The sequence below is a fragment of the Girardinichthys multiradiatus genome, chromosome X, assembly GCF_021462225.1.
Source record: "Girardinichthys multiradiatus isolate DD_20200921_A chromosome X, DD_fGirMul_XY1, whole genome shotgun sequence".
Taxonomy (NCBI): Eukaryota; Metazoa; Chordata; class Actinopteri; order Cyprinodontiformes; family Goodeidae; genus Girardinichthys; species Girardinichthys multiradiatus.
In genome coordinates this window covers 15400841-15523193 of record NC_061817.1, presented here as the reverse complement: position 1 = coordinate 15523193, position 122353 = coordinate 15400841, and the positions used below count along the sequence as shown (strand labels likewise).

The 122353-nt window shown below is 41.1% G+C and overlaps 2 protein-coding genes across 3 annotated transcripts; both read left to right on the top strand.

Annotated features, from left to right (window-relative positions):
• Positions 1 to 17453: 17453 nt before the first annotated feature.
• LOC124863544 (actin, cytoplasmic 1) lies at positions 17454 to 21317 on the top strand. The gene is made up of 6 exons (XM_047357961.1): positions 17454 to 17609; positions 18902 to 19031; positions 19188 to 19427; positions 19773 to 20211; positions 20303 to 20484; positions 20573 to 21317. Exons 2-6 carry the CDS (start codon positions 18909 to 18911, stop codon positions 20714 to 20716), a joined length of 1128 nt encoding a protein of 375 aa, XP_047213917.1. The 5' UTR covers positions 17454 to 17609; positions 18902 to 18908; the 3' UTR covers positions 20717 to 21317.
• Positions 21318 to 29588: 8271 nt separating this feature from the next.
• LOC124862632 (trinucleotide repeat-containing gene 18 protein-like) lies at positions 29589 to 110937 on the top strand. Of its 2 annotated transcripts, none has more exons than XM_047356679.1 (30): positions 29589 to 29735; positions 31344 to 31686; positions 61048 to 61188; positions 64843 to 64947; positions 65329 to 67062; positions 71137 to 71224; positions 73767 to 73942; positions 75522 to 75668; positions 77009 to 77193; positions 77357 to 77744; positions 79253 to 80179; positions 82764 to 82909; positions 82996 to 83129; positions 83691 to 83804; positions 83888 to 84065; positions 84150 to 84462; positions 85068 to 85277; positions 88759 to 88932; positions 89514 to 89974; positions 90338 to 90466; positions 90653 to 90794; positions 90877 to 90994; positions 98423 to 98498; positions 98671 to 98779; positions 98931 to 99047; positions 99640 to 99783; positions 102021 to 103744; positions 103852 to 104088; positions 104204 to 104278; positions 106022 to 110937. In XM_047356679.1, exons 2-30 carry the CDS (start codon positions 31479 to 31481, stop codon positions 106226 to 106228), a joined length of 8907 nt encoding a protein of 2968 aa, XP_047212635.1. In that variant the 5' UTR covers positions 29589 to 29735; positions 31344 to 31478; the 3' UTR covers positions 106229 to 110937. The 2 variants fall into 2 exon arrangements, with proteins under 2 accessions (XP_047212635.1, XP_047212634.1); XM_047356678.1 differs by having other exon boundaries at positions 73713 to 73942.
• The last annotated feature ends 11416 nt before the right edge of the window (positions 110938 to 122353 follow it).

Here is a 122353-nt window from a genome sequence, read left to right as displayed (position 1 = left end):
CAGAACAGGGTTATTAATACACCAAGGAAGTAACAAGCAAGGATGTAAACTGGTTCCGTTTGCCCCAAGCCACAGCGGGTCTTTTACATGTGAAGCAGACACAGAGATGCATAAATGAACCACAGCTGCAGTTGGTCTCTTTTGACTGAAAATATGTCAGTGTGACTAACCCAGTTATCTGTGCCTCAAATAAGGCTGACATGAGGGGAATGCGAGCTTCTTACACACTGTTCACACACACACGGTCTCTCAGGGTGTCGCCTGTCTCTTATGTAACAGCTCAGTCCTGCATTTCAGGTTATCAGCTTACAATCAGATGAGCCAAGAAAGACGTTGCACCGCTTGTCTAAATCCCTCCCCATCGCATCTTCTTGTCTCCTCTCACTTATTGCACTTATCCTTCACTCACCTTTTGTTCTGCAAGTGCTTTGTTACACAAAAGGGGGTACGTGTGAAACTGGGAGTGGCAAAAAAACAACAAATCAGAATGACATGATGGAAAGACGGCAAGCTGTGAAGGATTTTCCTTAAAAGGGAAACCCGCATGTGATTACCTGCAGTCTGCAGCCAATGGCAGCGCTGCGAGTCATCTACATGTTATCGTCTTGTTCTGCTGCCTACTGATGCTATTATCTGGACACACACTGCTAAGTACATCCTGAAACATTTTCATATCTGAAGTAAGTGTAGAGGTGGAACATCTGAGAAAAGTGCTGCAAGAGCTGCTCATGTAGTTTCTCCCAATAATTCTTCTCGAACCTTTTTACATTTTGTCAAGCTGTAAAAACAAACTTTGCATCTCTCCAAACACACCATCCACACAGAGAAACATGGTGGTAGCAGCGTCAAGCTGTGGGAATCCTTTTCTTCAACAGCGATGTTGGTCAGAGTTGGTGAGAAAATGGATGGAGCTAAACACAAGGCAGTCCTGAAAGACAAACTGTTAGAAACTGCAAAAGACTAGAGACTAGGGAAGAGCTTCATCTTCTAGCAGGAGAACATCTAGCCAGAGCTACAACTCTAATTCCAATTAAGTTTGGGATGTTGTGGAATACGTTAAAAATACAGAATACAATGATTTGCAATTTCTGTTTAACCTGTAGGTAATTGAATATACTACAAAAGCAAAATATTTAATGTTAAAACTGACTAATTTTATAGTGTTTTGTGTTTTTGCATATTCACTTGTTTTTAATTTGATTTTTGCAACACGTTCAAAAAAAGCTGGGATGGTGATCAAAGCAACTTGAGTGGCCCAGTTAAAGTACAGACCAAATCCAGTTGCTGAAACTTGCTGTTCAACCCCTTTCAGTTCAGTATCACTGAGTTTGAACTATTTGCAAAGAAAACTGAGCTAAAGTTTCTGAACCTAGATGCTGGTAGAGGCATATCCCAAAAGACTTCCAGTTGTAATTGCAGCAAAAAACAGTTTCATAAAGAATTGACTTGGGAGGACTGAATATCAATACACACCATTTGTAAGCAATTCTGAATGAAGGTCATACCAGTGCCTAAGACCGCTCATCCAACATCCAATGGACCTCAGCATTTGCTAGCCACTAGCACTGACCTCACATCTGATGAAACCTTCAAGATGTTGATCCTCAACCATTTTCTTCCCTTGGTAAGGTCTTTGTTCGGCAGTTCTCTAATCAGCCTGGCATTGGGGTGGATGATGCCATCATCTACGTCCTGCACCGAGCTCTGACCCACCTGAAGAAGCCTGGAAGTACTCTTAGGGATCATGTTCTTTGATTTCTCCAGTGCTTTTAATACCATCCAGCCTGGACATCTGAGAGTGCAATGTGACCTATTTGTCTTGACCTATAGGATACCCCTTCGGCCGCATACCAGCTCACTTCTGCATGCATGCACAGACACAAATATCCAGTTCTACACCTTTTTAGTTTTCAGATTCATCTCCATCTGTCATTTGTTTGACTCTTTGACAGCATGTGTGTGTACACTGCTAGGATAAACTGTATGGCAGCTAGGAGACAGCTTTATCCAAATGAAAGAATGCAGAAGGAATAAAGAAATGGAAAGCAAAGGCTGGGGGGTGGGGGGCTGTTGTTTATGCACATGCAGAGATGGTGTGGTATCACTGACAGAAACATGCCAACACCTTGGAGATAAGGAGAAAGTCAATTGTTCTTTACAAAACAAAGAAGGAAGTGAAAGGTTTTTCTTGGTGAGCTGATGTCTCTGTGTCCATTTAGAGCTGCAGACTCTCTGCTTGAATGCACAATTAAGAGGTTTCAGTAATATTGCAGGGATGGACTGCACAGGGATGAGTCAGTGGGGGTGAAGCTTGGAGGTGGCCATCAGAGAAAGGAGAGTGTTAGAAATGACAGAAGTAAGAGTTAGAATCTGTTTATTAATTTCCTGTTTTGCACAAGCTGCACAGCCAAATTCCACAGAATCAGCTCCTTAATATTGCTTTGCTGAGAACCAAAAGTAAAAATAATGAAAAAAAAAGCCTTAATTCAAATAACAGAAACCCAAGAGTCACATAACTACTTAAATTACATCCTGACATAAAAACCTTTCATGATAGTGAAACAGAAAACATCTTCTGTTGTTGGAGCATTTTGGAAAACCTCAAACTGTTTGCTGATGACAGCCAAACATCCTCAGCAGCCTGTTGCCCAAAACTTCCTGTTCTCATGCTGACTAACTGGCTTGCGCGCTGTGCAAATCATAAAAGGAGACATGCTTTACTCAGCCTCGTTGGTTCCACTGGCTCAGCTAGTGTAGAATATGTCTACCTGGTAAATGTTAACCTTATATGGTGCCTGATAAAGGAAAAAAGAGGAAGTCCCTTTCTGTGAGCAGCAAAACAGAAGGCAACTGTGGTTACAGTAGGTGCTTTGTGACTGTAGGAGGCAGTAGTGAGCAGCCCACAGTGAGGGTACAGCCAAAGGAAGTGCTGTTTTTCAATTCTACCTTTATTCACTTGTGCACAAGTCAACAGGATGTAATGAAATAAATAAAACAAAATAAAAAAGGAGCTGTGGTTTTTTTATGTTTGAAACCCTTGTACTGCAGTGCCTAGCAAGCACACCATGAATTGCTCTCTCTCTCTCACACACACACACACACAGAGAGAGAGAGAAAGAGAGAAAATTGTTCTTCTAACAGAGAAGGAAATTGTAACAACATCCTCCTTTGCAGTTTCCAGTTACTGAAACATAACTGAAAGAGAAGTGAAATTGTCACACACACTTACCCCACCGACACACACACATCACACACATAAAATAGACACACACACACACATTTATAATACATAAAGACATAATGTCTTTTTTATTTACTCTAATAGTTGAAAAAGAAAACATGAATGCAACAATGACTGAAGAAATTCGTAATTGCACACACAGAAAACACACACACACACACAGACACACATAATTTCGACTGTCCTCAGGAGTGAAACAGATTTCTTGAGATGGCATCCCATGTGACCAGTCTTGCATTCCTCAGATTGTTGTCATGTGACAAACTTAAAGATCTCCTTTTATGGACGTCAGGGTTAACAGGAAGGTGTGGCCTCAACATTACACACCCAGGTCAATAAACACACACAAGCACAAATGAAGAATGCATAACCTGACCCTAAAACTACAGTATGCTGCACACACATTTCTGCCAGCACAAGCCTTCAGAGACAAAAGAGGTAAAGGAGTTGCAAAATCCAAACTGTCACTGTAATTTTTCCTGAATGTCACAACAGCTGTTTCATTGTGTGGATTTCAGCTTTCCAATCATGCAAAAGGCCTTAGTAATCATTAGCCTTGTAGTTTCTAGCTTCAAGGACTGTCCAGCAGCTTTGTTAGTACATGATGGATCCATTGTTGCCATGTGTCAATACCAAGGGACAGGTCCAGGTTCTATTTAACAGGTATTAGTTTATTCCAATGGTTACTTCATTTGTCTATGATAATGACCAAGAGAATGCAAGTATCCAGGACTTGTATTTACAGGTCTGCTTGATAGTATTTAGGTGGTTCCACGTCAATTCGGTCCATTTCGTACCCACTTGTTTCAATTTTGCCCTTTCCTAGAGCAGTTTGGTGTCTGCAATAAAGTCTTTTTGTGCCATGTTAACTGGATATATAGTTGTGAGGTCCAGGTGTAGAGTAACTCTGGATAAAAAGTGTTACCCATATGGGTCCTAGATGGTGTACATATATTAAACCCATTTAATTAATACCGATTTTAGACACAGCTAAGACCTACATAGGGTACCGAACTGGTTTTGTCACAACAGGTATATATAGTTGACCCAAAAGGGACCCACACAAGAAGTTCAGTGTCAACTAAGGCCTATTTAGTATCCATTCAGCCTGAGACAAGGCCATATGGGGCCCAACTAGGTGGGAAATAGGCTGGAAAATTAGCCCCTAATGGAATTGGTGCAGATTATGTGTTTGTTGCCAACACAGGTTAAATGAGGTTCAAATCTGAAAAGAAAAATAGAACCCACTTGGATCCTAAGAAGGCGGCATAAATTTAACCTATATTTTGACACCTTCTTCAGACCCAACTAAGACCTACATAGGGTGCCTATTAGGTTTTGCCAATAGAGGTTGCATATAGCCAGTACAAATGAGTCCCATACAAGAAGCCTGTTGTGAACATAGGCCCACGGCGTAACCCATATGGGGCGCATATTCACATGGTGGTTGGTTTATGTCGCTGAACCTTGTTTGAGCTGGTCAGGGGTCAAATATCAGACCAAAATAACTCTGTTTGAGCTCATGTTAATAGATATTTTATGGAATTACATAACCAGATTTTCTTACAGAGGACTGTGAGTTGTCAGTTACCTGTTGAACAAAACGTTCCTCTTGCAAGGTACAAATTGGCACATGATAAGTACAGAACTGTTTTCTGCACATTCGTATTATGTCCTGCTGCCAAATAACGCCGGCTTGGACTTTGTCAAATCCTTGGGTGTAAAGCTCAGCTCACATGCTGAACTAAAATGAAAGATCTCTGCCATGACTGATTTAGAGATTTTCAGTCACAGCTTTTAAGCTTCCTAAGAGACTGCATTTGTGACACGAGTGTGTCAAGATGCTAAGTCAGGAAAAGGAGATAGTAGTAAGATATTGAGAATAATCAAGACTGAATCATGAGATGAGATAAACGATGAGTTGATGTGCAGTGAAAAGTTGGAGATGGATTAAAAAACAAGATGTGCCATACTTGTTCTTGTGAATCTTCAGCAATCTGCATGTTTCTCTTTGACAGAAAGCTCTCCACTTCCTCCTTTGCCCCACTTCCTGCCTCTGCTGCTGGCCTGTGTCCATATATGGCAGCTGAGGGTGGCCAATCGCAGCAGAGCAGGCAGCTCATTCAAACAGCCAGAGAGACGGGTGGGAACTGCAAACAAAAATCCAGCACTGCTGCATACATAATAATGTTTCCTCACACAATAAAATAACGCATTTCTAAATCAAATGGCAAACAGGTAGCAGGGAGATTGGTTGTCATGGAGAGGAATAAAGGAGAATATGTACACATTTTGAGTTTGATGTATGTAAATGCTCCTAAATAGCTGGCAAGAAACTGGGGAGGGAATCAAAAAACCAAAATGAAATGGTGAGTTGTAAAGCTATGTAAGGGATGTTTATACAGAGATAACTGCTGAGCTCATGAAGAAGCGAACCCCTCACTCAGTTTGCTTTGCCTGAGGGGCAGCAACGCAATAAGGAAGATCAAAAAGCTAGAAAAGGACTGCAGCCGGTCAGATGCCACAAATCCCCAAACGAGCCAATCAGCAGCCTGGAAGCTAATGAACCCCTCCCACTGAACAGAGGCAGATGGTCGAGGATGGATGAGTCCCCCTGGGTCCATCAGCATGCAGTAGGGGAATACAGAGTGTGTGTGCTTGTGTGTGAGGTCAGCTTTCTTTTGTAAATGTCTCTAAAGTCTATTGCAAAGTTCCCTTTACTTTATATTCAAAACTCACTTATTACACATGCATGCCTGACTTTGCATGGACGTCATCGCAAAACACACCACACTACAACACAGTCACATCATTATACAAATATGTGCTGCAATGAGACGGGATGAGACAATGATGGAGGCTGCTATGTCATCAGTGCTGGGTTTGGACGCCACCTGAATCAAACCTCACACCCTTAAAAGGCACCTCAACTTCCACTGTGGGCCAATAGGAGGTAGGGGCAGCATAAGGAAGTGAGGTGGGTGCACAGGAAGAGGAATAGAACCAGCAAAGGCGACAGAGGCCCCAGTGTACATACAGGTCCTTCTCAAAATATTCGCATATTGTGATAAAGTTCATTATTTTCCATAATGTCATGATGAAAATGTAACATTCATATATTTTAGATTCATTGCACACTAACTGAAATATTTCAGGTCTTTTATTGTCTTAATACGGATGATTTTGGCATACAGCTCATGAAAACCCAAAATTCCTATCTCACAATATTAGCATATCATTAAAAGGGTCTCTAAACGAGCTATGAACCTAATCATCTGAATCAACGAGTTAACTCTAAACACCTGCAAAAGATTCCTGAGGCCTTTAAAACTCCCAGCCTGGTTCATCACTCAAAACCCCAATCATGGGTAAGACTGCCGACCTGACTGCTGTCCAGAAGGCCACTATTGACACCCTCAAGCAAGAGGGTAAGACACAGAAAGAAATTTCTGAACGAATAGACTGTTCCCAGAGTGCTGTATCAAGGCACCTCAGTGGGAAGTCTGTGGGAAGGAAAAAGTGTGGCAGAAAACGCTGCACAACGAGAAGAGGTGACCGGACCCTGAGGAAGATTGTGGAGAAGGGCCGATTCCAGACCTTGGGGGACCTGCGGAAGCAGTGGACTGAGTCTGGAGTAGAAACATCCAGAGCCACCGTGCACAGGCGTGTGCAGGAAATGGGCTACAGGTGCTGCATTCCCCAGACCTGGGCTACAGAGAAGCAGCACTGGACTGTTGCTCAGTGGTCCAAAGTACTTTTTTTGGATGAAAGCAAATTCTGCATGTCATTCAGAAATCAAGGTGCCAGAGTCTGGAGGAAGACTGGGGAGAAGGAAATGCAAAAATGCCAGAAGTCCAGTGTCAAGTACCCACAGTCAGTGATGGTCTGGGGTGCCGTGTTGGCTGCTGGTGTTGGTCCACTGTGTTTTATCAAGGGCAGGGTCAATGCAGCTAGCTATCAGGAGATTTTGGAGCACTTCATGCTTCCATCTGCTGAAAAGCTTTATGGAGATGAAGATTTCATTTTTCAGCACAACCTGGCACCTGCTCACAGTGCCAAAACCACTGGTAAATGGTTTACTGACCATGGTATCACTGTGCTCAATTGACCTGCCAACTCTCCTGACCTGAACCCCATAGAGAATATGTGGGATATTGTGAAGAGAACGTTGAGAGACTCAAGACCCAACACTCTGGATGAGCTAAAGGCCGCTATCGAAGCATCCTGGGCCTCCATAAGACCTCAGCAGTGCCACAGGCTGATTGCCTCCATGCCACGCCGCATTGAAGCAGTCATTTCTGCAAAAGGATTCCTGACCAAGTATTGAGTGCATAACTGTACATGATTATTTGAAGGTTGACGTTTTTTGTATTAAAAACACTTTTCTTTTATTGGTCGGATGAAATATGCTAATTTTGTGAGATAGGAATTTTGGGTTTTCATGAGCTGTATGCCAAAATCATCCGTATTAAGACAATAAAAGACCTGAAATATTTCAGTTAGTGAGCAATGAATCTAAAATATATGAATGTTAAATTTTCATCATGACATTATGGAAAATAATTAACTTTATCACAATATGCTAATATTTTGAGAAGGACCTGTATGTGTTAGGGAGCAAAATAAAAAAACACTTTATGACAAGCTTTCCAGCCTCAGGCATTGCTTCATGTCATTAACAGCATGACTGTAAACTGGGTTGCACACTTCCAGCTTTTAATCAGATTTAGCTCTGATGATCATAGGATTTTTGAAAGGCCAGGGTGTCTACAACAGTCTTGCAATGCAATGCCAAAAAATCTGTCTTTTGCACTTCCACTTCTCCAGTTGAAGAAAACCAACCCAAGCAGGGACATAAATGTCCAAAAGGAAGCAGAAAACCAGTGAGCCAAATAAAATGGGCTCAGTTCCTCACAATGAAACCCTTTTTGTAGTCTTTACTACCAGCTGCACTGCTGAAGATGTACTTTTATGAAGGCGAAGCACAAGGAAACCGAAGAAGGTTTTATCACAAATATTTTGTATAATCTAAAACTCACCAGCCACATTATTAGGTACACCTGCTCAATTGCTTTATAACATCTAAATCTAAAATCTAACACAGTGATTCATATTAAGTTCCACCTCAACACATATCAAGTTTGCCAACTTCCCACTTTAACTATGCCTTCCATTTATGTTCAGAAGTTGAAATTTACTAGTTTTAAATTAAGAAAATGTACAGAATGGTTCATATAAAGAGCAAAGTGTACCGGAGTCAAATTCCTTGTTTGTATGCACGAACTTGGCAATAAAGCTGATTCTGATTCTGATTCTGATATAAGCCAGAATTCCATGAGACAAGTTGGACTTTTTTAACCAGTCTTGATTTGAAAATAAAACATGGCTGCCTTGAACATTAAATGTAATATTTTCCCCAAAGTAAAACAAAATCTGCCCTTATCTCTCAAAAACTCAGTACATGTTTTAGTGAACTTGTGGTTACAATGTTTGAAAGTAATAAAAATGCAGCCTATTGCTGTTAGCTTGTTTATCTAGTCATAGTTAGCTGAGCATATCAGAGGTACTGTAGATCCAGAACTAAATAAAACACAACAGAAGCAGCCACCGCCCCCTTATTCCTAGTCTGCTGTCGTCTCCCTCAGTACCAAGCGGGAGTTCTTGAATTATCTTCTCTGTACTTCTGGGATGAAGAGTTTCTGATGAATTAAAGTTCAATGTGCACAACTCATCCTAACTTATTGCTATTTACCAAGTAAAGACCTTGTAAATTAGCTAACACTAAAGGCAATTTAAGTACACAGTTGTACTTGTGCCACAGTTTGAGAACTATTACAGTTATATTCATATATTGACATGGCTGTCATCCCAGAAGGAAGACTCTTCTGAAGATGATGCACAAGAAAGCCCTCAAACAGTTTGCTGAAGACAAGCAGACCAAGGACATGGATTACTGGAGCCATGTCCTGTGGTCTGATGAGACCAAGATAAACTTATTTGCTTCAGATGGTGTCAAGCATGTGCGGCGGCAACCAGGTGAGGAGTGCAAAAACAAGTGTGTCTGCCCTACAGTCAACCGTGGTGGTGGGAGTGTCATTGTTTGGGGCTTGCATGAGTCCTCCTGCCTGTAGGAGTTTTATTGAGTTTTTATTTATAGTTTTATTGAGGGAACCAGTATTCCAACATGATAACGACCCCAAACACACCTCCAAGATGGCCACTGCCTTGCTGACAAAACTGAGGGTAAAGTTGTTGTACTGGCAAAGCATGTCTCCAGCATCTGTGGGAAGGCTCAAATAGAAGGTGGAGGGGGCAAGGTCTCGATGTTGTCTTTGAGATGTCATGGAGTAGTGGAAGATGAAGCTTTAGTGAACTCCATGCCTAAAAGGGTTAGGCATGGAGGTAGGTATGGTAAGAGAGGCCACACAAAGTATTGACACTTTAGGCACAATTTGGACATTTTCACTTAGTGTTGTACTCACTCATGTTTCCAGCGGTTTAGACATTAATGGCTGACAAATTTACACTATTAAACAAGCTGTACACTGATCACTTTACATTGTATCAGTGTCATTCCTTCTGTGTTGTCTCATGAATAGAAATCATGAAATATTTACCAAAGAGTGAGGGGTATACTCACTTTTGTGTGATGGTGTAGCATCCTCATTAAATATTAGCAGTGAAATCTCCTTCAGTCTTAACCTTCTGTGCTATGTTTTATCAAAAAGGCCACCTTTCCTTTAACAAAACATGGCAAAAACATTAACAAAAAATGTTTCTGGCACTTTCTGTGGTATCTCGTTAAAAAGAACCTCACATAGAAACAATATAAGGGAATATTTTAGCAGTTTTGAAACCTTCATATACCTTAATACTGGTAACAGACAAATTCCTATAAGTTGTAATAAATTACATATATATTTTTAAGGCGTGGCAAGAAGACTGTTTGTTTGGGTAAATGTGTCAATTTGTCAAGAGAGAGGCAGGCTGGGAATTAATATGGGCTGTAAATGGGAAGCTAATCCAGTCCAAACAAACTGGCCAGCTGGCAGGCACAGCACACAAACACACACACACACACACACACACACACATACAAATTAAAACACAGCTGGTAACTGGCCCGTGCCTTGGAGTCAGGCCGTCACCACAGTGACCCACGGATCAATGATGCAACAGACGGCAGATCTATTGGCAGTGTCGCAGGGGAGGAGCAAAGAATGAACACGGAGGAGGGCTTCCCTCTCTGAAACCATGACCAGTCACAGATGGCAAACAACTGCTCGGCTGGTCCCTTTTCATCAGGAGGCACAAGGTGAGGAGAAAGACAGGCTGTGCTGGCGAAGAAGGAAAAGCCTGGTCTCACAGGCGTCCATCATGTCCAAGATGATCCTACCACTTAAATAGAAGACATTAAACTGTTCCAAATGAGGGTTCCTTTAACATGTACTGTAGATCCAGCTGCTCTTACAGAGTATTTTGCATTTACCATAATGCAGCTGTGTCCAGACCTTTTACACAAAGCACACACCCATGTATACAGTGGGTAACAAAAGACAAGGCATTAAACATTTCTTGTTATCTGCTTCTTTTCTTCTCTTTTAATTCTATAATGCACCACCCAGATCCCACTTTATGGATTTAGCCCTTGTCTCTGTCTTACTGTTTCCCAACCATCTTCTAGCATCCCGCATCAGCTATTACCCTCTCTCAGGGCTAATTGCAGTTAATGTATTCTGCATTAAGATGCATGCTAGTACCAGGAAGACTGGAAGTGGTAGATGTTTTAAAGTGTGTGTCTGTGTGTGTGAATAGAAATAGCAAGCAGCCTATTCAAGTCCACCCCCCGGTCTCACTCACCCATTTGCAACAGACCTTCCCCCTACCATCCCCCACAAGGGTCTGGACATAAAAATGGAAGCAAAAGAATACATCGGGTTTTTTTGGCAATTAAAATATAATCTGAAAAGTGTGGTGTACATCTGTGTTCGGTCCCTCCTGGTTCAGTACTCTTTAGAACCATGTTTTGCTGGCTCTAGTATGGCTCTACCAGCTCTGCACGTTTTGAGACTGAGATTTCTGACCACCCTCATTTGCAAACTAGCCGAGATTCAGTCAGATAGGCTAGAGAAGACCTGTGAAAAAACCTTTGTAAGCCTTGCCAAAGATTATCAATCAGATTTAGGCTGGACTACTACTGGGCCATTCCAATACAAGAATATGCTTTCATCCAAACTATTCCCTAGTTATGGCTCTAGGCTTGTTGTTCTGCTGCAGTTGTAATTTGCATGACAAATTACAACTGGAACAGTTTCCATAAAGACCAGATTTGTAGAGTGCACAACTGCACTTTAACAAACTCTCTTACATAAGCTTTGGATTTCTGCAGCTCCTCCAGAGTTTCCATTGCTTCTTGGCCGCTACTCTGATTAATGCTTTCCTTATGTGGCCTATCGGTATTGGCAGACAGCCATGTCTTGGCAGATTTAAGGATGGCAGTTAGTTGCACTGCATTTTATTTAGGGGTGTTAAAGCACTTTACGTTGGCCAGTCACATAAAATCTTTATAAAATATAATCAAGTTTGGATATAATATGACAAAACAAAAAATCTTTCACAGGGTATGAATGCTATTGTAAGGCACTGTACATATAACAGAGAGGAAGAAACAGATACAACAAACGCAGACGGCGTGCAATTGAAAGCAGGCTAGTTTGGGTTATTTGTTGGACAACAGTCTTGTTTGAGTTGGAATAAAAGGAATTTGTGGCATCTTATCTTTGGCATCTTATCTTTTTCAAGGAAAATGACGCCATGGTGCTATGGTGTTAGTATCACAGGGAGTGGCAAAGCTGCAGAACAGGCAGTTACTTCTAAGCTGTAGCGCTTGGCCAACTGGTTGGTTTACCCATAACGAGAGAAAGAACAAAAAACCCTGAGAGGTTGAAGTCACGTGTCACTGTCACAATAAGTTTGGTTCCCTGGTAAAATCATGACTAGACCGCCTCACATGCTTGCTTAAAGACACATACCAATGTGTAGAAAATTACTTTGCAAAGGTGTGTGTAAACCACTGAAATGCTCTCACATTGTAGCCATTGTTCTGGTGCTGTTGCTGGCATTGAACAGTTTTAAAACCCACTTGCCGCAACTCTTAAAGTGTGAGATCATCTTGTCCCACGGCTTGGGTGATGCCTGACTTCAGCTTGCCAGAGTCAAAATAGTGATCGCATATTTTATTTCAACAATATAAATAAAGGCTGCTGACGTTAACATAATGAAACATAACCGCATAACTAATAAAACGAGCTGCTTGTTGCAGTCTGTTTGACCTGAAAAGTCATAAGTTCAAAGTTTTAAAAAGGACAATCCTTGTATATTTTTTTGGCACTCCAATGTTTTCATGAAGCATATAGATAGTTTATGAGAATATGCTTAAATCTTGCATGTAGTTTAATTTATTTATTTTCTGAAGACATTAAATCACATGACATGTCCTGTAATTGTGCTTCTGATCCCTGTATGTAGCAGTTTACCAATACAAAAGAAGACATTTTCTCTTGTGAGACTCCTTGGCTGTCAAAGCGGGTACAAATGACCCAAAGGCAGTTGCAAACTGTAGCATGGTTGGAGCAAAACATCCTGTGACAGGTGACTCCTTTCATACTTGAAAAACTGGGTGCTAAACAATCACAACCACAACGAAGCTGAAATCACTGACACCCCATTAAAAGTAGTGATAGCTGCTTTATTAGCATGCTGAGTACTTGTGCAAGTTTCTGTTTCATTACTGCAATCTGACACAAAGCACTGTCAGTCTTTATCAGTTTGTATGTCTAGGATTTGTACTGTTAGTTCTTTGAAATAAAAGATGCTATGCGTATTAGCTAGTCGAGTAAGCTAGCCCATTCAGTGAACAAATTCCTCAGGTTTTTTGATAAACATTAAGAATATGAAGTAAAGTATGAAGTAAGGTTCCAGTATAGTTTAATTTGAACTTTTTTGTCCAAACGTAGAGATGAAAAAAATGATAAAAAGCCTATTATCTGAAAACAAATTAAGCAGTTGCCTATGAACAGCTAGCCTGTAAGCTTCTCATCATGGATATCTTAGATTAGATTTGAATAAAAAAAAGTGAATAAATGAATAAACTCATCCCGAACATTGGAGCTTAAATGAAGACCATATTTGCTATTTGTCTATTTGACTGTCACATTAAAGTTCAAATGTAACCAAACAAAATGCTCGCATTTAGCCATTAACAGGTGATGCAAAAACTGCTGGTACAGTGCCTTGCGAAAGTACTCGGCCCCCTTGAACTTTTCTACCTCTTGCCACATTTCAGGCTTCAAACATAAAGATATAAAATTCTAATTTCAGAAGTTCAGTGAGGATCTCTGAATGATCCAATGTTGTCCTAAATGACTGATGATGATAAATAGAATCCACCTGTATGTAATCAAGTCTCCGTATAAAAGCACCTGCTCTGTGATAGTCTCAGGGTTCTGTTCAAAGCACAGAGAGCATCATGAAGACCAAGGAACACACCAGGCAGGTCCGAGATACTGTTGTGGAGAAGTTTAAAGCCGGATTTGGATACAAAAAGATTTCCCAAGCTTTAAACATCCCAAGGAGCACTGTGCACGCAATCATATTGAAATGGAAGGAGTATCAGACCACTGCAAATCTACCAAGACCCGGCCTGCTTTTCGTCAGCAGGGACAGGGAAGATGGTCAAAATTGATGGGAAGATGGATTGGGCCAAATACAGGACCATTCTGGAAGAAAACCTGTTGGACTCTGCAAGAGACCTGAGACTGGGACGGAGATTTATCTTCCAACAAGACAATGATCCAAAACATAAAGCCAAATCTACAATGGAATGGTTCACAAATAAACGTATCCAGGTGTTGGAATGGCCAAGTCAAAGTCCAGACCTGAATCCAATCGAGAATCTGTGGAAAGAGCTGAAGACTGCTGTTCACGAACGCTCTCCATCCAACCTCACTGAGCTCCAGCTGTTTTGCAAGGAAGAATGGGCAAGAATTTCAGTCTCTCGATGTGCAAAACTGATAGAGACAAACCCCAAGAGACTTGCAGCTGTAATTGCAGCAAAGGGTGGCGCTACAAAGTATTAATGCAAGGGGGCCGAATAATATTGCACGCCGCACTTTTCAGTTTTTTATTTGTTAAAAAAGTTTGACACATCCAATACATTTCATTCCACTTCACGATTGTGTCCAACTTGTTGTTGATTCTTCACAAAAAGTTAGAATTTTATATCTATATGTTTGAAGCCTGAAATGTGGCAAGAAGTTGAAAAGTTCAAGGGGGCCAAATACTTTCACAAGGCACTGTATGTGGATTATTGTATCTGTCACTGTCTTAACAAACATTAAATATTAAAATAAAATAATAAACTGGTACATAAAGCATAAACTTGATAAGCTGCGGTGAACATGAACTTCAAAAAGTGTTTTACCAACATTGGTTGGTGTGCAGCTTTGCCTTGACATGTGAAGGTCCCACAAACAAGGATGTGATGCTTTACGCTCTGCGAAGGCAAAATAAATTTGAGCAACCACATCAATATTTACAAGAAAACCATGTTAGAGATGTTTAAAAGACCTTAAAAACAAATTCATCTTATGCATATATTATATTTAGCCTTGTTTGTCCCCGATATGCTTGTTTTAAACATCTGTTATCTTTTATTCTGCGTAATGGACACGTTTAAGAATTCAAGAGTTTTTCTGTAGCTTTGTTTGACAATCAAGCACATCAGTCTTGTTTTAATAGCATGCTCTATTTTCATTACCATTTTGGAAAGGGTTATTTTAAAAGCTTAATTTAATTCTTATGTTGTAAATTATTGTACAGTTTCATATTCTTATATAATTTTCTGTTTTTTCTCATATGTGTACCTGCATGCTTCCATTCACCTTTCACTTTGCTGCTGGCACATCTGAATTTCTCCACTGTGGGAGAATAAAGGATATTTCTGTTCTATTCACTTCTATTTTATATGATATTGTAAATGCATCAGTTTAAGAAAAAATATTATTTGTTAAAGATGTCACTGAGAAACACAACATATAAACATCATTAAAAGCTACATTTTTTTCTACAGTTTTGAATGTGAGATTATACTACATGCACAGATAAAAGATGAATTTATTTAAATAATTTTCAACTGGGAACACAACATCCTCACAGTTAAACATGGTGGTGGCAGCATCATGCTGTGGGGCTGATTTTCTAGGCAAATATTTTAGCTACAACCTGTTGCTTGATGTACAAGGGTGAAAAAGCACACAAAAAATTCTGCCTAAAACAAATTTGTTCCAAATAAGTCTGACAATGTGAGGTTCTTCATCAAGCTTATTTTGTTTGAATATTGAATATGATATTAACAAAGTGTTATTTTTATTTACAAAACTATTCTTGGTCAGTTTAATCTTTTCCCTAACACTCAATTGCTATAAATGACAAATTTAGTCTCCACTTAGATGTCTCATTAAAGAATTTCACAATTTTACAAATGATCCATTTAGACAACATATAATTGTGGTAATGGTGATTATATGCAACACTTCACGTGACTGTAAATGAGTTCCTGTCAGGATGACAAATTCCAAGAAAGATTATTTTAAAGCAGAAAAGACATTGACTGTAAGGCTCAGGTTCAGAGAGCCTGCATTTAGCTGGCAGCCAGGGCGTAAGCACAAACGCACACTGTTGTGATACATGAGAGGGAATCTTTCCAGGACAGTATTCCAAGCACTTGGCAAGCACAGATTCCCAGTGAAGAGTGTTGGCAACACAGTACTTAACCAGAGACCTCACACGTACAACTATAAACCAGTTAACACATAAACACACCTAAAGCCCTGCTTACCTAAGTTTTCTGAAGACAGAAACAAACATGAAATTCCATTTTACTGTATGTGGTTTGAATGTTTGTCATGCTCTGAAATGATAACCTGATTCATTCATGTATGTTAAAACATGTAGACATATACACACAAAGTATAAATGCAGAGCCATGCCCTTGATGCAGGATTAAATATTTCTTAGCCAATCCATGTTTATGTCATTATAGCAGTTTTTCTGTCATACAGAATTAAAACTGTGTGGAAATGCAGGGATAAAAGACGATGTCCATTTAAAGTCAAAGGAACTGCATGAATGAAATCCAGGAAGAGAAGCCAAGAACAAAAAAGCTAGAGTGATTACAACTAAATGATGAAGGGGAAGTGGTGCAGGAGGAAGAGGAGTTGCTACATGTCTCAGTGTAGACACTTTTAAATGGCCTCTCGGTCATTTGACACACTGTCATGTTTAAAGATTTGAAAATCATCACAAAACATACAATTTAAACTTTTATATGAGAAAAAATATAAAGTAATGACACTAAACCTGTTAGTGTAGATGATTCATGCTTTCTCCTGCATGGGAGTGATCAAGTTGAAACATGCTAGACATGCACCCAACATCATTACAGGTGCACTACAACCATTTATCCTGCATGATGACATCTTTATCAATTTATGGCATTTATACACCAAAATGATCTTTCAGATTAACTAATAATCAACCCTACAAAAGACTGATCAATAAATTTAAAGGGTGTTGCCAAAGACGGAGTGGTCATTCCTCATTCATTGCCTCTTACCTCTGTCCCTGCTATCTGACTCCTGTTTGTCATGTATGGTTTGGGATCTGCTGAGGACATAAAGTGAACAGCAACATCAGTATCACATCCAGTTAATTACAACCAGTGTTATAACTAAAACTATTAAATAATGTGAATTTATTTCACAGAAGAGAATGGGAGTGAGACATGATTTCAGATGCAAGACCTAGGCCTTGGCTGCCTTCATGGGGAGGAGCCCTTTGATGCTTAGTTCTAATTATTGTCACTAAAATACTTGCCTAACTGCTTAGAGCAGGTGCATGGAGCATTTATTTGACAGGTATCTAACCCTACACATGCATATAGCTGAATATAACGTTATATCTCGGGATTAGACCTTCTAGGCCTCACCACATCAATCCCTTCCCTTTTATTTTCTCCAATCCTTTGCTACTATCGCCTCCCTCTCCTCTCCGCCTCGCGAGCGCTCCCCTCAGCGCACAGGCAAAGGCGCGCACGCGACGTGCCTCAATGCATGACGCTCGGCCAATCAGAGGCGCCATTCCGAAAGTTTACCTTTTATGGCTAGAGCCGGACAGCTGGAGCGGTATAAAAGCGGAGCGCCCACAGCTAACGGATTCACTCTCGGCGCCGTCACACGTACAATTTGTGCGGGATATCATTTGCCTGAAACCGGTTCCCTTAAAGCGAAAAGTCCCCCCACACCCAAAGGTAAGCTGACAGGAACTGTACTTTACAGAATTCAAATGTTAGAAGGCTTTGAAATGTAAACATTGCGGCTATTTTTGTATTATTGAGTTGGATTTATTTAATTTTTTCGGATTAATGTGGGAAGGGCCACGAGGTTCTTTGTCTAGTCGAATAAAACTATTTGAATTTGTAAAAATCGCAAATGAGAAATCACTTTTGGCTAAATTTATTGTTGGAGCTCGTATATGGTGGTTTTTATGGCTGGAAAATGAGAAAGGCGTTAACTCTTGGATGCTTTAATTGGAGCCGGCTTATTGATTTCTAAATACTTCCTAGTTAAAACTACCGCTTGTGGATGGCTTGATGCAAGTATTAAACGTGTGCTGTAGTATGGAATGTATTCCTTAGGTTTAGCACTTCTGCTTTGGGCTCGTCTGGATCAGGGCTGCTCCCTTTGTGCGCCTGATCTAGCGGGGTGTGACCTACTTTAGCTTTAGAGCTTAGCCACATCATGCTAACACGCCCTTCAGATTTGAATCATTAACGGCTGCCTCTCATACAATAAATGCAACTTATTTTAGTATCATCTTGTAACTTTAGATCAGTTCTTGTAGTACAGTGACAGCGAAGACCACTGGGCCTAACTTTAAGACGGTCGTTAAATGACTAAACCGTTATGATCGTTGCTTTGACAGTTAATGAAGGAAAGGAAAATGGCCAATGACTAATCACCCTCAGCTAGTTAAGGTGTGGCTTTCAGGAAATGGTGAGTTTGTCTTGCCCTTGTGACGATTTGTGAGCCAGAAGTATATCATGCAACTCTTTTAGTTTTTTATAATGCCTCTTAATGTACATTTAAATATGCACATGGTCGAGCCAGATGGGCCTGTCTGAATTGAGTCGGGTCAGAACTATGACGCAGTGATATTGAAGCAAAGATTTCCGACACGGGTGGGGGTGTTGAGCAACAGTGGGTGGGGGTGAAGAAGTGTATCTTTAGTGAACCCGAGGGAGTGGTCTCTCGGAACCGGGTCTCGTAATGTCGACTGTTCCGTTTTTTCTTGCCGTATTCTGGCCGCGTGCCACACTGCCAGTAGCCGCAAAGCTGCTCAAAACCGAACAATGCCCTTATATGGTAACAACAGAATGCAGCAGCACTTCCTTTTGTCTGACTGGTAGGAATGTTGGTTTTGAGCTCCCCCTAGCGGACGCCTTGGCACATAGCCTGTCAATAACAGGAAGTGAGACTTGTGACTGCAGACCAACTGGTTTTGAATTGCTGTGTTAACGGGTTTCCAACCCTTTTTTTACAGTTCAGCCATGGAAGATGAAATCGCCGCACTGGTTGTTGACAACGGATCCGGTATGTGCAAAGCCGGATTCGCCGGAGACGACGCCCCTCGTGCTGTCTTCCCCTCCATCGTCGGTCGCCCAAGGCATCAGGTTGGTGATGAGCACATTAGAAGACTTTTGTGGGAAACTTCCAGTCCCTTATAACTGGATGACAAGTTTATATAGCATTTTATATAAGTAATGTAAAACCTTAATCTAATTTGTTTGTATAGTAAATGCATACTTAAATTTAATCTCTTCTTTCAGGGCGTGATGGTGGGTATGGGCCAGAAGGACAGCTATGTAGGTGATGAAGCCCAGAGCAAGAGAGGTATCCTGACCCTGAAGTACCCCATCGAGCACGGTATTGTGACCAACTGGGATGACATGGAGAAGATCTGGCATCACACCTTCTACAACGAGCTGAGAGTTGCCCCTGAGGAGCACCCTGTCCTGCTCACAGAGGCCCCTCTGAACCCCAAAGCCAACAGGGAGAAGATGACCCAGGTACATGTCATTCAGCTTAAGTTAAAAAGATGTCTGAAACCTCTCAATATAGCTCCTATTCTCACTTCGTCATTCCTCCTTCTCTAGGATCTCTCTCCTATAAGATGATCTATCATCAGCAGGTCTCTTGTGTGCTTTCATTTGCACTTGTGACTAGATTTAGCAGAGCTGATGGCTCAGTACATGATGGGTCTGACATGCACAAGTGTGAAGGAATGTAGTTTCTGCACTTTTTCTACTAACGTCAGTCTGAAGCTCACTCTAATGCATGTAGTGAGTGCAGTGGCCACAACCTCTTGAGATGTCATGGATGAATGCTAACATGTCTCTCCCTTGTCCTTACAGATCATGTTTGAGACCTTCAACACCCCTGCCATGTACGTTGCCATCCAGGCAGTGCTGTCCCTGTACGCTTCCGGTCGTACCACTGGTATCGTCATGGACTCCGGTGATGGTGTGACCCACACAGTGCCAATCTATGAGGGTTATGCCCTGCCCCATGCCATCCTGCGTCTGGACCTGGCTGGCCGTGACCTGACAGACTACCTCATGAAGATCCTGACGGAGCGTGGCTACTCCTTCACCACCACAGCTGAAAGGGAAATCGTGCGAGACATCAAGGAGAAGCTGTGCTATGTCGCCCTGGACTTCGAGCAGGAGATGGGTACCGCCGCCTCTTCTTCATCCTTGGAGAAGAGCTACGAGCTCCCTGATGGACAGGTCATCACCATTGGCAATGAGAGGTTCCGTTGCCCAGAGGCTCTCTTCCAGCCTTCTTTCCTTGGTATGTTGACAAATTTAAACCAGTTGTAATCAAAGAAAATGCACTTTAGAAGTGTTCTGCACCACTTGCTAAAGTATAAATCTGCTCACAGGTATGGAGTCCTGCGGAATCCATGAGACCACCTACAACAGCATCATGAAGTGCGACGTCGACATCCGTAAGGACCTGTACGCCAACACCGTGCTGTCTGGAGGTACCACCATGTACCCTGGCATTGCTGACAGGATGCAGAAGGAGATCACAGCTCTGGCCCCATCCACCATGAAGATCAAGGTGAGTTGTCTCAGCAGGTTCCTGACTCTATTCACAACACTACACTAGGAGTGTGGTCTTTAATACCTGCTTCTTTATGTTGTTGCAGATCATTGCCCCACCAGAGCGTAAATACTCTGTCTGGATTGGAGGCTCCATCCTGGCCTCCCTGTCCACCTTCCAGCAGATGTGGATCAGCAAGCAGGAGTACGATGAGTCTGGCCCCTCCATCGTCCACCGTAAATGCTTCTAAACAGACTGTTCCTCCTCCCCTTCCCCAAACACCCAACAACTTCAGCTCTGTGCAGAACAACCACACATTTCTCATACACACTCAGGCGCAGAGCCTAGATGACAACTCATTGGCATGGCTTCAGTTATTTTTGGCGCTTGACTCAGGATTTAAAAAAAAAACTGGAACGATGAAGGAGATGGTAATGTTTAGGTTTTTTAGCTAGGTTTGAAGGAAACCCCTAAGGTTCTGCAGTTTTATCTGGGGGCATAAAATGTACATTTTGTCATTCCAAATGTTCGTTAACTGCATTGTTCAGACACGTATTTGCCTCTATGAAGGCTGCCCAGTGGTTGGCGCATACTTAAACATGGTAGTATCGCTTGTATGTAAATTTATGTCTGGGTTTTTGTACTTTTCAGCCTTAAAATGATCTTGGTCCTGTTTAATTTTTTTTTTGTTATGCAAAACCCAATTGTGACCTTCTTCCCCATTGGTTTCATTCCTGGGGTGGTGGGGTAAGGGGTCTCAAAGTGACGGTAACATGGGGTGCCAGACCGGTGGGGCCAACCTGTACACTGACTAAACAATCCCAATAAAGTGCACATGTGTTCCAACATCATGTCTGACTGTCTTCTGTTGAGTCTGTTAAACCTCTGACTTTCTAGTATAGTCAAAATTTAAGCTACAATGCTAAAATAACTGCAATCTGACCACAACTTTTACTTGACCTGAACTGTTGCTTCACTGAAGGAAGCTTATATTTAAAAAAAAGCTGGAATTATTGGACCAATTCAGAATTGTATGAATTTCCCAATTGCATGCCAGTAAAGGCTTTTAGTTAAACTAAATGGATTTTTTAACTCAAACTTAAGGGTTTGATCTTATTAGTTTGGAATAGATGCATCTGAAGGACTAAAACCTAAACCATGCAGTCTTTGAGCTTAGTCCCTCCTGTGCCAATGTCTAAAACTAAAACTTGTGCCTGTCATTTGAACTCTGCCAATGGTCATAATCTAGTAATGTAGCAGCTGGACAGTAGATGGCAGTAAAGCTCTACTATAGAACAGGACTAGTTTATCCCACTTTGAGGGTGACTGAACTAGTGTAGAAAAGCATGCTCTGAGGCAGATCTCCACCTTAGCAAACTGCCGAGATGCATAATGCTGAAGGGAGCGGCTGCTTATTCTCATGTATGTGCATGACACCAAACATCCAATGTTCTCTTCTATTTCCATGAATCAGCCTGTCCCAGGTGGATCCAACGCGAGTGATACAAATTAACTTAGGTATGCACCAAGAAACACAGGAGCTGGTAGCACCCGCATGGCTGTCTGATATCTGAGATTTATTCCCCCTCCATCCCACCCGAGCGCCACTTTCTGCTGAGACTGCTTCCTTCTGATTTCCTTTCACTGCAGCGCCAGCAAAACAGACAGGTGCACGTCAGTGACGCACTTATCTACTCTCTTTAGAAAACGCCTCTCCCCCCTCGAGAAACGACACAAGAGGGCTCACTGTACTCTTTTATTAAAGCAGCTTCAAAGCAGCTCTGTTAGTCTCTCTGCAGAGTAAAAAACTGCAAAAATAGTCAGCCAGCTCCTGCATTCCTTTATTTTCTAACAGCATGTAGTTCTAGTAGTTCTCCGACAGGTGGGGATGTTGCATCACATTCATTTGCCTTTCAGGAAAAGTGGGTGAAAGGCAAAAAGAGGGCTACCACTGCTGATGAAAGGAGGCCGAATGAGAATAACAGATCACACTAATAATGGTGCAGATCTTATTTTCTAAAACGCATCTAGCAGAGGGTGACATTCTCACCGATAGAGTATTTGAACTCCATGATTACAATATGTTGCAAAAGTATTCATACCCCTTGAACATTTCTGCATTTCATCACATTCCTACCATAAAGGTCAGTGTGTTTTGGGGGGGATTTTACGACCTACACGATAACAGAGATGTAGATGTATTCAGCATCCTTTGCTCTGATACACCTAATTACAATCCAGTATAACCAGCTGCCTTCGGAAGTCACCTAATCCTTAAATAGTCATCCTGCTGTGCCTAATTTAATCTCAGTATTAAAAAAAGCTGTTCTGTCAAGACCTCAGAGATTTGTCTGGGATCATTAGTCATCAGGAGCAATGCACAAAGCAAACAGGTCAGCAATAAATAAAATAGATAAATAAATAAAGCAGGTCAGATTTTTAAATATAAATACTGCTTTTTAACATAACCCTGTTTTAAACATCTCCACAACTTTATTCAATTCAATTTTTGAATTGAATTGAATTGAATAAAGTTGTGGAGATGTTTAAAACAGGGTTACGTTAAAAAGCAGTATTTATGCTTTAAAAATTTGCAGACGTACCTAGATATGGCTGTCCACCTAAACTGATGGGTGGTACAATGGTAGCATTAATTAGAAAAGCAGGTAAGAGGCCTATGGTGACTCTGGAGGAGCTGCAGAAATCCAAAGCGCACGTGAGAGTCTGTTGACAGGATAATCATCAGTTGTGCACTCTACAAATATGGCCTTGGATGAATGACAAAAAGAAAGCCATTGTTGAAAGTAAACAATTGTACGTTCCACTGGTAGTTTGTCATGAACATGGGAAAGAAGGCGCTGTGATCAGAGACTAACATAGAACTGTTTTGGCCTACGTGCAAAACACCATGTGTGGTGTAAAGCTAACCCTGCACATCATACCCATGCTAGGTATGATGTGTTCAGGGTGACATCCAAACTGCTTTCGAATGAACACTGCACATAACCCTGGATGTCCACATTGAAACATAGGGGTGGCAGCATCATGCTGTGAGCATGCTTTTCTTTAGCAGGAATAAAGGAGCTGGTCAGAGTTGATGGGAACAAGAATGGAACTAAGTAAAGTACATCCATACCACTTTGCAAACTACCACGGACTGTGGTTAAAGTTCAAGGTCAAAACTTTTGCATGTCACTGTATTATTTTGATGGAGTCACAGCAGATATTTGCTGTGAAGCTATAAAAAACTGACCATGTTTTATTTTTCTACATACCCTGGTTAAATGAACTCTATCTGGTTTAAGAAGCATCCTGTCTTCTACAGTCCTGGAATGAATGATGGATTGGCCGCAGCACAGCCATAAAACCCCTCCTGGAAGGTTTTATGGCTCTGACATATCCCAGCTGAACTGTTACCCAGCAGGATGTGTCCATTGCAATATTGTTCCTTTATGCTTGTGTTGAGCCTTGATTGATTTTCTAAGGAAAAAGAAAAAATAAAGAATTGCTATGGGTTTTTAGAGCTCTGATCGCATAAGTCAGGAGCAACCACCAAATAGTGCATATCCTGTGCACTGCAAGCTTGCTCGAACACGCACCAATCAACAACACCTCTCCTCCACCCTACCTTCCACTCGCCCACGCACAACCACCAAAAATTTGTTTTTATGACTGAGAAAGCTGCATGGTTAAATCTGCAGGAGCTTTTAGAAATATATTTTCTGCGAATGCATTGACTGTGTGATTATCGCTCACTGCCACAGCATTAATCATAATATATGAGATCATATATGGTCATGCTGGAGGCAACTTTTATTTTAATGTTGAAAAATCTAACCTTTAATTAGCAAGGGAAAAAAATCCCACATTGTAAAATAATTGTATTTATTGGCACACCTGCTGTCAGTTAGTTGTATTTCAAAGATTTCAACATGTCATGCTCTCTTACTAGGATTCCAGAGGCTCTAGAAAAGAAAGAAGCCCAAAACATGATGGATCCTCCACCCTATTTATCCAGTGTTTTATTCCAACTGATCTGGAATGTGCGTTCATCAGTCTTACTCTCATCAAACTAATGCACATAGTTTCAGACAAATCTGCACGTTTATGTTTGTGATAGTTGGACAGAAAAAATGTTTTTTCATTAGTTCCCAAACAACCGGTTGACATGTAAAGATCATCTGGTGATGTTTGGAGACTTGTTTACCTCCTGTAGCATCCTGCTTACTGTGTGTTTATACAATAAATATATTCTTTTACTGTCTTGTTCATCACATGTACAGGTGCTTTAATTATTGCTCTAACTGTAGGTTTAGGTGATTCGTTTTTTTTGCAGCCATTTGCTACGACACACGTCTAACTTACTTGAAAGGTAACTCCAATTTTGAAGAGTGGCTAGGAGAAATGGAGTTCCTTCTCAAAGTCCCTTTATATTTACAATCCATGCATTGTTTATTTAAAGTTCTGATCACCTTTAAAAAAGTCAAGTATAAATGATAGCAAATGCTTCAGTTAGATGTATTTTAAAGGGGTTGTTAGAAGTATCAATACCTGCGCCACCAGTTTTTTAAACAACTGTTATTTCCTAGCATGCACTTGTCTTCTCCACTGAATAAATGTAGTCAAATTAAAGGTTGGATTATTCCACTTTTTTCTGGTTGAGGTTATGCTGCTGCAGTAGAATAACGTATTAAAAGTCGTTTTGCACCTTTTTTCCAGGGTATTATGCATGAACAGTGTTCACTGTGTATTTAGCATTTCACGTTGTTAAACACCGAAAAACGCCATGTCATTTGAAAACGTACTATGGTCAGAAGTGGGAAAAAAATGTATGTATGAAACTAGATTTTCTCATTAGTTGTGTCATCTGAATGCTTTGCATGCAGTTGCATGCCTGTTTGGAGCCAGCTGCTTGTCCTCCAGCAGAAAGCTCCCCCTCTACTCCACATAAGTGGTCCATCATAATAACCCTGCCAGGCACTGTCTGATGATTGAGAGCTGTGTCTCTACATGTATGTGTGTATTAAGTGGGGGGTTGGTGTGTCATATGGTGTCAGCCATTTTTTTAAATATGTATTTGGTTCTTTAGGCATTTGTACAGGTGAATCTGAAAACATGACAGTAGTTAGTTTTTTATCACAAACATATGTTGATGTTGGACCAGTTGCTGCAGTGACAGTGCAGCAGTGCTTGCATTGAGCACACAAGATGTGGCATGGTGAATAATTTAGCCCTGAGGGCAGGCAGGCACCCTCTGGTGTGTGTGCAGAAAACACATGGGAGGGGTCGCATACACTCGATCTCAAAAATGTACACACCTCTGTACATTTAGATATAAATGGAAGAGAAATAGAAATGCAATTACCTTTATTGCAACATGTTTTGATTTAATTTTAGGTTTCAGTTTTATTTTGCTCACACCTTTTAATTACAATAAATTTCATTAATCAGAAATAAACCACAGTTTGTCGAGAGGTTGCAAAGGGCTGAAAGTATCTATTGTACAAAGGTACTTGTCTGGGGGAGGAACAATCAAATCAAACAATCTGACAGCATTATATAAATATATAACATGGCACAGGGAGGTCATAGGAAAACAGTCATGTTGCAAAGACTGGGCTTTTCTCCAAGACCGATAAAAAGTTAAGATGGAAACTGGTCAGGGAGGCTGCCAAGATGCTGAAAGAAACACTGAAGGAGCTGTTCTACAACTGACAACAATCTCTTGTATTGTCTAAACGTTTGGACAGAAACATTTTCTTCTATAAGCCTGACTAAAATAGTTCCAAACCTTGTAGAACACCATACCCACAAAGAAACGAGGAAGTAGCCACTGTTGGCTGTTCTCTCAAACCCCCAGTCGGTCGTGGCAGATGGCCGCTCACACTGAGCCTGGATCTGCTGGAGGTTTCTTCCTGTTAAAAGGGAGTTTTTCCTCTCCACTGTCGCTACATGCATGCTCAGTATGAGGGATTGCTGCAAAGTCAACGCCAGTGACTGTCCACTGTCTCTACATGCTCATCCAGGAGGAGTGAATGCTACAAGTTACTGACTGGATGCAATCTGCTGGGTTTCCTGAGACAGAAAAACTTTTTATCCAATTTGAATATATAACTAAATCTGACTGCACTGTTCAATAGTTAGGAATAATTGGAATGTATGAACCTGACTGTTGTGAATTGGTGCTATATAAATAAAACTGAATTGAATAATCCTGTGGGGTCCAGTTTCTATAGATGCAACTGGGACTTTTGTCAAAACTAACCAAATTCGGAATAGTTCCAAATACCAGCAAGTCCCGAGGACGTGTATATTTTTCAACTGAGTTATAAAGGTTGACATCTTTTATCATGGTCTTATTTTATTTTTTTTATTTTTTATTAATTCGTATTATTTTATCAGGTGTGCACTTTTTGAAGCCACTGTATGTTTAACAGGGAACATATACTTAGGTTTTAGCTGCAGATTCTTACAGGGTGCAATGAAAGCTTGTGCCTGTGGAAGAGAATATCTTTGTATAATATTAACCATTTTTCATCCCCAGGGAAAAGGTGAGTCCCCCCTTGGCTGACCTAATGAACGCTGTCTTCCGCCATTTGTCCCTAGTGAGTTAATGCATCCACACGACTGGGGAAAATCCAATAGTTTGTTGGCCAAATCAAATCATTTCCCTGATTCTTCAGCTGACAGGACACAATTAAGCCAAACAGCGGGTGCGGAGCTGAAGGTTGATGTGAGATATGGTGTTCAGTCGAATTTAAGACTGGAACCGTCACGCGTTACAACTGTTTCAATCAGCACAATAAAGCCAGTTTTGATGGAGTGTGGTTTAAAGACATGTTTGACTCAGCAGCATTTTAGGCTGTGACTAATGGTTTGTTTCAGGATTGGAGCATGTAGTTAAACCGTGAACAACCTTGTATGTCAGTGAAATAAAACGTAGTCTGCTCTAATGCCCAGCGTCATCTCATTGGTTATAAACCTTGAGCAGATTTGCCAGTGAGTTTATCCTGCACCTTTATTGTATGCACGTTGAGCGATAAACCCTTGCTTTGTACTTTACACCCTAATCCTGAGTGATCTAACATAGTGAAATTACACTTCACAAGCTTAAATGAAATGACTTTATAGGCAATGGTTTTTGCAAACATGTGTATTCCCTTGGGCTGATAAGCACTTTTTTTATTAGATTATCTTAATGACAGATTCAAATCTAATCAGTTTATCAAATTTTATCAAAGTTTATCTAATCAGTTTAGCGAGCAGACAGGTCAGCGGGGTGACCATTGCAGCTCGTATCGGTGCTCCGCTCGGAACTCACCAGCAGCATTTCTCTACGAGAAAGCGGCTGTTGGCGTCCTTAACTCCACAGCTTCTCCTCCGCCGCTCTGCTGAGTGCCGAAGCGCCTCCTGTCTTCTATCAGAGGGTCGCCTTGAAACCGGCAGGCTGCAGAAGGGGGCGAGGAGAGGAGTGGGCAGCTTGAAACCGCCCCGGACCTTTTTAATCAACGTTTTGTAGAAATATTTCGCAGAGCGGTGAAGTTCAAAGAAAACGTAAGGATGAAAAAAAAAAAACTTCTGTATCTGAGCTGTTAACAGCGAGGTCATGCAGGGGGGATTTAGGAGCCCCAGTACTACACCCAAAGCTGCCTCCACCCCTTCTCTCCCCCAGCATGAATTTTAACATAATTCTACTAAATGAGCAGGCAACAGCACTTTTATTCCTCTTCTTATGCAAATGTCCGTGTGTTTGTTCCCCCCTCAAGACTCGGGGGGGCGCCCAGCCTTGTGTCACCCACAGCCTATGGGGTTTTCACATTTGCATACCCAAAGCAATGCTTTATTCCACGCTGAGAGACCAGTTCAGGGAATCAGCGATGCCACCACCAAAACGTCTTGGCTGTTTTTGATACAAGGATAACACAAGGAGGACATCACTTCCTATTTCCGTTTTATAAATGTAAACAAACCATTTTGAACAAGTTAAATTCGAAGAAACATCATCGTGATCAATAGTCATAAAAATGATCAACTCTTATGTATAATGAGGTTATGTCTGGGGCTTGGATGCAAAGTAGGGCAGTTGGTAGAGCTGTTTCCTTGCAGCATGAAGGTCCTGGGTTCAAATCCCGGCCTGGGGTCTTTCTGCGTAGGGTTTACCTGTTCTTTGCATGCATGCTAGGGTCCTCTCAGGGTACTCTGGTTTTAAAAATGTCCTTTCTGTATTGTCACAATTGGTTCAAATTTTCATAGATTATACACTTTATTTAAAATATCTGCTCAGAGTAAAATGGTCTAGCTCCAGTCTACATAGATTCCTGAGTACAGGTCATCAACTATGTCAGATTCCTTGATTAAAGTGAAATAGTTCTGTAAATCAGCACCAGTCTTTAGCATGGCCAGCTCCATGACCCACCCACTGTGCTCGTTCATATTCTCTAACAGTAGACATACAAAAATCCTTTTGTTTTTGAAGCATTGGCGCTACACTATAAGGGAAGGACACCCTGGGTGCAGAGCTGCACCCCCTTTATCATAAACCCCCACTGGTGGGAACTATAGGGGGGCAGCAGAATTTTAGGTGTGGACATTGCTATTGAACGTGAAAACTGTTTAAATGTTGCCCAGTGAGCTATATTTAATTCAATTCAGTTTTATTTATATGCCAATTCACAACACATGTTGTCTCAAGGCACTAGAAGACGCTTAAAAAGCAAAAGATTACCTTTATGTCGATGTGATTTCTTCTAAAAGGAAATGACAAGCAAAGAACGTCATTCATTACTGGGGTTAATTATTAATTATTCACTCTCTTTTCCTGATGAGAACAGAGGTCCACTGTAAAGCCTCCCCACCGCCCTCCATATCTAAACACACACACCCGCCCCTCTAAAAACTAGCCCCTCTCCTTGTTTTGATCGTTCAGTCATGAAGGGAGAGGGGACCTTGAAACTGCTCTGCCTCCTTGCTACATAATTGGTTTTATAGTGCTGGCGAACAGCCAGAGTGCGTTTTTTTTTTTTTTCAATGCGCCAGCGACATTGAGTGACACCCAGTTCAGCCAATCAGAGAGGAGGTATTTGAAACGTACACGGTTTGTGTGGCGGTGAGGGAGATAGGCGGGGCTTGTAAAACAATGCTGTGTTTCATTGCTGAGGAGCACGTCAGGGGTTTTCTCTCCCCCCGAGTTATTCCTCCAGTTTACCTTCGGACCAGCCTGTAATGGACTACTCCAGTTTTTACAGCAGCCTGGATACATTTTGAGAAAGGTTTGCATTTATTAAGCTCGACATTTCTCTTTAGTGAAGTCAGCGCTCGGGGTGTTTTTATTAAATTTTATTATATATTATTTTGTTTTTCTGCTTTTCTTTCTCCAGTAAAAAACCGCTGTCGGCGTTTTAAAACCAATTTTAGGGTGTTAAAAAACGCGCGGAGGCAATGTTGTTACTTTTTGTCCTCCCCCCCCCCCCCAGTCGCTTTCAAGACGTTTCCTCCGAGAAAGTTTCTCTGCGTCTTTAATGGAAGCGTGAAAAGTTTGAAACGTGGCTGAAATGCCGAGCTCCTCCGCCCGCTGCTGCTGCGGCCGCTGCCGCCGCCGTCATGCCGGGGATCAAACCCGAGTTGGATATAATATAACCCGCCGTCAGAGGCGGGTTCGGAATCATTAACAAGAGTGTTTGCACCCAGTGTCTTTTAATAAAAAGGAGAAATTAGGGTTATTGTTTTTTTCTTACCTTCTGGGCGAAGCTCTCTTCTGATCCCGCCCGCCTGCATATCACGAGTCGCTGGTGTAATTTGTTTTCCTGCAGCTTTTGAAGGTGAATTTAGATTTGTTTTCAAACAGATTTTGATCCTAACTTTTATTTAAATCACTAGTATGTGAAATGGCGAGACCTTTCCGGCTTATTGTTTGATCAAAGAAAGCAGCTTCTTTCTAACTGACTTATATATTCTAGTCATTTTGTTTATTTGTAACTAAGACAGAATGCTGTAGCTATTATAGGAAAAGCAGTTTAAGCAGTTCAGATCCAATCATTTGGGTATTTATATATATATATATATCTTTAAACTACATTATCGGCGTCCTTGTGGCGCTTCACACTAGACATAAAAAAGTGTTACTAATGTGGACATTTAGTACGATTTCAGCTGGTAAATGTTATTTGGTTAGGTTCTGGCCAGCACCTATGTCCAATGGTCAAGCAACCCGTACTAAAATTACATGCGTGGGCAACAAAACACCGCTAACCCCTGGCTGATTAATGATGCATGCTTCTTTTTCAACCTTATTTATTTTTAAACCGCTTGAAATTTATATTTGATGTGCCCTTTAGTATTTATGGAGAGGCTATTGGTTTACATTCACCTCGCCAAGATAGCAGTGAAAGCAGCTGGACCGTCGGATAAATGTAAAAGAGGTTATTTGTTTAAAAAATAAAATAAAAGGGACGTTTTGCGTTTCTATAGCGGGATCCGGTGGCGTTTTCGCGACGATCGCCGAGCAGCTGACCGCTCCTGCAGAGCTCCAGGGCGGCTTGAAAGACTGTGTGCAGCGGGGTGGGGGAAGGAGGACCGCTCAAGCAATTAAACATTAAATTATACATATATATATATATATATATATATATATATATATATATATAAAGTTTAACTCCTATTATAATCTGGAATTAGAATACAGGCGGATCAGCTCGTTTGGTCATGCTTTAGCCCAGCTTTTAATGTTAATGTAGTTTTTGAAGTGTTTTCTTAAACTGCGTCATTGGTGCTGTGGGCCGCCTTTTCGCTGGAAAAGAGCGAAATCCCGAAACTAAACCACAGTTTGGTCTGCTGTTGGATTCTGCATCGAGTGATGTTTGTCTTGTTGTGTTTTATAGGTCAGCAGTATGGCTGAGAAGGAGTCCGAATCGCCTGGGAAACTAAAGACACTATTATAGCCAGAATTGGCTTTTTTCCCCGGGATCTATTAGAACGGACGCATTTTTCTGTAACAGCTTTCCCATTTGTGGATAATGGATGGCAGAGATTTTGGTCCTCCTCGATCCGTCCACGTACCCCCGCCGCTGTTGGCGGGGCTCGCCATGGAGTCTCACCGAATCAGAGCAGCGGCGGCGGCCGGTAGGATCCCTCACTCGCCCGGGCACCTGGGCGCGAGCCACCCGCCGCCTCTCCACTCTGGGAAATTTCTGTCATCGGCCATTAACCTACACCCACACCACAGTAAGTGCTCGATTTACCAACGTTAGTCTTTGAAAGCGTGGATGGTAAAGAATGACTGCGCAAAATTCTGCACAGTTTTGTGGCTTTCTATGCGGGGAGCATAAGTTATATGTAAACAGACCACGTAAAGGATTGCCAGTCACTGCAGCGGAAAATTACTTGGCAGTTTCCTGCACAAGCAGCGTCTGTCCGTCCTTTTCCAGGCACAAATAGGTGTGTTTTGGTTTGTGCTCGGGCTGTTGTTGCAGCACCGTGCGGGTTAGGTGGTGATGGGCTTTTGATTGCATGTGGATCATTACGCCGTTATTGCTGTGAGAGCAAACGCAACTTGCGTTTGTATTAGTATTCTCTGTGGGAATGGTGAAGTTGTGTGACCTTTACAGAGGGATGAGAGAGCACTGTTTACCCTGGTGGCTAAAATGGCCTGAGTGTTTGTGTGAGGGAAGAACTATGGTGGTTCCATATTTGGAATAAAAGGTCTCTCCTGATAGACAATTTGTCACATGGCAGCAGTTTCTTGTTTTTATGCATCGTGTTTTTTCTGTTGGACCAATCTCTCCTTGAAGAAAACAGAGAAGCAGGTATGGTGTGTGTGTGTGTGTTATGTACATCAAATACAGTTTATGTTGCTCATTGCAGAGCTGGTGATTTTCCTCTTACATTCATTGCCAGCACTGTCGTTTCTGCTCTTGGTATTTGTAAAGGATGCATTGAAAAGAATGAAGGTACTGCATGTTTGCACACAGTTTTATGAAAAGTGATGTTACTGTCCTTTTAAATATATGTATGTTTGGCAAATTGAAAGGAGAGTTTTTGAAAAATTGAAACCCTTAGTCATAAAGCTACTTGCATATAGACATGAGTTGGCTATCTGTAGAAATCACGCCAAGAATTTAAAATGTTAGTTAATTGGTTCAAAACTGCTAAGATTTAAATTGATAGCATTCTGACCAGAAATGCACCAATCAATGGTGCAACAGGTTGGAATTGGCTGTTTTTTCTTCATTAGCTCATAGGTCAGCTGGCTGACAGACATCTACTACACCTATCTCTCAGAAGGCAGATTCGGTTGTTTGGAAATATTTCGAGTGGTAATATTCTGCTGTAAACATACTCATGTTAAAACTACTACTTTTGCTTAAGTCTATGTAGGAAAGTCAAGATAAAACTTACATTTTTATGGATAACCTTATTATAAAAGTAATGGTCAATAAGTTAATATATCTTAGCAGCAGAAAGAGTAATTGTTGCCTACCTGTTTTCTGAATTACTTCTTGCTTTACTCCTGTCCAAATAAACCTAGACCATCATGTAGTATTTTTACTCAATATCATCATACTGTGAGAATCTAACATTAGCCCAGGCCAGATTGTATCCCCATGAGGTCACATAGCTTCTGCAGAGCAAGAAATTTTTAATTTCTGCTTTCTAATTGTGTGAATGCTGAAGGCATTCACACAATTTGAGATCCTGTTTCTATTTATTCATTATTATTCTTTTTATTCTGGTTTCTTCTGTACACTTTTTGATTCGCTACTTGGCCTGCATACTTTGTGCTATTTCTGCCATTCAACTTCTGCTTATTTAGGACATTCTGGCTGCGATTTTTGGTATTTATACTCTTTATACTTTTCAAAATATTCAGCTTTTTATAGATTTTTTGCTCCCAATGAATGGAAAACGGCAAAAATTCTGCTAAAACTTCACTGTTTTGCCATTTAACTACTTCCGCATACTTTCAGCTAGAAACACCATTCAACTTTTAAAATGCTTTCGCAACCCTCTGTTATTACCGTGTCATTCAACTTTTTGATATCTTTTACAGTTTTTCTACAATTTGGATTCAAACTTTATTACAATTTTTTCAGATTTTCAGTTTTATAATGTAATCCAATGACGGAATGTTCGTATCGCTAGAGTGTACACTCTAGGTTTCTGGATAACCTGAAAAAGAATGAACAAATTCTCTTCACTCACAATTCACTTCACAATTTTCACTCTACCTATACAAATTATACATCAAAACGTAGGATGCTCTGTCGCGATTAAGACAATGTCACCCTCATTGATGTGGGACTAACAGATTTCCTCTCGTAAAGCGTTCGAGGTAGAGACATGAGCCTTGTGGAGATTTATCTTCAGACCTTGCTGGCGCTCACACTGAAATAATTTTTTTGATACCTTTTATCGTTTTGTCATAAAAAAGGTTTGTTTAGGAGTACCAAATCTGTCCTTCCCAAAATCGCTTAAAATTGAAAAATGTCTAAATTATCCACTTTTCTACACTGTCATATCTCCTACACGGATTTATGTAGACACTCGAAAATCTCCAGGATTGTTCACCGATCCCTGCTTATACATACGGTCCAAAAAGGTTTTGGATATATTTTATCGTTTTCTCATGAAGTAGGTTTGTTTGAGAGTGAAAAATTCACCTTCACCTGGGTTAAAAATGGTTAAAATGATCCACTTTTTCACAGGGTCACACCTCCCAGACAGCTTTTTGTAGAAACTTGAGAAGCTCAATAATTTGTTTAGCAAGGCCTGCTGATTCATACGGTGCATGAATCAAATCGATAGCCCTTATAGTTTCCGAGTTATTAGACGTTCAAGAGCATGTTCAGGCATTTTTGTGTTTTTCTCAATTTTTCCCCTTTCTTTCCACCTATTGTTGTGCCTTTTAATATTATATTTTCAATAAAAAAGTGGTAACATTCTCGTTCCCCTGACCGTTCTGATAAAAACGGTCCAAGAATGACATCGATCGCCCCTACGGTTTCAGAGTTATGGCCAGTTGTTCGGGAGCATGCGCCTCCATGTTATAAAGCCTAGACCAGGGGAGACAGAGAGAGAGGTGCTGCGTGAGTGAGAAACAGCAGGTGTCAAGTTACACTGACGCTCTTTGCTGATTGGCTGATTCATTCCTCACTGTTCTATTTATAGCTCTGTGTATCTCCTACTGTATATGTCTGGATGGGATTCTGTCTTTCTTCTCTCCCTGTCTCCTACTCAGACACAAACAAGAGCCCTGGCGCGCGCACACATCCCTGTTTTACTCTCTTTGTGAGAAGTTTTCATTGACTTCCATTCATTTTCATTCGTTTCTATGGCCTAAACCTGACCCGACCCCCTAACCCTTTGACCATCTTCATAGGAGGCAATTACATGGCAGCCATTTTGTGTTGAGTACTTAAACAGCATGTACTGCTGTTCCAACAGCTAGACAATAGTGATTAAATTTAAAAGGCAATTTCATACACCTTTGCATACATAGGCTGTTAACACATCAGAACCTGGAACAAGTCTCTATCAGAACCAGACACAAACTCCATCAGAACCAAGAGGAAATCTCCATCAGAACCAGTTAGGAACCTTCCATCAGAACCAGGTCCAAAATCTGTCAGAACCTGAAAGAAACCTCTATCAGAACCAGTTCAGAAGTCCAACAGAACCAGGACGAAACCTCTATAAGAACAAGGTCCAAACTCCATTAGAACCTGTTACAAATCTTCATCAAAACCATGTACAAACCTCCATCTGAACCAGGTCCAAATTCTATCAGAGCCAAGGAGAAACATCCATCAGAACCAGATCCAAACTCCATCAGAACCAGGAAGAAACCTCTATAAGAACAAGGTCCAAATTCCATTAGAATCTGTTACAAATCTTCATCAAACCATGTGCAAACCTCCATCTGAACCAGGTCCAAAGTCTATCAGAACCAGGTGAAACCTATCAGATCTAGGAAGAAAACTCCAACAGAACCAGGTCCAACATTCATCAGAACCAGACCCAAACTCCATCAGAACCAAGAAGAATTCTTCATCAGAACCAGTTAGCAACCGCCATCAGAACCAGGTCCAAACTCAATCAAAACCAGAAAGAAACCTCTTTCAGAACCAGTTCCAAAATCCATCGGAACCTGGAAAAAATCTCCATAAGAACCAGACCCAAACTCCATCGGAACCAGTTAGGGACCCTCCACCAGAACCAGGTCCAAATTGCTTTAAGAATCAGGAGGAACCTTCTACGAAGACTGGGTCCAAACTCCATCAGAACCTGGCAAAAATCTCCATCACTACCAGGAAAAAATCTCCATCAGAACCAGGTACAAGCCTCTTTTAGAACCAGGTACAAACCTGTATCATAACCAGGTCCAAACTCTATAAGAGCCAAGGAGAAATATCCACCAGAACCAGATACAGATCTCCATCAGAACCAGATCCAAACTTTATCAGAACCAGGAAGAAACGTTAATCAAAACCAGGTCCCAATTCAACCAGAACCTGGCAAAAATTTCCATAAGAACCTTGAACAAAACTATACCAGAACCATGTACAAGCATCCATCAGAACAAGGTCTAATCTCTATCAGAACCAGAATGAAACCACTACTCTGTGACTTATGATGATAAGACCATCTTCATAGGTCTCAGTGGAGAATCAAAACAACAACCATTTGATGTCAGCTACTTAAACAGCTTCTTCTGCTGTTCCAACACCTGAACAAGAATGAATAATTTAAAGGACAATTTCATAGACTTTTGAAGATAGGCTGTAGTAAGCATTAGCATTTTAGCTAATTTTAGCTTATACATTGTTTTTGAATAGTAGATGGGGTAAATTAATATTCGCCTTCCTGCTAGTGATAGCCGATATGCTAATGTTAGCATTTTAGATTCTCTTTCTCATCTCTTCTCTCTTAGCTGACGAACACATTTGCCTTTTTAGGCAATTTCCTGTTTGTTTTTGTGTTTCTTCAGCGTATTTGTTGTTCATTCTTTTTCTGAATTTTCTGCAATTTTTTATACACTTTAGCACTGACTTCAACTTCTTAGGCAATGTTTTTGCTTCAGCTCATCTATGGGCAGCTCTTTCCTGCTTTTTTAATGTTTTTGTCAGTTCTTGTATTTCAACAACTATTTCAAGTAGTTTTGAGGTAACTTCACTTTGTTACGGTGTTTTATACCTGATAGTCTTCCTGCTTAAACAGATCAGATGACAGTTTTTAATTGCTGTTCTAGTAATTTATCAGATTTCAGTTGATATTCTGCTGTCAACCTTAGCCACTTTCTGCCAGCTTTCAACAGGAGTTTAGCGTTTATTTTTTCTTCTAATTCATTAAATTTCAGCAGATTATCTGCAGTCAATTTCAGCTTGTTTCTGCCAGCTTTGAGCCAAAAAATTCAGCTTTCAGCATTCACACTGCATTTTCACAGGAATTGCAAATTTTTCTTGTTAAATAAATGAACCACAAGCTAAAACTGCATTATATGTCGAATCACAGTGGACACGGTGAGACCAGTTTGTGCAGAATCACATGGTTTTTGACTAGACCTGATACAGATCTTAGTGATCATGATCTTAGAGCTCAGGTAGAGCGGTGGAGAGATGACGGATAAGAGAGTGGTGAGGAAAATGTGGAATAACTGCAATCAACATCAGCATTTGAATATTCAACAGTACCATCTCTGTTGCATGTTTTCCTAGTAGCAAGCACCTCTGGCCCAAACATATTCCTCCAGAATTCGATGACTTTGGAAGTGAGAGTTAGGGGTTACAGGAAAGTCAGGCAGAGCTTGAAGGGCACGGCTCTGATGAACAATTAATTTGACACTCTGACAAAGCCAACACACTCTACTCACACACAAACAAGAAAAGGTGACAGAGATGAAATCAGCTCACAGTGAAGGTTGTTACAATGATTGATGGATGTATTGTTGCAATGAGAAGTACCAGAGCAGGGTTTCTTGCAGCTTAGATTAATGGATTTTGCAGTTCTTGAAGAAAATGTAATATTCAATGTGTGTCTAGAGACTTTGTTTGAACAACACAAATGCCATGTCTATTTAAAAACTGTGTGCTGCAGAAGCCTGTTTCAGTTTGGATGACGCGATGATCTCCTTTTTCCTCTCCTGTGTCGCCCTAACGAGCCGAAAATTGCTTGTGGTGTGTGTGCAGATGTGCTTTTGCAGTTGCAGAACAAGCTTGAAGCACAGTCAGGGGTGGGGGCTGTTTGATGGAATTGACCCAACCACCATTCCAGCCCAGATTGGTGGTTGAAGCACTCTTTTTAACTGGAATATTTTTTATTCTGCCCACACGATGGCCATCTCACTCTCTGACTCTGTTCTCCCCCACGTACATTGAAGCAGTCCACTGTACGTTACGGGTCATTTAGCTTTATGGTGCTGCTCGCTGGCAAATCTTCACCCATTACATTAACAAAACAAAGAAAACGATTGAAATCCATCTCGCTATGGAAGAAGCGACATAGAAGAAGAATGAATGAAGGGTTTACTTTTGTATAAAATGAAAGTAAAGTGCATACTAGCATGGAAGCCCACACCAATAATAACAGTATATTAATCAGATAGCAAAAGGCGCTTAAGAGGAATTTTTTATTATTTTTTTTACAAGATTTGTATCAGGTGAAGCTAAAGCTATGCCACTTTAAGAGTTCTGGATACAGCATATTTACAGACAAGGGTGTTTCATCCTAAATGCAAAATATATATATTTTTTGTAAATCTTTGGCCTAATTTCTGCTCTGACCGGGTTTTTCTTTGAGCAAATGGCAAATCTGACTTTTCTGTCCATATGTGACCCAAATTGGGTTTTAGTCAATTCAGACCCTAGGTGGTCCTAAATTGGTGCATATCTGATGTTTTTCAAAGCTACCTCAAACCTATTGATCACAATCGCAGTTCGTCAAGCTCTTAAATCGTGTGTGACAGACTCATAAAATATTGCCAAGCTGTGGCCGAAAGTGTCTAGATCGATGATAGAAATGGCCGAAACAAGCATGGCAGCCACCTTGGATGGAGCTGGTCATAATTGTGTGGGCTCTGAGTGCCCAACTACTTCCTCATTAATACAGGTTAGCTGATGTGTAGCGCCCATATTTACCCGTGCAAACACAGCAGGTAACGTCATTGTCTGCTCATGTGGGTCACTTTTGGACCGTGGAGTTTTATCTGATGGTGGTCGCGTTGAAATTCTAATGTGGACAACCATGCAAAAAAAAAAAATAAAAAAATCACTTCATAGCATAAAACCCAGCATCTTTTATGAGAGCTCAAAAGTCAACTTTGCACCTTCCTGGTATCTGCTAAACGTCTTGCTCTCTCTCACTCTCTTTCAGTCTGAATCGAAGGCATTTTTGACATGTTGTTGAAACTGTAATTAGGCAAGCTGTGCTTAGGCTAAAACCCCATTTACTTCTCTGAAACTACTGAAACGCCAAGGTTACCGTGCCGTCGAAGAGGGGGCAACTACAAAGACGTACTGTACTTTTCATTAAACAAATCCCTGTTTTTGCACAGTGCTTATTCAATTTTATTTACTAAACCTAATCAGGAGTAGCCTGTGTTTGTAGACTTAAACTGACTTTAAATGGTCCTCCTTCTACTGAGGCTCTGTCGGTGTTTCTGTCACCAGATTGAGGTCATCTGTCCTCTTTCGCCAGTTCCCATCCCTCTAGAGCCCAAGAGTGTGTGGGGGGGTGAGACTCGGGGAAATGTAAATGCAGTGAGAGGACAAGGCTAACAACGGTTTTATTTCCCAGACCGGTGAAGTGTCGCAGCAGTGAATGGTGGGCATCAGAATTTACCACCGGGTGTTTAGATTAAATATTGAAACCTTTTATAGTATTTGTGAGAAGTGCTCTTTCGTTGCATTTTCTTCAGATCATTTCACAGTCTAAAGCAGTGCTACTTTCCTATTTCTTGGGGTTTCTTTTGTCACCATGTTGCATTACTTAGATGTAACTTTAGGAGAAAGTTAGTGATTGTTTTGGTTACCCAGGTAGCTTACCTTCAGGAATCTCAAGAGCTCAGTTAGGTCCTAATCTGTGTTTAGTAAAGACTCTTTCTGTTGATGTATTTGTAAAGGAATGGGATTTTGTAGATTAATGAAAACAGTTGGAGAATAATGTGGAAGGGGAACTAAATTAGCCCAATATCTGAGATGGAAGCCAGTATTTTCAGCTCTTTGAAGGCTACAAGCTGAGCCTGCTGTTTGTGTCTCTGTAAGAGTATGTGTGCAGATGAGAGCGCCCAGGTGTTGTGTATTTTTCTGAGACTCCAGAAAAAAGGAGATATATCTTGGCCGCAAATAATTCATATTGTTAGATAAATGCGGTAACCCTTCCGCTGGTCTCTCAATCTGTTTAAGACCCACAAAGGCCACGTGGATGCTGTAATTCATGGAGCTCACAGGGCAGACCAGGGGTATCGGTACCAGTAAGTCTTCCACAGCGCTTGCTTAGTGTTTCTGTTTGAATTAACTTTGTGCTTGAATGTATTCAAAGCACAGACCTGTGTGTGTTGGAGGATGTGGCTCAGACGTGACCTCGCTTAGATTAATTGAATCCTTCAGGACAAAAAACAGCCTCCTTAAGAGAATGCACAAGGCAGTTGTGCCCTGGCACAATAAACCTGTCACACACAGACAAACTACGCTTCCTCTCTCTCTCTCTCTCTCTCTCACACACACACCCACACAACCCACTGTCAAACACACACCTGTCAAATATGAGAGTAATTGGATGTTGTGTGAGGAGAGAGAGAGAGAACAAGCAAGCCATGGCATGTTGAAATACCCAAAGCATTAGCTTAGCTGTTCACTTGGCCAGTCCCCTCCCTTTAAGGCAAACAACAGCCTCCAACGCACAAAGGTCACACACTGCGTTGTCTGTCTGTTTGACTCCGTTTCAAAAGCCAAATAAAGCTCAGGTAAATGTGCGGTGACTTTAAAGAAACACCCAGCTAAATACACGTTTGCTGCTGGCCAATAAAGTGGATCAGGACATTGAGTATCTGAGTTTAGAACTCATCAGAACTGACTCATACAAAAGGAGACGCAGTGGAGAAATGTCTGGGCACATTTCAACACCAAGTGTTGCTAAAATTCATACAGATACTTTATTTTAATTTAATGTTTACCTTTTACCTTTGTGTCATTCTGTGTTTGGCTTGTTTTCTTGTGTTGACACTTGGTTCAGACCGGTTACCGATATCAAGGTATACCAAGGTTTTAAAAAGTTGCGTAAAGCTTAAATTGCTCTTAATGAGATGCCAGAGAAAGGATCTGAGTGAAAAAAGCACTGCCCTTCCTCTGTGTGTTGCTGTGTACTGCTGATCAGCTGGCTGAAAGAAGAGTACTGCACTTTTCTCCTTGCTTGCATATAGATTCTTCAATCAGAATTACGATCTCCGGTTTTGTAAGCCTGCTTATACTGAATTTAATTAAAATTTCTATTTCACTTTGGAAAATACAACAATAATCACAAGAGACCATAAAATTAAAATCTGGGAATCTATCATGGCATACTATCAGAGTACTGCAGACAAATGCTGCTCTAAAAAATTTATTTCATTCACATTCAAGTTAAGTATTGCAATTGTACGTCTAAGCCCAAAATTATTCCGTTTGATCGTACTTTGTTTATTGTTCCTCACATTGTTTTTACTACGTCTTGATGCTCTATCACAAGTAACACTCCCAGCCATACTGTCAGATTGTGGGGTTTGCAGTAATCATCAGTTAGTTTTATAGCTAGCACAATAATCAACAGTTTTTTTTATAATAATCTTTTCTTCCTGATAACAATGAACAATAATGGCCCATCCCTATTATAATATAAGAAGATGTCATAAATGTATTCAAAGTATCTTCTGGCCTTCCCATCATGAGTGATCATTATATATAATGGGAGCAAAGATTGTCTCAGAGCAGCAGCTATAAAACAGGTGACCTTTTAAACTGTCTTTAGCATATGCTATTAGGAGTTGGTGTGGCTAGCATTATAACAGCAGCTATCTCCTTGAGTATTCCTTAGAAAACAGATGATTAGCTTAAGTGTGAGATTTCCAAACAGTTTCCAAATCCACCATGTCCCACGACTGCCCAGGGCTTAAAGCTCAGATAAATAGCTCGGATAAAAACAAACGCTGCTGTACATCATTCAGTATTCTTATCTGCTTCTTGTCTCGCTTTCTCTCACTGTCTTGCAGCCTGAATGAACTGCCTACATGGCATAGAAGATGTTCATCTAAATGGCTTCTTAGATCTCTCTGTGTCCTCTGACCTCACTCACCTTACTGATACTGAAAAATAGCCAACAATGAATCTTCACCCAGTATCAGCGTTCACTCTGAAGAGTGTTGTCCCAGGAAAAGAAACACTGAGCTGTTTGGAGACATTTACAGTTGGAACCTAAAACAGTGTAGCCTGTCACTCTTATTAGGGCAATGATGTTTAATTGTGTCACTCTGTTAGAGCAAAGAAGCAAAAAGCGTTCATATTCCACCCAATTAGCACCTGGAAACTACTATGTATTTTTGATCAAGTCCATGCATCAAACAAAAACTTAACACATGTTATTGGTACAACTAGATGATTTATACATCACTTTTACAATAGGAGCAATGGATTTTCTTTTTTAAATTACTCTGCACCGGCCCATGCCTAGGCGTTTCCTTTAAACACCAAGCAGAGATTGAGTAAAGTTATGCCCGCTTTCTTTATATTTATGAGAATGTGAATTTATCTGCATCGCTGCCCAGCTGCGCTTGTCATTTACTGTGACACCTCACGATATGGTGAGCGAGCACCTGTCGGGAGCTTATAGAGTATGTCAGAATCGCTCCTGCTGTCTTCACAGGAGGTTAGAGTGCCTCAGCCTGGCACAGCGAGGCTCACTGGGTGTGCTTCCATCCATCTATCCACCCATCCATCTTTCTTAGCAAGTTTTTCACCCAAGTTCATGTGAGAAAATCAGCTGGGAGCCTGTTGGAGATTTTGGTTGAGGTGAATTTGGGCGGCTCAGTCCCGTTAACAAGTTGTGCTGCATCTTTCTTCCACTCTCATGGCTTACTGAGCCAGCGATAATGTTATTAGTAACACCCAAGCTTTCCCATTTTCCATTCATGGCAAGTCCGGACTTCTGCGTTGGAAAAACGCCTTCTTACAATTGATTATTCTAAGAGAGCTTAAAAAGCTACAGATTCTTCATACCTGCGTTCCTGTATGTCAAAGTATGTTTTCTTGTTAAATTAAAAGAATATCATCCAAGATTTGTGAAAATATTAAGTTAATTCCTCTTTCTTCCTGGCCTAGCTTCTCATTCATGCATTCACACATGGATTATTCTGTTTGTTTTATATCTGAATTTCGATTGCATTATATATGGTATTGTTAGGTTTAAACACCAAACACTTTCACAATTCTGCACAAAGAAAGACACAGAGAAGTTAGTTCATTTTAACCTGCAGGTGAGAGTGTCTCAGAGGCTGCTCAGTTACAAGCCTCCACACCACACTCTGAAACAGCCCCTGCTCTCTCTGCCTTTTATTCATAAGAGAAGAGGCCCTGGTTACAGAATGTTCCAAGCACAAAACAGGGAGAGATGCACACTCATATTGATTAGAAACAGCTGCACTGACAGAATGTTCTAGAACATCCTGTCTCTATCTTGCAGCTCTTGTACATATAAGATATAATCACTCTGAACAGCAAGCTTCACTTCTATTAAAGTTAAAACATATATAATCATTAATTAACCCTAACATTTTCCTCCTCTTTATAAATGTTTTAAACACTTGATACATCAATCATTAACCTTTTCTTCTCAGATTTTCAGTTAAGACATCATGGTGTGTTTTATCTGTACATGTCATTAAAAAGTAGCAGGAGGTCTTTAAGTTTACTGTATACAACTAATTGTCGTCAGGGTCAAGATACAGATCAGGGAAATGCAGAGAAGTCTCTTCTTCTTCCTGGTCATCATCATCATCATCACTGGCTCCTTCTGTCTCCTCAGGTCTCAGGAGGGCATACATCTCTGACATTTCTGTTTTGACTGGCTGAATAGCAGAGGTTATTATGCGAGTGCACAAAGCTCTTATACACGGAATACAGCAACATCCACACAATGTGAGAATAGCTGCAAAGACTGCTATTGACATAAGGATAGACAACACTAATTGTTTATATTTACCAAACATTTCTCCAAACCCATCCCACATTGTGGTGTCAACTCCAGAATGATCTTTCATTTTGCTGTTAAGTGACCTAAGGCCCTCCAGGGCCTTGGTGAGGCTCCCATCAGCTGCGGTGTTATTTGGAATAAATGTACAACATTGATGCCCAAATATTGAACATACTCCACCTTTTTCAGCTAAGAGCATATCGACAGCAATTCTATTTTGGAAAGCCATTAAAGAGGTAGCTGACAATTGTTCATGGATGGCTGAGAATCCTTCTTCAGTTTTATTTCCTAGTCGTTGCACATTGTAATGGATGTAATTGATTCTATCAACGTTTTTATTTATTGTGCACCACCAGCATATGGTGGATTCAAAACCTGCTGCTACTTGATCTGATAACTTATATTCATCAGGAACTCCTCTTGGTATTCCTATGCTATCTATATAAGTAGGGTCGTCTTTACTCCATCCTGATCTTTTTTCTCTATTTTTCCAGGTGTGTGGAAATATGCTGGCTACTGTACCCAACAACTCTGCTACTGAGAGTGGAATAACAGACACGGGAAATATTAATGACACTGATGCACACAATCCAGTTGTGTTGTATGGCAACCTGTCATACAGTTTATCGTCTCCACACCACCACCAGATGTCGCTGCGTGCTTTAGGTTTAAAGCTGACACCTACTGCTATGATGGAGTGACATTGATCTTTATTGAGTCTGCTTATGTTTGATCCCACACCTGTTCGGTTTATACAGGAAAAATTTCCTGGAGCAACCTTATTTGAAAACATCGGTTTTTGTTTTTCGGCGGTAGTCAAAGGATAAATCTTATCCCACATAGTACAGTTTGTTGAGAGTCTTGTGCTGTTCATTACTTCTACTAAGCATTTTTCTGTCAACGTTGAGGGAACCACTTGTAGCAGGGGTCTGGCTCCCATGCATACTACACAATCTGTTTTTACTGCCTGGGCAGCCTGTTCTGCCATTAAAAGCCAGTTGTTATCTATTTTAGATATTCCTGTAGTTATTTTGAACCAGTCATCCGGGGTTACTGGTTCTGTCTTAAACTCCACTAATAGTTTTAGCCCCATATGCCATTTGTTTGTTGTGTTTTCAGGTGTGGCTGCATCATGCCGTATTACCGCAAGTGGCTCAGTAATGTTTTTAACGCATATTTGAATCTGCCAGTAATATTGGCCTTGGCTAGAATCTACATATGGTGCCGCCACAAAATCTGTACATCCCGTGTTGTTGGGGGAGATTACAGTCAAGGTTAGACCTCCTCCATCTTTTATCAGGGTCAATTGTCTTCTCCATTTAATTGCTGGACCTGTGGACCAATCAGACCAGTCCTGTCCTGTTTCTGCTACTAAGTATTTCCAACTCCACCATTGCACATCTCCATAGGTCAAATACCAATCCCATTTCTTATACATTGAGGCTTGTTCATTTGTGCCATCACGTGCTGTTCCAAGCGTTCCCCAGGGTATTTTTACTGTAGTGGTTTTCTGTACTGGTACACATAGTTTTGTGGTTCTGATGCCTACATCATTTGGGCAGGAATTAACATTTATTTGTCTTTTACTCAAATCTTTTCTTTCTTCGTAAAAACGTTCCCATAGTAAAATAGCTCCTACAATTACCACTGAGATTATTCCAGCTACTAGCACTATTTTCTTGTGTGTGGGGGTGTACATCTTACTTATAGATTGGAACCTTTCCTAAGCACCTTTAAACAGAGTTGTGGAGATCTTCACCGGTTTGAGACAATTGTAAACTATAATTACAATTCCCTTTGTAGCCGGACTTTCCTCTGTAGGTTTGTTGAAAAGTCACAATGCTACAGCAGATACCACAATGCTATGACCACAACACAAATTATGATGGTTAGAATATACACTGCTATTAAGAAACTTATTTTAGTCATGTTCTATTATTCTTTTACAATGTGTCAGATGGATCCATGAGTTTCTTTCTGCAATCTTAATTGCAGTTCCAGTGGTCAACAACACCTGATAGGGACCTTCCCACTTAGGTGAATGCCAATGCTTCTTCTTTATGCTTTTTATCAGGACCCAGTCTCCAGGTTCAACTAATGGTTTTTCCTGTGTAGACACAAAAGGCTCATGGTCACTTGCGTGTTCATCTGTTTGTTGTTTTTGCTGTAACATTTTTCTCATGTAATCTGCTAGTGTGCTTTCATCATCAGTTTCCCATTTATTTTTAAAGAATGGTAATCTATATGGCCTCCCAAACAGGGTTTCATAGGGTGTTAGTCCTCCTGTGCTTGTGATGTTTATGTAGAGCTTTACTAAGTCTAAACATTTAGTCCATGGTCTTCCTGTTTCTTCCATGCACTTTTTTAATCGATTTTTTATTGTTCCATTCATTCGTTCTACTAGACCAGCGCTTTGAGGGTGATAAGCGCAGTGATGTCTAAGATCCATTTGTAGGGCTTCTCCTATTTTTTCTATCATTTGATTGACGAAATGAGTTCCATTATCACTATATATTTTTTCTGGAATTCCATATCTAGGTATGATATCTTTACATAGTGCTTTTGCTACGGTCAATGCATCAGGATTTTGTGTAGGAAATAACTCTATCCATTTAGAAAAAGAGTCTATTATTACTAAACAGTACTTTTTTCCTTCACTTTTATTTAATTCTATGAAATCCATATGTATGTGTTGGAAAGGATATTTTGCTTTGGGGAACTGTCCCCTTTTTGGTCTGAAGTTCCCTTGTGCATTGTGTTTGGCACAGATCAAACATGTTCTACAAAAATTTTTTGAATAAGAGTTAAATCCATATGTTGTGTATATTTTGTTCACTAATCCTACCATTCCTCCTCTCGAGACATGAGAAACTCCATGACTCGATATTGCTGCCCATTTGTATAGGTTTTTTGGTAGGATAGGTTTATTTTCTGGTCAGGTGTATATTCCTTCTTTAAGTTGAGCTCTCTTTTTTAGCCAGGTTTGTATTTCATTTTGGGGTGATTGTTGTTGCATTTCCAGTAATGTTTCATCTTTTAGTTCCATTGTTACTAGGAGAAGACTACTTGGTTGTTGTTCTGCAGCTGCTTTAGCAGTTTTATCAGCAAAGGCGTTGCCTTTAGTCACAGTGTCTGTTCCTGTGGTGTGTGCTGCACATTTGCATATTGCAAGCTTTTTTGGCAGTTGGACTGCTTGCAATAGCTCTGTTAATAGTGCTGCATGTGTTACAGGTTTTCCAGTGGAGGTAATCATACCCCTATTTTTCCAATGTTGTGCAAAAGTATGCGTTGTTGCATATGCATACTGGCTATCAGTGTATATTGTTGCACTTTTTCCTGTCATTAATTTGCATGCTTCAGTTAAGGCTACTAACTCAGCAGCTTGCGCTGAGTAGTGTGAAGGGAGTGCTTCTGCTTTTAGTACTTTATTAAGAGTCACTACAGCATATCCGGTTTTTGTTTTACCTTTCTCATCCTTTTTGGAAGACCCGTCTACAAATAATATTTCTCCTTCTGTCAAAGGAGTATCTTTTAAGTCTTTTCTGCTTTTTGCTATTTCCTCAGATAATGTTTCACAATCATGAGTTTCTCCATCCTCCTCTGTGGGGATTAATGTTGCTGGGTTTAGTGCTGTACACCGTTCTATTTTGAGATGTGGTTGTGACAGCAGGATAGACATACAGGAAAGATGTCTTGCAGGTGACAGAAAACTCATTTTAGTTTGCAAAAGCAGTGCTGAAACTGCATGAGGTACTTTCAAAGTGAGTGGATGGAATAGTACAACATCTGCGCTAGACGTGACTGCTAGGGAAGCAGCCACCACTGCTCTAACGCAATGTGGAAGGGCACACGCCACTGCATCCATTTTGGTTGAATAGTAGGCTACTGGTTTATATTTACTTCCATGTAGCTGTGTCAACACGGAGGTCATGAAATTTCCTTTGCAGTCTACCATTTGTACAAAGTCTTTGTTGTAATCTGGTAATGCTAACACACAACTTCCCACCATAGTTTGTTTCAATTTACAGAGTGCATCTTCTGCTTCAGAACTCCATTTTAGGTAGTCAGACATTTTAAGGTCCTCTTTGTACATCAGGCTTTGCAAGGGTGCTGTTAGCTCTGCATAATTTGGCACCCAACTTCTACAGTAATTAGTGAGTCCTAAAAAAGACATCATTTGTTTCTTTGTCAATGGTTTTGGTGCTTGCAGAATTGCAGTTTTCCTTTCTTCCATTATTGTTCTTCCCCCTGAACTGAGCTGATGGCCCAGATATTTCACACTTTCCTTACAAAACTGTAATTTGTTTTTGCTGATTTTGTGGCCTTCTTTAGCCAAATGTTTCAGGAGTGCTATGGAGTCTTTTTTGCATTTTTCTTCGGTTTCAGATGCAACTAGTATGTCATCCACATACGTGAGCAATTGGCTCTGTTGTGGTGGGTCAAAAGTGGCCAAGCTGGATGTAAGAACTTGGGAGTAGATGGTGGGGCTTTCACAATATCCTTGTGGTAATCTGGTATAAGTGTATCTTTTCCCTTTAAAGGTGAAAGCAAACCAGTATTGACTGTCTTTGTGTAGTGGTACAGAAAAGAATGCATTGCTTATGTCCACCACAGTGAAGTATTTTGCTTTTGGGTTCAAAGAGTTTAATAACGTGTGTGGATCTGCTACACACGGAGATCTTTGTATTACTGCATTATTTACCGCTTGTAAATCTTGAACCATCCTCCATCCCACAGATGGGGGTGCCTTTTTTACAGGGAATATTGGTGTGTTACAGGGTGATTCAGCACACTCAATTAATACTCCAGCCTTTTTTAAATCCTCAATAACAGGTTCTATTCCCACCATTGCATCTGGTTTTAGAGGATATTGTTTAACTCTGGGTCTGTACTCTGTTTTTGGTCTTATCACAACAGGAAGTGCTCCTTTTACCAGGCCAACATCAGTAGGTCCTTGTGACCATAGTCTCTCAGGAACTTGTTTAAATAGTTCCTCTTCTTCTTTTGTGAAAAAGATGTGTCATTTTTGTTTTGGGTCTAGGTGCACTCCAGCCTGGACAGTTACTGTCCAGAACAATGCCTTTTTGGTCATTTCAGTGGACTGGCTATACCATGTGTTCATGCCGGTTACCACCCAATCCCTTGCTCTTTCACCTCTGTCCACTAGTTTTGCTAAGTTTTTCCATTCTTCCTTTTTGTCTTTGCATAAGGATATGTGTGGCCCAGAAAGTTGTCTGAACAGTGGTTTGACAGTTTCTGGCAATATTACTGCAGCTGCTGCATTTGCTTCTACATCTGAGTACACATATGAGACTGTTATCTTTGTTGGGGTCATCCTGTTCAGTTCACTCATGTACTTGGTGTCTGGCTTTGCAGTATACCACATTGTCACATGTAATTCATCTGGTGACATAACATCTTGTGGGCTCCGCATTGATTGTTTGCCTTCATCCACTAACGATGCCCCTGTTGCAGTTGGCGGTTTGTTAGGGATGTCTAAAGTGTAGTAATAATTTGGTGTTCCCGTCCCTTGTACTACATAGACTTCCTCAGGTTTGCCTCTGACCACTCTCAAACCCTCTGGGGTTGGTGTTAGGCTTAGGCAGAGGGCTATTAAGCCATCTCTTCCCAATAGGTTCACTGGACATTCTGGTAACATCAAAACTGATAACTGACATGTTTTTCCTTCTGGATCTCTGATCCATAAGGGTTCTGTTTCATTTACTTGTTTGATTTTACCTTGTGCGGCCTGAACTGTGGTACATTTCCCACTGGGTCTCACATATGGTAATTGTTCTCTAATTGTTGTCCTGCAAGCTCCACTATCACAAAGAAACGTGATAGGTGTGCCTTGTACCAGCAGGGTTATTTCAGGTCTTATTTTTTCAACATAGAATAGGTCATCTAAATTTAGTATTTCCTCATCTTCTGAGGTGGTTTTCTCTTGTATTAAATTTTGATCCAATTCTGTCCCGTTTGTCTCACGATCTAGTCATGCATTTTTAGTTTGTGGGGGAGGACCTCCCCTACAATCCCTGGCTAGATGTCCTTCTTTACCGCAGGACCAACATGCTCTAAGATTTTGTGCTCCAAAGTGTCCTCTACCTCTTCCTCTACCTCGGCCTCTGCCTCTTCCCCTGCCCTGTGACTGTTGATAGTACACAGTGTTGTCCTCCTCTTGGTAAAACACTGCGTCTCTGACTGTGTCCTTTTTACCCTTTTTACTTTTTATAACTTTTTCAGCATGCAGCGCATGATTTATGTAGTCTGCAAGCGAGCCCCCACTCATTCCTATGTAGTGCCGGTTCACCCAGCCATGTATGTCGGGTGTTGAGCCTGAGTGGAGTGCATTTTTTAGTTGCTGCTGATAAGCACCATTTTCATCCTCGCTTGGTTCCAGTCCACTGTGAACTTTAAAAACTTTTGCCATTCTTACTCTATATTCATCAAAAGGTTCGTCTGGTTTTTGTTTACATCTCCCTATTTCAGTATAGTTTGCTCTCTTTTTATATTTTCCTTTTATTCTTTCCAGGAGAGGAACTAACTGGGTTGTTAGCTCTCCGCTACCAGCTGCAAGAGGTGCTCCTAATGTAGTTGATGGATTATAACCTCCCTTCACGTGATACCAGTCAGGGCCAAGTTTGCACATCCATGCTTGTTGGACTTCTATTCCATTCAGATGGTAGGCTTTCCTAAGATCCTCCATCTGCCTCACACTCTCATCCACATCCTCTCTAGGGTGTGGGATTCCTTCTACAGCCTTTTTAACATCATCTTGGGTCCAAGTTCGATAAACTCTAATTATGTCTGATTGGCCTTCTGCGCCTGCTCGTGGGTTAGGGAGTTCAATGAGGGGAAAAGTTTGCACATCCCCTCCTTCATCTAGGGTCATGGGACTAACCCTAGGTAATGGAGATAATAAATGTCCCAATGTTGCAGACCATTTACCCACTGCACCAGTGCTTCGAGTAGCAATTGGTGTTCGTGGTGTATATCCAGGTGGTGATGGTGGTGGTGGAGCAGTGGGTGCATCTATATCATTTCTCCCCACTGCCCCTCCCTGTTGCTGCAGTAACTGCTGTTGCAACGCTAAGTAGGGACCAGAATATTCATTATCTTCCCTTCTGTGAAACATTATGTTCTCATGTCCTGCTTCTTTCCATTTTGCTTCCTCTTTTTCTCTCTTTTGCTCTTCTTCACTTGCTTTTTTTTTTTCTTTATTTTGTCGCTTCCTTTCCTCTCTTTCCTGTTTTGCCAGTCTTTCTCCTTCCTCACGTTGTTTTGCTATTTTAACCCAGACTTGAGTCTGTGCATAACCTTCCTTTCTCATTTGTTTTTCATTATTTTTGCATTTAATTTTTATTTTATTCTGTAATTCTGTTAGGGCACTTGTAGACAGCTTTCCATTATAATTATAGGTTTTTATCCAATAACATAGGGGTTCTACTGCATCTTGATTTTCTTTTTCTACCGCTTTCCAATCTTTGCATGTAAGGTTATCAAGTAACTTTTGTTTCTCTTTACTTTGCCCCTTTCCCATTTTGAACTAAATTTAGATCCAGTATGTTTTTTAATACCTGGTGTATTCTAAATACTGGATTTATGTATTTGAAAACAGGATGGTGATCAAGAAGTCAGTTGTGGTAAAATCCACTTCAACCCTGTTCAGGTGGGATTTTCTTGCCTACAAGCATCCACAAAGGCTCACCATTTACTATCTGTTTTCAGTTTATATGAAAAGTAAGGACCTAATGGTCATTACGATTCCATTCACTCTTCCACACGTTTTTCAGTCACACTTTTTTACGCGTTTTACTCTTACTGTAATTACTTTCACAAAAACATAACAGAGGACTCCGCCGTCCTGTGTAGAGTTTAATTAGTCTATTTCAACTAAGGGAGTCTACCCTCCTGCGGAATTTAACTGTTTATTTTAGTTCACCAGAGGACTCCGCCGTCCTGTGTAGAGTTTAATTAGTCTATTTCAACTAAGGGAGTCTACCCTCCTGCGGAATTTAACTGTCTATTTTAGTTCACCTGATAGTGTCTAGAATTGTCAGGGTTTCTCTATACTGTACTATTTTAGGTCATTTGCATTTCATCACTCATTCCTTTTAAATGAAAGACCTACTCACTGGTTCTCTGTGTCCTCGGGAGTACCGTCAGCCGTCAGACCCCAGCCTGTCAGGGAGGGACCAGTCCCGGAAAGGGTATTAGTACTGTGGCCACAGATTTGTCTGGAATCTCACTCACCCACTGGGATCGTCAAGCGTCTTGGTCTCCGGCTCGAAGGACCATTTATGTTAGGTTTAAACACCAAACACTTTCACAATTCTGCACAAAGAAAGACACAGAGAAGTTAGTTCATTTTAACCTGCAGGTGAGAGTGTCTCAGAGGCTGCTCAGTTACAAGCCTCCACACCACACTCTGAAACAGCCCCTGCTCTCTCTGCCTTTTATTCATAAGAGAAGAGGCCCTGGTTACAGAATGTTCCAAGCACAAAACAGGGAGAGATGCACACTCATATTGATTAGAAACAGCTGCACTGACAGAATGTTCTAGAACATCCTGTCTCTATCTTGCAGCTCTTGTACATATAAGATATAATCACTCTGAACAGCAAGCTTCACTTCTATTAAAGTTAAAACATATATAATCATTAATTAACCCTAACAGGTATTCGTTTGTTTTCTTTTTTGCAGCATAAAGCAACTAGCATTTGGTAGGCAAAGTTGGGTTTATCATTCCTGAGAATGCTAGGTTTAACCCATAATAACATTTGGAGAATGCAAATGATTGCCTAGTTTAATACAATAATGTGTTTTAAACATATGGATCTCTGAAATGAGTCACGAAGGAGCAGCAACATCAGAAAGTATGTTTTTCTCCATATTCATGCTGCTCTCTTCCTTTTCTGACTCCCTGTTCTCGTTTCATCTCTTCAAGTCTGGTGAAAGGTCTGATTTTCACCTCTTACATCCAAAAGGATTTTTTCTATTTTCACAAGCTTTTGGCCCTTCGTCGTGGATAAATCCTCCACCTGGTTTGTGTTCTAGCCTTGTGAGTCATTAGAGACATAGGGGTATAACCAAATATTAATTTTTTAATATTTTATAACAAAAACATACAGAAGCATTATATTTGATATGGTGTTGAATCCCAGCTTAGTAAGCAGTTCCTTCTCACAACCCCCCCCCACCCCCCCCACCCCCCTCACTCTTTTCTACATGGAGTTGTTTTAAAATGATGACCATGAAGGCGCGGCACTGGTGGTGTAGGGGTTGAGGCTCGCGACCCATGTACGGAGTCTTTGTCCTCAATGCAGACTGTTTCGGGTTCGAATCCCGGACCTTCAAAGTTTACTGCATGCCCTACCCCCTGTTTCCCTGTGCTATTTTCTGTCTAGTTACTTTCAAAAAATGAGAAAAATAAAGGCCGCTAGTGCCTAAAAACAAACGTTTAAAACTACGATCATGATATTAATTACATCATAAATTTTTTTTGCTTTGTTTATTATTCCACAATAGTGTTGTGGATTCTAGACTGCAGCCTAATATGAAAGTCCTGGCTGCATTTAACTGCATTTTACTAATCATTTCGATGCTGCCAGCTGTGTCCCTACATTCAGAGAATGGAAAGATTAGAGGGATGAGAAAATAAATGTATGACTGTAAAACACACAGAGAGGAAGGACACTAACAGAGTAGCGTCCTCCGGCTCCACCTGCCGCCTCCCCCGCCTCCGTCTGCAGCTGGTGTATGAGCTCTTCAAATGTGTCTTGGCTTGTCTGTTGAACTTGTTACCAGCCTTTTAATTGATTGAACAAGGAGCATCTAGAGTTTGGCTTCATCTGAATGTTGTGGCACCTAACTGGCACTGCAGTGAGTCTGGGGCGCTGTTACAGGCTAGCTTAATAATGAGCTGCCACTGGCAGAATTTATTAGAATGTTTGCAGCAACAGCAGCATTATTGTAAATGATCTCTCATTGGTTTTGTCTTTGACTCTGTCTCGCCTCCCTCAAAGTGTTAGTCTGGGTTTTGTTTGGTCTCAGGTTAGTTGGGCTTGAATACAGCACTACAGGTGAGGTTTAGTATCTGAGCCACTAAAGTGTGTATCAGGGGTGGGCATTAAAGGGCAGCTGGAGTCTGTCCAACCAGCCAAACATACTCCTGATATGCAGAGTCAGACAGTGTGACACTTGAAATATAACATCCTACCAAACTTTGCATCCAAGCTGTCCTTTCCACACTGACATCTTGGTGAAAATTAGGTTTTTGTTTATTGTGCAGCTCCATTTTCCACTTTTCAGTGTAGGAGAGACAATTTTCAGAATCGGCTTTATTGGCCAAGCTTGTGCACACAAACAAGGAATTTGACTTTGGTTCCACTTTGCTGTTAATGTGCAGACATTACATGGAAAGCTAACACCTGAAGACATTTCTCCATGGTGAAACATGGCGGTGGCAGCATCATGCTTTGAAGCTTTTTCAGCAGGCACAAGTAAACTGGTCAGAGGATAACTGGGATATGGACGAAGTGATATACAGGGCAATTCTGGAAGGAGACTTGTAAAAGACAGAGTAGATTCACCTTCCAGCAGGTTAATCACCCTGAACTTGGACGCAAAGCTGCTACAGATATAAGTCAAGAGACTTCCAGCTGTACTCAAAGGTGGTTCTACAAAGTTCTGAATCAGGAGTGCTAAATACAAATCCGAACTACATTTTTCCAGATTTTCATTTGTAAATTCTTTGAAACTCTGCCTTATTATTTGCATGTTCATCAGATAAGATCCCAACAAAACGCATCGACGTATGTGGTTGAGTAAATGTTCCAAATGAGGGAAAGTTCAGTGGGTCTAAATACTTTGGTAAGTGTATATGATGGTTATAATTGTAATGTGGAGATGCACAAGAGAGTGATCAGATTACATACTGAAGTGCTAAATAATAACTCGTATTTATCCCAATCTTCCAGCCACAGAAAGAAAAACAGATTTTTGGACGTATCCCAAAACAAAGGAAAATCCGAGCAGTTTTCAGCCACATGTTCTCAGTCTGAGTGCATGCAGACATGAACCCTGTGCATCTTTGCCTGTGTGTTTCAGGGCCTCTCCTGCCAGGATTAATGGTTATCAGTTTCAGAGTCCTGGCTAGTTGCAGCAGAGATGGATAGAACAGTGGAATTTTACGTTTGTTTTGTCGGGAATAAAACCCAGAGATCAATAGAGATTCCCTGTCAGCTAACCCTGCTCCAAGTACCACTGATGTATAACAGATGGGTTCACAGAGTGTGTGTAGGTGTTCGTGGTGTGTGTGTGTGTGTGTGTGTGTGTGTGTGTGAGTGTGTGAGTGTGTATGCAGGGTTGACTTTTAGCCCAGAGATTTTTGTCTCACATTTTGTTTGCTTTTGGACATTCACCAGTGTTGTCTTTCTTTTTTTTTTTTGGATAGCGTTTCAGTACATCTTTTATCGATTTGCGATCGAGGAACCTGGGTCTGATTTTTCTGGATTTCTCTCCATGTGGGCATGCTAGCGCATCAGACACGTGGCTGTGTCACAATCAGAAATGATTTCCATCGCTTCTCTGATGCTTACATTTTCTTTTTTGATGAGGATCTGAAAACTGACTCTTACAGCAGGTTGGGAGTCGGAGACCGCGTCTCTCTTGGCAACCCGCTTATCCCAGTTTGGTAAACTGGCTGTTGTTTGAACTGGGAGCCAAATGCAGTTTGTGTGTGGCGAGGAGTGGGAGGGGAAGGAGAGGAAGGAAGGAAAGGGCTAAGAGAAAGGGAGAGAGAGAGGAGAAATGAAAGAGTCACTCCAAAACATTTCCCTCTCAGCTTACATTTGGATGTTGTTCCTGGAACAAGGAAAGCAAATGTTTGTCTCATTCCATCCCTTTCTTTCGTTTCCCTCCTGTAGACTGTACAAGAAGGGAAAATGGGATTTGGAACTTTTTCTGTTTTCCTGTAGGAAGTTGCGTGCATGTTTGCATGCTGTGCACACATGGACTACAGAGCCTGAAGGTAGCAGAGATTGATCCATACTCCGGTGAGACATCTGTGCCTCCGACGTGTTTGTTGAAGAGCCCTCTGTGTTTAGCCTGAAGAATAGAAAGCTGCCGACAGAAAAGCAGGAATATGGCGACTTTAACATGTGGAGGTTGTAAATGAATTCTGTTTGGGTTTGTTGGAGGGTTGTTTATGTGCACAATTCTCTAAGCATTCCAGGGAACAATAAGAAAGTGAGAATAATTACTTAGAATAACATCAGTTTTACATGATACCTGCCAGATGTGGAGGGAGAAGCACATTTCATCACTGTCAGAGATGCCAGATAATAAGTAGCATTTTATTTACATATTTAGCTAACATTAGGTACAATTAAAGCAGGTCTTTGTAATGCGATATTCTGCAGCAAGCCTACTAGGACATGGCTGGCCACCTAAGCTGATAGGATGGGGTGAGAGTGTGTTAATCACAGAGGCAGCCAGGGGGCCTAGGCTAACTCTGGAGGAGTTGCAGAGATTGACAGCTCAGATGCAAGACTCTGTTGACAGGACAACTGTTAGCTCTCCACAGATACCACCTTTCTGGAGGACTGGCATGCAGAAAACCATTGTTAGAAGAAAGCCAGAAGAAGTCCATTTGCAGTTTACCACAAACCACGTAAGGGACAGAGCAGACACACGAAAGAAGGTGGTCTTGTCAGATGAGACAGAATGTGAACTTTTTAACATCTGTATATCACTCTGATTATGCTGTTCCCATTGCAATTCATGGTGATGGCAGCATCATGCTGTGGGGAAGCTTTTCTTTTTCTTTTATTTATATATAACCTAATAAAATTAAACAACAGATGAATAACGCAACATTGGTAGCAGAACAAGATGCATAACCAGGGAAATGTCTTAGATATTTTTTCAGAAAAAGTCTGATCTAATTGGCTTAATAAAGTTCATCCATCCTTTCCACAACCTCTCAAATGTACATGAAAAACTCAGCTTCTCCATAACATATCAATCATGTTTCACATCGAACCAGTTTCCTTATTTGGTGTTTCTGTCTTTAACCATTTCCTGCTAATATTAGGATTTTAAACATTGTAACATTTGGATTCTTTTTACCTTACATATGAAGTATTCCGAGATGAATCGGAAGAATCTTGTCCATACATTGTTTAAACTCCATCCAATAGTTCTCAATAGAAGAGCAGCTTCAGAAGATGTGAACATGATGTGCAACACTTTCCCCACATCCATGCCAACATCTTGTACCTTGATGTTTTATCTGAGCTGGACTTATGAAATATCTTTTCCACCTATGCTCCCTCCATGTTAAGGAAGATGTTTCTTTCCATATTTGTTGGTAAATATTGTCCTGATCCTCTTCTGTCAAATTGATATTGGCTTGTGTTTCCCACTTCTGTTTTATGGGTTGTGTGTCTTCATTTTTTAAACTTTGTATTCCTGTGTCTAATGTGAAAATACATTTCCTGTTTAGATTTGTAAGCAGAAATAAACATTTTTAATATGTCTGATCTAGTCTCAGTGTTTGCCTTCTTTATGTCACGCCTTAAATAATGACTCAATTGCACGGATCTATAAAAATACGGGGATGGTTTTTTTAAGCAGGCAAAAGGAAGCTGGTAGATTTTTCTTTATTAAAAAAATAAAAACACTGTTTTGTTTTTCTTCCAACTTAATTTTCTCGAGGTTCCTACACAGTCCTGAAGTGTGTGGAATTTGCTTTAATCAATTTCCAGGTTTGGATATTTGTAGGGAAAAACACAGTGAGGAAAAATGTTTGAGTTTCCAGACTTTAATCCCTTTTTTGTAATCTAAAAGATAAAATAAATCTGACTTTCTAAGCAGCAAAGTGAATCCTACATTGACTCTCTTCCTCTAAATCACCACATCTGATCTTGATCTGTTTGACAAACGTATTGATTGGCTTGTTTAAAGTTAATGAGAAAAATAACTCACAGATAAACATTAAAATACTTTAAAGGATGAGTTTTTCTTATGTTTTAGCATCTAGACCTTTTTAGTTCAGAGGTTTAGATTGGACCTGTCTGTAGTTTTAAACTGAGTCTGGTTTAGTCAACTCTTCCTAATTGTCGAACTTTCACAATATAAAGATGGCCAAAACTGATAAGCGGTGCTTTAAATAATATGTTAGTGAAGGATTATTTAGTACAGGTTTGACTAATCTTAGCGTGATTTAACTTAGGAAAAGTTTAAGTAATACCATAGCGCATCGTCTTGGTACTTTATGGTTCAGAGAAACGTAAAGGTGATCAAATCCAAAAAGCTGCATTCTTTTTATTCTCAAACGCCCAGAAAATCTTTGAAATTTAAATCTTGATAAATATTTAATTTTGACATATAGAATGTTAAGAAACCCTGAATAAGGGACTAATTTGTGTTGGTTGATCAAAAACAAATCCACTAAATGCTTTCTGGTTGTAATGTGACAAACGTGGATAAATTCATGGGGTATGAATACTTTTGCAAGGTGCGGGTTATGAACTGACTCTTTAGTTCTTGTACAAAATAAGGATTTATTACTTCAGTAACTCTTGGCATCTTTACAGAACTCAGTTTAATAGTTGTGTTGTCAGTACCTTGGGAATCAGAGTGGTGCACTTGTATTTATGTTGGCATTCAGGGTATGAAGGTCTTGTAGTTGCTTCTCTGTCGCAGTTCTGAACATTTCCTGCAGAACTTGCTTCTCCGGCTTTAGATTAAAATTTCCTTAAATGAAATTTGTTCCACAGAAAACAATGGTGTGATAATGGCTGTTTGCTTCAGTTACATTGAATCCTGGCTGCTGATTGTGGTGCATGTTTTTTTGTTTTTTTCTTCTGTGTGTGCATGAAATCAAATCGATCTTCAGCTAGGTAAATGTAACGGGGCGAGGTAATGTGTAATGCAGATTTGTGTGTGTGAGAGCAGTCCTGCAGTATCTTTGACTCTTAGGGCATTTGTCACAAATCCACACGGAGCGGTTTGCACATGTGGGATCATTTAACAACCCACTGCAGCCAACATAATGTTACCCTTTAACACATGCAGCACAAACCCACGCACACATGCGCACACAAGCATGCATGCATGGTGAGATTTTAAGACATCTCTATCTAATAGGCCCAGGTGTGAAAGGTTTCACCTACACAGTATGTTCAGGGTAGAGAATAAAGGCTAAGTGCATTACGGCTGTGTATGTGTGTTTGTATATACACCTCTGTGATTAATTGGAAAGCTGCATTTGGTATTGATTTAAAATGCTAGATATGTGTGTGTGTGTGTGAGTGAGTGTGTGTGTGTTTGTGTGTGTGAGTGCACAGGCGCTGACGGACTACAGCTTTAATGTACTGATTTAGATGCAAGGGGAACTCGGCAAGCGCAGCATGTCTAGAAATTCCCACCGGAGTAATACAGAAACACACACACAGACTCATTCAGTCCCTACCCCCTTTCCCCTTACACACATGGTGAGGTTTATCAGGGTAATGGCTGTGCAGTAATTGGCTTGGATGAGGAGAATGATGGCGGTGCTGGTGGTGGAGGGGGTTGGCTGAAACTCCTTGGAGGTTGTGATTATAGAAAGCAGGAATGATTCAAAGCTTATAAGTGTGCTCTTGGTAAAATGGCAAACACAAAAAGGGCAGAGTCGAAGAAAAACAATCGATAACGGTAAGATATGGGATTGTTTTATGAGGACTCAGTGGAGGAACTGGTTTTAATAGTGTGGTGTGAGACCTTAGTGGGCTATGATTGGCCTGTGCTTGCTTTCAAAAGCCTCTAGCTGTTGGAGCGTGATGTTGGCTGTAGCTCCAACCACCTCTGACCACAGTTGGTGGAAAACACTCAAAGAGTCGGTCTCCAGTCGTCCTCCACGCTTCAGTTCCATTAAAGTCTGCAACACAAGTCAGATCAGTGTTTCTGCTATCGGTGCAACAAGTAAAAACTGTCAGAAATATTCAAACAAAAGCAAAATGGACATTTGGGAGCGGGATTGATTTTTGTAAAAGGAGCTCGCCATTTAAAAGTATTCAAACCCTCTTCCCTTTTCACATTTTGTCCCATTACAACCACAGAATTTAATGTGTTGATTCATCATGAAGAAGAGAAGGGATCCATTGTTTTGAACTGTTTTTACAAGTAATCAGAAAAGTGTGTATTCTGCCGCCCTGAGCTCACACTGCAATCACAGCAGCAAATATTTTAAGGGATTTCTTTACCAGCTTTGCACATTTAGAGACTGAGCTTTTTGCAAAAACTTTGACTGGGCCACTCCAACACATAAATATGCTTTGATTTCAACTGTTCCATTTTAGCTCTGGCAGCATGTTCAGGATGGTTGTCCTGCTTCAAGGTGAATATCCGCCTTAGTCTCAAGTTTGCTGGATCTAATAGGTTTTATTCCAGGATTATCCTGTTTTTTGCTCCATTCACCTTCCCATCTTATTGTTGCTGTCCATACACAAGAAAAGGATCCAGCTAGCATGTTGCTGCCACCACTGTGTTTCAGAGTAGAGATGATGTGAAATGTTGTGTTTTTTATTCTCATGCAGTTTTGCATGTCTGCCAGAAAGTTCAACTTAGGTCTCATCTAATCAGAACACCCTTCTCCAGATGTTTCCGGTATCGATTAGATGGTTCAATCTTAATTATGCTGTTTGTTCTCTAATGTTCTCTAAAAACCTCCAAGGCCTTCACAGAACACCTGGATTCATACTGAGATAAAATGACACACTTATAAATTGACCTATTTAGTAATTTGGTAATATCGGACAAAAGGGAACTGAACACTTTTCAGATTTATGTTTGTTGAACATTTGAAGACCTGTATCAAGTATCTTCACAATTAACAAATATGTGCTACATTCAGTTTTGCTCTCACATGTAAATCCTAATGAAATTCATTAAACTTTGTGGTTGTAACAAGAGGTAGAAAAACTTTACCCAGTCCGTGACCCTTCAGATGACCTGCTGGTGTGTGTTTAATGACCTGACCATGTTAAATAACCAATCCCTAGGAGAGAAATCCACATCACATTCCTCCACTCAGACCTGTTCCTGCTGTGAAGATTGTGGTTTTTAGTCTGCAGTTACATGAACTTCTCCTGTCTTCTTAGTCTGTGGTCTATCTTGTTGAAATGGAGTGGATGGCGGCTCAGTAATAATGTGATTACAGCGCGCTGCTTCGGCACAGACATATCAGCGCGTATCGACTGAACTCCCCACACCCAAACATAAAAGCACGAGCTTGTAGTGTTTAAAAATCAATTCCTGCTGTTTTTGTAGTTTGATTCTGGCGGTTTTTTTGGGGTGATTGAGAGTGTTTGTTCTTTCTTGCAGGTGATGCCTTCCCAGCAGGCTCCAGTCCCTTCCTGTCAGGTTATTCAGGTCCCTCCTCATTGACCTCTGACCCCACGTACAGGTCGGCCAATCCCAGCAGTCTGCAGATGGCTCAGCTCTGGGCGTCACACGCTCATGAAGGTAAATAACCTCATGAAACATTTGTTTTTCTGTCTGTTCTGGCTTTTAGTCTCGGTACATAATTCAAAGACAAGAGTGTTGCCGCAGTTTCAGGACATTTTTCACCGAATGCTCGAGCTCAATACCCAGAAGGCCTGTTCTTCTTCTGTTTCTGCTCTCTCCAGCAAGGTCCTGTTCCATTTCTGTGTCACGGCTGGCGGCTCTACTCTCAGCTCTGGCCTAAATGTGTCTCGCTTCCTCTGTCCTCAACCAGTCCTTTGCTTTCACCCGTCCTCTCTTATTGTAATCCATCTTTTTTCTTTCTTCCCGTTCAGTGTGTCTCAGTCTGCCGTTGTCTAGCTCTCCTGCCCCACTTTTCCATAACATCTTTCTCTGTGCTCTCTTTGAACTCCCGTGCCTTTGTACGGGACTGCTCAGCGACTGATTAAATCTTGCATCTCTCTTTGTTCCCTTTCGTTTTTTTTGTGACTCCTTATCACATCACATCTTGGTAGAAGGTCAGATAGTAGGAAAAGGCATTCGACACTACATGCTGGCAACGTAAAGAGATAAGGACAAACAGATTCCAGTTAAGATTTCCTTTAAAACTGATTGCATCACCTTTGAGACACAAAAACCCGTTCAGGGCTGTCCAAACACAGTGAATCAGATTGGAAGCGTTGTGATTAGGGCTGTTTTTAGGTTGTTTTTTTTTTTTTTTTTCGTTTTTTTCTTGAGCTACTTTCTCTAGTCCAAGGACTTGTCAAGGGCACTGCCCAGGCATGTGACTACATATGTAATTGTAACTCACTGGCTGACCTTTAGCTTCCTGCAGAGCAAGCAGTCATAATTCTGACCTTCATAAACCAATCCTATATTTTTATAGTTGTGTATAAATCTCCTGTCCTGCTACACCTTTTACAATGAAAACAAACAATCACAGATTAAGGTTTGAGATACTGACATGTATTGATGACATGCCAGCGTGTTTATTATGCACTATATTGTAAACTTAAAAAAGGACTTCCACTGGTTTTACAGGGATATTGGGATAAACCAACAAAACTAGTGTGGACTGCAAGAACATTGATTTACTATTAAAAATCTAAGAAGCATGCTTTGCTTTTGTATTCCGCCCTCCTGAGTATATACTTGGAAGAATGAAAAACCACCTTTTGCTGTAATTACAGTAGCCTGTCTTTAGTGGGATGTCTCTAACAGCTTAACACATCAACAAAGAGAAGTATTTGCCACATTCATCTTTGATATAGCCTTGGATAAGTCATCTTGAATGGAGGGCATTTTTGAACATGAAAAGCATCTTCACAGGATGTTGCCGCCTCCACCATACTTCACATTGCATTTTGTATATTGTCCAAATCGAACAATTGACCAGAGCGGGTTTCATGAGTCTTTCATAAATCCCAGATTTGATGTTTGCCTTGTCAACTGATTCTCCTACCAGCTGTGGATCTCTGGAACTCCTCCAAAGTTACCTCTCAGCTGCTTCTCTGATTAAAGCTCGCTAACCTCTACAAATGCTCGTTATACTTTTCAAATCTCTTCTTGTTGTTATTTGTGGACTATTTTGTGTTGGTTTATCACATATAATCCTGTAAAACATACCTTGGAGTTTGTATTTGTAATGTGTAAAAATTTGGAAAAGTTCTAAGGGGGTGAAGACTTCAGTAACTGAGAGGCTGTTTGACTTTGTGTTCGACAAAGAAGCAGGGAGGATCAGATGAATGATCAGACTTGGACACTCGATCTAAGTTTAGCTGTAATTGATGCTTTGATATCTGAAGCTAAAGGAACTAAATTCTCCCCACAGGCTACAAAAGCCACATAACTCACTTGCTTTGATATGAAAGAAATCCATCACAGGCTGAGAGAGATTCCTAATACCTGACGACTGACTGTAAGAGCAGCTAATGTTTTTAGAAGCTGCAGACACTTCCAGTCTGGGATGCTCCGTAGCTACGCAAGGGCTGTAAGGCTTAGCTGCTGGAGTGGATGTGCAGCTGTTATCTGTGGTGAAAAGAAGCTTTACAAGAAACCCATCCTGCATACCTTTAAGAGGAACGGTGGTTTCAGAATAGAGTTCCCATTTTGCTGCCCTGTTCGCCATCCCATAATAATACACCACTATTCTCCATTGAGTTTCTCATGTAGGCAGACAGGTTTGTTTAGGGGTTTTTTTCCAGTGCTTTGTGCTAAGGTATTAATGGTATTTAAAGGGAGAATGCCACACCCTTATCTGTCTGTTTTTCTTCAACCGTGTGTCAAGTTAACAAAACATTCTTGCTGTTATTTTGCTGATCCACATTAAACTTTGATCTTTTATTATTTCCTTCCCTTATTGTTGAACATTGTTTTTAAAAATATACCAAAGAGGAGGGTTAAACGTTTCCTAACCAGGGATCTATATTAAGATCTAGTCTCTGAGAGCAGCAGCTGTCCGGTGGGCAGACTCTGACTCAGCAGCCTAAGGTAAAGGACCACATGCAGGGTACTATAGGATCAGTTGCAACCAAAAAAACAAGTAATTGCTCACAATTTGGAACATTTTAAATATTTTTTTTAAGAATATTAAATCTGATTATTAGAAAATGCATTTAAAATTTCTGTCATGTCAGAATTTTTTATTTTTCTCCAATCTGAGACTAGTGGTTGTTTTTTTGTTTTTTTGCTTAATAATCCAGGTTATATACTCGGGTCAGGGCCATGAAAGGTCTGTTTTAATTTAATTTTGCTCAAAATATCTTTATTGAAACCTTTTTTTTTTCTTCTTTTTACCAAAAAACAAAACAACTTAAAGTAAAATATATAACCTTCGACCTGATACAGTTTCACATCTAGATCCAAGAGGTTTAATACACTTGTTTTTGATGGAGTATCTGTGATGGTTTGATGATTTTAAAAGTACTTTAATGTTTTTAGCTTCAAACTAGGTGCTTTATATTTTTAAATGTACATTTCTTCATTTTCTATATTCATGGAATGGGCTCACTCACCTGGCCTCATTCTTCAAAATCAAGAGCTACTCCTTTGTAAAAGTAAGATGATTCATAAAAAAAACTATAATATCAGCAGATATAGTTAGAACATATATATATTTAGTACATGCTTATAAATCAATATTTTGTGGCTCTAGATGTGTTTTATTTTGTAGCAGCTGGGGCAAAATATAAAATATCTGGTAAATACATCCAATCTTGGCAGACTGGGAGAAGCCAGGCTATAATATGTGCTGTTTAAGATTGAAAGGTTTTGATTTTGGATTTTCAGTACAAAGTGAGGCAAAAGAAGATAGAACAACTTTTTAAAGCTAATTATTAGAAACATCTCCTGTTTTAACATTTTGAAGTAATTTAAAATGGAACAAAAAGTGATCTATCTGATTCTCATCATAGTGTTTATTACTCAGTCATGAAGTTATTCTACACTCTATTTGAGCCGTAAGAGAGACAAAACGATGAAATGATCTGAAATCCAGATTGCATTATTTCCCTTATAAGAAGCATTATTTAGACACAGCAAGGCTAAAACCTTGTTTTTTTTATTTTTTTGGTTTTTTGCTGCCAAAAATCACAGAAAGTAAAGCCTAAATAATTCCTTTTGAAGCAGTTGGTGGTGGTGTTTTATTTAACATGCTGTGTTTGTTTACCCACCCAGGCTACCCTCCTCTCCCAAGCAGCATGTACTCCAGTCCCTACCTGTCCCTGGGCCGCCTGGAGACCTCCTCGCTCTCCCAACATCCTCTCTATGATCCTCACAAAGGTCAGTCACCCACAATCATGGAGACAAGTACGCCACATGTGCCACGCACCCAAACTGACTGGCCAGGCAAAGAGAACAATTATCAGAGAAGCAGCCAGGAGGCCCATATCTTTGGAGGACCTGCAGAGATCCAAATGTTTTGGTTGGAGAATATGTAAACATGATAGCTACAGTGCCGGTCAAAAAGAAATCACACACTATTAATATTTAGTTTGTCAAACACAGGTTCCCTTTACCTTTGTAAATGACTCGTGCTTTAACTACTGTTGAGGTTCCTTCTGCTGCAGATTTGTTGTTGATCTATGTTATTGTTGTTTTTCTGCTCAGTCACTCAAATAATATGTGCAAAGATGTTTACACCGTGGGTTTGTTTTTGTTCAGATGGATACTTCCTGTCATCCTCATTGAGCCAGTCACCTCTGCACCTTCCGTCTGCGTCATCGACAACTCCGTCCAGCTCCACGCCTCCCCAGAGGATATCCCGAGACGGGGGCAGGGACAGGACTTATAGGGCAGAGAGGGAGCGGGACAAGGAGAGAGAGCGGCTACGCGAAGAGACCCGGCCGCACAGCGTGGTGGATCTGACGCAGGAGGGACGAAGTGAGGATGACCGCAAAGCAAACAGAGATCGGGATCAGGACAAAGACAAGGACCATGACTCCGACAGAGACAGGGATGGCTGGTCCTTCCATCCTCACCAGCAAAAGTCACACTCCCACCCTTCCACAGTGGAGTCCAGATCCAGACTGTCGCCTCCACAGCCCTCGTTCCCTCCTAGAGGGGGTGAAGGCGAGGGCAGGTTCCTTGGATCGGAGAAAGACAGAAGGGGTCGGGAAGAGGAAGGCGGTTCTCGATCCAACCACAGCCAGAACTCTAACTCCAATAACTCCAACTCTCATTCAGAGCGACAACGAAGGAACGAGTCTGTGGCCACGTCAGCTGGGACCCTGCACATCTCTTATGTCCTCCCCCCTCCTCTACAGCAGTCCAGCGCTGGTCTTCCCAACCTCGCCACACCCAGAGACCCTGTCAGAGAGCAGCGAGTCAGTGCGCCCACATATGTGCCTTCTGTGGAGGTTTACGATGAGCGAGTAGGGCCCATCCAGATCGCCTCTCAGGCCCGTGACAATAAACACAGAGACAGAGAAAGGGATAGAGACAGAGAGCCTGAACGAGACAGGGAGAGGGAGAGCTACAGGTTTCATGAGAAAAGCCTCATGGAGCATCCACAGCTCTCTCAGTCAAGCGAAATGAACAATCAAAGAGAGGAAGGTTCTGTAATTTTTTCCAATGGTTCTCTTGGTAAACGAAGTCAGGATGCATCTTTCTCCTCAAGCCAATCACGCTTCAGCCCCGAAACCAGGGACCTCTCTAAACACTCACTCAGAGTTGGCGTTGACCGGATCGGGGCAGAGTCTAAGTGGAACGCCATGAGCCCGTTAGCCAATTACTCCACGAATCACATGGCTGCTCTGGCAGCTCATCATGGACACAATCACTCCACTTCTCAAAGCCAGCCCTCACAAACACAGAAGTCCAGTTCCCCTCACACATCACATCAACCTAACAGCTCGCAGTCCTCCCACAGTCACTCCCCACAAACACATGGACACGGGCGTGCAGCTGAGGAGGGGAGTCAGAGGCGCTACCTGGACCAGTCGGGGCTCTATCACCCTGCGGCGTCACTGGTAGGAGCATCCAGTGGTGGAGAACATCCAGACTCAACTGAGGTTTCGGCCATGCAGAGTTTGATTAAATACAGCGGGAACTTTGCTGCTGAAGGGCCCGCCTCTTCCAGGCACATCATCGATGGGCGAGAGCCTTTTGGCGGTCTGGGTAACCTCAGGATGGGTCCCGAAAGAGAGCGGGAAAGAGGGAGGGATCGAGACAAGGAACGGGTTGCAGGAGCAATGAGGGTCCCTCCTCAGTTGAAGAGGGAACAAGAGCGGCCGGATAGCGCCCGCTCCTTCGGGAGAGAGGGGGAGGGCGAGGTTCGCCATCCTCCTGTCGGGATTGCTGTTGCCGTTGCCCGGCAGAGAGACAGTGGGAGCACCAGTAAACAGACCAGCGGAAGCTCAGACACACAAAGACCCCTGCTGCAAACTTCTGTTAAGGGTAACGTCAAAGATTTATTAAGCTTTAACCAGTTTGATGGTGCTGCTTTAATCTGTCTCTGCTGTTGTTGCACTTTGGTTACCTTTTTCGGCCCTGTGGCTGGCTAAACTGAGGCCAAATCATTTCTGTTGTTAACATCTATGGCAGACCTTAATTTTACTTTAAGTTTAGGATGGGGGGAAATAAGTAATTTTTACAGGGGAATCAAACTGTTGCCATCAGATGTGTTCTCTCCCTGGCTTCTGCATTCTAGTCCGGTGTGGTTTCTCTCAGAATCGTGCTCCACGTAGTCCCCTGAACCAGTTTAATTCCTCATTTTGCTTTTAGATAATAATAGAATATTCATTTCCTTTTCTAGAAAGGTCATGTTTTCTCTGTAGCTGTTGGATTTTTGAGGCATTCAAATGTGCACTGTGACCTATATTGTAAGGAGAACCTCTGCACCATATTAATAATCATCTCGTAATGTAGACATGAGTCGATCAGAGGTTTGTGACCAATTTGTAGTCCCCTGTTTTAGTAAAGCTTTGACCTGCTGATACAGATTTCACCCGATTAAGTTTTCTCTTTAAAAACTAGAATATGAGAAGTAACCTTCCAGCTCTGATTGGTCATCAGCTACTTATATTAGGACTAGAGGTGACGTCACACCAGGTGTATCTGATCAGTGATAGGCGTGGTTTGTGTGGCTACCTGCATTGCTAAAGCAGCAAACAATTTATTCTAGAGAATGTATATCCTTGGCTTAACTCTGCCAAAGGCTGCCAACACTTTCCAGATCCAGCATGATCTATAACAGAAAGGAGTATAAAGATCAACTTTTCAGTTACAACTTTCACACTGACGACCTTTACTAGCTCAACCTTTTAGTTCTCATGTATGTTTCTTGAGTTTTTTCGGGTTTCCAATCAGCTGATTGTACTGACCGTGCTAGCCAGTTCTGGTCACTGGCTCGTGTCTCAGCTCGTTTCCTGAGCGCTTCTGTAACCCTGCTGGCCCTTCTGCTGCATATTAGGCCCTGCAGCAATGCATGCTATTCTTGGACTCCAAGGTCACTCAGCTATAAGGTTCCTGCTCAGTGTCTTGTCTTTGTCCTTGTTTTGGTCTCTGCTCAGTGTGCCATTGAGCTCCTTCTGTTCTCCCACCATTCAGCACCTCTCCCTCTGTCTTTTGCTCTTTTCATTTGGTAGCGTCTCCACCCTTCTTTCCATTCCAGGGAGGCCTTTGGAGAGGGGCTCACTCCATGTCCCATCTCAGGCCCCCTTCACTTTCTCCGTTCTTTTCTTTGGCTTCGCCTACCCTACTCTACCCCCTCTGCATTAAACTTGTCATTCGAGAGTGCGGCGGAAAGCTACACGCAGGCTTTGAATTACAATAAGGCCCTGGTTGTGTTGCTGAGCAATGGATCAGTCTTGAGTAACTCCATGTGTGTGCACAGTAGTAATTATAAATCTTTGCTGGTTTTTGGCTCCATACCTGGGCTTCCTGTTGAGGAGCACTTCTTCTGGCTGAATCCCCTTTCCTAGGATTTCTCCTCCTTCTTTCTCTTGCCACTTGATTTTGGTAGGGCTTGAAATATTCCCCCGAGGTATGGGACACTCCTTTTAATGAAGCTGGTATTGGATCGGCGCTCGCTGATACCTTGTACTTTAACACATGTAAAGGTATATGTGTTGTGCAGACTAGACTACTGCAGATATCTGCATATGTTATTTTTGGTTTAAGGATAAACAAACCAAACAACAAAAATATAACATTTCTTATTAAAAACAATATATAAAAACAATCTTTATTTGCACAAAATTATGATTATTGAAATCATTTTGCTACATTCAACTCATTTAAGGCAGTGAAGGTCAAACCATATGGTCAGATATATTCTTGACATGCAGAGTTTTATTTGAAATATAGACTGGCATCCAATCAACCATAGTATCTGGCTATTGTGATTTTGCACATATTTATTTTGACAATTGCGATTGTGATCTGATCAGTTGTGCAGTCTAAATGTTAAGTAATCCTGAATTCAGTATTGAGCAAAATATTGTGATTATAGTGTTTTTCCAATAATCTGTTAGCCTTATGTTGTTGTGATGTTTGCCTGATGGCAGCAATTTAGAAAGTTCATGTAGAGGGTGTGAGGAAGATCCGGACAATGTTCAGTGACCTGTTCCAGCTGGAGCTCTGAAACACTTCCTACACAGAGGATTGTGCAACTCCCCTCACTGCCTGCTGCAGGGCACTCTTGACTTGTTTTAAGTGAGAAAATATTTGCATTTTCATTTTGGATTTACAGGCATTGTTAAATGTTTCTCTCCAGCCTATACTATAAAAACCACATGATGAGGGGGTAACATCTTAAACTGTCATCATCAGCATCTAAGGCTAGAGGTCCAAAGAGTAAAACTTTAATTTGTTCAGCCTTCTTGGTATTTGCTGAAAGCCTCCTCTGTGTCCGTTCTGTCGCAGGAAGCTAACTGTGGTGTTTCCAGACTTTATTCCGTATCCTGTTAGGAATGTGCTGATCTTGTATAGTGCTTTTCTAATTATAGTGATGATTACACTAGAGTCAAATTCACATTTATACACTGATATGCAGATCGATAGGTCACTTGGGGTTAAGTGCCTTGCTCAGGGGCACATCGATACATCAAAACTGGAATCAAACCCACAACTTTTCCATTACAAGACGACTCAATCAACTGACCCCTGATTACATACTTAACTCTAAACACGGATCCTTCCTTTGGTGCATATTTCTTTCTTTCTTTCCTTCCTTTCTTCCTTCTTTGTGGGTAATTTCTCCTCTTCCTTATTCATTTTTCCCTTTGTTTCTTTTCTTTCCCTCCTTGTGTCCTACTTCCCTTCAACCCTTGTGTCCTCCTTTTCCTTATGTCTTTCCTTTCTCCCTTCAGCCCTTGTGTCCCTCTTTCCTTGTGTCTTTTCCATCCTTCCTTACATAGGTCCTTTCTTTCCTTACTTGAGTCCTAATGTCTTTTTTCTTCTTTTCTTCCCTACCTTCCTTCCTTGTATCCTAATTCTCTTCCTTTTTTATCCTTCCCTCTTTACTTCACGTGCCCTTCATTCCACATCTTTCCTTTCATCCTTCCTTCTGTCCACTCTTACTTCCAGTGTTTCCTAAGGTTAGATATTTGAAGTATTTTCACTTTTAGAAATATCTGTCTTAAATTCATAGTAAACGTTTTCTTTTTCTGTTTAATTGAGTGTGAAATGTGGAGCTTTTGCATAAAGAACGTGTAGAAATCCTGTAGAGAGAGTGAAGCTGAATTTGGACTCAGAAATAGAAGAAAGGCCAGAGATGAGGAAGGGGAATGGAGAATACTCCTCATTCCTCTCTTCCTGATGCAGCGGCTAGCATGTGGGACAGACTCTCTGTAACCTTGGTAACAGAAACCTTTCCTACAGAGCATATAGGGGATTGTTAAAGTATTCTGTCTCTTTGGTGCTTCACTCACACACACAGAGCAGACCTGAAGGGTTCAGCAGCACACATGTATTAAACCCTTCTGCTGCCCAGGGACCTTCAGTCTGCTCTGATGAGATGGAGGAGGGTTTAGGGGGGAGAGCCTCATGTTTATTTTGCACAGCCTGGTTGAGCACAGTTGTCAGGTTTTTTTCCCCCTCCAACCATTGGTCCTGACAATCAGACTGGTTTTAGGCCTTTCTGTGTATAAATGTCTCTTGTGGCCTTACGTCGTTAATTGTTGAAAGCTGACTCTAGAAGCTAGAACTGTCACTGTTGTTTTGTGTTTGCATGTTTTACAGTAAGAATGAATGCGCCGTTGTGTTCAGGCTGACGCCCAGCGTTGTATTTTCAGCTTCTCATCTTGTTATGACAGGCTGTGTCACGCACCCTATTATCTAGCTGGTGTTACCTTGTGCTCTGCACCTCTTCCTTCTCTCTGTGTCACACACGCCTTTTCTGTTCTCGCAACAGATCCTCCTACATTTGCTCTTTTATGTCTCCTTTTTTTGGTAGTCAGAAGTTCATTGTATATAAATTCTGGATTAAAATTGATGATAAAACCCCTAAAAATGAGGTTTTGTTTGTAGATGAGGATCGAAGGGAAGACCGTGCTCGCCATCATGATGACCGTCTGCTGGCTGGCCGGCTGGAGCGTAAGCAAGAGAAAGTCATCAGGTGAAGATGCACAGCTGCTTGGCAAATTTTCAACTAAATTATGGTCGTTCTCTACTCTGACATGAATTATGCTGTATATACTATTGAGTTTTTCCATGTTATATTACTTTCACCAACTTCAGTGTATTTCATGGGATTTAATGTGTTAAACCAACTCAAAGCAGTGCATATTTGTCAAGTAAAATTATAAATTTTTTACCAAAATCTTTGCTTTTAAAGATCTGAAAAGTTAAGTGTGACTTCCTTAGTACACACTTTGTAGACCCACGATGCACTGCAGTTACAGCTGCCAGTTTTGGAGATATGTCTCTACCAGCTTTCTCCAGCTGGAGACTAGAATATTTCCCCCTTTCTTTGTAAAACTGCTCTAGCACAGATTTGATAGAGCACATTTGTGAAAATTTAATTGCAGGTCTTGCCTCAGTTTCCTAGTTGGACTTAGCTCTGTACTTTGACTGGGCCATTCAAACACGTGAATAGTGAACATTCACCCCCGGTTCAAGTTTTTTGCACCCTTTAGCGATTTTACTTCAGCTTGATGCTGCCACCGCTATGTTTCACCAAGGGATCATTTGCTCAGGAAGATGTTCAGTGTGTATACATTCAAAACGCCACCCATGGAAACACTGCATGTAATTTTGGTCTGTTTAGATCTGCATTACAGGTCAAAATATTAGCATATTGTGATAAAGTTCATTATTTTCCATAATGTCATGATGAAAATTTAACATTCATATATTTTAGATTCATTGCACACTAACTGAAATATTTCAGGTCTTTTATTGTCTTAATACGGATGATTTTGGCATACAGCTCATGAAAACCCAAAATTCCTATCTCACAAAATTAGCATATTTCATCTGACCAATAAAAGAAAAGTGTTTTTAATACAAAAAACGTCAACCTTCAAATAATCATGTACAGTTATGCACTCAATACTTGGTCGGGAATCCTTTGGCAGAAATGACTGCTTCAATGCGGCGTGGCATGGAGGCAATCAGCCTGTGGCACTGCTGAGGTCTTATGGAGGCCCAGGATGCTTCGATATCGGCCTTTAGCTCATCCAGAGTGTTGGGTCTTGAGTCTCTCAACGTTCTCTTCACAATATCCCACAGATTTTCTATGGGGTTCAGGTCAGGAGAGTTGGCAGGCCAATTGAGCACAGTAATACCATGGTCAGTAAACCATTTACCAGTGGTTTTGGCACTGTGAGCAGGTGCCAGGTCGTGCTGAAAAATGAAATCTTCATCTCCATAAAGCTTTTCAGCAGATAGAAGCATGAAGTGCTCCAAAATCTCCTGATAGCTAGCTGCACTGACCCTGCCCTTGATAAAACACAGTGGACCAACACCAGCAGCTGACACGCCACCCCAGACCATCACTGACTGTGGGTACTTGACACTGGACTTCTGGCATTTTGGCATTTCCTTCTCCCCAGTCTTCCTCCAGACTGGCACCTTGATTTCCAAATGACATGCAGAATTTGCTTTCATCCGAAAAAAGTACTTTGGACCACTGAGCAACAGTCCAGTGCTGCTTCTCTGTAGCCCAGGTCAGGCGCTTCTGCCGCTGTTTTTGGTTCAAAAGTGGCTTGACCTGGGGAATGCGGCACCTGTAGCCCATTTCCTGCACACGCCTGTGCACGGTGGCTCTGGGTGTTTCTACTCCAGACTCAGTCCACTGCTTCCGCAGGTCCTCCAAGGTCTGGAATCGGCCCTTCTCCACAATCTTCCTCAGGGTCCGGTCACCTCTTCTCATTGTGCAGCGTTTTCTGCCACACTTTTTCCTTCCCACAGACTTCCCACTGAGGTGCCTTGATACAGCACTCTGGGAACAGCCTATTCGTTCAGAAATGTCTTTCTGTGTCTTACCTTCTTGCTTGAGGGTGTCAATAGTGGCCTTCTGGACAGCAGTCAGGTCGGCAGTCTTACCCATGATTGGGGTTTTGAGTGATGGACCAGGCTGGGAGTTTTAAAGGCCTCAGGAATCTTTTGCAGGTGTTTAGAGTTAACTCGTTGATTCAGATGATTAGGTTCATAGCTCGTTTAGAGACCCTTTTAATGATATGCTAATTTTGTGAGATAGGAATTTTGGGTTTTCATGAGCTGTATGCCAAAATCATCTGAATTAAGACAATAAAAGACCTGAAATATTTCAGTTAGTGTGCAATGAATCTAAAATATATGAATGTTAAATTTTCATCATGACATTATGGAAAATAATGAACTTTATCACAATATGCTAATATTTTGAGAAGGACCTGTATGTTCTAAGCTTCTTTGCGTTGCTTTCACATTAAGTCCCAATTAAATAAATTGTAGTATGTGGTCACATTGCGTCAAATTGTGAAATAGTTCAAGTGGTGTACATACTTTTGCAAAGCCCTGTAATTTAGAGTTGCCGCAATGTTGTAGCTAAAGGACTGGCACACATCATGTTCTTTATCCATGCTCCTAAAGGCCGTACTTGATGTTGTGTGTCCATTCAGAGAGTCCAAGAATCTGCCCGAGTTCACTCAGATGTACCCCACCCCTCTGTCTAGCGGCTTGACACCTAATATGATGACGCCCAGCCTCATGACCCCTAACCTCATGGTCACAGGAGGGGCTGCTCTCGAAGGGGCAGGTCGGTGGCCTCCCAACCACTCAACCCTGACCTCTCACCCTTGGATGTCCCGGCCTGGAGCCCCACCAGTCTGGGTCTCCAGCTCTCCGTACGGTATGTGAATGTCACTGTTAGCAAATTGCTAACTGTTGCAAGCAAGTATTTTAGATCTTTCTTTGTGACTCCATTGGTTAATGTCAGAGCTCCAGTTGTTTCAGAAGGTCTTTGATCAGATTTTGACGTTGAAGAATTCCTAGATGATTAATATTATATTTATTGCTGATATGTTATTAGGGTTCTTGTGCAGCCTTGAAAAGAATAGAAATGCATAAGATAATCTTTTACCGGGTTTCAGGTGTGGATAAATATTGAGAAAATGAAATGGTTCATGGAAAAAATGTTGCCTATTATTCCTGTCCCAGTTTTCTAAGACACACTAATCGAATGGATCTTGATTTAGTGATTTTTGCATAGATTCCTGTTTAAGTGACATTCTTTACCTTTAATTTGCCAAATCACACCTTACTGTGTGAATGCACCCATTCAAATATATTTTACCACTTTTTCAACTTTAATCAAACCTTATATTCACTGGACCTTACACTAGCATAGGTTTAAAATGCCAAACATTGCACTAAAACTGGTATTTTATGGTAGTTTTTACAAATTAAAGGTACTAAGGTTCACAAACTGTGCTTTAACTGATCTATATTTAAGTACAGATTTTACAGTAGACCTTGCTGAGTTATTCCAGACGTCATAAAAGCCGTGAAAAGGCCCTATTACACACTTGAAAATTGGAGGGCATTTTCTTGTTGTTTATTCTTTTTATGGAACCTACAGCAAAGATTACAGTTCATGATCAATATGTTTGACTCGAATGTCCAGAATGTTATAAAAGCTGCTGGAAAGGGATTTTGAGTTTGGAAAAATATGGAGTTTAACATGAAAAATGTGCAGGAACCTTGTATTTTGTTTATTGCTTTTAGTATTATAACATACGCCCAGTTTATGGTGTGTTTGGTTTCTTCAGAACTTTTTACAATAAAAACATACAATAACTCTTGTGGAAGATTGACTTTTTATGGACTGCTCCTTCGGGCCAAACGCAGCAAAACACAACCTTGTATTAGTACCACATAAGTTGGAAAAGCTGTATTTCAGACCATTGGCCTTTGACCTTTTCAAGCAGCATCCCCCTCTTTCTGCCTGTCACCATGGTCCAAAACATACTCTCCATGTACATATGTGGCTGCTTCCGATTGGTCCAGCAGAAAAGGGAGGTGTTGTCTTTACGTCAGACGGTGTGTCCAGAAGCAGACTCCGGAGAGGTGGGGGCGACCATTGCCTCAGACATTCCTGGTCTTTTCTGGACATTCCAGACTTGCTGCTTCTACGCTCACTATCCAGAAATAACATCACCAGTACACACAATCACTTACTTATGTAAGCGTTCATTCACATCTGATAACACTGAACAGAGAGACACACGCTCGCGCAGAAGTCCCTCAGGGTTTTTCTGTCTAGACACTGTGGGCTAAAATCAACAAGATGTGGCTCAGTGTGGCTGAATCCTGGATGGAGAGAAATACTCACTAAATGCTTTTCATTCAGCTAAGTTTGTCTTGTTTTTATTTTAATCCATCTGTTTTTCCGGTTTTTTTTTTTTTCTCATATCCCTCTTTTCATCCAGGCCTGGGTCCCTCGCCTCTCCACCAGACCCTCCCCCCAGGCTACCCACCCTCTCTGCCGGGCTCCATACCCCCTCCCTACCAGTTTGCCAGGGACCCGCAGTCTGGACAGCTGATCGTCATCCCTACTGAACACCTGCCACATTACGGTATGAAAGCTGCTGTCCGTCTCAGAGAGCATTTGAGCATATGAAAGAATATGAAGGCGTGATTGGGCGCACAACGACGCTTTGTCAAATTTGACATGAAAGCAGTGAGATGCATTGGAACCGAGAGGGGTTTTCCTCCTGGAACAATAAAATAAATGGATAAATTTCCACCTTTTCTCACTTACCTCTGGATGTTCTTTGGCCTTTAACTGTTTCTAGGTTTCTGTTATGCAATGTCAAAATATTGAACTCTTTCAAGAAATGTCTTTGACGTCACACATTCATAAATTTCATACTTTTTAAAATATGTAACTTTTTCTAAAAAGTTTTGCTTAGAAATGAAAAAGGGAAGCTTTCAAATCATTTAAACACCTTGTGGTCTTTCAAGGCTAACTCTGGGTTCCTTCGCAATCTGAAAAAGTATGAAATTGATTTTGGGATTTTCCTGGACTGGATCTGTATAGGATAAAGAGAGTATGGAAAAATGTGTTTCCTGGCATTATTCAGTATTCCATTAACTGAAAGTTGTTTCTCTTTTGTTTTTGGGGCCTTTTTGTGTCCCGACTTTCTTCTTCCATGTCTTTCTTTGTTTCCATTATTGTCCTTTCTATCTCTCTCCTTTCTTGTGTCTAACCTCCCTTCAATCTGTGGTTCCCTTTTTATTTCTTCCTTCATTCCTTTCTTGTGTCCATTCTTTCTGTCATTTCATCCTTCTTTCTTACCTTGTGTCCTTCCTTCCTTCCTTCCTTTCTATCTTGAATCCTCCCTTCTGTGTTCTTTATTATTTTCTTCTGTTTCCTTCCTTGTGTTCTTTTTGTCCCCATTTCCTTTGTTCCTTATGTCCTAATTTCTTTCCTCATTTGTTCCTTTATGCCCTTCTCTCTCTCCTTCCGTGTTCTTCCTTCCTTCTCTCCTGTTTTTTGTACTTACAGTCTAGGTTTTTGCAGGTTCTATTTCTAAAGCCTCAATATTGCAGAACTAGCTGCTTTACATCCACGGTGAACTTCAGTATTTTTTTATGTTAAAGTTGGTCTGAAGGATTGAAAACGGGTACGAGGTGATACAGCTGAACATCTTTAACCATTTTTCCAAAATCACATTTCTGTTGCTTTTTTTAATCTTTTTTAATCTTTTTTTTTTGTTGTTTCCACTTTAGTTCAGCTTCTGTAGCAGATCAGCTCACCCATTTAGCTAACAACATTCACTCCACATTTATGCAGTAAATGCAAATGTTTCTAATATTAATACCAAATGTTTTGGGTGCTTCAAAAAAGGAGTGTGGGTCAAATCTTTTTTTAACGTTTGCTGTATTTCCCTCTCCTCTCTCCATGGTGCTGCAGGAGGCGATGTACTGGAGCGTGGAGCCCCGGTGTGGTCGAGTGTGTACGGCACGGGCAGCTCTCTGCAGCATGCGGCCCAGCTGCAGCTCCTCTCTCAGCACCAGATCCTCCGGCAGCAGGAGCTGTTCATGATCCAGCAGCACGCAGCGCAGGTCCTGGAGCTTCAGAGGAATGCACATATCGTTGTAAGTGGATTGTTACTTTGCTTGCATCTACTTGCATACCTGCAGCAGCAAGCACAACACGGACAAAACATGAATATTTATTCACCAAAACAAAGTCTGTGACAACACACATACGTACACAGGGCATATCTGTATCAAAAATATCTCCTCTGCTCTGCTCCAGGAGCGCCTGAAGGCTAGTGAGCACCGGTCAGAGATTGAAGACAAAGTAGACAAGCGGAACCCCGACCCAAAAACCAGACCCTCTTCCATATCTTCCCCATTGTCCTCACCTGTGCTGCATCCTCGCAAACCTCCCCCTCCCTCTCGATCTCCTACTCCATCCACATCCTCCCTCACCCCTCTGCCTCTGACCCCCTCTCCGGTGACCACCCTGAAGTCGGAGGAGGGAGGGCACAGGGTCCTGTCTCACGCACCGAAGCTCCTGCCGCACCCGACATCTCCACGCTCGGCCTCTCCGCCCCCGTCCTCACCACAACGGCCGAAACAGGAGGTGGAGGTGGGAGTGAGGAAAAAGTCAGCCACTACACCGTTTCAAGGCATCTACTCTGGTAAGTTCCTTGATTTTTTTTTTTTTCCTCAATCAAAAGTGTGCATACAGGCGTTATATGTACACACACCTCCCCTAGGATTTGAGTAAATATCACATTTTCTGTAGCCCTAAGCAAGGTTTTGGTTTTGGATGGTAGAGCTCACTTGAATTATTCCACTTTCTGACACCACTGGAACCAGCTTTTAGGCCTAGTCCATACATTTTCTATTGGGTGGAGGTTTGGGCAGTTAAAGAAGCTGAATGTTGGCTTGCTTTATCCATCTATAGGAACATTTTTCTGCTGGAATATGCAACTGTGTTTAAATTTCAATCTTCCTGCTGTTAATATGAGGCTCAGTTGATGAACGTAGATGTAATCCTCCTTTGTTACTGAGTTTGCTTTGTGTGATGCACCAGTTTCATGACGTGTGAAATTGGGCTGCCAGAAATTGTTGCTAAATGTTGCGACATTCTTGAACTCACTAGTGTTAACGTATTTCCTGCATGTTTGTTTACCACCTTTCCAGCACCTTCTAAAACATTTGTCCACCGTATCTTTCTTTTTTCCAAAAACACCATAAATATACAAAAAAACCTTATATTTTTATTCCCCTAATTATTGAAGTGTACATGCATGGTACTTCAATAATCGATTAATCCACCTAAAAATACATTTGTGATATATTGTGCAGCCTTACAGTAAAATTGACCACGGCATGATTTTCCCCCACTATGCTTCACAATATTGAATACTTCAGGCATACTATTTGTCGTTGTGACCAGATCGTTCAAATCCTGTCTCATCTAACGGTAAAACCTTTCTTCAGGTGGCATTTGGCTGGTTCATGCTGGCAGCTGCAAATTTCAATGGAGATTGAAGGTTCATGTTGATGATCTGAGGGGATGCAGAGCCTTACTGTGGACAGTAAGGTGTCCAAGCATCTTCCAATGTATGATCTTGAGCCTAGGTGGTTCCTGGTTTGTTCTGAAACAACCACACATTCAAAATGGTTTCATTATTAAAGAAATGGGTAAGAATCAAGCATCTGGAATGGCTACAATCTCAATTCTACTGGAATTGTGTGGACTATGCTTAAAAGCGGGGTCCATGCCAGGAAATCCACTAGTTCATATGAGCTCTACCAGTTCTGCAAACAAGGCTGGTCAAATATCCATCCAGAATTATTCCAGAAGCACGTTGATAGCTAACAAAACTGTGGGGTCTCTCCATCTGCTAGGAAACATATTGACCCTGAGTGGAATTGAAATTATCTGCAATAAATTTAGAAATGTGCCCTAAGTTCTACTTTCTATACGTCATTGAAGTTGTTTATGTAATCATTTAATCCTTGAAAAAAGCAGTTCATATGCATCAAAGATGCAACTGTGTCTTTAATAGCTCGAAATCACTTAACATTCATGACCAGTATTGTTCATTATGACCAGAACTGTAGTTTCTCATCTAGAAAACGAACAAGGTACGAGTCTGTATGGGCTGTTAAAGACTTTATTTTACTTCTATTACAGATCTGCCTCCAGGTTACCCTTACCAATCCATCACTGCTCCGTATGGCTCATTTCCCCCTTTGCACATCCCAGCATCAACAGCTGAAAACTCAGAAGCACATCAATCCTGTTCTCCCGCTCCCGCTGCTCCTTTAACTCCAACTCACCACCATTCAAGGCTTTTGAATGCAGAAATTAAGCCCCAGACTCCGGAGCCACCGAAGGCAGGGTCTTTTCTTAAATGGGTACCCTGTGAGGAGGACCCTCAACCTGACCTGATACCAGAGGCCCTTGGTTCCCTTCAGCTGAGCCGCAGCACTGACAAACATGACGAGGTAGATGGAGAAGACTCAAAAACCGCCTATCTTCCAGCTCCACAAGGTGAGAGCCTGCCGGAAGTGGGGAAGGAAGAGAAAAACGAGAGTGTGATTAAAATGGAAGCATCATCTAACTCATACCAGGCCATTAAGGCCCTGTCCCCTATACCTGCAGAAGATGAGCCTAAACCAGAATGTATCAAGGAAGCAGAGCTAGCACCACTTCACCCATCCATCTCTGCAGTTTCAGACAACCAGGAAATGCCTCAGATGTGTGTGTCACCAGAGCAGACAACTGCGTGTGAAGAGGAGCAGTCTGACGCTCTATCAGATTCCTTCCCACCCTCTCTGGAAGAAAGTATCTGTGAGCCTCCTGCCCTAAACTCCCCCTTCCCTCTTATCAGCTCAGACGATCCTATGGGGGGGATGCTCGCCTTGCTAACAGCCAGTGAAATGGCCCAAGTCCGGCCCAGAACTCCGCCCACCCCAACACTTGAATCCCAGGTGGAGAATCCTTCCGTTGCTTCAGACTGCAGCAGCGCAGCAGCTCTGGAGATGGTGGCTCTGGAGGGAATGGCCCTCCTCAGTCAAATGACTCAAAATGAGACGGAGCTTATTTTCCAGGCTCAAGGCAAGCTGTCACTATCAACACGCTCATTCTAGAGATGCACTAATCAGTCGACAACAAATCTGAGTTAATTGCCTCTGATTGGCAGGTCAGACACTAAGAAACTCCACAAAAAGCTTCCAGTTCATTAAATGCATCAAAACTAAGAACTCCCACAGTTTTCAGTCAGTAAACGCATCGTCCAGCAGCATGAACCTTTCACTTATTTGAGTTTAATAAAATCATAAATATACAATTTGAATGAATCACACTAGTCTGATTCTTGTACCTGTAAATCTTTGTAGAAACATTTTAAGGGTTTTGCCTGTTTGCCCTATTAAATAAAATCATAATTACTGCCAAATTATTTTGAATTTTGTTGGTCAAAAATAAATTGCTAGTGTCAAGTTTAATAAACGGGTGCGTCCAATAAATTAATAAATCAATAGAAAGCGAAAAAGTCTTGTTGATAAAAGATAAATACTTCATTTTGGTCCTAAGATTTTGGATTTTAAGAAGATCGGATTTTTTTTTCTATCTTTTTTTCAGTTGAAAGGTTTACCTCAGAAAACTTTTGAAAGATTTCAACCTGTTTCAACCACCTTCGCGGTTGTGTGCTGCACAAAATTAGGGGCGCAGGTAAAAATTGACTCAGATGAGGGAAATGTACAGGTCCTTCTCAAAATATTAGCATATTGTGACAAAGTTCATTATTTTCCATAATGTAATGATGAAAATTTAACATTCATATATTTTAAATTCATTGCACACTAACTGAAATATTTCAGGTCTTTTATTGTCTTAATACGGATGATTTTGGCATACAGCTCATGAAAACCCAAAATTCCTATCTCACAAAATTAGCATATCATTAAAAGGGTCTCTAAACGAGCTATGAACCTAATCATCTGAATCAACGAGTTAACTCTAAACACCTGCAAAAGATTCCTGAGGCCTTTAAAACTCCCAGCCTGGTTCATCACTCAAAACCCCAATCATGGGTAAGACTGCCGACCTGACTGCTGTCCAGAAGGCCACTATTGACACCCTCAAGCAAGAGGGTAAGACACAGAAAGAAATTTCTGAACGAATAGGCTGTTCCCAGAGTGCTGTATCAAGGCACCTCAGTGGGAAGTCTGTGGGAAGGAAAAAGTGTGGCAGAAAACGCTGCACAACGAGAAGAGGTGACCGGACCCTGAGGAAGATTGTGGAAAAGGGCCGATTCCAGACCTTGGGGGACCTGCGGAAGCAGTGGACTGAGTCTGGAGTAGAAACATCCAGAGCCACCGTGCACAGGGGTGTGCAGGAAATGGGGTACAGGTACCGCATTCCCCAGGTCAAGCCACTTTTGAACCAGAAACAGCGGCAGAAGCGCCTGACCTGGGCTACAGAGAAGCAGCATTGGACTGTTGCTCAGTGGTCCAAAGTACTTTTTTCGGATGAAAGCAAATTCTGCATGTCATTCGGAAATCAAGGTGCCAGAGTCTGGAGGAAGACTGGGGAGAAGGAAATGCCAAAATGCCAGAAGTCCAGTGTCAAGTACCCACAGTCAGTGATGGTCTGGGGTGCCGTGTCAGCTGCTGGTGTTGGTCCACTGTGTTTTATCAAGGGCAGGGTCAATGCAGCTAGCTATCAGGAGATTTTGGAGCACTTCATGCTTCCATCTGCTGAAAAGCTTTATGGAGATGAAGATTTCATTTTTCAGCACGACCTGGCACCTGCTCACAGTGCCAAAACCACTGGTAAATGGTTAACTGACCATGGTATCACTGTGCTCAATTGGCCTGCCAACTCTCCTGACCGGAACCCCATAGAGAATCTGTGGGATATTGTGAAGAGAACGTTGAGAGACTCAAGACCCAACACTCTGGATGAGCTAAAGGCCGCTATCGAAGCATCCTGGGCCTCCATAAGACCTCAGCAGTGCCACAGGCTGATTGCCTCCATGCCACGCCGCATTGAAGCAGTCATTTCTGCAAAAGGATTCCTGACCAAGTATTGAGTGCATAACTGTACATGATTATTTGAAGGTTGACGTTTTTTGTATTAAAAACACTTTTCTTTTATTGGTCGGATGAAATATGCTAATTTTGTGAGATAGGAATTTTGGGTTTTCATGAGCTGTATGTCACAATCATCCATATTAAGACAATAAAAGACCTGAAATATTTCAGTTAGTGTGCAATGAATCTAAAATATATGAATGTTAAATTTTCATCGTGACATTATGGAAAATAATTAACTTTATCACAATATGCTAATATTTTGAGAAGGACCTGTATATTCCACAACCTACTACTTTTTTGAATATATTGGAATGACAGTAATATTTAAAAAAAGACTAAATTAACATTATAAATATTTCTTTTAAAAAGATTAATTTTAAAAATCGGAATCAGAACCCCTACCTCAATCAAAGAACCTGCAATGTACTGTTTCTCTTTTGTCTTATATTTCTTAAAAATAAAAATCTTAATCAGCAAGCCAGACCTAAAAGAAAAGATTGAGAATACTTATTGGCCAGACAAAGCCTGATCAGTGCATCTCTACCTCATTCCAGTAGTTTCCTCTTCCTCTGATCTTCTGATGTTTTGTGTTCTCCTTTCAGATCTGACACTAGATGGTCTGGACTGTCTTCTTGAAGCAAGCAGACAGATTTTACTGGAGGCTATAGAGAAGCAGTCCCACATCGATCTGCCAAGAACTCTGCACTCCGACAAGAAGTACAGCTGGAGGCAGAGGAAGGAAGACCCAGTAAGATGAATAAAACAGGAATGGATGTCGGCTAATGAAACCTTGCCAGTAGGATTCTCATGTTTGTCTCCTGTGTTTTTGTGCAGCTGTACAGTAAAATGTCTGTGGACATGTTGGATGCCGTGGAGGTGGAATACCGTGTTCACCTGGCCGAGCTGCAGAAGACTTATAAGGAGAAGCAGAGAGAGCTCAGCAAACTGCAGCGACGCAGGGACAAAAGGTTGACGCTTTCTCCAAGAATGCCTAAAGATGACTTATGCCTGGTTCAGACGGCAAGATTTTGAAATTATCGGTTGATTTTCAAAATCTGAGAGAGCCCAAACGTGACGATGATAAACCATAGATATAACAGATTTGGTGTTATAGTGTGTGGTGTCCAGCCACACGGCAAACACAACACATCACTCACAAACAAATTTCACTCACAAAACATTCAGATTTCCGACGGGGAATTTCACAAACTCTCCGGGGATCAAATGTGAGGTCAGAGTCATTTCCTTTCTGTCACCTCGCCTTCTGATTGGCTATATGTCCCATTCAGCAGGCTGCGTGCTCGGTTGTCCTCTGAGAACATGGCAGGAATATCTCATAAGATTAGCTTGAGAGCCATCACAATGATTGGGGCGTGTCGGGAGAGGAAGATTAGGTCAAATTAGGCATAAAAATCCTGTCGTTTAAACCAGGAATAATTAAGTTGCTGCTGCTGCATGAAACACAGGACTGGACTTACATATCCAACTGATCTGTCAATCAGATATATATTTCTTCTGGTTATTGTCAGAGAGAGGCAGCAGCAGGAGGACGAGAGGAGTAGTCTGACCAGACGTGGCAGAGGAAGACCCAGGAAAAGGAAACATTTGCCTACACCTACCAAACTGGACAGCAGGCCTGGAAAGTGAGGACTTTCCCTTTTGAATGTTGCTCAGTTAAACCATTTTTTGCTGCATACATGAAAACCTAAATATCTCGATCTCTCAGGGTGGGTCGGACAGTGCACTACTCGGAGGACTCTGAAGCCGGAGAAGCACAGAGAAAGAGGTTCCATTGGTCCAGAGATGAAGAGGACACAGAAACTGGAACTGGAGCGGTGAAGAAGAAGAAGAAAAAGAAGAAAAGCTGGAATGACCAGGAGCCGTCCAGCACTCTCGTTCTAGAGGTAGGCCTGCTGGTGCATGTTCGGATTTCAGCAGAGACCCTAGTACCTTGATCTTGATTGTGACATACCTGGTGGCCTTTGTAGGCCTTGAAGGTGAAACGCGGCCACATGTGCGAGCAAGAGCAGCTGGCCTCGGACCTCGACAGAGCGCTCTCGCTCTCACAACTCGGCTCCCTCGGCACCTCTTGCAAGCTCACCTCCAGCTCCAAGTTAGAGAAGTCAAAGGGCCGATCTTCTGAAAGCGGGCTGAAGGAGCGAGGCGATCACTCCTCAGTCAAAGCTGGGAAACTAAAGCTGGCTGCCAAGGCTTCGGCTGCAGAGACTGTCCGAAAGGTGCAAGGTCAGAAGAAGACAATGTTCTCGTCGATGAGATCTGAGCTCAGCAGTTGCTCGAACAGTGAGTACCCAGAGAGAAAACATAAAGTTAATTATGCCTGACATGGTTGATTCATGTAATGCGTCCTGCAGAGATGCCTGCGTTTATACCGCCTGAACCTCTTCACATTTTCTAACGCCACAACCACAAGCTTCATAATAGTGAAACGTTAAAAAAGCACAACAGATCTTAGAAGAAGGTTAATATTTATGAAGCCATTAGCCCGATAGCTACTGCTTGGATTCAAATACACAATTTGCAAGTAGTGTAAAGACTTATAAAATGAAGATTTATTCTGATTATCAGTCAGTTTCAATCAAAAATATCCGAAGCAAACATCATACAAAGAGTCTTCACGTTACTTTTCTATCCACATCCGTTTTCAGTTCCTTGCAAAGTGTTCATTCCCCTTCAGCGTGTACATTTGGTTACAACTACAAACCTCAATATCTTTTAGAGATAGATTATTGATTATTAACCTTATTAAGTATTCTTGTTAAGCTTTTTTTAGGTCAGTACCTCTAAAATCCTACACCTTTTAATTCAGGCGTGCAGCCTCCATGAATGACTTTTTGTTTTCGCACTCTCTGCCTCACGGATCATTAACGGCAATCTCTCCGCACCAGATTCAGATTCAGAGGAGCATGTTTCTTCTCGAGGGGGCTGGCCTCCTCACTCGGGGATGCGTCCCCACGACAGCTCAACCAGGAAGAGGTGTTCCACATCGCCGACCTCCCTGCTGCCCAGTCAGAAATCTTCGAGGAAGAAACACAAGCACTTATCCCTGCTGCTGGAGGAGGCGGGCCTCAGCTCCTCTGACGACTCCTTTGACCAAGGTTACTGACCAAATCTTAAAGCTTCAAGCCGTTTACTGCTGAGTCAGGCAGTCCTGTGTCTGTGAGCCTCCTCACAGCTGGTGAGGCTAAGCTAGCTTCTGTCAGACTGTGCGTTAGCTTCATGATTCCTACCTCTTTTGCTGCTGGCTTTTTCTGCAAAGCTGCAATGTTTTTTTTTTTCTTTGTTTTTTTTTTAAAGAGTTTACTTATTTTTAATGGAGATTTTTATTGCCTGGATTGCAAAGTGTTTTTGTAGCATTTGTACAAATCATGTGAATTGTGAGATCTTTTTCCACAAAGCTGTATTGCAGTTTGGTATTTCTAAGCTTTATTAAAGGTGTTGATTTGATTGGTACAGATTGCTAAGTGCTGTGGTCCTTGTGTCAGCTTCATCTTGTTGTGTCAGTTTCTGTCAGTCTGTCTAGCTGCCACTGCACCTCACACATCCTTTAGAAGGCTCTGTTTGTCAAATATCCCTTCGGTTCTCCTAGATAAGTTTGGAGAACATGGTAGGAAGGCGAGTGTAGGGTCGGGTCGGAGCACAGGTTAGGTGTGCCTGGGTTTATTTGATCATAGAATAGGTAGATCAGTGTTATTGTTTGCTAAATGTTTCCAGATGATGTGGCAGTGTTGAAATTTGAGGGATATTTGGACAATAGAGCTCCTGTGTGTCTACTAAACCTTCAAATAACCCTTCTCCCTGCTCTCTCTCAGACACTTTGCTCTGTCCTCTCACTGTCCCCCTCTCATCCTCGACCCCCGCCCCTACTTTATTTTCCTTCCCATAATGCTTTGAGTGTCTCTCAGCCTGTTCCATGTGCTTGTGCTGCTGCCGCTGCGACTTTACAGAAGCTTGGCCAGGACTAGCGCAGCCTTGAGCCTACACTACCTCGCTATGGCGACCCTACGCTGTGGCTAAGGCTTTGCTTTTAAAGCTAGTCTGTGCTAAGGCTAGGCTGCGCTCCCGTCGCTGCCCCGCCCCGCCCCGCCCTGCCTGAGGCCACACCCCTGTCACCTGCTGTGTAAGTAGGAAGTGCCCCTCCCTCCGTTTTTTTTATTTTTATTTATTGAACACTCACATGAAACATGCAGAAATTGAGCTACATTCACAGAACATTAACTTTTATCTTGTTTTTGTTTATTGTCTCACAAATTTGAAACTCTTCAAAGCTAGCCATGGTTACCCCCCACTTCCCCAACTTTGTCTCCTGGGGGCTTAAAAGTTTAAAGGAGGGCGTTTGGTGTTGGACGGGAACAGAGGATGTAACCATGGTGGCTCAAATCAAAGGAGCATATTGCCAAAGGGGCCTCACAGGGCTGTCCTCTCAGTGCCTGCTTGTTGTAAACGCCTGTCTGCTACCGTTAATACACCGTGGATTCACAGTACACCATGAGAATTTGGTTCCTTCATGGAAAATATGTAGATAACCTTGCCTTGCGAAAATATTCATGCCGCCTGAACGTTTTTACATTTTGTCCTATTACAATCATAATCTTGTAAACCACAATCAATGTAATTTCAGCTGTAAATTTACATACCAAGTGAAAGTAACTCCTAATGAACCAATCTTCAGCTTTTACCACCAAAACATTATGAGTGGCAGGAAACTAACACTGCATATCACCATGAAGACAGTAAAACATGGTGGGTGAAGTATGCTGTGGGGATGATTGTGCAAAACTGAAGTTGAAGAACAATGTTTTCTTTCTTTCCTTGCTAATCAAAATATTAAAATTGGGGCTTACATTTCTATTCAGCCTCCTGAGTCGATATATTTTAGAACCACAATTCGCTGCATTTCCAGATGAAAGTCTTGGGAGTTTATGTCTACCAGCTTTTTACATCTACAGACGTTTTACTCATTTTGTGTTTGCAAAATAGCTTCAGCTCAGTTCGATTGGATGGGAAACATCTATGAACATCAGTTTTGAATTTTTGCAACACATTTTCAGTTAGACTTGGGTATGGACTTTGACTGGACATGAATATGCTTTGATCTGAACCACTACATTGCAGTTCTGGTTATGTTTATGGTTGTTGTCCTGCTGAAAGATGAACATTCGCCCAAGTCTCAAGTCTTTTGCAGCTTCTAACAGGTTTTCTTCAAGGATTGCCCTGGATTTAGCTCCATCTTCCCACCAACGCTGACCAGATTCCCTGTCCCTGCTGAGTAAAAGCATTCCCACAGCATGATGCTATTACCACCATGCTTCCCCATGGGAAAGGTGTGCTCAGAGTGATGTGCATTGTTTTCCTCTACACATAATATTGCATGTGCCTCCTACGTGGCGTGTGGCAAACTGTGAATGGAACTTCTTATTGCTTTCATTCAATAATTATTTTCTTCTTGCCACTCCATAATGACCACCTCTTCGCAGTCCTCAACTTAGTTGTAGTGTCAACAAGTCTTTCCACCTGAGTTGTGGATCTCTGCAGCTCCTCCAGAGTTACTTTGTGCTTCTTTGCTGCTTCTCTGATTAAGGATCTCCTTGCCCATCCGGTCAGCTTAGGTGGACAACAATGTGTTGTGGGTTTTCTCAGTGCCATAAACGGTACATATTTAGACGTTGGATTGAACAATGCTCTGTGAGATTTTTTAAGCCTAGGATTCTGTTTTTAGTTGAGTTTTGAAAGAATTTTGTTTGCTCCTGATTTTATTTAGGGCTGGAGTAAAGGGAGATGAATACAAATGATCCCCACAGTTTTCAAAATGTTATTTGTAAAAACTATACTATGTGACAAAATGTGTATTCAGGAAGCATGAGTAGTTTTCAAGGTACTGCATTCTAAGTGGCAGGAAAAAAATAATTTTTTTCTCTGCTCGGAAACAGCTTCTCAGCCTACTATTTATTAATAATACAACATTAAGTCTTCATGTACTGTGCTTCCACCCTCACTGTTAACACTCTAACCCCTGAGGAGAAGCTCCTCCTGTTCATCTGCTGCTCTGGACCTAACAGCAACACACAGCTTAACCAGCAGTATGCCACAGTGTGTGTTTGTGTCTGCCTTTCTGTATGCTCTGCTGGTTTGTCAGTTTTAAAAGGAGCATTTTATTTTTCCTCTTTCATCTTTTTGTTCCATTAATACAAATGTCTAAGGCCATGTTTTGACTCACCCAGTCTCTACAGATGTGTGTCTGGCGTGTGTAAATGTTGCTCACATCTCGTGCATGGTCGTGGTAACTCACAAAGGTCCGCTGCTCTGTATTTCTGTGCAGCTTTACAATGTGAAGGGAGGCTGCAGTTGTTTGGACCTTGTATCTTCTCGCTCCCGTGTTTTTTCTCACCAACCTACACCTGTGTGTGTGCGTTCGACTGCATAGTTGCATTGTTTTTGAGATCCCACTTAGCATATTTTCCAAATTTGTTTATTCTTCATTTTGCTATGATTAAAAATGATATAAAGAGACAGATTAATCCCAGATGCATAGTGCAAATCATCTTTCTGCCTGTGCTCACTGTTTTCTCTCCCACACAGAGACTTCTGAAGATGAGTGTGATTCTGATGGTGATGACGATGACGGCGCCAGCTGTGAGGAGAGTGGGCTGGGTCTCCTGGCCAGGTTCGCGGCCAGCGCCCTCCCAGTCAGCCCGCCCCCAATGAGCCTCTTCCATGACGGCAAACACTGCAGCGGCAGACAGAGCACTCTGGGTAAACAAACAGACATAAACAGTCTCTGTTATGACTGGGATATAAAAACCAGATAAGTTCTAGAACAACTCGTTTACCAAAACATTGACAAGTATTTCCAAGCGGGTGCATCAAGGTAGAAGCATTTCTAATCTGATTATTTATCAAGTTTACTGTACCATGCAAAAGTATCACTGTATCACCTCTATGAATTTAACAGGAATTTTAGGAGATGGACCAACAAAAAGTATTCTGTAATTGTTAAATGGATGACTGAGTGTTGAGGCTTTTTAAAAATAAAAACTTGAAAATTGAGGCTGGAAAGTGTGGCGTGTGTTTGCACGGCACACTTTTCAGAGTTTTATTTGTAAAACATTTTAAAAACCATGTAATGTTTCCCTTTTACTTGACAAATATGCACTGCCCTGTGTATGTTTATCTCATAAAATCCCAATAAAATAAAACATTAAAGTTTGTGGTTCTCATTAGACAAAATGTGAAAAGTTGAAAGGTTCTGAATACTTTTGCATGTTAATAAATGAACCCATATCATAAAAGAAAAGCCTTTTCGCATCACTTGAAACTCACCTCTCCTCTCTCAGGTTCACCAGAGTGTGAGTGGTCCGAGTCTGGTTCAGACTTGAGGCAGAGGAAGTTCCCTTCCCTTCTGCATGGGAGGTGCTCAGCCCCTGAGCTCCCCCTCCTGCCGCCAGCCACCCGACGAGGCGATCAGCCCAGCCCCACCAAGCGAGGTGAAGCGCTGCCGGTCAACCGAAAGCCTCTAACAAAAGCCCGCCCTTCGCCTCGATCACCACGGAGATTCAGCTTCGACCTCTCCACCGGGATCGGAGGCTTCAGCGAGGACGAGGGATGGAACCGACGACGCAGCGAGAGGATCTTCCTCCACGACGCTACCACCACGGCCAGTCAGATGTCTGTGTCCACCTCTTCCTCCACTAGCCAGAGCTCCACATCCTCCGTCTCAGCGCCACCTCTCAACCCGAAGCCTTCCTTTAAACCAAAAACCACTCCAGGAATCCGAGAGGGGAAAGATGTGATAAAAGTAGGTCAATAATGTATCCCTTACTCACTGAGTGCAAAAGAAGCATCTGTGTCTTATTTTCCTGATGCTCCTTCTTTCCAGCTTTAAACTCTGCATCCATTTTCCCCTCTCTTGACATTTTTTTGAGTGTGTGTGTCAGTGGCAGCAGGGTTTCTCTGTACCTCAGTCACTGCAGCTCTCTCCTGCTGTCTGTGTCGTGTTGTTGACGAGAGAGGACAGCTGCAGGCAGCCTGGGAACATTCTACCTTCAGTCTGTGTGTATGCGTGTGTAAAGGTGGAAATCTGTCCACCAGAAGATGCATTCTGCTGTCTTTCATGCATCTGCAGGTCTCAATTCTTTACGATTTCTCCCTTGAAACACAGAAAAAGAAGCAGAAGGACTCTTCTATGCCGGTCAGCCCAACCACTTTGTGCAGTCCAGTCTCTGATGGAGCGGCACCTCTGAGCCCGGCACACAAGAGCCAATCCAAAGGCAAAAGCAAAGCACGAGAGGTCAGTAGGGGGAACGATTGTTGCCATTCAGAATGTAATTAAAGTTTAATATGCAGTAGAAAATGTTTCTGGTATTTTTTACTGAGCTAAAACAGTTGCTTTTATTACACTTTTGTTAACTTTTGAGTATTTTTTGAGTGTTTTTTTTTTTTTCAAGTGGTACCAAATCACTGGGTTTTCTTTTAGCCGTCCAGGGGCGCTGTGAGCCGACTGATGGAGAGCATGGCAGCGGATGAAGACTTTGAGCCAAACCAGGACAGCAGCTTTAGTGAAGATGAGCTTCTCCCACCACGAAACAGCAGCGTGTCGGAGAAATCCTCCACACCTGGTCAGCATCCGCACAAACACACAAACCTGTGCAGAACTTAGAGGTCATCACGTTCATGGCTGGGATGTGTTGTTGTGTTCAGCTCCCGTGCAGTGCGTGTTGGATAAGGACTCTCTGGTGGACGGACTCAGGGTTTTGATCCCGATGGATGACCAGCTTCTCTATGCAGGACACGTGAACACTGTACACTCCCCTGACATGTGAGTACATATGAGCAGCACCTTTCAGCCACAGAGGGGTTAGGCAGACTCAAACTGAATATGTAGGGCCTTGCATACTATTTAAACTTGACAGCTCCCCCTGAATCAATACTTTTTAAAACCATCTTCTTTGGACAGAGGGCTCAGTTTCACCCACAGGTTTTTGGGGTTTGCCTCCTATAGATTTGCACATCTAGATGCTAAATATTTTGCCCATTCTTTGGAAAACAGCTAAAGCTCAGTCACATTGGATGCAGAACTTTTGAGAACAGCAGTTTTAAACTCATGCAATGCATTCTCAATTACCCAGGTCGGTACTTTGACTAGGCCGTTGTAAACCATTTCAGTGTAGCTCTAAAAGGATGTTTAGGGTTGTTGTCCTACTATAAGGTTAACCACCCTTCATCCCATAAACACTGACTAGCTATTCCATCTCTGTTGAATAAAAGTATCCCCACAGCATAATGCTGCCACCACCATGCTTCACCATTGGGATGATGTGCATAGTTTGAAGTGCAGTGTTTTGCTGGACTGCATTAGTTTGTATGTGGCTTCTGAATGCACTGGGTTTCATTTAGAGACACTAGAGTGAATGAAAGCTGAATCACACATTTTTAGACTTTTTTGTTTCTAAATGTAATTTAAAACCATTTACCTTCCACTTTAAATTATGAACAACTTTATTTTTGGTATTATCACATACAATTATAATACAAATCTAGACATTTTTGGTTTAAACTTTAAAAATTGTGGAAAGGAAAAGTGTTACGACCCCACTCGGTCTAGGGGTAGGGGGAAGTAAACATTCAAACCAGGTGTTGTTGGTTTTATGAAAGAAGGAGTAATTTATTTCTTTTTAGTTCAGTTTCCGGTATTTTTAACAAAACAAACAAAAGGAGGGTACTTAACAAAGTACAAACTGTATGAAAAATAAAGAAATAAGGGATAAAACCCAAAATACACAATGACTATAAATTTAACAAAATACACACCCATCAGTAATTTAACTAAAAATAATCCCCCAAAAGGAGGGACAAACTAATTCAACAGTTTCCTAAATCAAAAGCGTCCCTGCTAACAACAAGCAAACAAACAAATCAAGACAAAGCTTAACAAACTTTAAAGAGACTCCTCTGAGCCAAGATGGAGTCAAGCTAACCATCAAGCAGGTAAGCATACAAAAATAACCAAGCTTCAAAGTTTCACAACACCAAGGTCAGAAGTGGCGAGATGTTCTGTCCAAATACCAGCTGCCTTTAGTGGCAGGTGCAGAGAGTTTATATAGTGTAGTCCCTTCAATGATTGGCGGCGAATTCGGAAGAACCAGGAAATGAATAGTCCAACATGAACTCCCGGAGACGTCCAGCAGGAGGAGTGCAGAGCGCACAGGGAGATCCGAGTCTGTCAGGAACAGCAAAGAAGAAATCCGATCCGATCAGAAACAGCGGTACCGATAGCACGGAGGAAAACGGCCCTTTTCAGCGACATCGGCTGGCCAGTCTGTTGATTATGGTACAAAACTAACACACATACGGCCACCAGCCGTAACAAAAAGGAAAAGGGAATATGAATATTTGTTACAAAACAATGTATACCCTTTTCAATTTTTAGTTTGGTTTTGTTGCTGATGCTTTATTTCTCATGAACTTATATCATGAGAAATCACTTTAGATCATTTGGTTTAAAGGACCTTTCTGTATCTGGAGCAGAGAGTACAGGAGCATGACATAACAGAGATTTAATGCTATCAAAAGCATGTTGACATTCTGGGGTCCATAAAAAGTTGACTTTGTAGACGGGTCAGAGGATGAACAATAGTGGAAAAGTTGCAACAGAAATTCCTACAATAACTTGCTATACCAAGAAAACGGCGTAAAGCCTTTCTAGTGCAAGGCACAGGGAACGAAGTAATGGCAGAAATCTTTTCTTTTAAAGGTTGCACTTGTCCTTGGCCTACCTGTCTACAAAGATAGGTCACTGTGGCTTTCCCAAAGTCACATTTGGTGAGGTTTAAGGTCAAAGAAGCTTTAGCAAGGTGAGTGAACACTTGTGTTAAAACAATTATGTGTTCTGTCCAGGTAGAAGTATATACTACTATATCATCCAAGTATGCACTGCAGTTAGACAAACCAGACAAAACAATCTTTACTAGGCGTTGGAAGGTTGCAGGGGCATTACACATCCCAAACGCCATCACATTGTATTGTAAAAATTAGTCTGGTGTAACAAAAGCAGAAATATCAGAAGCTCTCTTTGTGAGGGGTACTTGCCAATATCCTTTTAATAAATCTAGTTTGCTTACATACTGAGCATTTCCCACATTATCTACACAGTCCTCAATGCGAGGAAGTGGATATGAGTCAGTAACTGTAACAGAATTTACCTTGCGGTAATCTGTAATGAAACGTGGTGTGCCATCAGGTTTCATTTCAAGCAAGCAGGGAGAACTCCAAGAACTAGAACTGTGTTTCACAACTCCATTTTGCAACATGTACTCTGTCTCACTGTTCATTAGAGCTCTTTTAACAGGATTTATTCTATAAGGATGTTGCTTAATGGGTTTAGCATTAGCAACATCAATGTCATGTTCAAGTACTGTAGTGCGTGTCGGTATTTCATTGAATAGACATAGGAAACTGCTCATCAGTGATAAAATATCTTGCTGGCTCTCAGGCAAATGTGTAAGACTATTTGAAAACTCCTTCAACATTTCAGATTTGGGCAAACGAGGACTTTGGTGAAAACTGGAGCGAAGAGTTAAGCCATCTTCACCCGATTCAGAGCTAACATCATCTGTCACAATTATGGCTGCACTGCCACTGGGTTTTATTTTACTCTGGTCCATATTTGGGTTAGTTGTTCGAATGTAGTACGGTTTTAGCATGTTTATGTGACACACTCTGGTTTTTCTCCTCCTTTCAGGAGTGTTTATCACATAGTCAGTGTCACTCAGTTGATCACTAACCTCATAAGGACCTGAGAACTTGGCATCAAGAGCAGATCCAGGGATAGGCAGTAATGCCAAAACTTTGTCGCCAACCTGAAAGTGACGAAGAACAGCAGAATGATCATAACGTCTTTTCATTGATTTCTGAGAGTCACAAAGGAACTCTTGTGCAATTGCACGGGAAGAATGCAAACGCTCACGAAACTTACAAACATAATCCAAAATGTTTTCCTGAGCGGAAGTGTCAGAGTTCAAAAGTTTCTTTTTCAACATTTTTAGTGGACTGCGAAGAGTATGACCAAACACTAGTTCTGCAGGGCTAAATCTTAATGATTCCTGAGTGGATTCTCTAGCTGCAAACAGTACAAAAGGGATACCTTCATCCCAGCTTTTCTTATTCTCAAGGCAGTATTTCTTCAGCATAGACTTTAAAGTCTGATGCCAACGTTCTAAAGCTCCCTGAGATTGAGGATGATATGCACTAGAAACAGCATGTTTAATGTCTAGTTCTTTAAGAACCTGTCTAAAGAGTTTCGATTTGAAATTTGTACCTTGATCTGTCTGTACAGTTCTAGGAAGACCAAATGTAGAAAAGAATCTGGTCATGGCATTAATGATTGAACTAGCAGTGATTTTACGGAGAGGAATGGCTTCAGGGTAGCGAGTGGAGGCGCACATTTAGGTAAATAAAAACTGATTACCAGATTTGGTTCGTGGTAAAGGACCCACACAATCCATAATGATGCGTTCAAATGGTTCTTTCACTGCAGGAATTGGATGGAGCGGAGCATTTGGTATGGTCTGGTTAGGCTTTCCAGCCATCTGACATATGTGGCAACTGCAGCAGAATTTAATCACATCTGTTTTTAATCCAGGCCAGTAAAAGTGTTTTAAAATCAGTTGGTATGTTTTTGAAACACCCAAGTGTCCTGACCATTTACTTTCATGTGCTAATGATAAAATATTCTTTCGATAACTGGAAGGAACCACAATCTGTAAAACTATGTTCCAATCAGCACCAGGAAGCAGAATAGGACACCATCTACGCATTAAAATTCCATCATCCAGAAAGAAAGATACACCTTCATCCTTGGCCGCATCAGGACCTACTACACCTTCAAAATAGGGTTTTAACGTTTGATCAGACCTCTGAGAAGTGCGCAGGTGAGCACGAGTGATTGGGAAAGCACTATCAGGGGTCTGTAATGCATCCCCACCAGTCATATCCGGAACTGCAGAAGCCTCTGTAACAGAGTCAGATTCTCCACCACCTGAGAACACTGACATAAACAAACTGTCAGACAAATCCACATCATCACTTTTAGCCTTTTTCTTATGTTTTTGTGCACGAGTTAGTACACCAGTTGGGTTCACTTTGGGAGATGACTTTTTTATCTCTAGTTCCCATGTTTTGTGGTACATCCAAAACCTCTAATGCAGGAGTTACCTTACCGCCAGCAATATCATTACCTAACAGTAATGCGACACCTTTGATAGGTAGTGCTGGGCAGACAGCAATAGGGAAAATTCCTGAGATTATTTTGGACTTTAAATGTACCAGATGTACAGGCCGAGGAACATAACCCATTTCTACACCCTGTGGAATTGCACTATATCCACATGATGACTGTTCAGAAAACGGTAATGTGTCAGCTAAAATAATGGACTGAGAACCTCCAGTATCACGCAGAATGCGAATAGAACACTGATCTTCAGGCTGTCCAGTGAGTGAAACTAGTGCATCTGACAGAAAAGGGTTGAAGCAGGGATCAGGTGTGCAGTCAACTTCAGCTCTTACAATGTTTGGTTTTCTTTTAATGAGTCCTACACCTTTCGGTTGGGACTCAACAGAAGTTTGTGTTTTTCGTTTTAAAACTAAACAGTTAGCAATGACATGCCCTGTTTTATGACAATAAAAACACTCTCTGTTTTTCTTCAATTGTATGGGCTTGACTGTGTCACACGTCTTAACAACAGAAGTTTTGTTCGGATTGGACTGAAAAATTGTTTTGTGGGTAAGCACATACTCATCAGCAAGGACAGCAGCAGCAGACAAAGACTCTACTTTTTGTTCATTTAAAAGCATGGAAATGCGTTCAGGCAAACAGGTCTTAAACTCTAACAAAATTAGCTCTTTTAAGCTTAGAAAGTTTGAGACTTTACAAGAAGAACACCATCTGTCAAAAAGAGTTCCCTTTTCCCTAGAAAACTCAACATAGGTTTGACTGGGATTTTTCTTAAAAGACCTACATTTTTGTCGGTAAGCCTCGGGGACAAGTTCATAGGCTTTTAAGATGGCAGCCTTTACCTTTTCAAAATCTAGGGTGTCAGCAAGAGGGAGAGTTGCAACAACCTCTTGAGCTTTTCCATATAGTTTGCATTGCAACAGAAGTGACCAGGCTTCAGGAGGCCGCAGTGGCCTCCTGAAGCCTGGTGCTTGTGCTATTTTTTCAAAAGCTGAGAAGTAATCTACTTCCGCTTCTCGGAATTCAGGCACTAGAGCAACATACTTGGTAATATCGAAAGGTCTAATTTGAGATGAAGTAGTAGAATAACCAACAGAAGAGGAGTTTACTGCAACAGACGTATTTTTATGGCAGTTTCTGCTTCAGTTTCCAACCTTTTCATTTCTAGTTGGAACTGCCTTTGCTGTGCCTTCTCTTGGGCCTCAAGGTGCAGTCTAGCGAGTCGGACATTAATCCAAGCATCAGCTTTTGACCCAGCTGAACTACTGGTGTCAGAGAGGGGATTAAACCGAGGGAGTGTGTAAAGAGTCTTAATCCCCACACCCACCTCAGCATCCACATCTGGAGAGACTTCTGGAGGTTTTCCCAAAACCTTCTTACCACCTTCATCAGAAGAAAGGGCCTCAGACTGCGCTACAGCAACAGAAGTCAAAGCAGGTTGAGCCACAGAACTCACAGATATCTCAGAGAATACAAGACCTCCTAGTTCGACCAATTTCTCCACTACAAGATTCCTTAGTTCCTTTTTAAGGAGCTGTTTAGAAAAAGAAATGCAGAAATGTGCTGCAATTTGTGTCAAATCGACATGACTATTAGTTCAAGAGAGGGACTTTGCAAAAACTGTTTTAAGTTAAACTGTGCCATACTAAAATTTTGCACAAGTGACAACAGGGGCCTACCAAGACCTTATGACTTTCTGAACTGACAAAGCTAAAGTTTACACTTTCAATCACAGGATTCATTTAAAGATATCCCGGATGAGCCCCCATTAAATGTTACGACCCCACTCGGTCTAGGGGTAGGGGGAAGTAAACATTCAAACCAGGTGTTGTTGGTTTTATGAAAGAAGGAGTAATTTATTTCTTTTTAGTTCAGTTTCCGGTATTTTTAACAAAACAAACAAAAGGAGGGTACTTAACAAAGTACAAACTGTGTGAAAAATAAAGAAATAAGGGGTAAAACCCAAAATACACAATGACTATAAATTTAACAAAATACACACCCATCAGTAATTTAACTAAAAATAATCCCCCAAAAGGAGGGACAAACTAATTCAACAGTTTCCTAAATCAAAAGCGTCCCTGCTAACAACAAGCAAACAAACAAATCAAGACAAAGCTTAACAAACTTTAAAGAGACTCCTCTGAGCCAAGATGGAGTCAAGCTAACCATCAAGCAGGTAAGCATACAAAAATAACCAAGCTTCAAAGTTTCACAACACCAAGGTCAGAAGTGGCGAGCTGTTCTGTCCAAATACCAGCTGCCTTTAGTGGCAGGTGCAGAGAGTTTATATAATGTAGTCCCTTCAATGATTGGCGGCGAATTCGGAAGAACCAGGAAATGAATAGTCCAACATGAACTCCCGGAGACGTCCAGCAGGAGGAGTGTAGAGCACGCAGGGAGATCAGAGTCCGTCAGGAACAGCGAAGAAGAGTGTATCCAGCGAAGAAGAAATCCGATCCTATCAGAAACAGCGGTACCGATAGCACGGAGGAAAACGGTGCTTTTCAGCGACATCGGCTGGCCAGTCTGTTGATGAAGGTACAAAACAAACACACATACGGCCATCAGCCGTAACAAAAAGGAAAAGGGAATATGAATATTTGTTACAAAACAATGTATACCCTTTTCAATTTTTAGTTTGGTTTTGTTGCTGCTGCTTTATTTCTCATGAACTTATATCATGAGAAATCACTTTAGATCATTTGGTTAAAGTTGGAAGCTGCTATCTTGTTGGTATTAGCACCACGTCAGATATAGTTTCAGCCCCAGTGAAAGTACTGCAACAGTAGTTAAAAAACAAAACAACACCGTCCTCTGCCTGGTACCCGTCAGAACAGTCAAAACTGAGATAAGGACACGTCTTTCTTTACCAACGAGACCGTCTGCACCTCAGAGTGAGCTGCTGTAGCTCTGGATTCTGTCTGCCGGCGTAATTAAAAGCCACGGCCCCTGCACACTGACCCCTAAACTTCTGATCCCTTCCTCTCTTATTCCAATATTTCCTCCCTGCAGATACAGCGTGGTGGTGGAGGGCGAGAGAGGGAACCGACCTCACATCTACTGCTTGGAACAACTGCTCCAGGAAGCTGTGAGTAAACTGTAACTCTCTCACATACAATATGTCTGTCTGCACTTCCAGACTGCTTATGCCGGGTTTTTTTCTGGTTTGAAACGGGATGTGAGAGCTGCTTTGAGGAGGTGGAAATGTGAACGTGTTGGCCAAAAAATTAAAATCTGTGTGAAATATTGTGTATTTACAGATAATCGATGTGAAGCCTCCATCCGTGCGTTATCTGCCAGAGGGCACCCGGATCGCCGCCTACTGGAGCCAGCAGTACCGCTGCCTCTACCCGGGAACTGTTGTCAACGGTGCGGCAGACAGACACCCAGCATTTTAATTACATGATTCACCTACTGGGTGGAGCAGGAAGCACCAATTGTTGCTCCTTTATTATAAATGGCAGCAGTAATTACTGGTCAAAATGCCTAAACAATGTTATTTTTTATTTTGGCCAAACAGGAAGCTCAGACATTGACGAGAATGGCGATCTAATCACGGTGGAGTTTGACGATGGGGACACAGGACGCATCCCGCTCTCCCACATCCGGCTGCTGCCACCGGACTACAAGATCCACTGTAAGCAAACACAAAAACTGCTTCTTCCTCAATCTTTTAATAAAAGTCTTAGAGGAACAAATCAGCAGAAATCAGAAAAACGCCCCACAAACTTGTCTCTAGCAGTCTTTTTGCACTCAGATGTTGATTTGAATTTCATTTCCCAGACGACTGCACTCTAAAATGCAACACTGACGCTTCCACTGGTGTCTGCAAATATTTTTCTAAAAGCTATAACCCACCTAAGGTTTCAAATAAATGAAAGAAATTCAGTTCATTGGATGGTAACATTTACTGAGGACAGTCGCTAAAACATATTTTTACATCTCAGTTGTTGGTTTTTGCACATCAGAGGCTGAATTACTGTATTAGATTTTAGAAGCAATGTGCCTCCAACATGATTTCATGAGGGAACAATTACATTTCCCAAACAGCCGAACACATCAGCTCAGTCGAGAATTTAAAAAGGGTGCAGATGAAACACAACATGTTGTTTTTATCAAGGGTTTTATTTTGGTTTTAAACATTTAAACTATTTTGAAATTAAATTCAAGAAGTGCTGAATTCTTGGAGTCCGGGGGAAAAGGTTATTTCCTCTTCTCCTTTCCCCCAGGCGCAGAACCGTCCCCTGCGCTGCTTGTGGCCGGGCCCTCCAGGAGGAGGGTGCGCAAATGCAGCAAGGAGGCAGGAGCAAAGCCTGAGGAGACCACACCCAGGATCAAAGGGAAACCGGGTCGCAAGCCAAAACCCAAACCTGGTAAGGCTTGGAACTTGTTTTGTGATATTACATATGGCATAGTGCTCTGTTTTATTCTTTTGAGCTTTCAACATGCGTCTCTGATGCGACTTCCTGAGTTTAAAATTGTTGGGAGCCTTCTGGAAATCTACGAGTTAATAAGAGTCATCATTAGGGAATACACTGTAGTTTTGGTAAAGCTAACCTTGCAAACTGGAAATAATAGATACTCCTGCTGATTTGAAAATTTTATTGATTTGAAAATTTTCTCTTTCTTTTAACCTGTTGAAATCCTGAAATGACAACTCACAACAGGAAGGATAGAAAAAATATTACCGATTTAGTCTTACATTAAAGTTTTTAAAGATAAATCGGAATCAGCTAAAATTATCGATCCGTCAAGTCGGTCGCAAAGCCCTGGTTGGTGCATCTGTGTTTCTGTCCATTGTAGCAACCCACTCTTGAATGCACCTAAACTCCATATAAAATGACAGTGTGATAAAATAAAAGAAAGGTGTATCCCTAAATTCTGTTTTGACTTTTGGTAATTTAGTGCCATGACAAGATTATCAGTGTCCCTCATCCGGCCCCTAAATATATAGACTGCCTGCTAATCTTCCTTCCTAACCCATCAACCCACTGCGTGTCCCATTAATAGATGTCCTGCTTTATTAGTGTAGCAGTTAGTAGTAACTCCTGTGGAGCAGAAAAAAGGACATCTGTTCTCACACTGAAGTCAGCAGTGTAACACCATGAAGCAAGAACCAGACATGTTATTTCTGAATCTGGACCTCCCACTCAAGTGCCTTGTTTACCCATTCAGAACTTTGCTTATTTGTTTTAATATAAACAAAACAAACCTCTGATGATCTGTTTATGTCATCTACCACTAGCTGGAGCCAATAAAAATCTTGAGTGTCAGACATCCCATATTTTACCCAGTCTGTCTGTCACCTTGGGTTTCAGTTGATCCTTGCTTTGTTCTGTGAAGCAGAGTCCAAACCAGAAGCTGTAATTTGAGACACATTGCTTGTACAAATTTGCTGACCCTGGCTGTTATTCGGCCGGCTAAGAGCTTCTGCAATGTAATGTTTTAATTTCAGAGATTGTTTCTTGCTGATTTGTCTTCCCTGAACCGTGGGGGAAACAAATTCGGGAAGCCACAGAATGAAAATGTCAGCACATCCACGAGACTGCGCTGTGCAGAAATATATTCACCTGGACTTTTTTCATAGTTTGACATGTCAGAATCACAAACTTCAATGTATTTTCATGGAATAGAGCAACAAGGATACGCTCATAATCGTGAAGTGGAAGGAATAATAATCTATGGCTCTTAAAAATGTACTCCAATAAAAACCTGACATGCATTTAGGCCTACATGCAAAACACAATCTGGTGTTAAAAACGTACACTTCCCTGAACACACCATCCCCACCATGCATTCTGAATGAGCTTCAGTTTCTAGATGTGCAAAGCTCGCAGAGGCAAAACACCTTCAGTTGTTATTGCAGCCAAAGGTGGTGCTAGAACAGTGGGGCCCAGCTTTTTGACAAAGGGGCCAAATTGATCAATTTTAAGTCCTTGCGAGCCACATTTTCTTTTTCCCAATTAAAAACAAAATTATTTTTTTTTTACCCGCCCAGTAAAAAATTAAACATGCAGTATTTTAACTTGACAAACAATGGCGTCAGGGTTTTGTAGAAAAGGAATCTATATAATCATTATAGAAGTGAAACATAAAATGGTGTCAAACATTTGCCTCCTTAAAACAAAAGCGTGCAGTACTTTTATTTTTAGGTGGTGCAGTGGTATTTTGTTGGTTTAATATATTTTTTTGTCTATTCTATCAAGAATAACGGAATATGAGTCACTTTGTTAAAAAAAACTTTCAGTATTTTGGCAATTTCGATGAACTGATGTGCCTCAGTCTGTTCTTTAGGAAAAGGCATCGTATGTTTGTGGTTCCACTCTCCGTGAAATTAAAATGAACAAACAAAAACATGGCTAATAAGACAATAACGTTGTGTTGGAGGTCCAAATTTGTAGCGTTCTTAAATTAGGGGCCACACAAAATCACTCCAAGGGCTGCAAATGGGCCCTGGCTGCACTTAGGACAGCCCTGTTCTACACAGCATTGGAACAGGAGGCTTAATTACCAAAGGATGATGCTCATTACAGATTCTACTTGAACTCATAAAGTTTTTGCTGTTAAAATTTTTTTTTACTATTTTACCGCTTTTTTTTCTGAAATGCAGAAACCTCCATAAATCAAGAGGGTCGGGAGAAAGCTGATCTTCTACCTTCCTCCACCCAGTCCGCTGAGAGACCCCAAGACCCAGCAAAACCTGCCCAGGACAGGACCTCCTCTGTCCAGAAAACCACTCAGGAAAAGCCTCGCCCTGCGTCCCGACCAACAATGGGCACGCAGGGCAAATCCGACCGGAAGAACTCTGGTGCTTCCCCCACAAGCAGCCCCACACTTCCCAGTCCTGTGTCCCGAAAGAGCAGCTCGGCCCAGTCTCCTGTTTCTATACCATCCCGAGCCCTCCCTTCCTCTCTCTATCCCTCCACTTATGGAAAGGTTCTGACTGTGAATCTGTACAGCGAGCCCAACCTTTGCTCCTACAACAGTCAAAGCAGGGACAGGGAGAGTAGCAGCAGCTCCATCAGTCCCACCACCAGCAGGCCTGTTTCAAGGCCTGCAATGACTGTTTCATCCTCTGCACCCAACCCCAGCGCCACTTCCACACCCAGACCTGCTTCTGTCTCCTCATCCAAAATGAAGTCCTCTTCAGATCATCAGAACAGCCCCAGGACAAGCCTCAGCTCCGGACTGTCTTCCAGCCCCATTGCCAGGTTGACAACTGGCAAATCCAGCTCTTCTCTGACACCTAGATCATCCTCTTCATTGCCACCTACTACCACCCCCAAGCCCAAACTGAAGATCCCATCAGACGAGATGTCCTCCAGACCCATCTCTAGGCCCAAGCCCATATCTGGACAAAGAAAGTCCTTGTCTGCAGAGCTTCTCGTCAAGCTGGACCATGAAGGCGTCACGTCCCCGAAGACTAAAAAGACCAAGGCTTTAATGTTGCTGGAGGGGCGAGGCATCAGGCGAGACCACACCCCTATTACTACTTCCACACCCAATCAGAAGCTGCCGAAGGCAAAAATGAGAGGTCCTGAGAGGGCAGCCAGTCTACCTGAGAGGGAGTCTGCCTACAAGACCCCAATCCTGGCTAAGGACAAGCTGGAGAGTCGTGGGCGGGAAGGTAGAGGACAGGACATGGACACTAGAAATGATAAGGCTAAAAAAGAGGAGCAAAAGGAGCTAAACAAGAGGGAGGAGAGGAAGATGAAAGAGGAATCCCAGAGCAGCAGCAGCTCCGAGTCGGAAGAAGAAGGGGAAAATGGGAAGGTGAAGAAGAAGACGAAATGCACTTCTAGCTGCTCCTCCTCATCTTCATCGTGCTCTGGTTCCTCCTCGTCTTCGTCATCATCCTCATCATCGTCATCATCGACCGATGACTCTTCCTGCAGTTCAGATGACGAGAGGCCCCTTACCCCTCCACCTGGCCCCATCCAGAAAAGTCCAACTCTGGACAAACCTAAAGAAGAGGTGAAAGAGGAGGAGAAAGAGGTGAAGGAGGTGGAAATTAAAGTAGAGGAGGAAGAATTATCCCCTCACTCAGACTCTCCTTCCCCATCATCTCCTCCAGTCACCACTGCTCCTGCTCCCAGTAAACCAGCTAAACCCACCACCGGAAAGGGCTCTGGACAGAGGGGCCGTCCTCCGAAACCAAAACCAAGCAGGGGAGAGGGGAAAGCAGGGAGGCCCAAGAGGAGAGAGGGAGTCTACCTCCCCACGACTAAGGAGCTGGCTAAACGTCAGAGGCTTCCCAGCGTGGAGAACAGGCCCAAGATTTCTGCTTTCCTTCCAGCCAGACAGCTGTGGAAGTGGTTTGGTAAACCCACTCAGGTGAAAAGGAAAACCTCTCAGAAATTATGACGTTAAAAAATCCGATCCCTCCCTGCTTTATTCACCCAAATGTCCCCTTTTTTCCGTCCTCTACTGTCATTCTACAGAGACGCGGCATGAAGGGAAAAGCTAAGAAACTCTTCTACAAGGCCATCACGCGTGGTCGAGAGATGATACGCATCGGGGACTGCGCCGTGTTTCTGTCCGCCGGACGGCCCAACTTGCCCTTCATCGGACGCATCCAGAGCATGTGGGAGTCCTGGGGCAGCAACATGGTGGTCCGGGTCAACTGGTTCTACCATCCAGAGGAGACGAACCCTGGCAAGAAACTCACCGATAAGAAGGTCACAATTTAAAGAAAAAAGAAACTTTTTCTTTGTTTTTCAAAACAATTAAAACTTAAGATCAAAATTACAGGAAAGTGTAGCGTTTTTGAGTGTGTGTTTGTTTTCCTTGCAGAACTGGGACCAGATGTGTGGTCAGTCTTTACCAGCAGCTCTGCACTCTTCTATCCAAAGGAAGGACTTTATGGAGGTGAGTGTTTAAAAATTGCTCGCCCCAATTCCAGATGCATTTCTCACTGGATGGAGGCTTAAAAGCACAGACAGTGTATCAGCAAATTCAGCAGATCTATTCAGAAACCTTGATTGAGGCTTGAGGTTATACGATTGAGACATCATTAAACAATAATAATCATCTGGCTGTAAGTTTGGATATCTTACTTTTGATTGATGGAATAGCTGTTTCATCCAATCACCCACAGAGCATCACCGCTTCTCTGCAGAAGTTGGCTTAATGTTTGGCTTCTCACTTTCTGCACACTTGTTTTTCATTTCTCTTTTCATTATTTCAAGCAATTTTTCCTTTAGTCTTCAGTCCTGATGCTTTGACATTTTTCTATATTGACCTATGTGTTTTCCTTCTCCAAGCTTCACATTTAGTTTGTACTTATCCTGAAGGCTAGACACAAGTGACTAGGAACAACGCTATGTTCTAGCTCTGTCTTCAGGCAGCTCTGTAATCTTTTTCATTGTTTCAGTTGATGGCTCTTTTGTCATGACTGCTTTCCCATCGATCAGCCAACCCTAACAGCCGCACACACGGGTTGCAAGAACCGGATATTTCTGGGCCTCTATTTGTTTTTTTCCTCTCTCTGCTTGATCTGAAAACAAATATTTTCAATAGTTGCAACAGTTGAATTTATTTTTGGACAAATATTCTCAAAGACAGGATATTAATTTGTTAAAACAAGTAGTTTAGTGTCATCATTGTAATTAATATATTTTCAGAAAGTGAACAGCTGACTAGATCCCCTGCGATCACATTATGTCACATGACTTATTGATTCTCTGTATATTTCCTTCATGTTTATTTTATATGGTTTGCATCTCTTCTGTCAGTCTTGGGTTTGCAGTGACAGCTGCATTGATAAGCAAATAAATATGGCATAATTAAAATAAATATGGCATAATCTCACACAGAACAAATTTAGAAAAATCCGACCTGTTGGTACCTCTAACAAACTATTAAAAAAAAAGTAACTAATACCTTTTTTGAATGGATGCATTACTTTTTTTTTTTTGGAGCTGATCAGAGTTTCTGTGAATTTCTAACTGGTAATTCAATATTTTCTGTTTCCCTGGGGCATAATTAGACTGTGACAAAGAGCCAGTTTCTCTTAACTGCTCTTCAAAATAGGAAAAACTAGTAAACATGTCCTTTTTTATTGAGGCAGATGTGGTGCTGTTCATAATTAAGAAAATAGCTACTTGCCTAAACTTGACCATAAACTTAAATTTCAAGGTTTTCGTTATTTTTAAGAATGTTAAAATAGCCTGAAGTGAAACGCCACTGAAGACGTAAATGTGTGACATTTGCTCAACTCTGCAGCAAGTTCACTTAAAACTATGTGCTCCAATCAGAAGAGACTGAGATTTTTGGAAACAAACACTCCTGCTTACTGGTAAATACGCTGGAGGATCTGGGATGCTTTGGGCCTGTTTCACTTCCTTGGAACCTTGTTACTCATTGAAATATAAGTCTTTGAATTACAATCTGGTGGACTCTACCAATAAATTGATTAGCAGGCAGCAGGATACTTATTCAGAACATATGGCTCCAAATCAACACAGAAAAGAATGATTTAGAAGAGTAATTTAAATTGAGGCCTTTTGAAAGAGCTTTACAATGGCCGCTTGTAAATGTAACCTGCGCTGCAGTGTATAACCATGTGCATCATGTAGTAGCTCCTCAGTAATACCTGTGTTTGTGTCACAGCGGGCCCTGTACCAGTCATCTCATAGCGACGAGAATGACGTGCAGACCATCAGTCACAAGTGTCTGGTGCTGAGCGTGGAGGAGTATGAGCAGATGATCCACACTCGCCGCTACGCCGACAGTGAGGACCTCTACTACCTGGCCGGCACTTACGAGCCCACGACCGGAATGATCTTCAACACTGATGGCGTTCCGGTCATCTGCTAGACGAACTACTGAAAAAAAATCATGACACGACCTCCCGAGGAATTCGGCCCAATCCATGGTCTGATCACTGATGTTAAGTTTTTGAATTAGAACCTTGACTCCATCAACTGAACTGCTCACATACCATGATACACTTCAGAGAGAGACCGTTGAGGACAGCTCTAACTACGGAGACGGGAGACACTACAGACAGTATTAAAAAAAGAACCGGTCTCCTGAAGCATTTGCACACACAGAATTCATTATCCCACTCTATTCATGGGGAAAATGCATGGATACTTCCTACTGCGTGTAAATATCTCCCCTGCAGAACCAGACACGTGCACAAACACAATGTAAATACTTACTCTTATGTAAGAGACACAGGTATCTAGAGGAAAATCTAAGTGTTTTATTTTTTCGTGATAGATTTATGTCAGAGTACTTTTTTTCTGAAGAGGTTAACAGTAAAGAAGCTTTAACGAACTGTGAATGACGAAACAGGAAGGGCACATGCCTGTTCGCCCTACAGGGGGAAAGCTGGTGTGATGTTGTGATTATGATGTTGCTGTGGTGATGTTACAGTCCTGTTACAGTCATATAAATGTGTGTACAGAACAGCCGGAGCAACAGAAGCAAAGAAAGAAATGCACAGAAAGATTGAGGTAGACTCATCGAAATCAAACAGAAAGCACTTAGAAACACTTAAAGTGTACTTTCGTGTTATTTAACCCCTGCAATCCCCTCCCTCCTGACAATTGGAACTCAGGACAAAGTGTCCCTGCATGGTTGAAATTTGACTCCCTCGTTAACTCAGGCTAAAGAGAAAGGTAAGAAATGTTGTATCTTTGAAAGCACTTCTCCGTTTAAAGGACAAATACACACCGAAACACACTATGAAAGAAAACCAGCGGCGGGCTGAGGATCTTCTGTCATATTTGCCCATTTTGCACCTCCGTTCAGCAACACTTTTCTGCACAGCCACGAGATAGTAGACATGGGCCGGTATCAGATTCTCCTGGTTTAACCTTGAGTAAAAATACCAAGGTTTCACTTTATTTACCCAAAAATATAAGCAAAAATGTAAATAACATGATCTTAACTGCTTTTATTTAAAACAGAAAAGCAGCAATTATTCCAGCTGTTGCTAAAATAGTATAATATATTTACTTACATATAGTATAACGTTTTCTGTGACATCGATTATTTTAATTTTGAGACATAGATTTAAGCCAAAGTATAGTATAATTGTACTTGTAGAGTAACACAAGTATAAGTAGCTGAAATTAGCTGGTTAATAAGTCTGACTGTTTGGGGCGCTAGCCTGCAGTCTGCTGCTTTACAGAACTAGTTTGCCAACTGCAGCATGGCCTTATTAAGAGTGATGGTGACACTCCTTTAGTTTCCACACCAGGACATCTTTTCATTATAGGAAATATTGCCAAGCAGCTGAATTTGTCTGGATGTCTGGAAATTATTTAGTCGTAGGAAAGGATACAGCAGGAATGTTAGCCGTTTTAAAGTTTTAAAACGGCTTTAGGCCTGTGCATGTTTTGGTAATTAGATCCTCATTTAAAAAAACTTTGAATAAAAATGAAAAACAAGACGTAATTAGATTTTTGTTTTAAAATGTGAAAATAATTACTACATTGAATTTTTTTTTCACATTTCTTTTCCTACTTGAAAGTGTTCTGCTTTCTGCATTTTTCCAACATAAAACCGATATACAGTCATTACAATCTGTTAGAATATTATTGAAAAGTTAATTTATTTCAGTAACTCCATCACTAAATGAAACACACAAAGGTTAATTACACAGACGTTTTCAGGTCTTTCTTTAAATGAAATAAAGGAAATTTAATATTTAGTGCTTTAAAACAAAAATCAAGTAACTTTTTGTATTCCTTATTTATCATGAAGAAATCCTACTTCCAAACCATATACGGCCTCCTTGATACTGGTAGCCGGCCAATGCCTACAGGATGGGGTTGCCTAGAGGCTCTGTCAAAGAATTTAATTTTTTCTTTTTCATGGAAAACAGGACAACCTCCTGATCTCAACGTATGTGTGGGATCAGGAATCCTATTCAATGGGAATATTTTTGTTTAATGGTCATAAACACTGCAGTCAGTCCAAGATTCATCAAGGTCATGGTGCTGATATTCACCACGCAGCTGTTGAAACTGATTCGATCAGCATAATTCAATTTTGAACACTCATTTTTCACAGCTTGGCATCCTTCATCCTCTCGTTTTGTCTGCAACCTTCAAATGTCCTGTTTGTTTAGTGTTTTCTTTCCTTCTTTCTTTTTGAAAATTCAGCTTCTGCTGTTTTGTTGGAGTTTCTTTGCCCTTTTTTAATCACACGCTTCCCTCCAAACAATCACCGTTTGCACACGAGTGCACTTTGAATAAGGAGACTCTGAGGGGTTGTATTGTGTCTTCCTCGAGTATTTCCTCCCTCCGGTTACTCCCCCCACCTTTACCTAATGATGCAGGTAAACAAACGAGTGCAGCCCCGTCCATCATAACACATTCTGTTTGCTGGTTTCATTTAGCTGCCACTGAGTTTTTTTCTATGTGCCTCATTCAAGGTTGTTTTTTTCTGTTGTTTTTTCAGTAAGACTGTTGAATGTTGTGCTCAGGATTGTGAGTGCTTTACGCGGCCTTACTTTCCCAGGCCTTAAAATGATGTTTTGCCAAACTCTTTTTGTCTCCCTTCAGTGTGCACAATCTTCAAAGGAATGATCCTGTTTTTTTCGCAGTCTTTTGCCTTCTTTATTATACCGTTTTCTAAAGAGTATCAGATATGTCCGTGAATATGTGCAGTGTGTTACTGTATGTACCTGCGTTGGTCTTTCTTTACTGGGCATGGGCTGGTGTTAGATTGTCACGGTATGGTAAACTGTCGTAGAAATACCACGGTATCAATTCTTAATAGAATTGAAAAACAAAATGTTTAACCCGTATTTGGAAAACAGAAGCAAAAATTAGTCAGCCAAATTTGTCTTTGCCGTAAGCGAGAAAAAAGTGTAGGCGTTTTCTTTCGGCCAGCTGACCAGCAGTGCATGGTAATAGGCAGAGCTGTGATGATAAGGCTGCTTTAGTTTCTAAACAGCTAATTGTATTTTTGGTGACTGGAAATATTTCCAAACAGCCAAAAGTTGTTGCCTTCTTTCAGCCAGCTGACCGTCGGTGGGCAACTCAATGCTACTTACAGTCACACTGGCACTTCTCTCATTTAAAGACTTTAAACCATAAGTATGAACCTTAACTTTATAAAACCTTTGTATACCTTGTTACCGTGAACCAACCCATGCCTACTCTTTACTTTCTCTCTGCACTGTGGCAGAGTTAGAAGACTGTCTTGTTGATATTCAATACTTTTTAATATTTTCTACTTTCTCTTGAGACTTTCTCTACATTTGTCTTTTTTTATGTGCCGTTGCTGGCTGCAGAATGCTTAGATGAGGATTTAGAGGAAGAACCAACATGTTTTTATCTTCCTATTAAACCAAGCATTTCAGTGCACATTTACAGATAATCCAGACATGACGGCCTCCCAGTAAAGTTTTTTTTTTTTACACGTGCTGCTAATCTGATCGTATTTAAAATGGTTTAAACCAGGTACAGAGTGATTCTATTTACTGTTTTTATTTTTAACTTTCTAGAAAAAAAGTGATCTGCTAAAGCCCCCGTTTTCCTGATTATGCTGCTCTTAAGTCTGTTTGAGTGACAGGCGCCGCAGATGGATCTCGGTTTGGTATCTGAGCACTGCAGATTCACAAGTCGTACCGGCATTTGCAGAGTGAAAAAGTTTAAAGTGCCCGTAATGAATGTTTTTTACCCCTGGAGCTGATGAAGCACTTTTCTCTGTATGTCTGTGTGTGTGTGAGGAGTCTGATAAGACATCAGTCTTATCTCCTGATAACACACACACACACCTACACACCCTGAAAGCCCCTTTTACAGGTGTGTGTTCTTGCCTTCCAGTCTCTTACTTTGCCCCCTCATCTCCCTTCAAAGCCCAGTCTTCAGCCTAAACAGGGTTTGACACTTACATATTTTTACTCTCCACTACGCTTTGATTATTTTGCTTTAAGACCCTGATTTTGTATATGTTATCATGTTTTAGAATGGTTTTTTTTATCTAGTTTTTTTTTTTTTTTGCTGGGCTGCTTTCAGCATTTTTCTAAATGTTATTTTTGTCATTTATAGTTTGTTTTTTTTCTTCCCTTTTGCTTCCCCTTTCTGAACAATCGTCCATGCCTCTTAAGCAATACTGCTGACAGGCACTGGGAGCTAGCTGCTAGAAAGAGAGAGAGAAATGGAAGAGCAAGCAAACACGTGTATGAAAGAGAGAGAGAGAGAGGTGGACTGGAGGCTGGTTCTTCGTCTGCTGTTCCTTCAGTATCGTTATTGTCCTGTTACAGGAGAAAAAAATATTTTGAGAATAAACAGAAGAATCATCTAAGTTTTGTAAATGATCCTTCGCTGTCGGGGGAAGAAAACTATCAGAATATACTTTGTCTAATCTTGTAAAAATGCAAAATGAATACATTTTAGAGAGAAATCTGAAGCTACATATATACTGTCACCCTATACTAAATGTGTAAGGAACTCTGTTTTTGGCTTTCTTTTACAGACGGCAACAACGTTTATCAGTGTTTCTTTAAAATTGTTTTAGTAGGTAAATATTTTATAGTTAATCAATAAACAGATGGAACTGTATAAATTTTGTCTTGTTTAATTTACATATTTTGTCTCAGTGACCTGAAATGCCTCTGCTTCATCCTACGTTACTTATCATGCAACCCACTAACTACCACATTGAAATGTCTTAAACTGCTTCTTTTAGACATTTGATCCAGAGAAAAATATCAAGTTAACCACAAAGAAACTAAATATGCCACTTAAAATATTTCTAGATTTTTTTCTCATTTGGGAGAAAAGAAAGGCTTTCCAAACTCAGAAATGCCACCCATGTTTTTTGCTTATCCAATATTGGATTTTAAGGGTATTAGTTCCATTAAGAAAACCCAAGCAACACTGCATCGCATCCTACTGGATCTCAAGGTGCTCATAAAATGGATATATGGTCTCTCCAGTGATTTCTAGTTCCGCTCCCAGTAGGATGTGCCCAGAAAACCTCTAAATGGAGGCGCCAAGGATGTGTCCTGATCATATCCTGAAATACCTGGAACTGATTCCCTTTGACATGGAGGAGAGTGACTCCACTCTGGAGTCTTTGTCTTACCTGGTTAAGTCCAGCTAACCTACACAGGAGGCTAATTCCAGCCACTTGTATCCAGGTGTTGTTCTTCTTGATCCTCATGACCATTAGATCAGGGGTGTTGAACTCCGGCCCTCGAGGGCCGATATCCTGCAATATTCGGATATGTCCCGAGTCCAACACACCTGAATCAAGTGATTTTATTACCTCCTTATGTAGCCAAGATCTACAGAGTCCTGCTGTTGACTTAATTTTGTGATTCAGGTGTTTTGAGGCAAAGTAACATCTAGCAGTTGAAGGACACTGTCCCTGGTTCGAGTTCTGATCTTGGCAACCTGTGCTGCATGTCTTCACCCCACATCCTGTCTGCCTATTTTTAAAATAACAAAAAATAAAGGCCCCTAGTGGCACTAAAAAAACTCCAGATGTAAAGAAATTCAGAAGCGGACAACAATACAAAGTTATTGACTATTAGTCGGTGACGGGATACAAAGCCACATCTAAGGCTTTGGGACTCTTATCGCACCACAGTGAGAGCCATTATCAGCAAATGGAGAAAACATGGAACAGTGGTGAACCTTCCCAGAAGTGGTCCAGTTACATCCGGCAGTAAAACCAACAGAGCTTATTGAAAAACGAGCATCATAACAGTCAAAGATGGTGATGGTCACGTCATGATGCTTTGCTTCTTCAGAACCCGGAGTCAATTGCCATAATTGAACCATAAATTCTGCTTTCTGTGTGGAAGGATGTCCGGCCATCAGCACAATGATCCTGCTGCATTAGTGGGCCAAAATTCTTCCTCAGTGATTTAAAACAGGGTGGGGCTACTATTTTTTCGCATAGGGCCAGGTTGGTTTGGTGCTCTTTCCCCCCTTTATAAATAAAATAAGTTCAAAACTGCATTTTGAGTTAACTTGGGTTCTTTTTGTCTGATATTAAAATTTCTTTAATCTGAAACATTTGTGAAAAACAACCAAAAAAAATCGAAAATGTTAAAGGGAACAATACCTTTCCACAGCACTGTATTAGTGACTGAATTATTGGAATGCAAACCATCAGAATGCAGTTTATGATTTCCTTTATGGCAGCCATATTGGATTTTGAGGTTAAGGATTTTGATGAAACTTAAGAGGCTTTTTAGTTAATTTGTTAATCTTGGAATCTTGTATGTATAAATGGAAAGTTCCACAGGGAAACATGCTGTCAGCAAATACCATCATCATGGTTGCACTGTCCACTGATCTTTGTGAATATGCAGTATATCCAAAGCAACGTGTGGCGAAACGACTCCAAATCAAAAGATGGTGAAAAATGGACACCAAAAAGGAAGGGAAACTGCCACAAAGACTCTTGTTTTGGGACAACAGTGTGAAGAGATCACCGGAACCAGAGGTTAGGTCATTTATCACTCAGATGCCACAAGGTCAACATATATCCTTCAAGTGCTGCATTCTGTTTGTACCTAAAGTTCGCATTTGGAAAACAAAGGTTTACGAGCAGCTTTGAGTTCAAAATCCAATATGGTTGCTGGGCATGTAAAAAGTAGGGAAAGTTACAGGTAGAAACTATTTGTTTGCTGTTCTGATGCTTTGTGTGTCATTAAATTAGTGATACACACTGAACTATACAATCTCTATTTGTTGACATGTTCCTTCAGTGTTGACGCATACATCGGAGAGAAGTTGTATTGCTAATAGAAGTTAGCTCCACAACAATCAGCAAATCCCTCCAGCTTTCTGACCTCCAACTAGAAAATGATCAACCTATAGGTGTGAAATGATTCCTGGATCCGAGATCTGACTTCTGAGGAAGATTGGACGCCGCAAAATTCAACACACTCCGGTCTAGCTGCTCCCAAAACGGAACACTGAGAGGCATTCGATGAGTTTATCATTGGGATATAAACCTTGTTCTGTAAGAATCTGAAACAATAAGCACAAGTAGCCTAATGTCAAAATAACAAATGTTTTGCTGACTCTGAATGGCCTGATTTCCTACAGTTGTTCATTCAACCAGAAAATGCATCTCAGCTTGTTCATCCTCAGTCTCATTTTTGGTTTGAGTGGACTGCTCCTTTAATCAGTAATGGACTCTATCAGACCTCCATTTTGGCAGCCCAATAATGAAGCTTTGGGTTGTGATAAAATGGAGGGAAGTTCAGCTTCCTTTGCAGAGCTGCACAGCGCGGTTTTTCACCTCTGACCGTTCATGACTGAGTAATCTTGAGAGTGTGTGTGTTTTTGTTTGGTTATATGTAATTAAATCTGGGCTGACATGAACTAAAGACATGTACCTGCAGTACTCAGGGATTTAGACACCTCTCAGTTTCCTCGAAAGGTTCGCCATCAGCATATCATCTGAGCCTGCTGGGAGCCTGGCTGCTCTGATACACACAACGCGCACACACACTGCCTCCATCATGTCTCAGCATCGCTCCACACGTCCTTCTGAGGGTGTGTCAGCTTGCCATACTCTGATCGGACGACACTGCGTGAGCAGAAGCACTCTATTGGCTGAGACTTTATTGCATCCTATATACAAAGGGCTTAAATGGAAGAATGTGTGTATTTGAGCAATTTTTTCTGAATTTCCTGAGATGTGTGTGTGTGCGCTTTTGTGTGCGCATGCAGTTGGTTTCCTGGGAGACAGGTATCTTCAGTTAGAGGCCGTTTAAATGCATACAGAGCAGTCTGAAAGGCTCGTTATTCACTGTTTCAGGGCTGTGTTTGTCCTTCAGTTCTCTTTTGTCAGAAATAAACAGACTTTCCTCCTTCCCTCTCTGCTTCTTTCATTCTCAGCATCTTTCCTCTTAGATTCCTTCCTGTAGATACTTTGGGGGTTTTAACTATGCTCACCAAAACTTAGAGCTAGTACATAACTGTATAGTTTGTAAATGATTCCATACTTTAAAGCTGTTAATTGAGTGTTCCCTGCCTACGACACTCAAATTATGTACATATGTAAAAAAACAAATTTAAAAAAATCATAACTCAACGTTCGCATTTTGTGTGTTATTGAGGTCTGAACTTTGGTCCTGTTTTTATACCACAAAATTGTCTAGTTATAACTTAGTGATATGAAAAGATTCTAAAGCTGTGCTGTGTCCTTTCTAGCCTGTGTTTATTTAAATGTGTTTTAGATGGATTTAAATGTAAGGATTGAAGTGCATTTTGTAAAAAGCACAAGTCCTCTCACCTCGGTTATGATGCACCCTCTTTTTGAAGAGTGCATGTGTACTGGGATGAAGAATAAAACATTCAGTGTTTACTGTGTCAGAACAGGGTGTGTTACTGTTGGCTCGATGTATCAGTCTTTGATTTTTTTTACCCCAAACCTCTCTAATGGCCCACATACATTCCAAGAGTTCCCTCAAGTGGTCGGGTAATTCTTTGCTAAATTAATAATAAAATAGGTTGGACTGCCCACCTGTTGGAATCACTTCAAACATTTGGCATGCCGAGGTGAGTGTATTTTTATTAGTGCAGACAGAACATCTGCACACCGTGACATTGAGATTTGAGTCACATTTACCACAACGGCACATATGCTTCACTGTGCCTTTGCTGGAGATCAAATTAAGTTTGCTACAATATAAGATGCTACAGGCAATGCTGGGGGTGTTATTTATTTAATGCTGGGCATCTTATTACACAACTGAAACGCAAGGCAGATAAGCAAAAGTGCGACAGAGGAATAAAGTAATAACAGGCAACAAGACCAAACAAGAAAGTTAAATTTGAAATTATATCAGTAAAACAATGGATGTGTTCAGTAACTTATTGATGTTTAAAATGATTATATCTAAATGGCCCATCGAATATTTTGGAGCTGTTGAAAAAATAAACCTCTCCACATGGATTTTAACTTTTTGGTAAACTGATTTCTCCTTAACACAAGACATGCTTACATTTGGAACCATATATATGCTGTGTAAAAGGTAGATGTTTTGAATTTGTTTTCTCAGTATTTTGTACATTTGCATATGACTTGGGTCAAATGTTTTGAGTTTCCTTTAACAAGTTTCTTGGATCTCGGCTCATTCCCGCTGACAGGACTAGTGTAACTGGTCAGGTTTGTAGTCTCCCGTGCTTACACACACCTTTTCTGCTCTTCTAACTACTGTTCAATGGGACTGAGATCAGGGCTTTGAGATGGTCACTTCAGAATATTGACTTTTTTGTCCTTGAGCTGTTTTGTAAATTATTTAGTGGTATGATTAGAAAATAATGATTTCGAACATTTGCATTAAAGGAGTTGTTGTCCTAAAGATTACCTACAGCCTCCCAGTGGTCATTCAGTGCAGGGATCCGAGAGTAACTTGAAAAAATAAAAAGTGAAACATGCTGATGTTGAATTTAAAGTTTGTTTCTGGGACACAAATACATACTTTTCTCCACCCTCTGTGTCAGAAGTCCTGCTACAATGATGCACTGAAAATATTTAGTCCTTCTTTTCCCTGCCATCTGAACTGTCCTCCTCACCCATCACTGTCTTTTCTTCCTTTGAAAGAATTTGAAAGTGAAATGACTGCTGAGCCATACAAATATTAATTCAGACTGTGATCCTTGATGGAAGTGTGCGTGCTCGTGTGGATGAGTTGGTGCATATCAATTAGCTAACTATTATTCATGCTCACAACGTAATGAATGAAACATCACAGTCTTTGTATTCCAGGAATGTTTAATCTCTCTCTCTTTCTGTCTCTCACACACACACACAAATTTGTATTGAGTTCCATTCATTTTAGTTACTCCATTTGTGACTTTAAAAATGGGATTCCTTGGCTTTGCACCCCATAAGGTCCATTGCTCTTCAGAAGGTTGATGATCATACCAGAAAAGGTCCTAAAAAGTCAACAGAAACCAGGACAAACACACTCACAGCTGCTGCTGTGGATATTTAGGCTGGAGAAACAGTGTGAAATAAAATCCCTTTGTGGCTTTGAGGACCTAGTGATGGCCACTGAATATCTGACAGCTGAATCCAGCTTAAGACTACCAGCCCCTGTTAATTATAGAGCAAGGGCATAATTTATCCTAAGAATAACCAGGACAGGCTCTGAAACTTCTATTAAATGTGCCCTCTAACTGTCCAGGCACCAAAACCCACATAAGAGAAGAGCTCTTAAAAGTGTTGACGCATTGATTTGCCCCCATGTGTTATTATGTGCCCATATTTGGAGCAAAAGCAGGTGCTTCATGGGTATTTACCCCCTGGGTTTTGTCTAAGAGGCTGTAACCATATGGATTTTGAGCTTAAAAGCATCTTAAATGAGGCACTGATGCAATTACAAAAATTTAAAGGGGATCAGTGTGTTATAGATTTAACCAGATATTTCCTTACACTCCATCAAAAGGAAAACAAAATAACCTTTTTATTTCCATTGTCATACACTGAACCTGATTAAACATTTCCTCTATTATGTAAGTACAGATGTAATCCGTTTCTGAAATGTAAAATGTTTGTATACAATTTGAGATTTGTCATTTTATTAGCTGGTTGAAAAAGGATTTCAGATTATATTCTGGCATTAATGTATTACCAATGAGGAAATATTTCCTAGGAAGATATGTGTTTTTTTTTTAAATCCATCTGAATCACCAAGAAATAAACAATTACTTGTTTTTAGTGACATTCCTAAGCAGTATTTCTCATATTTTGGGAAGTTTATATCTGTTAATGTAATAAACGCAACACCAATTAGTGGTAAATTGTAAACACTTTAGCCCAAAATATACCTCTAAGTTTCCTCTTAGAAGGACTGACCTCAATGGGATCACTATCTGAATATATCTAAATGTATTATCTAATATGTAAATATTGATCTAATGGAGAGCTTTCAAATAAAAGGGTTGGGCTTTTGAAGTGGGGCTATATAGAGTAAATGTGATCAATCAATATCCTATCTGAAGCAAGAGGAAGCAGCATTTAGTTTGATGTTCCTCAGCTCTGGAACAAACTCCCTGAGAATCTCAGATGTGCAAACACTAATGGCTATTTTAAATCAGGACAGAAAACATTGTTTACAGCAGCTTTTGATCAGATTCTGACTAATGAACTGTTTGTCTGATACACTGATGAGGGATTGGTTAGATTTAGATTTAAATGTAAAATCAAATTTGTATTTGCATTTTAAATCTGTATTTTAACATTTGTTTCTTTTATGTAATAAGTGTTTGATATAGGGCTGCATGGCGGCGCAGTTAGTAGAACTGTTGCCCTGCAGGCCGGGGGTCTTTCTGCATTGGGTTTGCATGTTCTCCCTGTGCATGCGTGGGCTTCTCAGGGTACTCTAGCTTCCTCCCACAGTCCAAAAGCATGACTGTTAGGTTAAATGGTCTTTCTAAATTGCCCTTAATATGCCCTGCAATTGACCAGGCTGTACCCCGCCTCTCGGCCATAGACCGCTGGAGATAGACACCAGCTTCTCAGAGACCCTTACTTACAGGTTGTTTTTTGTCTTTCATTTGATGTCCTAAAAAACACTTTAGATTGTCTTGTGTTGGAATATAAATAATGTTGCCTTGCCTTACAGCAGTGAGGGAAACTCCCTTATCGGCATGTGATTTTGTTGATGTGAAAGAATCTGGGTTTTTCCCAAAAATGTTTTGACCCTTAAAATAACTGTTAAATTAAAAAAGAGAGTGTATTGCCTGGTGCAGCTCCCGATGTCATGTGACCTGCTCTGTGTGCTGTGCTCAGATCCCCCAATAGCCTGGGAGAACACAGCTAAAACATGAGCCCTTACATTTTACAGCTTTCATTGCAAAGTGCTGTGTTTATGAAGAAGAACTGATTTTTTTCTGTTAATTTTTTCTGCATAGAATTAACAGTAAGTGGAGAATTATTAATGAGTCACATAAAAACTGTGAGGAAACATGCTGACTCCACAGAGAAATATTGTCAGCAGAAGCTACAGTAAATTTACTTTGGACAGTAGCTTTATGTGCTGAATCAGATGCGTTTTTAGGAGCAAATTATAAAGCTATATGCCTTTTAGCTTGGTGTGTTGTCAGAACATTATAGCAGCTTTCTATCCTAGATAATCCAGATTAGATGAGCATATTATTAGGGCTATACTGCAGAAACTCCAGTTGAGACTAAACATCTGTGGCTGCGAGTCCAGATAGGAGGACTGCAGCATCCAGAATGTAATTGTAATACTGATAGAGGGCTCATTTACTAACATCAAATGAAAACAAGGAAACGTCCTCACTTCCAGAAGTCTCCCACTTCCTCATTTAATCTGCACTACAGAAACTGGGAAGAGATGCGAAAGTGTAATTTATGCTTTTTCACACCAATAAAAGTGCAGTTATTTTATGTAAAGGACCACACTTACTCAGGAGACTGCTATCAGTGATATCTTTCATTCCAACGCTATCCTTCTAATGTTAATTTTATCTAAGAAAAGGATTAACCTGATGTTTATTATCATGCTTAAACACACCCAGAATGAGCTGTAATAAAAGCTGTTTTATTTTCACACCCAAATAAAAAACTGCAACCCAAAGTGGACAGCCACAGCCAAAACCATTATTTCCTTTTAAATCTCTTTATTTGGTCTCCCTGTCTTCCATCTTTTGTTTTCCTTCTCCTTCTCCTCCCTTCATACCTAGATTATGTAGAGCAGAAGGACTAATGATCAGATACTCCATCATTTTCCAACCTTTTCTGGCTGCAGCGTCATCCAAAATTAGCACATGTGCACACAAACATATGCACGGACACAAGCCTCATACGCGCCTGCGCACTCAGATATTCACGGGTACTAACTACAACACTGCAGATGATGAAGTAGATGCAATTTGTCTTTACAGTCAAGAAATGTGGGACCTTTGTGTTTTTCATCCGGGATGAAAGCTTACAAGGAGAATTTGCTTTTAATAGACCTTCTTTCATTCCCCCTCTGACAAACTTCTTGAAATGTTACGACCTCTTCAAACTCTTTGTTTTCTGAGCTACAGCGCTCTCTGCTGGATAGAATTGAGAAAGGCAACATTTCTTTGCCTGCACCAGCTCTACTGATCTCCACAGTAAGATGGTCTGTCCAATATCGAGGGCCAAAAGCGTCGCAATACACATTTTTATTTTTGTATTTGATAGCTGAAATAAAATGTAAACAATACATCAAATAAGTAAATAAATATAATGATGTTAATGTGCTAATCATTTATTTGATGATTTATATGTTTAAATAAATAAATCAATGTCAGAATCAAGAATAAAAAATAATTTCATTATGTGCTAAAATCAAATTTATTATTTCAGTATTTATTTAAATGTTATTTAAATAAATTACTTAAATAAATACTGTTATTTAAATGTTATTTAATATTTAATGTACTAAATTCCATAAATAAATTACGGAAACTTCCACTGAACCTCAACAAGCAAGCCCTAACTACTGATTGGTTTATCTGGACAGCATCTCAACTGCCTCATTTTGTCTTAAACAGTGTTAATCTTGTCCTCTGACCTTTACAGGTCAGGCTAACAGATTATATCCACTATGAGCAGTAAAATACAAGTATGGAATATCTAAAGAAAATAAATACTGAAACATGTCATTTCAACATATAATCCATAGAAACTTTGGTTTTTGCATTTGATTATTATTTATAGATGCATTAATTAAATAATTTAAAATAGGATTCTTATTTAAATTATCCATTTTCAGCAGACACAAAGAAAGGAGGGATCCAAGCATGTCTTTTATCTCTCCTAACACATCCATGTTAGCAACTGAATTAACATTCTCACACAGAAGCAGACACAGATGTAAACAGGTTTTATTAGGCGACACTGATGGTACAATCTCGTGCATAAACACATTGTTCTGGCACAATCCGTAATCATTAATCCAGCATAAAATAAAATAGCTCGTGTTAGTTGGGTTTGTAGAAAGAACATAATTTTGTTGAATTACTTGGCATTTTGACAGGTTGGCCACTAAATCATAGAACGAATGAGCTGAACAGATGCAATGTGCATCCACATTCACAAGTATTTTTTGGATTTCTGTAATCAAAAAAAATACAACTGTTTGCGAATATTTTGGTTTGTAACAGAACTGCAGTTTAGACATTGACACTTCATGCAAATATGGCACCAGATAACAGGTCAAATTGGTACTTGGCACAGTCTTCTTTATTTATTCCTTGCAAAGAATCTGTAAAATTCTTAAATAATTCTTTGTCACCAATATCATTTCTCAAATATGTTACAGTCCTTCTTTGTACAGTATTTACAAAATATCTGTGTTCGCTACCCTATTTACCTCCTTGCTCACAGTGTGCAGTCACATGTTTAGCAAATTTCTGGTGAAACTCTGTTCAAGATGAGAAACTAATAATAGGCCAAATATATCAATATCATGTTTTACAACCAGGACACCTAAAAATCATGAATGTATAAAAATTAATAAAGCACATTTTTCCATGTTTTTTTAAGCAGATAAATACTTTCATAGCACACTTCCCTGACACAAAAAAGAGCGTTTGGAGCCACACCCCTTAAAACAGAAAGAACTGTCAAATGGAAAATCAGAGCAGTGTACAATCGTTTGTGTTCCTCAAAAAAATATCCTTCCAGTAGAAATATGTCATATTTTTATGGATTACTCAATGGCAACACAGGAAAAGATGGAGTCAGCACTCTTACCTTCCCCAAAGAGCCGGAAAAATTAGTTTTTTTTGTCTTAGGTTTGAAAAAATATTGGAATCTTGGCTTTAGGAGAAGAAGAAAGCTAACGTTGCGTGATGTGGACACAATGCAGTTCATGTTATGGCTGGGATAGACAGCTCTGGCAGATTAAACAGGAAGATGATAGAGGTGTTGTTTGTAAGCATAACATTTCTCAGGTCAGTCAAATCACCGTGTCTTTTTTTTCGCTATACCAGTACAAAATATCCGCATATGGCGTCATTATAAAAATCAGTAACTAATCTCTGTAAATATTCCTTCTGTATTTTTACACATGGTAATTAGCTGCAGCTATGGCTTGTTTTTTATGTCTGAGTAACATGAACGACAGATTCTATCTCAGCATTTTGACTTTTGCACCATCCATCACATGAGCAGCATTAGTTGTGACTTTTTAGAGCCAAAAACATGCCTGTGTGGGAATGCTGGGAAAACTGTAGATGCACTTAGTCTGAGTGTGAGTGGTGTGTCTTCACAATGCTATTCTCACAAGTACATTATAATACTGCAGTTAAACCCTCAAAGTAATGTAAAGACTTATTATGTGTAGAACAGTGAGACTTCCATTGACTGATGCTATGTTTTACACAACCTCTGATGGTTTGCTTATACAGGTATCTTGGTCATGCAGTTGCTCATATGAACAATGTTTAACAATGCTGGTCAGAACCAGAGCAGAACTTACTTAAGTCTGCCTAAAACCTGACAGAATTTCAGTTTTTTGTTGTTTGAAATTTTGTCTCAAGTGGTCATGTGGAAAATTATAGGACAACTGAGCTTACAGGAAAGCTGCAAGCTTAGTTTTAAATCTCAGGGTAGGATGCCAGTTTCTCCAGACTTTCTTGCATTTACTGAAATAATTACCATATAAATGTTATAAACTTCTACTCAAGCTTGAGACTTTGCTATTACTTCATTTTTCTTTGGTGATCATTGCCTTCCATGCGAATCGACGTCACTCTTTAGCAGCTGTTGGGATAATACAGTCAACTTAAGAGTTGCTATACAAAGCAAAAAATCTTCATTCAGACTTTCACACATCATAGTACTCGAGTACGAGTATTAATCTCATTTTCCTAAAGATTACTTTTAAATTTCCTTTGTCAGTTCACTGTAAGTTCAGCTAGGACAAGTGTTTTAGATATGGTCACTTTTTCAAGATAAACTGCTCCTCTTTTTATCAGAACAACTCCCCCGCCAACAAGC

Coding starts and splice junctions, on each gene's coding strand:
- LOC124863544 (XM_047357961.1), top strand. CDS start 18,909: ATGGAAGATGAAATCGCCGCACTGGTTGTTGACAACGGATCCGGTATG. Junction 19,428..19,772: donor ACAGGGAGAAGATGACCCAG/GTACATGTCATT, acceptor TTGTCCTTACAG/ATCATGTTTGAGACCTTCAA. Junction 20,485..20,572: donor CATCCACCATGAAGATCAAG/GTGAGTTGTCTC, acceptor ATGTTGTTGCAG/ATCATTGCCCCACCAGAGCG.
- LOC124862632 (XM_047356678.1), top strand. CDS start 31,479: ATGGATGGCAGAGATTTTGGTCCTCCTCGATCCGTCCACGTACCCCCG. Junction 85,278..88,758: donor TGACGACTCCTTTGACCAAG/GTTACTGACCAA, acceptor TCTCCCACACAG/AGACTTCTGAAGATGAGTGT. Junction 103,745..103,851: donor GGTTTGGTAAACCCACTCAG/GTGAAAAGGAAA, acceptor GTCATTCTACAG/AGACGCGGCATGAAGGGAAA.